General features: G+C 44.9%; 1 long non-coding RNA gene across 1 annotated transcript in view; it reads right to left on the bottom strand.

Annotated features, from left to right (window-relative positions):
- Window positions 1-143,438: 143,438 nt before the first annotated feature.
- The window catches only part of LOC123836882 (uncharacterized), a 4,555-nt gene continuing 3,814 nt past the window's right edge, over window positions 143,439-144,179 (bottom strand). The window contains exon 4 of the long non-coding RNA XR_006789102.2: window positions 143,439-143,627. This is a non-coding gene — a long non-coding RNA (uncharacterized LOC123836882). The remainder of the gene's footprint in view (window positions 143,628-144,179) is intronic.

Here is a 144,179-nt window from a genome sequence, read left to right as displayed (position 1 = left end):
CCAGCCTCAGTCCTTCACTGCTGTTTAGGAGCCAGTGGTGGGGAGAAATAAATCCTCCCAAAGCATCTAGCTTGGCAGGAGGCTTTTACTTCAGTTTCTTGGCTTATGAAGGGCAGAGGTTTGCTGCCAGGGACCTATGCCAAGGGCTTGATGCATGAAAGCCATTCTTAAATCTCAGTTCCATTTCTGGTGTCTCAACTCGTTTATTAAGCAGAGCAGAAGGTCAAGAATATACAGGCTCCAAAACAGAGACACTAACGATACGTTCACGCTCTGGGGAAACCATTTGGCTATGAGAATGTCCAGTCACATCTCCAAATACTTAATCCACATTGCATCAAAATCAACCCAATACTACAGGTAAGCTGAAATGAAGGCACAAAGAGGTGATGTCTGCAGCCCTGATCTAAGAGAGAAAAGACTGGGTTTCATAGAATGAAGATGGGCTCTCACATTGACTTGGTCACTAGCTTTGGGCTTTAAGAACCCTTAACCTCACCTGTAACAGAGTTGAGAGAGGTTGTCTTACCTCCCTGAAGGTTATTGTGAAAGTACAGCATGGAGGTAGTTATTAAAGCAATCAGGAAAACTAAAACATCGTATCAAAGTGTTTAGTTTCATTACCAATAGGCCACACAGCAAATTCTCTGCCATTTGTGATATTAGAATTCACTCCTCATGGGGCGCCTGGGTGGCTCAGTCGTTCAGCCTCTGCCTTTGGCTCAGGTCATGATCCCAGGTTCCTGGAATCGAGCCCCACATCGGGCTCCCTCCTCGGCGGGAAGCCTGCTTCTCTCTCTCCCACTTACCCTGCTTGTGTTCTCTCTCTGGCTGTCTCTCTCTGTCAAATAAACAAATAAAATCTTAAAAAAAAAAAAAAAGAATTCATTCCTCATGGTGCTAAATCCATTGCTTCTTTATCTGTTTCAGTGGCATACAAGATTTGCCATTCTCAAAAGGCATGGAAAATTCATTTCTTGTTCTAAGTTTACAGAGCACAGCGTTGAGGATCGAGCACAGGAACTTGAATAGGAGCAGTTGACGAAGTAAGTCAATCCATGCCAGCATTAACTGATCCGAGCTCAGCATCTGGCACATAGTAGGCACTCAAAATACACTTGCTCAATCAACTAATGAATGAAAAATATGTATGGAGAGACAAGTCTCCTTACTCAACAAACACTCAGTGACCAACTTATGTGTACATACCTCTGCTGTTTACCCAACACACAAGTTTAATCAGAACACCTCTGTCCTAAGTCAGTTCTCCACCAACTTTCCCTGGAGAACTTTGGTGAGCAACCAAAGGAAATAAACAAACAAACAAAAAACAAAAACCATCCTAGTCTTATTTAAGCTCCTTTAATTAACAATCCCAGCAAGTTTGTCTCTCCACCAACTATCAGTTAAAGAAAGAGGGAATAAAATACAGAAGCATACAGAAAACAGTGATAAGTGACCATTGACAACAGAGCAACCAAAGGAGGTGACAGGAAAATTAGAAGCAACTTTATAAGAATCATGAGTTTGAGGTAAAGACCTTGGGGACATTGATATATATATATTTTTTAAAACATTGTAGTATACAAGTCTAAGTTTCTTACATTATTGCCTTAATAATTAATTCAGTTATTGCATTAACTCGTTGCTGCCAGGGACCTATGCCAAGGGCTTGAATGATAACACTGAAATGAACTTAACCCTTTCTTAATAACTCACCCTATATTGTTTAAAAGGCAGGAAATGTCTGTGATAAATTTCAGCAAAGCCTTATGTTAAACCCAGATCATGCATGAAGGGTAGTTCATCGTAAAAGCTTCTTTCTTTTCATTTTCCACTATCCCTCTAAATCTGTTCTGTGGGATAATGGTCTCACTGTTCCTGGATGAAACTTCGGGAAATCTCTATGGCTTTTCTGGTTCTCTTAGGTAAAATCCTACAGTCCAGGGCCAGGGACCATTTCCTTGTGTCTTCCACCTGCAGATGACACTTACCATACCTGAGTGGTCCCACTGATGTTCTTCCTTGCTTTGGGAACATTGGTTGCCTTACTCTACAATCCTCCTTCTAAGATCCCCCTTGACTTAGCCACATCCTGGGTGAAGGACCCGGGAAGAAGGGCACAGAACCTGTGCAATAATTTTACAGAGACTTTCTGTCAACACTTGCATCTCGGGTCCTGTTTCACACCTCGATTTGCTATCTGATATCTATGCTATCTCGTTGCTTTGGTCCAAACTTCCAATTTAACATTTGATTACATTGGAAACTTTCCATATAGAATAATATACACTGGGGAGGGCAATGAAGTCTTTTTTTTTTTTATTATTCTTATGTTAATCCCCATACATTACATCATTAGTTTTAGATGAAGTGTTCCATGATTCATTGTTTGTGCATAACACCCAGTGCTCCATGCAGAATGTGCCCTCCTCAATACCCAACACCAGGCTAACCCATCCTCCCACCCCCCTCCCCTCTAGAACTCTCAGTTTGTTTTTCAGAGTCCATTGTCTCTCATGGTTCGTCTACCCCTCCGATTTCCCCCGCTTCATTCTTCCCCTCCCGCTACCTTCTTCTTCTTTTATTTTTCTTAACATATATTGCATTATTTGTTTCAGAGGTACAGATCTGAGATTCAACAGTCTTGCACAATTCACAGCGCTTACCAGAGCACATACCCTCCCCAGTGTCTATCACCCAGTCACCCCATTCCTCCCACCCCACCCCCCACTCCAGCAACCCTCAGTTTGTTTCCTGCAATTAAGAATTCCTCATATCAGTGAGATCATATGATACATGTCTTTCTCTGTTTGACTTATTTCACTCAACATAATACCCTCCAGTTCCATCCACGTCGTTGCAAATGGCAAGATCTCATTCCTTTTGATGGCTGCATAATATTCCATTGTATATATATACCACATCTTCTTTATCCATTCATCTGTCGATGAACATCTTGGCTCTTTCCACAGTTTGGCTATTGTGGACGTTGCTGCTATAAACATCGGGGTGCACGTACCCCTTTGGATCCCTACTTTTGTATCTTTGGGGTAAATACCCAGTAGTGCAATTGCTGGATCATATGGTAGCTCTATTTTCAACTTTTTGATGAACCTCCATACAGTTTTCCAGAGTGGCTGCACCAGCTTGCATTCCCACCAACAGTGTAGGAGGGTTCCCCTTTCTTGCATCCCCGCCAACATCTGTCGTTTCCTGACTTGTTAATTTTAGCCATTCTGACTGGTGTGAGGTGATATCTCATTGAGGTTTTGATTTGGATTTCCCTGATGCCGAGCGATATTGAGCACTTTTTCATGTGTCTGTTGGCCATTTGGATGTCTTCTTTGGAAAAATGTCTGTTCATGTCTTCTGCCCATTTCTTGATTGGATTCTTTGTTCTTTGGGTGTTGAGTTTGATGAGTTCTTTATAGATTTTGGATACTAGCCCTTTATCTGATATGTCATTTGCAAATATCTTCTCCCATTCTGTCGGTTGTCTTTTGGTTTTGTTGACTGTTTCCTTTGCTTTGCAAAAGCTTTTTATCTTGATGAAGTCCCAATAGTTGATGGCAATGAAGTCTTTACCAGGATAGTCATTCAGCAGGCAGAATTACTCATGTACCAAAGGGTCTGGATAGCAATTTTATTTTTCCTATATTAGGAAACATCCGAATTTTTCATGAAATGTTTCCAATTTAAATCCAGCTGTTTGAAAACATGTAAGTAGCCAAAAGATGGAAAAGTGAAGTTCAGAATAGCAAAAGAGCCCTGTTTTTGCTATCATTATTTAAATGCAATGTGACCACACATGGAATTGTACATCACAAAATCGGATCCAAGTCCAGATTTGGATGCTGAATTTTTCTATACCTGGAAGAACCTACTAATGCCTCTGAACTCAATTTCTCAATAAGCAATAAAGAAATTTATGTACTGTATCCTGAGAATCTAATAATGTAAGTAGCTACCCTCTTGTGAAAAACTTATATTTTATTTGGAATATAAATAATTTAAAAATGCAACTTATGCCAAAGAACTTGTGTTGGTTTTACGATATGTTCACAAAATTCTTTGATACTCCTTCCTTCAGAAAGTGGATTCTAATTCTCTGTCCCTTAAGTGTGAGCTGTATTTAGTAACTTACTTCTGGCAAGTAGAATGTGGACAAAGTGACAGTGTATGACCTCCAAGATTAGGACATCAATGGCACTGTGGCTTCTTCCTTCCTCTCTCTTAGATCACTCTTTCTGCGAGAAGCCAGCCACAATGTCATGAAGACACTTGGGCAATCCTATGGAATGGTCTACACTGTGGGAACCTGAGGTTTCCTCCTAACAGCACATGAGGGCGCCATCTTGGAAACAAACCCTCCAGCCCCAGTCAAGCCTTCACATGTAGACACCCCAGTTGACAGCATGACTGCAATCTCATAAGAGACTCCAAGCCAGAGCCACCCAGCTTAGCCAACCGCATACACCTGACCCACAAGGACTGTGAGTTAACAAATGTCCACTGTTTTAACCCAGTAAGTTTTGGAGTAATTTGTTGCACAACAATAGGGAACTAACAGAATTGACCAGATTTTCTATTTTGTCTGTTCTGAGAATCTACCATATTCATGAGATCAGTGATTTCAGAAAAACGAAAACAGAAAACCCACAAATCTCACTTTTTGAATCAAAAAAATAGCATTTCCAGATTTTTATCATCAAGATAAATGATTTGTATCATTAAGACACCATTCTCAAATCTGGCCCCTTTAAATCAAGAGCTCATTGAAGGTGATAGGTATACCCAGCAAATCCACATGGAAGTTAAAATTATTTTTAAATGAATGGTAAAAGCACAGATTTTCACTACTCTAAACTGTGCTCTGTACGGGACTGACAATGAAAACCCTAACAAGGCATCGAAAGCTACTTCTAGTCATGTCTTGTGTTGGCTTCTTTTTATAAGGCTATCAATTTGCTTTTTATTTATTTTGGAATCCTTTTTTTTTTTTTTTTTTAAGTAGGGTTGGAGCCCAAAGCAGGGCTTGAACTCGCAGCCCTGAAAGTAAGATCTGAGCCGAAGATCAAGAGTGGGATGCTTAACCAAATGAGCCACTCTGGCCCCCTGGAAATTGTTTTTAAAAAAGAAAGCAGATACAGGCTTATTATGAAGATAAAACTTACCTTTTGTGAGAATGAGATCAAAGGCGCTTAAAACACTAATGGAGGGGCGCCTGGGTGGCTCAGTCATTAAGCATCTGCCTTCGGCTCAGGTCATGATCCCAGGGTCCTGGGGTTGAGCCCTGCATCCTGCTTGGTGGGAAGCCTGCTTCTCCCTCTCCCACTCCCCCTGCTTGTGTTCCCTCTCTTGCTGTTCCTCTCTCTGTCAAATAAATAAATAAAATCTTAAAAAAAAAAAATAAAACACTAATGGATGTTTACACAGCACACAGAATAATGACATCATGCATCTGTAGGGAGTTTACGATTACATGGCCATATTTCATTTAATCATGCCAACAATCCTGGGGAGCAGGAATTATTTTTCTCATTTTGCAAATGTGATCGTGCAAAACCTACTCATGTGAGAATCGTCTACCACTTACCTCCTCTTCCAGACCTCTAAAGAAAACCCTCTATGCATGAGCCTACTTTCTCCTTTGCTCTCCCCTCCTAAAAATGTAGGATCCTTTCTGCAAGGAGGCAAAAACAGAAATGCTGAGGATGGGCAAGGTGGGGGTGAATGAAAGTTTCACCAGCTACAGTTAAGAGAGTGTAAGACAAGTCCTTGGGAGACAGGATGTTGAGGAGAGAGAGACATTGGAGCAACTGTGGGGTATGAAGGAAGAGAGGTTTTCTTTCTTTTTTTTTTTAATTCAAATCAATTTAATTAACATATGGTGTATTATTATTTTCAGAGGTAGAATTTAGTGATTCATCTGTTGTATATAACACCAAGGCTCATTCCATCATGTGCCCTCCTTAATGCCCATCACCCAGTTACCTCATCCCCCCGCCCACCTCCCCTCCAGCAACCCTCAGTTGCTTCCTAGGGTTAAGAGTCTTTTATGGTTTGCCTCCCTCTCTGATTTCATCTTATTTTACTTTTCCCTCCAAAGGGAAGAGAGATTTTAATGATTTTATGGACAGTGTATTTGCATCTCCTTTAACTTCATTTGAGATATGTGAGAAATTCAGAGAATTTGCTTTCATTATTTTCGCCTATTGAACTGCTTCTTCAACATATCATTTTAAAACTCCTGGGTTTTGGGGCGCCTGGGTGGCTCAGTCGTTAAGCGTCTGCCTTCGGCTCAGGTCATGATCCCAGGGTCCTGGGATCGAGCCCTGCATCAGGCTCCTCGCTCTGCGGGAAGCCTGCTTCTCCCTCTCCCACTCCACTCCCCCTGCTTGTGTTCCCTCTCTCACTGTGTCTCTCTCTGTCAAATAAATAAAATCTTTAAAAAAAATAATAAATAAATAAATAAAAAATAAAACTCCTGGGTTTTAAGATGGCACATTTGAGAATGTTCGGGTGCAGAGAGTATATAAATGACCTTCCCAGGAATCCAGATCTTCTAATTAAATCAAGTGTTTTTTCCACTTTGTCACTTGGCCTTCTCGTTCATTCTCTCATGCGACAAATAGTAACTGATCACATAATAGACCAGGCACTATCTTAGGCCTTGAGGAAATAACTTAGCTCAAAGCTGCAAAATCTGTCATTTTGAAACTCCCCAGAAGAGGGGGAGACCTAAATCCAGTCACCTTTGGGTCTGATTGTTCCCCACCTGGGTGGACCCTTTAATTACCCAAATGCAAAGCACGCACCCACCTGTGATTCAGAGCTAAAGCTGGGAAATGACAGTAATACTATGTTTTAGAATGAGAACAAAAGCCTTGTCTAATTGTAAATTTTTACCTACGGTTGAGCCAAAGTGTTTGTTGATTTGTTTCTTTTGTTGTGGTTCTTTTTATTTTTTGAGAGATGGAGTGGCCGGAATTTTCCTTTTCTCTACGGGGATCTGGTGTACCCTGTGCCGGTAAATCTTTGTTTCTCTTGAGGAGAGGAGGACATTCGGGCGTGATCCTCATGTTAGTATAAAAGAAGGTGCACTGTTGAAAAAGGCTCTTTGCAGTTCAGGCTATACTAGAATGTGGGTGTCCTGCACATTGTGTTATTTAAGACCAAATAAAACACACCTTGGGAAATTCATCAGTGTTAGAATACCGTGTTCCACCAGGCTAGCCGTTCTGGGGCCATTCCCACCACCTTAGAATACAGAATGAGAGCCTGGGAAGTAGCCCCAGGCCTGGATGAAGAGGAAAACAGTGAACATTCCTGTCTTCTTGGACAAGCATCCCCCATTCCACCTGACTACTTCCTTGATCTTTTTTTTTTTTTAAGATTTTTATTTACTTATTTGAGAGAGAGATAGTGAGAGAGAGAGAGAGCACAGAGGGAGTGGGAGAGGGAGAAGCAGACTCCCCGCTGAACAGGGAGCCCGATGCGGGGCTCGATCCCAGGACCCTGGGATCATGACCTGAGCCAAAGGCAGACGCTTAATGACTGAGCCACCCAGGTACCCCTACTTCCTTGATCTTGACATTTTCTCCTCTTTTGGGTTCTAAAACTGCACTCCTTTTTGGTTCTCCTCCTACGTCACTGGACGCTCTTATCCATACTTCCTTTTTGGCCTTCTTCCTCCACCCAAGTTCAATGACCTCAGGACTTGGTCGCAAATCTTTCTCTCTTCTGTAGCTACACTCTGACCCTCTACAAGCTCATCCAGTACTTAGGCGTTAACTACCATCTCTGTTTTGATGACTCTTAAATTTATATCTCTAGCCTTTAACTTTTCCTTGAACTTGAAACTTGCATATCTAACTGCTTTCTCAACATGGTCACACAGTTACCCAATACACATGTCTACTGGAACTTTTAAAAAGACCCTTGATTTGGGCCCCAAACCTTTCCTCCACAAATATTCCCTTTCTAAGGAAACAGTGCCCACTCCTTTGCTCAACGAAAACTGGGAGTGGGGTTGAATTCTTCCCTTTTTTCCCCCTCATTCATAACTGGTCAGAAAGTTGCTCTCACTCTGTGTCCGATGCACACTGACTCCTTCCCGTATCCACTTCCACGGCCAACACACAAGGCTATTCCAATAGCCTCCTACTGGTGTCTCTGCTTCACCCATCTGCTACGTTTTCAACAGCCATGACCCTCTTTGAGTGACATCCCCTGCTGCATTTGGAATCAAAGTCAAGCTCCTTACCATGTCTACAAGCCACCTGACTCTCCAAATTCATTTCCATTTTATATCATTCTCCCCCTCACTTCAGCCATGATGGCCTCCATTTAGGGGAAGGAAAAACCTCACCACTGTACCCCGCATGCCAGACCAGCAGTGACAGCACTGTCCCAAGGGGGAACGGGTGGTCCTGGGCCTGCTGGGAGACAACACTGGGATCCTGGTGCAGACCCTCATGATGGAGAGACAGAGGCAACATCAGAGACTCACCTCAACTGGGCACCTGGCACATGGGACACCGTGAGAAACTCGGAGGGCACCAGAGAGGCGAGGGGACATCAGAAGGTAGGTTGCAGCTCCTACCGCACTGTAATCTACAGTATTAATAGAAAGGGGACCTCCCCACTATGTGACCTAAGACATTCAGGTTTTGCACCAATGAATCAGATAGAGCGGCTGCCCTGTAGGACTCTCCAGCCTAGTTGGAGAGACAGACAGATAAACAAATAATGGCAATACAGTGTGATAAGGGCTCTCACAGGAATAGCTAATAAGACCGATAGCACAAAGACAGCAGCGGGTAATACTTGCTCCAGGGGAGCACTAAGCAGACGCGCCATCAGAGGATTATTCCACTGTGGCTGGAGTGATGGCGCCTATGGGCTTTTCTAGAGAAAATTTTCCAGATGATCACACTTTAGATTTCAATATTAAAAAAAAGAAAAAAGGAAAAAGACTAGGGTTATGTATAGAGAGACAAAGAAGACCATCTTTATTAAATGGTGCTCTTGATTTAAAAGTGCCAGTAAAAACATGAATTTGCAATTTTTGCCGAAGGGGGAAAAAGCCATATTAAGTTGCATTAGGTTTTCTTTGTGTACACTTTCTAGTACCGTGCCAATATTATTAATATCCTTGCCTCTTCAGGGGTATGTTTTTTATTATAGTCCCTGAGAATTAGGAAGCCACCAAGGGGAGCGATGAAGGTGCTTTATCTACCGCAGAACAAATGTCGTCATTTTGAGGGTCGCGGGAAGGCAGACACGGATCTGTTGAGAACTGTTTCAGAAGCCAAGAGATGCCAGCAAAGGTTGCTTTTCTTCCTCCCATCTGTGGTCCAAAGGACCCATTTGATTCTCATGCCGATTTTCCTCTGCTGGGAAAGTGAAAAAGAAAACTTCACCCTGAATATTTGTGACTCTTCTCCTTTGGGGACCAGAGCTATTTTTCCTAACACCACAGTTGGAGCATTTCTAGACTTGTTTACATTCCGAAGCTGTCATGATGGAGTAGCCTTTCCAACCTACAGATGGGTCATCGTTTTAATACACCAACCATTTGCTAATGATAAGGAGCACAATTAGATTAGTTTTCTGGAGGCAGGAATCAATATCCTGGTGCATGTGGACCCGATTAGCCATTGCTAGTTAGAGCTCTCAGACATTAATCAAATACCATGTATGGGGCTAACCAACCAATGTGGGAAGCAAAAAAAAAAAAAAAAAAAAGTCTATAGTCTCCCCTTGAATTCTCTAACCTGGTTCACCTTGAAATCAGACCCAAAGACAGAAATCCTTATGTTGGGTCTGCATTAACAGCAGGGAGGCTGCGCTCTTTCACGGGGTCCCGAGCCTTCTGGAGTATGAGGCCGACGTGATGTCATCGGACTCCTTAAACAAACACAGGCTCCATCCTGCAGCCTGGACCCACTTCTCACAGACACTTCTCACTGTGTCAGCTGCAGGCTGGACCCGGCGAGTCAGACCAACACTCCTAGGCCTAAACAATAAATAAAAAGAAATGCTCACTTACTAATACATTATTCATGAAATAGCCCAATTGCCCATCACGCCACGTACTTGTAGTCATACAATTATTCCTGTGTGTTTAAATAATGAATGTTATGTTTGTGTTTACTAACACAAATCGCTCATTAATCCGTATTCAAACCAAACAGTGCCTTATATGAACTCTTCGAAAACTGCACTTGATCAGCTTGTCCACTTCAATGCTAATTCTAAGACATGTGATTGAGCCCTTTAATTTGGCAAAAAACCTATCAGATAAACCAGGCTTGAATAAGGATTCTGCTGATAATGTGGGGCAAATCCAGATGTGATTTAAGATTTGTAGAACATATTGCCAATATTTCTAGCACCTATGTTCTTAATTCCTGATTCTTTAATGCTTCTGAACGTTACCTTGCAAAAACCTATTTATTGCCCCGCAAGCATCTTCAATGTCTTCATAATATCTTTTAAAACGATACTCAGCTAGAAAGCTACAGCACGTGTGTGTACTATCATTACAATTTTTTTCTTCAGAAATAGAAAATCAGATTTGAATGAACTCAAATCCCAAAAGGCTCACCCAAGATTTGAAATTCACAGCCTACAAGAACTGATCAGTTTTTAGGCTCGAGGAAAGCATGTTTTCCCCACCATTCTTAACATTCTCAGCTTTAGACTTGAGCAGGGAGGGGAAATGGAGTTGCTAGGAGCCAGTCGCAGGGCAAACTGAATAGCCCTGGAGAAAGGAGTGCTGGCAAAGAATAAAAATCAGTCTGGAATCAAATCTTGCTTGAATCCTAATTCACAACACATCAGTTGTGTGGCCTAGACACGTGTTGAATGTCTCTGAACCTCTAAGATGAGGGCAGTGATGCCCAAGGTCACGGCGGGGCTCTGAAGGAGAATATGAATACATGTGAATGCTTGCCACAAGGGCCCCCTGGAGTTAGACGTCGCCAAGGACTACTTTCCCGGGCCTCTTCCTTTAATTCTGGTCCTATAGGCCATAATGTTTTGGAAAGCAAGCATCGCATCTGTATCTTTGGAGCCTGGCACTGTGGTGCATAGATTTGACTCAATAAATCATTACTGAGCCAAAATTAACTACCAGAAAAGCCACCAAAAGGACATCTAGGGGACATGTGAATGTTTCTTTTCCCTCTTTCCCAAAAGTCAATATTGCACAGACTCTCTAAGGTAGTAATTTCCAAAAATCAGAAGAAATATTCCAGAAGAGCCAAAGCAAATCCCTCTTGTAATTTCAGGCATTGAAAAGTGTGGTTATTGGAAAAAAAAAAAAAATCTCTTTCATTTCTCTGACCTCTTCCTTTTGTAATTTTGGTGATATTCATGCACGGAAAATGTCGGGCAGGTCATGGAACACAAATATGATGGGTATCCAGATTATTAATTTTAGCTCTGGGTAGACTGTTGGTGAAAACACAAAAGTATGTAAGTAAAGCACGTAGTTATTAGAGAAAGGGCCAAGCTTAAACAAGGAACATCGTTAATATCTGATGGGATCCTCAAGACAAATATATCAAGTGGGAAGCATCTTGCATTTTGATTAGGGATACACCACGAGCTTCCACTTAATGCAAGTATTGAGAGGGGAGATAAAGTGGAGTATCTCTACAATGTGCCTTGGCCATCAAGCCCATAAAAGCAAGGCAAGCAGTCAATGGTCAGACTTCCCGAAGGCACTGGTCTTTGAACAAAGTCATAGAATGCAACTAAGGGCATGCTTTTCTATGAGAAATCATATTTCCAATTCTTAAAGTAAACAAATTCAGCACAATATAGTTTTTAAGTGGACTGCTAGCATTTATATTGTCCATAGGACATGCTGGTGACCAGTGAAAAGTTGAAAAACTTTACAGAAGTTAGAAATGTGTTACCTTATCATACGTTGATTATTTCACATTTTATTATTTAGCATTTCCCGAGTCCAACCAAATCCCACCATGACACTTTTTTTTTGCAGGCAAATTAGGAAGGAGGATGGCCCACCAAAGAGATCTCTCCTGCCAAGTTCTATGTTACTGTTGTTCTCAGCTGAACTGCCGGGTTTTTGTTTTTGTTTTTCTACAATGATTCTCAATTTAGTAAATCACAAGTCTTTATTTACAACCTAAGAATAGCTGAACTGAATGGTCGGCATCCTCTCTTTCTGTGTGCTTAGGGATTAAATCTCTGCCATTTGGAACCAAATTCCCAGTTCCAAAAATATTGGGAGTCCCCACATGAGCCCAGGGCTCTCCCAGGGACTCCAGAGAGCAGTAGAAATTCAACCGAGTCACAGGGGAGAGCATCTGGCAGCTAAGCCTTTGCTACAGTGGTTGTTCAGTCTTCATTCAAATGGATATGGGCTCTGCGAGCCACTTTGTGTTCTAGAAGAAAAACAACAGATGCTGACGCGCAAGAAGGAGAAAGGGCTGAATTTTTCCTTAAAACTCCAAGCCTCCGAATTCATGGTTTCATCCCCAAACCCCTTCTCCACTACTTCCCCTGCCAGAGCTCTCTATTCATTAGACTCCATCATCCCAAGTCAATTCAAACACTCGGTCCAAATCTCCTGTAATGAGGGACTGTTGAGACACGAACACTACACATCCGTCTTAAGTCTCAAGTCTCAAGTTTAGAGTGCTGGCATAACTTTAAATATTAAACAACCTTTTCAGCCTCTGATTATTGTCACTCACTGCAGTAGGCATATGTCGTATTATCTGGTCTGCATTGGTTCTCCTTTTCAGACAAAAGCACCCCCTTTTCCTTAGGTAATTACCCTTTGTGCCAGTTCATACAGTTCTGGGGTATCTGGAGAGATAATGGCCACCCAAGTAGGACCATCTGAGACCTTCCCTAGATTTTGTTATTGGACACTGAGCGAAGACAGCCTTTTTCTTTGAAAGTCACTCTCTGTGCCTTTATAAAGCCTGGAGCTCTCTCTGCAGACTTGCCCACCATACACCCAGGCCCTGGCCATTTGAAAAGATAAATAGAGCCCTGATGACATCAGCTAAATCCTTGGATCCAGTCATGCCTGAGGCCAGTTCAACCTCTGTGCTTCCAACTTACATTCTTCCAACTACACTTTACATTATAAGACTTTTTGTAACTTAGAGTCTTTCCTGTGGCATGCACATTTTTATTCCCCAGATCCCACTTTGAGACTCCTTAATTTATTACTCAACATTTCTCCTACCCAGAAGGCCGGGTTGAAAACTTTCTTCCCACACACCTAAATACAGAACATTGGTCTTTTCTTCTCTTGGGTACAGATCCAGCCAATTTTATTTCATGATAAAAGTGCTTGCCTTACCAATGTAGCTGCTATCCTCAGGGATCTGTCTCCCTGGAAAGTTCTAGTGAAACTTTCTTCTCATTAAGGCACTGGGTTCTTGTTTTACTTCCCTAATACAACTGTCTTTAATTCTACTGTCTAGGTTTTCCCTTCTACTACTTACTTGGCTGGTCTTACTTCCTTTTTTCCTTTCCTACCTTTTCTTTTAATGCTTTCTTAGATCAGGGGTTATTAACAAAGTCCATAGACTATCCATTAATGGACTTTGGGGATTTCTCAAAGTCTCTTAAAATTGTATGCAAGTTTTGCATGAATATACATATGTACACGTATTAGTTATCAATCACTGTGTAACAAATTACCCCATAAATTAACAGCTTTAAACAACAAAAATTAATTATCTAACAGTTTCTGTGGATCAGAAATCCAGACACGGATTAGGTGGGTGCTTCTGCCTCTCAATGTGCAATAATCAGGGTGTTGGTCAGGGATCTTTGTCACACCCAAAGACCCCAGTAAAGGAAAATACAGTTCCAAGCCTACTCATAAGGTGGTTGCCAGGATTTAGCTTCTCATGGATGTTGCCTAGGGACCTACCAGTTCTTTGCCACTGAGTCTTTCAAAGAGCAACTCACAACATGGCAGCTAGCTTTCCTTGGAACCGACCGGGGACAAAGAGAGAGCGAGCAAGACAGATGTCACAGCCTCTTTGTAATCCAATCTCAGTAGTGACATCCCATCCCTTCTGCTGTATTCAAAAGCGAGTCGCTGGGTTTAGCCCACACTCAAGCCCACACTCGTTAGGGGTTGGTCCGTCATCTTACAGGCTGTGTGCCAAAACATATGGTGAAGAGGAAGATGAGCCATACCTTTCATCGTATCTTTTACTTCTGAATTAATGTTTGTATTTTCTTTGTTTCTGTCCCAAGCATTGGTTTTACCCAAAGTCTTACACATTTTCACAAATTACCAGAAATCGCTTCTCTGCCTCTCTGCAACAGGCTGGAGTTTGTCCCCTCTTACAACAGTCTCTCTACAATAGTTTTTGTATCTCCTTCCCTCAAAATGTTTATGATTCAAGATCCTATGTTGTCACATCCCCATTACACACACACACACACACACACACATCCATCTTAGTCCATTGTCAGTTGTGAGAAGTGGAGTGTTTTGATCATACAGGATAAGAATCTTGTCTTGTAGAACACTGGTTCTCATACTTTTTAGGCTCAGAGCCCTTTCCACTCCTGAAAATTATTGAGGACTCTAAAGAGCTTTTGTTTATGTAGGTTACATTCACTGACATGTGCTGTGTTAGACATGAAAACTGAGATATTTTTAAAATATGCATTTACTCTTTTAAAAATAATATACCTGTTAGATGCAAACAAATGTTTTTATGAAAAGTAAAAATATTGTTTTTTTTCTAAAACAAAAAAATATTAATAACTGACAATGTTTTACACGTTTAGAAATCTCTTTAATATTCAACTTAATAGAAGACAGTTGGATTCTTATCTGCTTTTAACTTCATAAGTATGTAGTTTTGGTGCAAGTATATGTCACTGTAAAAAAGAGAAATATTTTATTAGCCTTTTTATGTAACTGTAGATATTTTATTTTGATACTACACCAAAATTTGACAATGGTGGTTTCTTAAAGATTGCAGAATATAATCTGAAACCATAACAATGACTTCTTTTCACATTCTGTTACATTAAAATCCACTGGTCTATCTCATACTTAAAATGGATCTTTTACCAAATGCATGATTTGTAACATCATGCACTGGTCATTTATTGATTCACTGAGATACGCAGATCTCCAAATGTTGACAGATTTTGTTATTAAATATCAAGAACTCACATGCATAAATATCATAGCCGATCTCATCGTGAGCCTTTAGGTATTTACTGGGAAGTAGCCATGCTGCTTCACAATGTTTGACACAAGGTTTCCAAAATTCTAATTTTCACTTGAAAGCTCAAATTTTATCATTGGCTATAAATACTACTAGTTATTCTCTTTGAAGTAACAGGCCCACTTCATCCATTTTTGAGAAAATATTTGCCAAATACCCAGTCTAAATAACCATTGTTTGTCTGTCAGTTGTTTTTTCAAATAAAATAGCGTTCCATGGAAAAAAGGAGGTAATTCAACTCCTTGCTTTTTTTCCTTGAGACAACCATTGAACTTTGGCACACCGCAGAATGTTTGAATCACCCATCCCATTTCATCACACAGAACACTAAAAAGATGTAAAGTGTTGAGATTTAATGAAATTAATCATTTCTACTGCTTTATCAAGATCACTTTTTTAAAAGATGTAATTTTTTGAGAGGGAGAGAGTGAGCAAGAGAGAGAAAGCACAAGCAGGGGGAGGAGCAGAGGGAGAGGGAGAGGCAGACTCCCTGCTGAGTAGGGATGCCCACATGGGGCTCGGTCCCAGGACTTCGGGATCATGACCTGAGCCAAAGGCAGACACTCAACCGACTGAGCCACCCAGGCGCCCCTCAAGGTCACTTTTGACCAACACTGGCTTTTCTTTTTTTCTGTTCAGTGTGGTAAAGTATACGACCACCACTAATGCAGTCTGCTGCCAATGCCTGGAACCATCCTAAGACGCCAGCATTCTACCCACCATGTTGATGCTTTTCCATCAATAGCAGAAATGTCAACACTTGAAAAAGGCAAATGACACCTTAGTATTATTTTGAAAACAGTTTTGACTTCATGGGCACATTGAATGTGTCCTGGGGACCCCCGGGGGCCCCTGACTATACCTTGAAAACCATTGTAATAGACTGTTTTATATTTCTAATACTTAGTATTACACTGGGGGAGCAGAATTTGATATATTATGTGCTCACTTCTGCTTATCTAGATCTGATGGGAGAAGAGACCTCTAATAAAATTACTTTTGATTTATTGAGTATGAACCATCCAATATTTCCCAAATGTCACTAATTCACAAGTTTTGCCAGAGAAATATAGTCATTTCTTAAACTTAAATATTTTAAAAGGCCTTTTATCAAGCTGGAAATGAGTACCACAAATGGAAGAAATGTATCAATACCCCTAAAATAAATATATAACAACTCAAATCTTTAAAGAATTGTTCATCGAGTGTGCTACCTAAAATCATTCCAGGTACCACCGTCGACAGCTCATGGACACTTTTAGCAAGACTGCAACCATCTCTCCCTACCTTTGAGCTCATTCGCTTTGCCAAATTCTGTTGTGTGCAAATTTATTTCCATGTTTCTTTTAGATTCTTCTATCTATCTACAGATTGCAAGTCACTCCTGTTGGGAATAATTAGAAAAGAGGAAACTGGGGCATTGGGAAACACAAAGGGGAGGTAAAGCAAATGGCAGCGAAGAATTAGAAGTTTGGGCATGAAGCTCTGGGAGGGGTAAAGGGAGAGGAGGAGAGAGAGGCCAGAGCCCCTGCATTGCCCTCCAGGATCTGGGGAGGCAGGGAAATGATGTGAGTGTAAAAGGGACTAGTAGATGTTCTTCGGTGTGACCAGTGTGGGGCTCTGGCATCAGAAACAAAAATGCCTACCTGGCTGTGTTAACTAAGACTTGCCGCAAAAACTTTCCACTTGAAATATCCAAGTACTTTCGTGTCTATGAGACCGAGGCAGGATACGGAACACAGGCATCACCAAGTCTAAGTTATACGAACAGAGAAGCTTCGTGGCGGCTGCCTAGCTCAGTTGGAGGAGTGCATGACTCTTGATCTCGGGGTTGTGAGTTCGAGCTCCTCACTGGGTGTAGAGATTATTTAAACAAATGAAACTTTTAAAAAAAGAAAGAAAAAAGAAAAGCATTGAGCATTTGGAGGAAAGGAGCATACCAGCACCCATGAATGCACACATACACATTGTCTCTTACTATATTTTCTGCAACGAATCCAAATAAATTTGAAAGCCTCTTGTAACTGTGGGGAGAAGAGATCATGAAAAGTCTTCATTTAGCAAAAGAATGTAATGGAAATTAACACTATGTCTATTATAACCCACGGAGGTTGTGGAAATGCCTTACCTATTCTTATTTCTTCTGTTATCTTTATTGCTTTGTGCTAGCAAACATGTTATAAAGTATTTATGAAGCCTTTTACTGGTTCACTTGTTACCTTGGTTCTTAAAAACTATCTTTGCCATAAGGCAGTGTTTTCAAGGTTGAATGGAATACGTTAGGTGTCATGGGTGGGAAAGGACTTGAGCCCCTCACCCTTCCTTCTGCAAGAACATCTCTGCTTTGACCTACTTGCACATCAGTCTTCTCCCAAAGATTTTATCTGAGGATTGGGCTCTGGTGCTATAAAAGAAAAAGAAATGTTTAAGTACGAAAGCCAAGGTCATAAAGTCTAAAGTCCCTCGACAGGAATTCTCCTTCCAACTTTCAATAAAATGACTAAATGTTACAATGCCAAAATAATATGCAAAATAACATGAACAAGCACATCATAAAAGAGAACGCCCACATAGCCAATAGGCATATAAAAAAGTGTTTGACTTCTTTAGATATCAGGAAGATGCAAATCAAAACCATAAAAGATGCTGTTGCATACCCACCAGAATAGCTAAATTTACAAGATGATGATATGAAGGTGTTGGCAAAAAAAAAAAAAAGGAAAACTGGAACTTTCACTGAATGTTGGTGGGTGTGCAAATTGGTATAACCAATCAGAAAAACAGCAATATCTACTAAAACTGAAAATGCGCATACTGTGCAATCCTGCATTCAGACTCCTAGGTACATACTCAATGCAAGGGCATCAAAGACATTCAAGAATGTTTTTAACAGCACCATTGTTAATAGGTAAGAACTAGAGACAAAACAAATGCCACCACCAAGATAGACAATTAAATAGCAGCACATTTAGGGGCCCCGGGGTGGCTCAGTTGGTTGAGCATCTTACTCCTGATTTTGGCTCAGGTCATGATCTCAGGGTCTTGGGATCGAGCCCCGCTTTGGGTTCTGTGCTCAGCAGGGAGTCTGCTGGAGATTCTCTCTCTCTCTCTCTCCCTCTGCTCCCCTTTATCTCTCTCTCTCTCTAAAATAAATAAGTAAATCTTTAAAAAAAAATAAAATAAATGGCATATTTCTATAATGGAAAACCACACAGCAGAGAAAAGGAATAGCTACTGCTAGATATAATAGCATGGATGAAAAGAAGCCAAGGACAAAAGAGAGTATACTCTACAATTTCATTTATACAATGCTCCACAAATAGGCAAAACTAATCTATAACAATGGGAGTCAAGACAAGAATTAGGGGAAGCAAATGGGGGAGTTCCAAGGCAGCGGGGAGGCTTCTGGTATACCACCAGTGTTCTATTTCCCGATCTGGGGGGTGTCACTCAAGTTCCCTTTGTGAAAATTAATCAAGTTATATACACATGATTTGTGCACACAATTTTATTTCAATAAGAAATTTACTTGTAGAAAAGAGTAATATGTAGTTTAATTTTTAATTATGTAGAATTTTAGGATCCCCTAGTGTCTCGGTATTTCTGTAAGCCCCTCCCCCTTTCAGTTTTATTTTCTAGATTCTGAACCGATTAAAATTTTGCTTCCTTTCTTTCAAAAAGTTCCATTATAATGGATTTTTTTACTCTAAAAGCAGAAGAGCTTGCTCTCCTTATTCTTGTACACCTGCCCTAGAAAGATGAATTGATAAACTAATTGAATACATGGGTTTTGAGCACCTCCATGGGCCAGGCAATGTGCTTGGCTCTGGAAATGGGCAAATGAAAGGAACAGACACAGTTCTGGCCAAGGGGGAGTTCACTCTCTAACAAGAGAAATCCACAGGTAAAGCAGAGAGTGTGTTAAGTGCCATCAGGATGCTGGGGGGGGTGGGTTGTCACACTGCAGGGTAGATGTCTCTTCTCACGTCTGTGGGACCATATTTTTCTTCCCTATTTTGGACGGTGGGTTGCACTTACAGTTAGTACCACAGAGCGTGACGACTCACAATTGTTCTCTAATTGTTTCCTCCTGTTAACCTATCACCCCAAATTGTGTATAGGGAATTGGTCTGACTCTGTATCTCCGGTTGGACTTAATTCTGGGCAAGAATTAGACCCTGTAAGAGGTGGCAGGAGGAGCTGGGGAGGGATGTCTATCAAGAAAGAGAATTTTCAGGAGAAAAGATGGGGGTGGGTGGCGTGGCTGAGACTCAAGCAGGAGCCGAAGCACCCCTTGCTGAAGGGATGTCAGAGGGCAGGAGCCTGAGGATGGTGGCAGGTGGTCATCTCCCAGAGCTTGGGTGTCCAGGCACTCAGAACCTTCTAGAACCAACTACCTGGCTGAATTACAACAAGGAAAAAAAACCAAAAAAACAACTCTGATTTAAAATTTCTACGGTGGAAGCCAGGATATGTTTGAGGATAGAAGAGGATCGCTCCAAAAAAAGGTCCCTACAGCATTAGAAACTTCCTTGACAACTCGTCTGCTGCGGCTAACACCTTGACATCCTCCTACCACAGGGATTTAAGAGATGGTGCAGGGCTCACCTGATAAGATTCATATAAGGAACTTGCACAATGCCAAGATTCCCAGCAGCAAAACACTAACAACTTAGGATCCAAGAGAGAGAAAAATGGTGGTGTGGGAGGGAGGGGACAGAGGGAGGGCGGGAGGGATTGCTTTCCATGGCCAGAAGGCACAGAGACGCTGAGAGACAAAGGGATGGGTGCAGTGGTCAGAGGCCAAAAGGACGCTGCCTTCATTTCTCAAATTACCAGAGAATGAGCCTGATTCCAACTCTCCATCTGGTAACCTAACTAGAACATTCTATAACCAGCAGGGCCCCCATCAAGCTGGGATTGTTGTGGCTATTATTATTATGTATTATGTTTTGATATTCAAATATCTCCATTATGCAGCCAATCCCCTTAAATGCCACATTCTATATAAATGCTTTCCAGAATAGCCTGTCTCGTTTTCAGAGTTTATCAACTAATTATATAGGACCCCAGGTCCACCTACCTCTTTACCATGATATTCAAGGCAATTAAATAACAAACAAAACTCTGGGCATCATTTTTTAATTCCTATATAATGGGAGTCAAAGAAATGTAAGTACCTCCAAAGATTCACAGGGTTGTGCTTCCTGCCTTTGCATTGATTCTCCGTGGCCGAGCCGCATGAACCCTGGTCCCCTAACAAGCATTAACACGCCACGGAGTATGGGTTCCCGGGTAGCAGACTAACTCCATTTTCCAGTTCCGGAGGCTGCAGCCTCAAGACCCCTTCTCATTCCAGACGCTCATGCTCCCATCAGCTTCCTATGGCAGGATCTGTATTTATAATTCATGCTTCTCCTTTGGTTTCCTTTCCAGGTCTCTCCGGGCTGGCGCTTAAACAAAATCTCTGCCCACATCAAGCCCATGTTAGTCCTTCCTCAATTAATAATTAATAGTAATGATGATAATCACAAGCAAGTTTTTGAAAGAGTTTATCTTCTGTCATGTACCGAAGGGTCAGGTCTTTCGTGGCTTTGCGGGGGTACAATTGAGGCGCACACACACACACATCCCCAAGAAACATCAGTAGCTAAGTTTTACGTTGCAGTTAACAAAACAGCCCTGGGAGCCCACAGTGGAAATGGGAGGGGGGGTTGTTTCCGTTTTTGTTTTTGTTTTGCCACCAGAAGCCAACTCGCCCTTCATGTGGCAACAATATTACATTTTGCTATGAGGGAAGGCTCTCCCCCATGTCTACCCCAACACTCAGCTTTTGTCCTCATTTGGATCTGAGTCTACGGTCAGGCTACAGGGATAGAAAATACCCCCCAGATGAAGCCAGCAAGTCTAGTCTACATCCTTGCTACTCAAAATGTCATCCTTGGATCAGCAGCAGCAACAGGACCTGGGTGGTTATTAGAAATGCAGAATCAGGGGCGCCTGGGTGGCTCAGTCGGTTAAGTGGCTGCCTTTGGCTCAGGTCATGATCCCAGGGTCCTGGGATCAAGCCCTGCATGGGGCTCCCTGCTCAGTGGAGAGCCTGCTTCTCTCTCTTTTTTTCTCTGCCTGCCATTCTGCCTACTTGTGCTCTCTGTCAAATAAAAAATATATATATATTAAAAAAAAAAAAGAAATGCAGAATCATAGGTCCCACCTGAGACCTTCTGAGCCAGCATACATCTTTGACAAAAGTCCCAGGTGATTCACATGTACATTAAACTTTGAGGGCAGGGATCAAAGCCCCCTTCATAGTAGTTGTCCCAGAGATGACAAAATAGGCCAATTAGGACCAAGGGGATCTAATTCCCAGACGTCTATGTTAGCGGACAGGGAAGCAGATCTTCACAGTGGCTGAATTTGAACCTGGAAGTTGTCCTTTGCAGTCGCAAGCAGGAAATGGAAAGCCTGCATGAAAATCGAGTCCACACAGAGGAAGAGAACCAACTAGACCCTCAATTACATCACGGAGCCTCTGCGCTCACCTGTACCTAAAGCCACATCTGTAATGAGACTGTTCAGATACCTGAAATGCATACTGCCCCTTTTCTAATGAAGGAAACACAAATTTGGCTTTCTGTCACTTACAACCAAAAGAATCCTAAACGATTCCAGACCTCACGAACTCTCCAAAAGAATGTATCCCCTAAACCATGAGAGCAGACACTTTCTGACATCCTAAAGGCAGGTCTAAGCTAGTTGTTTCGAAGCTGTTCTTACATCTCCCAGGTTAGGATTTTAAAATACGCACCACCTCAGCAGGGGGAAAAACCCACAGGCCAAAGGGTACCAAATTGCTTAAAGGTTTCCTTTCTGCTTTTAATATATTAGATATGACCCTTGCTTCCCCTCTTTTTCTTAGAGATGAAAGACTTCTTGGAAATTCCATGCACGCAGCTGTCATTTGGAAATGACAGCCAGCCTGGAGAAGGTTAATGCTCTCATCAAAAATGCCCATCCTCTGCATTGGTTAAATGGATCATTCTGGTTCGCCTGACTGCTTGTCCTTTCTCCAGGTAGCCCCCACATGTCAACGAAGTGTTGTTACAATTTCACTGTCTTCGCCCAAGTGCGGTGAGCACCCACATTTTCTTGGGGGTTCCAGGTTGAATAAAACCCAACCACAGATCTGCCAAGCACATGCCAATGAAAGCAGATCCGGGCACCCGTCCCAGGTTGTTTTCTACTTCCACAGGAGCTAAGAAAAAGGGGCTATCGTGGAGCATTTGATCCCAAACATGAAGGGCGCAACTGCTTGCTTCCACTCCATTGCATTTCCAGCCTTGCCAACGTTTCTCAAAGAGAAGCCCACGTACCACGTGTCTTGGAATTGCCCAGGGTACGCCTTTCAACTGTGAGTCCTGGGATCCAGGACTCGTCCAGATTGTCTGAGCCCCACGTTCATTATTTCAATGGAGTTGGAATTGATGCACTTAATAAAGGGCCCTTCTAACTCTGAAATTCAACAACTCTGTCAAGCAAGAAGGATCATGGCATCTCTGAGAGGCAAGTGGGAATAGGGCATGGTTAACACGATGAGGAAGGAGCTTGCCAGGATGGGAAGAGGGACAGTAGTCTTGACTCAACTCTACAGATGAGTGATTCGGGGAGCTAATCAAGCTGGCCTCTCAGTGAATGAAAATACAAGGAGCCAGTGGTTTGATGGGATGTTGAAGAATGCGTGTGGACCTGGAAAAAAAAAAAAAAAGTAAAAGCGACTGTAAATAGGAAGGAGAGGCATCAAGGCGGCTCCTGTGGTCAGCCCCTTCCCTCACCAAAGTACAGACACTCCCGGGGGGGAAAATATCCAAGCATCTCCTGGGACAGCGTGAGCAGGGAGGGGCTAGGAGGCATCTTCAAATGTCGTTGACTCTAAAACCTACTGACAGACTGCCCAAAATGTTTGGGGGCACTCTTTTTGTATTTGGGGTGAATTCCCTGCCATTATGAGTTTCACAATTAGATTTGTTGCTCCAATATCCTGGAACAACTTAACCATCTACCTGGGCCAGCGTAAATAGCTCAGAGCCCCCAAACTGATTTATTCTGTCAAAAGAGGTGTCATCAGCTCGTTTCTGCTTTCTTCTTGGCAGAGAGCTGCTCTGAGAAATGGCCGGAGTGCACACAATGGGAACACGTTCATCTGTCTCCCTAAGAACAGGGAGGAACTGGTCTGTTCCACGTACAGCAAGCAGCTCGTTACTGTGCCCGTAGTGGCCGGATGAGAACCAGAGAGACGTGTTTTTCCACTCTCTGCAAATCCCAGGAGAACACTGTTCTAGTATCCTCTTACTGCTGTAACTAATCTCGTGACTTACGAACAACAGGAATGTATTCGCTCATCGCTTGTTCCTTTTGTTATTTATTGTTCTCTTGTTTATTACCAATCCGCAGGGCCAAAAGTCTGAAAGGAATCTTGTGGGGCTAACATGCTAACATCAAGGTGTTGTCAGGGCTCGGTCCATCTGGAGGCTCCAGGGGAGAGTCCTGCTTGCCTCTTCCCGCTGCCGGTGGCTGCCAGCATTCCTTGGCTTGTGGCCGCCCCACTCCAGTCTCTGCTGCTGTCGTCATACCGACTTCCCTCCCACGGTCAAGTGTCTCTCTCTACCTCCCTCTTATAAGGACACTTGTTACCATGTTTAGGGCCCTCCCGGACGATCCAGGATAATCCCCCCGGCCCCCATCTCAAGGTCTTTAATGTAATCACATCTTAATAATTCTGCCAGGTTAGAACATGTTGGGGGTCATCATCCAGCCTGTCACACCAGGTTTGAGATGAGTGACTTCTGCAGAAGGGGCAGGGCAAGCATCACGTCCATTCCTGGGAAGCAGCCAGAAACCCGAGAGCTTGCCCCACTTCCATCTCAAAGAGCACCTTTGGGCAGTACGCTGGCTCCGACTCACCTCACAGAGCTGGAGCCTCTAAAACCCTCAGAGTCACGTCCGTGAAGGAGACAGTGGTTGCAGCTCGACTCCAAGAAGCGGAGACAGGAAGGAATCCACAACCCCCGACCTCCTCCTTCACTCACACTGTCCCGTCTGTTGTGGACGCATCTGACATGGGGTGAAAGACATCAGTCCACTCTCTGAATCAGTAGAGGACACTCCCAAAGCAGAAAGAGTTGACTCCGAATTTCTCCTGCTGCTGTTCCATCTCAGAAGACAGCAGTACCAGGAAGGGGGGCAAAAGGGGGTAAAATCTACTTTACAAGTTTTCAGTGGCTGCCGAGAGATGCGTCCTTCTGTGTGCATGAAAGAGATGGTTTGAGACAGCCTGACTTTGTGGTCGTGGCAGGCATTTGACTATGGGGCTTTATGGCTTTTTATGTTTGCCTGGGAGAAGACTTCTTTGTAAATCAATGACATTAGCCATATGAAAAAATGACTGATTCTTTGAACTGAATTCCCACAAAGTCAAACAGAGTCTAGTCTAAACACATTTTCTGAAGTTCTGACATCACTTCATGACTCTACACCAGGCTGAAAACTTCAGCTGGTATTCAGACAGACCCTTCCTTGCTGCCTGGCTGGCTCAAAACCACAGGTCAACATGTGGAATGAGACCGTTTACAAAGTCGCCCAGGATGCACTTCCTAAGTCCCCAACATGTCCCAGTTCACACGTCACTGCCCCCAGGTCCTCGGGCTCTGGAATGCTTTGCTTCCAAATACTTGACTGCAGAGGAGCTTCCAGCCAAGGATTATAGATTACACTGAGCACCAACAGCCCATTGCCTACCCCTTCCTTCCCCGCTCTGCCTGACCTAGCCTCCCCTGCAAGCACTCGTCTCTCCTCTCCTTCTTCTCCTGTCTCCTGGGAAGCTAACCCTCGCTTTAACCTTTCTATCTTCTATTCTAGATCCTTCTCCCTCAGCAAAAACTTCTGGTCCTGGGATCTCTACTTGCACATCAAAAAGCCTTACTTTGCACCAGAATCCCACCCTATGGAATCCCAGAGTTGAGATCATTTTTATCAGCAGCTTTTGGACATTCAAATATTTGGGCAGAGTTAGACGAGGAAAAGCCCAGGAGTAACATAATCACTTTGAGGTGGTGACAACGAAAAAAAGCAGATCTATTTGGTTGAAGAGGAGCCATGGATTTCCAGCAAGACCAGCTTCAGCTAAAGGCACACAAGCAATCCTATAATTTATAACGCATAGAAGGCCAATATGAGGAGAGTGATTTGGAGAAATGAAATCCACCCTTCAAACCTCCTTGACCTTAAGCACGAAATCCCTTCAGAATGGCCCAGAAGTCCAAAAGGCAGACAGTATGGTTATTTTTTTTTTTGTAAGCCCATAAATGTGCTTTACCTGCCAGCAGAGCTGTTAGAATTTAATAGGCTCCATACCAATGCCCAAGTGTTTTGGAAACACCTATTACAAGGGGTGTTTTCAAAACTGACTTCGCTTCAACTGAAGGCAGGGGTAATCAACCCCTCAGAGAAATGGGAAATTAACTGCACGGATCTGGCTTCAGTGATGTGAACTTGGAGGCTCTGAGCTGTCGTCGTCATCTGATGGAACTCGATCTGCACAGGCCTGTTGGTTCTGCACAAAGAGGAACCTTGTTCGGGCTTCCACACAGCACCATTAAGTCATGACTTGGGTCACTCTGGGCCCCAGTGCAGTCCCATGACCTAGTCCCCCCCACCGCACCCCATTTATATTCCGAGCGGCATATGGAGGCACCTGGTCCTCACCCGCACGCATGTCGGGGCCTTGGGGCCAACATTGAACACTCGCAGCAAACTTGTAGGTATTTATTGTTGTTATTGTTCCAATTTACAAACAAGGAAGGGGAGGCTCAGAGAACTTCAGTCCCTTGCCTAATCACAGAAAGTAGCCCAGTTGGGGCCGGAGCCCAGGGCCGTCTGCCTCGGGAGACATAACAACCAAGCAATGTTCCCTCCTGTCTGAGGATGCTTGCGCTGCCGGATGGCTGGGCACTGGCCCGCAGCTGGTCCTCCGATTCTTGTCGTTGTTTAAGAAGTACTGATTAACTTTGGTTGTTCGGTTGCAATTTCTCTCTCCAGAATTTGTCTTTTCTGTACCATTTCTGCACTACAAACTTTTTCTTTCTTCCTTTCTTTCTTTCTTTCTTTTCTTTCTTTCTTCCTTCCTTCCTTCCTTCCCCCTTCCTTCCTTCCTTCCTTCCTCCTGCCTTCCTTCCTTCTTTCCTTTCCTTCTTTCTTTCTCTTTCTTTCTCTCTTTTCTTTTTCTTTCTTTTTTTCTTTCTTTCTTTCTTTCTTTTCTTTCTTTCTTCCTTCCTCCTTCCTTCCCCCTTCCTTGCTTCCTCCTTCCTTCCTTCCTTCCTTCTTTCCTTTCCTTCTTTCTTTCTCTTTCTTTCTCTCTTTTTTTTCTTTCTTTCTTTCTGTCTTTCTTTCTTTCTCTCCTTTCTTTCTTTCTGTCTTTCTTTCTTCTTTCTCTCTTTCTTTCTCTCCTTCCTCTCTCTTTCTCTTTCTCTCCTCTCTCTCTCTCTCTTCTCCCTGCAATACCACTTGCTCTCATTCTTACTATCCTCACTGGAGACGACTCTCAGGTCATTGGGTGAAGCATTTACGCAGAAATAAGTCCAATGTTTAGAGGATGAAATAGAACAAAGATCCCAGTGACTTTTGCTTCTTTGTTTGCCTTCTTGCCTATTTGGGTTGTTTGTTTGTTTGTTTGTTTTTGCATCCAGTATCTTTTTTCAGCCTCCCCCAAACCCCATGAGTTTCGACTATTATTACCTCATTTTACAGATGAGGAAGCCGAAGATCCAAGACATTAAGTCATTGGTCCAAGTTTACCTGACTAATTAAGTGGCAGAGACGGGATTTAATCCCATTCTGTGTGACTTCACCACTCTATTCCTTCACGTCTGCAGTTCTTTCTGGCTCCCAGAAGAGGAGAGCTGGGCGTGCACCCCTCCCTGACCCAGTGGCCCGCACATGACCTTGATGCCATGTGCTCGTGCCCTGGCTCCCCCTGGCCGGCTGCTGGGTGTCACGGGGTCTTAGCCCACTTGGCCATCTCTGTGGGACGGGTCCAGAGCATGCTGGAAGCCTCTGCCCAGCAGGCTGGGCAGTTCAGAAATACAGCTCTCCCTGATTGCAGTGATATAGGCCCGCAGCTAATTTACAGCAGACATCGGGAGACTTGGGATGCACGTGCTGGCCAGCGAATCAGGGCATCCATCCACCATAGGCCTGGCAAACTTAGCCACATCTCCTGTGCTCCGTGGCTCGGCTGCCCTAAGACTAAGGAAGGACCCTCGCCCTACGGATGAATGAGCTTCACAAGGCCGGCCAGGCAAAGTAAAATGCCAAATGCTTACACAGAGGACAGCTGGGTGGCAGGCTCTACAGCCTCTTCTCTCCAACGCAAAGGAAACCCAGAGCATGTTTACCCCAGACCAGGGGTCATGAGGGCTGCGTGGCCAAACCTCAGGCTTCCAAAGGCCTCTGTGATTCATCTGGGACTTACGTCCGAGTGAATATAATGACACTAACTGACATGATTGGAATAAATAGCAGTAGTCAAACAACTTGAAATTTATATCTCATTACAAGGCCACACTACTTTTGGTATATAACAAATGCGTATTTTTAATACACCCTACGCTTATCTTATTTATAATGCAACGCCACATCATGGTCTTTTTGTGATAAGAGCGTTCATTTGTTATCAGGGGTCAGCAAACTTTTTCTGTAAGGGCTAATTAGCAAACGTTTCAGGCTTTGTGGGCACATAGAGTCTCTGTGGCATATTCTTCTTTGTTTTTTTGCATTGCTTTTTATGACCCTTTTAAAATGTAGAAACCATTCCTAGCTCACAGGCTGTTCAAAAACAGGCTGCAGGCCAGATTTGGCCTGCAAACCGTAGTTTGCCATCCCCTAATTTCAGACATATAAAATATATTACAACTGTTTTATTATCGCTTCATTTTTTTTTTTACTGGTCGCCTTGAAAACTTGTATAAGTGGCTGGAGTTGAGGCCTGGCAGATCCCAGCCAGACTTCCTGAAGAAAGGCCCATAGTCTATTCTTCCTGTCCTGCTCAGTGCTTTCTGCACACTCCATGGAAACATGAAGTCATCAGCAGGAGGAAGATTTGGGGATGGGCATAACAAACATTAAACTGTGGGTTTTATTGTTACCTTTGGATGGATCTTTGGAAGGCCTCCACCTCTCCACTTTAAGTCACCCCATCTGTGCAATGGGTACATTAACCTTGGCATGGACCCTGGGCAGGATAGCCAATAGGTTACTTGTGTTCCTGTGGTCTGGCACACTCTGCTCAGCAACAACAAGCTTTTAGGTCATTTCTACTCTGTGGCTTTTCAGTGGAGGCCTTCACTATTTGCTTTGGCAACAGTGGGAAATGTGGATGGGAAGGTGAGTAATCCTGAGTCAGCAAAATAGCTCAGAGTCAGGAATGGCCTCAGTTCTCTGACTCCTGTCCCACTGTTCTGCTCCTCGTGCACAGACCTGAGGTGAACTTTGACCATACCTGGCTCCCCTCTGCACTGACCCCTCTCCTCTAAACACACCAAGGGCATTGGAACCAACCCCAACACCCGGTTGATCAGAAATCCTGGAGGGCCTTGCTCAGTCTGCCACAGCCCCTCCGTCCTCAGGGATGCAGCAAGCAGCCTGCAGAGCTGGGGTGCCCACCCAGGAGCCAGCAAACCTGGGTTCGAGTCCCCGCCCCCCAACTCATCAACCTATGACTTTAGGATAATTCTCAATCCCTCTGAACCTGATGAGATAAAATGAGGGCTCTGAACTAAATGATCTCTAAGGAACTTCGGCCTCTAACTTTCTAATTCCCGCTAAGCCAGCTCACCTCAACCCAACCCCAGGAGATGTCCTCATATTACATCAGTTATTTCTGCCCATCTGGGTCTTCAACCTCTCTCTCTATCTGTCCCCTCTCCTTAGTGTGGAAATGCATCCCAGTGGCCCCATTCTTAAACCACCAGCACAAACCCCACTAGATCCTGCCTCCCCCTCTAGCTGATGGTCAAGAGCCATCTCTAGCTGTCCTGGCAAGTAGTATGCTCCTGGAGCCCAAGGGAACTTTCCTCTGCTATGGCACAGAGCCCTCCGAGCAGCAGTCCCTAAAAAGTCTGCTTCTCAATCCAGCTCACCCCAGCCCATGCTGAGAAATGTAACCGGAGGACCCCGGTGTTCCTCATTTCTGCATCTCAGAACATGCCGCGGTGCTTGGCACATAGCAGACTCCTTGTCACATGTTCTGAGTTATACGAAAAAGCACCAAGGAAAGAAGAAGGAATAATCACTTCTGGAAAACCACACCCTCCCCCTGCTTGGAAAAAAACGGGATCTTGCAAAAGCGTCGTGCTTGATTCCCCCCAGTGAATGGGGCTCTGTAGTTTTAATCTATTGGACTCTTGATTGCCAGCCTAGAATGCAGAGCATGATGGAAAAGAAGGCTTAAATGGTTCTTGTATTTTCTGGCCATGGTTTCCTCTTTCTCCTCCATCTTAAAAAATTAATAATAATAATAATAATAATAATAATAATAATAATAATAGGGGGGGCAATTAAAAGGCTGAGATTTTAAACCTCCCCAGAGGTCAAACAAATTGCATTTTTGCTACAAAAGGAGGGGGAAAGGAGGGGCAGATGGTAAATCGGTTGCAGAGGCCCTTCCGGTGATGTCTTTCTCGGGGGGGGGTCCCCAGCTGCCGCACAGGGCCAGCCCCTCCGGTGGGCAGATCCGATCGCAAATAGAGAAACAAGACGTGCCAGCAGGAGCCTCACCAGCTGGGAAATTATTTCCTAATAAAACTACAAAGGGAAGGACGATAACTGGGCACTGCTGACAAGTATTGTTGTCTTGTATCAAAATCTCTTTATAAACCTGTTTGAAGAACAGAGCTGGCTTCTCTTTGAAGTCCCAGTTCAAAGCCGTTGACTTGCAGGGTTCGCTGTGCGGCAGTGGGGGACGGCAAGGGAAAGAAGTCAGGGGGAATGGAGCCAAACTCAGTGCAAATTCAGAGCTTCAACACTCTAGGACAGAGTTTCGGGGTGACATGTCCGGTGGAGCTCCTCATTATTAATGATGCCCCCACACACACACCGAGCACCCCCTCTATACCAGGCGCTGTCTGCAGACCATCGCATTTCTAACAGGACCACCCCAGGAGGTAAGTGCTGTCACCCTCATCTCATAGATGAGGGTCTGGGGGCTGGATTCTCAGCCCTTAGTCTGACCCCAAACCCGCTCACCCTCTGGTCCCTGAAAGTCTGGCCTTCCGTGGCAGGTGGCCACAGGGACCCCAGCGGCCAATTCTAAGACAGCAGCACCAAGCTGCGGGAGCTGGGACTGGGACGGAAAAGGAAAAATAATACCATGGGTTCTGCCTCCCACCAACGTCTCTGTTCAGCCTACACCAGACTTCAACACAGGCCCTGTGGATACAGATGGGGGTCTCCTGCTCCCACGGGAGGGACTGTTTCCCCTCCATTTCCCCACACCGGTAAAACCAAGCGCCCAAATGCAGGAACACAGACCCATGCCAGAGGAGAAGAAAATCTACTATTAATAGGTTGAATTGTGTCTCCCACCCCCCACAAAAGAGGGTGAAGTCCTAATCCCCAGGACCTCTGATTACTGCCTTATTTGGAAATAGGGTCTTTGCAGAGGATCAAGGTTAGATGAGGTCCATGGAGTGGGCCCTAACCCAATGACTGGTGTTCTTTTTTTTTTTTTAAAGATTTTATTTATTTATTCATGAGAGACACAGAGAGAGGGGCAGAGGGAGAAGCAGCCTCCCAAGGAGCAGAGAGCCCAATGCGGGACTCGATCCCAGGACCCTGGGATCATGATCTGAGCCGAAGGCAGACGCTTAACCATCTGAGCCACCCAGGCGCCCAATGACTGGTGTTCTTGTAAAAGTGGGAAATGTGGACACAGAGACAGGCACACAGAGGGAAGACGAAGTGAAGACACAGGGAGAAGCCCATTACAAGCCCAGGAATGTCCAGGGCCCCCAGAAGCAAGACAACAACCTGGAACAGATTCTCCCTCCCATCCTCGGAAGGAACCAATCCTGCCGACACCTTAATTTTGGACTTCCAGCCTCCAGAACTGTGACTTGACACATTGTTTTTAAGCCACTCTGACTGAAGTACAGTTGACCATTGGACAGCTCCAGGGGTTAGGGGCACCCACCGCCCAAGCAGGCAAAAATCTGAATATAACTTTTGACTCACCCTACACGTAACTACCCAAAGGAAACTGTTGACCTTCAGAAGCCTTCCTGATAACAGAAACAGTCGAGTAACATGTATTTTGTATGTTTGATGCATTATATACTTCCTTCTTATAATCAAGTAAGCTAGAAAGGGGAAAATGTTATTAAGGGAATCATAAAGAAAATACATTTACAGCATTATACTGCATTTATGGGGAAAAGTCTGCATAGAAGTGGATCCCTGCTGTTCTAACCCGTGTTGTTCAAGGGTCAAGGGTACTTTGTTACGGCAGCCTCGGGAATGAGCACATCTACAACCTTAGAGACACCTGCAAGGTGCAGGAGAAGGACAAACTTCTGACCTTCCTGGAGGCTGCAGAGTGGAGAGTGTTTCCCCGTGGGTACTGCAGCTTGGAGGGGAGGACGATGGAAGGTGTGGAGGAGCGGGCTCACACCCAGAAGGATGACCAAAGTTACGTCCTGACCACGGGTCACCCCCACTTACCAGCTCGCAGTCATGCCTGCGCCCCATCGTGCCCTGAGTTCTCTTTACCCGGATGCTCCTCCTTTCACCTGCCCCCCTCCCTCCCTCTCCTTGTAGCCCCCTCCAAAGGCGGGCTTGTTCTCAAATCAGTGACACTCTTTTTTTTTTTTAAGATTTTTTATTTATTTATTTGACACAGAGAGAGAGAGCACAAGCAGGGGAACAGAAGAGGGAGAAGCAGAAGCAGGCTCCCCGCTGAGCAGGGAGCCCTATGCGGGGGTTGGGTCCCAGGACCCTGGGATCATGACCTGAGCCGAAGGCAGATGCTTAACTGATTGAGCCACCCAGGCGCCCCTCAGATCAGCGACTTTCTAAGTGGGGGCCCTGGATCAGCTTCAGCTGCAACCCCTGGGAAGCTGTTAGAAATGCAAATTCCTGGGCCCCACCCGAGATGTTCTGCATCTGAAGCTCAGGAGCGGGGCCCAGCAAGCTGCAGCTTAAGGAGACCACAGCATTCTGATATTGGAGAATCACTGTTGAGCCGAAGGTGGCCTGAGCTGGGTGTTGTTTTCCCAAAGATCACACTGACAGCTTGGTAGAGCCAGGAACCAACTGTTTGCCCAGACATGCCTGTCTCATCTAACTCCTTGTTCCAACGGTTGAGGAAGTTAATAAATTGCAGCGGTGGTGTAAGGACAAGACTTTGAGGACCTCTTTAGGGTATCTCCTTGAGGACATACGCAACCCGATAAAAAGCCCAAATTGATTTTACAATACAAGGTCGTGGGTCTTATGATCCTTGGACTGTCAATACTTAGCCCCGGGATGAGCTCGGGGATCTCTCACAAGGGACACACAAGACAAATCAAGTGAGTCCTCTTGTCTCAAGGAGATAAAAGAAGTTTCCATAGTTTGTTCTTCTATCTTTCTGGTATAAATGGGTGTGAAACTCCCCAGACTTGATAGTGCCTTTTGTGGTCCCCCATGTTTGTGCAGCTCGGATGATGCTCACCCTTATGGTGCAATTCTGTTCCCATCTTCCACCTTGTAGAAAGGGGAATTTGTTGGCAGGACTGTTAACGTTTCCCTAACACACAGGCAATGGTTGGCAAATACTCTGCAGTCCTTCTGCCTCGTCGTCCAAGCCTGTGGGTGGGGTCTGGGTCAGCGAGGGAACAGGTAGAAGCAACTATCCTCAATCATCTTTTCTCCAGGACTAATCCTTTCAAGACCTCACATCAGTCGCAGCGTTGGTCTCCAATGGGCCCCATTTGTGCAGCTCTTCTTTTTACTGCTCACACTATCATGGTCGTCTTCTCTGCCTTGATGGCCCCCGACACATTCCGTCTAGAAACGGGGAGTCATCTGTTTTTCTCATGCCCACACCCCCACTTAAAATGGCGGCTCCATGAGCCAGTGATGTGGTCTGTGCTTTGCCATTTTCCCCAAACCTGGACAAGCAAGCTGGAGGCACGCCACCGTCCCCACAAGTCCCCACCTTCCCTCCCCGAACCGTCCATGCCCACCCACTCCATAGAATTGCTACCCTCCCTAAAGACATCCAGTCGCCAGCTCCGTACATCCACGGCTTTCCGACTCATAAAAATATCACATCACACAGTTTCTCATGAACCTGCTGCCAAGGGAGCAGAGACCACAGCATTGGGGCCGACAGAACGACGTGGCGAGGAGAAGGCAAGGCGTGGAGACGGGCATCTGTAGTCCCCAGCAGGTCTCCCCCTTGGCAGAGAATCTTCGAATCTGCTCTACTTCATGCCATGCAAATGAGGTGCTGATGAGGTCACCGCATTCTGCCGGATTATTATCTCTGACATTTTATTCATAATAATTATAGAGCCTTTCCACCTTCAAAGTGCTTTGCAAACAATAATTAATTAATTAACACTCATAACACCCTGGCGGGGTAGCTTAGTCTTATTAATTTATCTCTACAGTATATTATTATCCACCGTTTCCTCCCTCCCCACAAAAAAGAACGACCGTTGAGCTTCTGGGCTGTTTCTCTTGTCCTTTCGGGGCCAGTCCTCCCCGTTTCCCTACTGAGTCTTCTGCTCTGCTCAGCAATGAGATGCGCATGCCTCTTTAGATTTCAGACCAAGTTCACTACACGCAATCACCCCGCCGGTCCTGCTGTTGAGTTGAGGTCATGGGTTCTGTCTCTCTCCCGCCCCAGCATCGTCTATTAATGCAATTCTTCCCTCCCCACCCCCCACCCCTACCGCCTCGCTTTTGGTTCTACCCTGTCCCTGCTCTATTTCTCCCACCTCCAACTTCGTGTTTTTATGATTCTAGTGCAGACGCATCTCTAACCCCCATTCTTGATCTTGTCTTGGGCTTGGTGCTTCCTGTGTCTACATTCTACCTACCAGTTGGCTCCCCATCCATCCCCCTAGCTATTTGGATTTTAGTTATGTAAATTAGACTTCTCTGACAGGTGCTTCAAGGAAGGCTATCACGTCACTCCCTCTCCTTGCTCCAGCCCCTCATTTTTTTTTATCTCATTCTCTTCTCGGGGCATTTTGTCCTCTCCCTGTCTGATCCTGCCGCCCTCGGCACGTCCTTTCATTCACTCGTCCCTGAGCACCTGCTGCAGGTGGGGCTCCGAGCTCCCGCAGGGGCGGGAAGAGGACACTCCGGACAAACTGGGACCCAGGCTCCATCCCCAAAGAAAGGGAGATAAGCACGATGACAGGAGGATAATCTGAGAAGCCCTGTGGGAATTCGAGGTGGTGATTAATTGCAATTCTGCCTGGGAGTAGGAAGAGGGGAGGCGGCACAGAAATTGCCAACGTAAGGGAGGACACTTGAGGGCGCCTGGGTGGCTCAGTCGTTAAGCGTCTGCCTTCGGCTCAGGTCATGATCCCAGGGTCCTGGGATCGAGCCCCACATCGGGCTCCCTGCTCAGTGGGAAGCCTGCTTCTCCCTCTCCCTCTGCCCCTTCTCCCTGCTCGTTTTCTCTTTCTCTCTCTCTCCCCCAAATAAATAAATAAAATCTTAAAAAAAGAAAAAGAAGATAGAACCTACCAGAGGGGAGCTGGGTGGGGGGATGGGAGAAATAGGTGGTAGGGACTAAGGAGGGTACTTGTAATGAGCACCGGTGATGTTGGCAAGTGTTGAGTCACTATATTGTACACGTGAAGCTAGTATTACACTGTATGTTAACCAACTGGAATTTAAATAAACACTTAAATAAAAAAGGATAAGGGACGCCTGGGTGGCTCAGTCATTAGGCATCTACTTTCGGCTCAGGTCATGATCCCAGGGTCCTGGGATCGAGCCCCACATCGGGCTCCCTGCTCCGCGGGAAGCCTGCTTCTCCCTCTCCCACTCCCCCTGCTTGTGTTCCCTCTCTCGCTGTGTCTCTCTCTGTCAAATAAATAAATAAAATCTTAAAAAAAAACAAAAAACTAGGCAGGACACTTGAAAGATGAGTGGATTGGGTTGAGGGGAAGGTCGTCCCAGGTGTCGGGAGCCGCGTGAACAAGGGGATGTGGCCTGGGCTTGGATTACTCAACCTCTGAGTCATCCGCGGGCAGGTACTCCACTGCTATGGGTGACAGGGGAGGAAGAGAGGGGTGGAGAAGGGAGGGGAGGAGGGGTAGGGGGGGATGAACAGGGGACCATGATTTAACCACAGATTTTCTAGGGAGAACAAGGAGGAACAATCCACCTCACATAGCAGGAAGCGTTTCTCTCCGAAAATCTCCCCTCAGCATGTTTCGTCCTCCCCCCTTCAAAGTCCCTTGAAAACCAACCCAGATTGTTCTTTCCCTGGACTAAACAGCTTCCAGGGCCTGAATCCCCAGCCCTGCAAATTTTCCCAGGCCTATTACACACTCCCTTTCACAACCAAGAGCTATTTTATTTATTGCTCTTCCTCTGCTCTGTGTCCTCTCCCTCCATCACCTCAACCATCTTCGGGGGTGGGTACCGATGCCCCACAAATAAAAACAGGCTCCAAGTACTGGGACCTTCGCAGATTGGGAGGAATCATTATAAATATCAAATAATTTTTTCCTGTGACAAATAATTTTTTTAGTCATGTCTGTGGAATGACAAATGGTCCAATGTGGCACAGCATGTGGCTAAAGCAGTGCGTATGTGTGTGCGTGTGTGTATAAAGGATAGGGAATTTCAAATACCAGGCTAACCAGTTTGGTTGTTTCTCCAGGTGGTGAGGACTGTATTTGTTTCTGCCATATAAGTATCCCAACACTGCCATGGGGGTGGTGCTTAAAATAACAGAAACGTATCGGGTAAAATGTATCATGTCACTGGTCTGGAGGCTGGAAGTCCAAAATCAAGGTGTCGGCAGGATTGGTTCCTGCAGGGGGCTGTGAGGGAGAATCCGTTCCATCCCTCTCTCCCAGCTTCTGGTGATGGCTGGCCATCCTTGGTATTCCTCAGCTGGTAGATGCATCACTGCCATTCCTGCCTTCACCTTTACCTGACATTCGCCCTGGGTCCCCGGGTCCCCGTATGCCTGCTTTCTTATAAGGACACCAGCCATACTGCATATTCCAATATGACCTCCTCTTAACTAATTACATCTGCAAGGAAGGTCCCACTCTGAGGTTCTAGGGCTTGGAATTTCGACATCTCTTTTCAAGGGGACACAATTCAACCCATAAGAAGAATCCATAGCAGGTTTTTAAGTCAGGCAGGCAGTCGCCTGACTAGATCCACATCTAGTCAGAAAGGTAGCAGCCATGTGGAGGGCAGATGAGGGACAACCAAGGGAATGGGGTAGGGGGCAGTCAGACCCACTGCTTGGGTTGACCCCCAAGGCAGACCCCACCTCATTGCCTCCAGCCCACCCCACAGAGGTCAAGCCCTAAACATCGTAACAGTAAAAGCGACTGTTAGCATATATGGTGCATTAACTATTTACCAGGTACTGTGCTAAGCACCTACGGGCAACATCTCTTTGAATCCCCACCATTCCATTCTGAAGTAGGTGCTTACTTAACAATTATACAGCATCAACTCTGTGCCAGGTACTGTTCCAAGTGCTTTTCAAATATTAACTCATTCAATCCTCTGTTGAAAAAGACTTCTAGGCCCAAGATGGAGGCATTCCTGCCCAGGGTGCCATATCAGCAACCAGAAACTTAGCTTCGAGAACTCCCATGTCCTCATGCTTGGCCAGAAAGGCAGTCTCCCCATCCAGCCCACCAGTCTCCAAATGTCAAAATTTCTCACCCTGAGCAAGGTTGCCTAGTGGCCTCAGCCAATCTGGTATTTTCTATTATTCCCTTCCTCCTTCTTTATTGTTCATCCTATAAAAGCATCCAGCCTTCCGCCCCATTTTGCAGTACTCCGGAAGGACATCATCCAATTCATGAAGTATTCAGGAAAGTTGGTTTGTAGCACCTAAATTGTCTTCTTTAGTCATTTTGTACTACTTCCTCACAGCTTCAGCAAGGTAAGACTGTTCATGCTCCTATTACAGATGGGGCAACAAGACTACAAAACTCACCCACGTCTTCAACCCAGGCAGTGACACCGTTGGGTCTGCCCCTACCCCAAGGAAGCACTATTCTGCCTCCATAAGCAGACATAGACAGCCCCAGCAAGCCCGAGATTGTTCACCCTTGGGAACGTGGGCTGATGCGGTAAGTACAACAGAGAGAACATTTTGTGGGCTTGGGGCATGGGAATTAATGAGTCTGCCCACCGAAGAAGTAGAGAAAGTGGGGCAGGGAGGCATAGTAAAGCTTGGGAAAAGCTCTGCCCGTGATGCTAGCTCTTACCATCTGTGGAGGCCATGAGAAGAACAGAGACTCCCAAAACTACAAACATGGCCAAACACACAGGGGATGATGTGCACAGATGGCCGAGTTGCCAGTGAGGTGTGGGGAGAGGGGAAGTGATGCTAACCATTGTGCTCCCAGGTTGCTGCCCCGTTTCTGCAGCCACAGGGAAAGGGGTGAAGCAGGGATGCAAGCGGAGTCCTGCCCCTTGCTCAACTCCATCCTCCAAACAGAAGCCTGGGTCATCTTTCTAGAACATCAGTCTGATGATGTCACTCCCCCAGCCCCTGCCAAGAACTCTCAGTGGCTCCCATCACCTACCAGATAAACTCTGAACTAGACCAATTCCTCCCGGCTGCCCCCCATGCCGCCATACATTCTAAACTCTAGCACCTCTGTCCTGCTATCCCAGAGTGCCCTACTCTCCCCTCCAGGGCTGTGTGTGTGTGTGTGTGTATGTCTTTTTCCCCTGCCCCTCTCGATCCTCCCATTCCCACCCTCTGCATTTCCTTCATCCCTCTGCCTCTTTTCTGCTCCTCAAGTTTCCAACACTTGGCCCCCATCTGCGAAGGGCTTCCCTGACTCCCTGCAAGCAGACTTAGATCTACCTCCATCTTTGCTCCTGGCACTCTTGGGGGGCCAAACCCCATATTTCTTAAATTGTAGTAAAAAATACATATAACATAAAATTAATCATCTCAACCATTTTTATTTCATTTTTTAATAAGAATTATCTATATTTGAGGCACACAACGTGACGATTGGATATACAGAGTTAAATGATGACTACAGTCAAGCTAATTAATATATCCATCTCCCCACTTAGTTACCTTTTCTGTGCCTGTGTGATAAGAGTACCCAAAATCTCCTCTCTTAGCAAATATCCATTATTCAAAATAGTATGATTAACTATAATGATCATGCTGTACATTAGATTTCTAGACTTATTCATCCTACAACCCAACTATGTACGCTCTGACTACATCTCCCCATTTCCCACACCTCCCCCTTCCCGGTAACCACCGTCTACTCCTTGATTCCATGAGTCTGACATTTCTAGATGCCACGTGTTCGTGAGACCATGTAGCTTTTTTCTTTACGTGTCTGGCTTCTTTCACTGAGCATAATGTTCTCCAAGTTCACCCATGTTTTTGCAATTTCCTTTTTTAAGGCTGAATAATATTCCACTATATATATACATACATACATACCATGTCTAAGTTATCCACTCATCCATCAGTGAACACTTGGGTTGTTTCCATATCTTGGCTATTGTGAATAATGTTGCAGTGAACATGGGAGAACAGTTATCTCTTCAAGATACAGGTTTCATATCTTTTGGGTATAGACGCAGAAGAGACACTGCTGGGTCATGTGGTAGTTCTATTTTTAGTTTTTTGAGGAACTTCCATACTGTTTTCCTTAATGGTCCCACCAACAGTGTGTAAGGGTTCCCTTTTCCCCCCGTGCCCTTGCCAATACTTGTTACTTTTTATCTTTTTGATAATAGCTCTCCTAACAAGTGTGAAATGATACTTCCATCTTAATTATTTTTAGGGTACAGTTTAACAGTGTTAAATATATTCACACTTTGTGCAAGCAATCTCCAGAACTTTTCACCTTGCAACATAGAAAGTCTGTATCCATGAAACCATGACTCTCCAGTCCCCTTTGCCCCAGTGCCTGGCAACCACCACTCTACCTTCTGTCTCTATGAATTTGACTTCTCTGGGTATCTCCAATCCCCACTTTATATTGTATCTCGGGTTTAGTATCAGAGTCTGTGACTCCAGTGTGTGCAGAATATTTTTATTTTAAGCCCACTTAAATAAATATTAAATAAAATAATATAAAATATTTTATTTTAGTCCCACTGTGAGCTCCCATCCTGCTGAGGTGGCAGAAATTCGAGCCCAGTCATTACTGGGCTCACCTGCTCCGGGGGGCAGGGGGGAGAGGTTGGGCAGTGATCAGGCCTCCTGCATCACCAGAGAACTGGGGAACCCCTCCACTCACTGGTGAGCTTTTCCTGGTCCCCAGAGTCCTCTATTGCCCCAATCCATAATGGACCCCCAGGGCCAGTGGTTCCTCTGCCTCAGGGTCTCATTTGGGGAGTTCAGGGTGAGGCTGGGAGCCCCTGTGCCTCACTGGCCTCCAGGTCTGCTACACCCACATCTTTGTGATCTTTCCACGTTTCCTGGCCTCTCTGTCTCCCTCCCTTTCATCATGCTCAAAGCCCTCTCTAGCCCAGCCTCTGGCCCTTAGGGTCATCTCTCTCTCCTCCTGATGCCCTCAAAGGCCTCCTCTCTCCCCTCCACTCCTGGGACCCCAGAAGCCTTTCTTCAAAGAGCTTGGGAGTTTTATAAAAGCCTTTGACTTCAAGCAGTTTCTGTTTTCTGCCTTGGAAATATCCTGAGGCAAGGACAGGCAAAGAGCTAATCTACCTGTTGACCTGAGGGAACATGAAAATAGAGCAAAATACAAAACAATCGTTCAAAGTATCATTTGCCATATTTATATATTTTCATACTTTTCTCCCTACGAGACTCAACATACCTTCAGAACTAAGTATTGTCTTCTCTTTGTATCTCTACCATCTCTATAACCACAGTAGCCTCTCAGTACACTTGGTGAATATAGATGAATGGATGCATGACTTACACGAACTCGGGATTTTCCAGCCCCAAACTTCTCTGCCCAGAATATGCACACAGGTGTACCGAACACCTGGTCTTGGGCTCAGGTAGGGGATATTTAAGTGTAATCCACTACCAACAATATTTATTTCATCCTTGGGGTTTCCCCCAACTAAAAATGGATACACAATTCAAGATTTTAAAATAATAGAAAAATATATCTTATTTCAAAACCGTGGTGTGTTGGGAGAGGGGGAGGGCAGAGAAGCAATGTGATGTCCTCCCACTGTGAGGAAGCCTGAACTCACCACTCTCACAGGGTGGCTCAGAACTAGTTCTCCCTCACCTGGTACTAACGCAGCAGGGGAGCCAAACCTACCAGGTTCTTCCTAGGGTGCCATGCTCTCGGAAAAGAGTAACGAGAGCAAGAAGGGAGAATGAATTAATAGATAAGGGATTTCACGTTGAAGCTGGAGGAAACCTGGACACACAAGGACATCAGGCTCCTCCTCAGCAAATGAAGACTTGTTGTTTGTCATGCCCAGTTGGGAGCCTGGGAATCCACGGTCTTCTGGAACCTTGGCCAGCTCTGACATAAAGAAAGCTATATGGTGTTGCCAGCAAAAAATCTCAGCTCCAGCAGTGGCACGGCGTCCAGACGGGCTCTCTGGTCCGGCCATCTGGAATGGCTGGCTCTATTAACTGACCCCAGGTTCATCCTCTCTTATTCACTTCAAAGGACGCCCCATGAGGGAAAGAGACAAAAGGCCGTCAAGGGGACTTGGGGGAAGGGAGAGAACTGACTAAATAATTAGCCCTCCAACCTTCAAAGTACTCTATAATCATTAATTAATCCCCCCAACTGGGATCTGTGGGCAGATGGACGCTCCCCAACCACCCTGACCCACCCATTGCTAAATGGGGCCTGGGGGCAGAGCGAACGCATGCAGAACAGTTGGTGCACCTGATAGGGGAGAGATGGAGACCGCAGCGCTTTAGGTTCGAGATTTGTTGCTACGAAAAATCTTTGGGTAACCTGAGGCAAGGTGGCAAAAATAGACCAGGAAGCTTTTGAGGAAGAATTCACCCCAGGGCTTGGGCAAATAGGATCTGGGGGCCAAAGGCCGAGAGTCAAGGGGGTAATGGCCCTAAGTCTGCAAGGAGGCTGTCCCCACAGGAATGTAGTCCCTGCCCCACATATCCCACAGGAAGGAGACCCCTCAAACCATGAGGACCCCTGCCAGGATCCCCCCCAGCAGCCTTAACAGCTTCGGCACCACCTTGAGCAGAGCCCCTGAAGACAGCCAGGAAATACATCTTGGACAGACCTGTGCCCTCCAATAGCAGGGCCCCACCAGACCAGCCCCACCCCTCTGCTGTGGACCCCACCACCGCAGGTGAACTTGGCTGTTTGGGGGCAACGTTCATTGTTCCGTCCACTTTTTCTCCAGGTCGCCCGTCTGTCACTGTGGAGTCCTTGCAGTATGACCAACTAAAATAAGCTTGTGGGTTCATATTTCTCCCGCACAGATGAGCTCCCACTTTCCAAATTTTTATTTCTACTGATGCTTAGAAGGGAAATGAATGGTGAGGTCAAGACGTCACAAGGGAAAGAAACTGCTGATTTCCCAGGATTCACAAGGTGTTGTTCATCCCAGCAAATTCTCAGGAATGCCTGGGCCTGGGGCTTGCATACCCCAAACTCATTTTAAAGTTGCTCAGATTTAAGGATAGTGAGTCATGCTAACGAAACATATTAAGAGACTGATGTGTAACATCAAAATGACTTATGCTTATAATTACTGTTATTGCTGAGCACTTCCTGCAGGTCAGGCATCCGGCAGAGCACTTTTCCATGTGGCATATTATTTTCCTTATTCCTCACACTAACCCTAAGAGACAGAGATTCTTCTCATCTTCAGTTTTCACGAGGGGATATGGAACCCCCACGAATACGTGAACTTGTTCCGGGTCTTACATCTTGTAAATAGAAGAACTGGTTTTCAAATTCACAAAGGACTCCAGTGTTCCTGTTCTGACCACTCCTCTCTGTTGCCAAGACAGGCCAAGCAAAGGGAAACCCATGCCACCCCATTTGCCCTCCTGCAGGCGGGCTTCGTGGGAGAATCTGATTTCCAGAACGTTGTTCCCCGTCAATGAAATCACAACAGGAGAAGCACTGTGATTTAAGAAAATCAAGGCCTCCCTCTGTCGCTCTGGTCTTCTCTGCAGTCGGGCAACCCTGCCAGGCCACCCCGACAGAGCGCCACCCCTCTCCAGGCTCAGGGGGTCCTGTCCAGGCTCCCTTTTCTGTCTGTCCCCTGCGGGTTGCCACCTGCTTCTGAGGAACCCGTCGCGAACACACCCGTGTGCAGGCTTTTATCCTGTGATTTCTTGCTTCTCTTTGAGGAGTCCTTGCACACCTGTGGCTTCCAAAATTATCTTTGCCAAAAATGAAGGAGATGTTGTACGACCCCATTGCATGGGGGTACCTAGAGCAGGCAAATTCATAGAGACAGAAAACAGAATAGTGGTCACCAGGAGGCTGGGAGCGAGGGCAAGGGGAGTCATTGTTTCATGAGCACACAGTTTCAGTTTTGCCAGATGAGAAAGTTCTGGAGATGGATAGTGCTCGTGGTTGCCCAACATTGTGAATGTACTTAATGCCACGGAGCTATACACTTAAAAATGGCTGAGATGGTAAATTTTACCTTAGGGATCTTTTATCACAATGAAAGCATCTTTCTCTTAAATGAGAAGGAGGCTGCTTTGCCCAGCACACCCTCTGAAAAGAGTCTCCCCAAAACTGAGAGCCCTAGGAGCCGACGTACTGAAACGCAGGTGATTGGTCCCCCTCCCGAGGGATGGGAGGAGCTTCCCGATTTCCAAGGGATGGAAAGATGCGACCAGGCAGGACACGGAGCCGAGAGAACTGGGGCCTCTCACGGGACCCCCAAGGCCCCCCGCATCTCTACAAGCCTGGCTTGCACCTCATCCCTCTTCCCAGGGCCACAGCCTCCATTTTCAGGGCTCAGCCATCTAGCTGAGGAGCCTTTTCTTGGCAGGTGTGAGGGTGCTGCTCTTGGCCACTTTGTGTTTCCAGAAATGTCTGCAGTCTTGTTTCAGGCACCACTGTCTTGCTTTCAGAAAACTCAATGCTCCCTACCCTAAATCTGCAAACAGATAAGTCATGGCTGCTTCTTCGGGGTTCTCTCGGCGAGGGGGGGGATGCAGAATGAGCCTCTCTTCTATTTAGGATGTAACAACACTCCATTTTTCAAGAGCCTGCACCTTTCCTCAAGTCAGATACACTGACCATGGAGCAGGGCCCCAGGGCAATGGTGACATCGCCTATTCCAGCCCAGGAAAGACAGCAAAGCCACCTTCACAATCCCTCCCACAGCCTGCTAGCCACCTGCAAGGACCCAGCTTGCAACCTGCAGACTCTCACCCTCCTGCAAGACTTGGGGGGCGGGGGGCCCCAAGCTTCCCCTCCTGCAGCAGCTCTAAGACCCTGCCGCTGGGATGAGAAAGACTCCAGCGCCACCTCCCAAGCACCTCCCACCCCGGTGGGCTTACAGGTGCCCAAGGACTGCGGCAGGTGGCCCTGTGACTTGCGAGACACAAGCAATCCGCAGGGCCTCATGGGGCCTGCTTGGAAAGTTCCGTGTTGGTGCCAGGCGTGCTGGAGACAACCCCACACTGGCAGGAAGGAGGCCTTGACCTCAGAAGCCTGCCCAGGACAGCATGTTCAAACCCTGCCTAATCGCTGCCTCGGACAGGCGGGCAGGAGCTTCCCCTGCCAGGTGGCGGGGCCCCTCTCTCTCAGGTCTCCCACCGCCCGCCGTCTAGAGCTTCAGAGAGTGCTGGTTTTATGACTGGAGCTGTCGGCTGGAGAGACACATTTTAAAATTCATGACCTTTCCCATCAGGGTTCAGAAACGGATCAGACTCCAAGATGAAAGCTTAGTTTATTCTTTCACTGGTCCTGCCCCCCCACCCCCTTTCCGCTGCTTCCTCCCCGAGCTTTCCTTCCCCATTGTCCTCCAGGATCTTTTGCATTTGTCCCAGTTTTAATCCCCCCACCTCATAAACCAAAGCAAAATGAGAATTCTCCTGTCTCCAAGCGGAGCATGCATTCGGCTCGCAATGCACGCCTATCAAAGGTATCTCCCTTTGTCAGGTAGGGAAGGGCCACCGAAGGTGCAGCTGGGCAACAGAGATAGAGCAGAGGTTTGGACGGAGAGGGGGTCAGGCGGCAGGGGCTGTGGGGGTCGAGTTTTCCCAGGCAAGGCACTGGGGGGCTGGGGGGACATCCACCTGAGGCTGGGGGAGGTGGGGACGCAACTGGGGCCCAGCAGACAGGCTGGCAGCCGCCCGGCGCCACAGACCCTGCCAAGGAAAATTAAAGAGCAATGTGTTTGCTTCCTGCCATGAGTACAAACAACAACAAAGATTCTCTGGGCCGAATTCTTGCCTTGCGATTTCAGGCGGCTGGCCGTCCTCAGCTGCCCCTTCCCTGCCGTGTCTCCCCTCTTGCGCCTTTACCGAGGCTGTCCAGGGGAGGCATCGCCCGGTATCCTAATTTATCCTGGGAAACAGGAAACATAAATCTCCTCCCAGACACGGTGGCCACACAGGAGGCACACGGACTTTACTGCAATCACAAGAAGCAAACGGAAGAGAAGCAGAACCTGCTGGTAGCAAGAGTGTCGGCCCCAAGGACAGAAGTGACATGTCTGAGCCAAAGCGAGAGAAAGCGTGTCCACTGCTGGGGAGGAACAATAGGGAATACTTCGCCGGAACCTACCTGTGCCAGGCAGGTTCAAAGCTCTTGATACGGATCAGCTCATTTACGCCTCACATCAGCCTCAGGAGGTAGACCTTATCAGCCCCAAGTGATGGCCAATGCCATATGCCAACTCAGCTAGGTCACGGTACCCAGGCATTTGGTCAAACGCCACTCTAGATACTGCTATGAAGGCATGTTTTAGATGAGGTTAGCATTTAAATCAGTAGACGGTAAGTAAAGCCGATGACCCTTTCCATGTGGGTGGGCCTCATCCAATCATTTGAAGGTCTTTTTTTTTTTTTTTTTTTAAGATTTTATTTATTTATTTGAGAGAGAGAGAGCACATGAGAGTGGGGAGGGTCAGAGGGAGAAGCAGGCTCCTCGCTGAGCAGGGAGCCCGATGCGGGACTTGATCCCGGGACTCCAGGATCATGACCTGAGCCGAAGGCAGTCGCTTAACCGACTGAGCCACCCAGGCGCCCCATTTGAAGGTCTTAAGAGAAAAAAGACCGAGGTCCCCCAAGGTAAAGGGATTTCGGCCTCCAGACTGCCTTCAAATTCCAGCTGCAACATTAGCTTTTCCCTGCATCTCCAGCCTGTTGGCCGCCCTGCACACTTCAGAGCTGTCAGCCTCTGCAATCATTTGAGCCAATTCCTTATAACAACTTTCTCTGTTCACATACAAATAGGATTATGTGTGTGTCTATATATGTACATACATGCACACACACACATATCCTATCTCTTCTGTTTTTCTGAAGAACCCTAATACACCCCACTTTACAGGCAAGGAAACTGAGGCACAGAGAATTTTATTCCCTTGCCCAAACCCTCAAGGCCAGTAAGTGGTGCAGGCAAGATAGGAATGCATGCAGCCTGAGTTCCGAATCTGCTTACTTACCCAAACACTCACACACAGGAAGTCATAGCCCATCATCATTGAGCTAAGGTGGGGAAGGAAAAGTTGTGGAAAATGTATTCAAGTAAAATTTAGCTGGGTCAGTGGACACAGACAGGACAGACTTTGAAATCAACGAGATTTGTTTTCAACCTTGGCTTCAATTTGATGTCTGTGACTTTGAATGTGTGATTTAAATCTCTCTGGGCCTCCCTTCTCCTGATCTGCAAAGTACCATAAAAACTTCACAAGGTTATTGAGGGATTAAATGGGATAATTTTGTGTGCAAATAGTTATTTCCCAGTATGCGAGTGAAATCACGTTCTAAGCCCTCACCAGCTTGACTTACCAGAGTCTTCTCTAATTCCCTCCCAGAGTTTTTTCAGTTCCTCAAAGCCACTGACCTGTGTCCGAGGCAGGGTTCCCACTGGTGGAGATCACTCCCACCTTGAGTTACTACCTCTTGCAGGGACAGGCTGGGTTTCAGAGCAGGGCCCACTGTTCCAGACCCTCACTGCCATTCCTCCTTTGGGCTTCCCACTGGGCCAACTAAACCTGTCAGGCTCCTCTTGCTCATGGGGACAGGACTGCTCACCTGGAACCCTCCCCTCACTGTCCCCATCCCTAGCCACCAATCTGCCACCTCTGTCTCTGGATGCTCAAAGCCTGATGGGGGGTAAACAGGGCTCCTGGGTTTCTCTCTCAGAGGAAATAAGCAGGTACATCCTCCCCCAGGAAGATGAGCCCATGCAAAAGGACATTCAGGAGCAAGATTCTTCACTAGGAACAACTCTGTCGTGGGCCTAAAGAACAGGGAGCCCAGTTTGGGGGGGGGCTGGCGGGGAGTTGTTCGCTTCTTGGGTTTGTTTTCATTGTTGCTTCTGTCCTAGGTTGGAGACGCTCTGTGTGCTGGGAACCCCAGCAAAGTGTCTGACTTGCGTCATCTCGCGTGAATCTCCCACCCCCTCTCTTGTGCTATCATCATTGTTTCTACCATATGAAGGAGAAAGCTGGGATTCCAAAGAAGACAAGCAGCATACCACCGCTTCACAAACAGTGAAGAGCCAGGATTCACCCCTACGCCTGTCTGACTCTAGAATCCTCACCCTTAACTGCCTTTATCACGGGAATGTCTATCTATTTCCAACAAACATTATTTATCGTTTCTGGAAGGTGAGAGACAATCTATCCCAGCTCTGTCTCTTAGAAGGCAAATGGCTTTGAACCAGTCACTGAGTCCAAGGAGAGAAATGGAGCAGAGTAATGGTGTGTCCTGAAGCTCTAAACACAGCTCTAAGAATGACTAGCCAAGGGGCCTGAACTAATACATTTTTACACCTCCTTCTCAACTAGTACTTGGCATTAGGGAGAATTCTTGGAAATCGAAATAAACAAGAATATTAAGGATAAACTATCAGATTCACAAATTATATTGTAAAATCTACTGTGCTCTTCTTTCTCCTTTGAATGGGAACGTCTGGGTCTACAATATATGTTCATAATACTGTTGGGATGGGAGATAATACAGGCTGGCCAAACACATTTCCAGTTCCAAGACTCTTCTCTGAAGTCACAGGCTTGATAATGCTCATATTAACTCCCCCCCCACCACCACCTTCACCCAAATGAGCAATACGGAAAAACATTTGTCTTTTCTATTCCAAAATAAACATTGAGAGTCTCTCTTTTTAAAATGCTGAAAATAGGGCGCCTGGGTGGCTCAGTCGTTAAGCGTCTGTCTTCAGCTCAGGTCATGATCCCAGGGTCCTGGGATCGAGCCCCGCATCGGGCTCCCTGCTCCTCAGGAAGCCTGCTTCTCCCTCTTCCACTCCCCCTGCTTGTGTTCCTGCTCTCGCTATGTCTCTCTGTCAAATAAATAAATAAAATCTTTAAAAAAATAAAAATAAAATAAAATAAAATGCTGAAAATAAAAATAAAATAAAATAAAATGCTGGAAATAATCATAGAGATAAATAGAACCAAGAACAGTTGTAGAGAAAGGGGAAAAAATGAGAATGAGGGAGAAATTTGATGGAACATCTATCCCTTTGTACTCGTCTTCCTTCTGTTGACTTAACGCCATCTCTTTCATGAGTATAGAATTGGAGCCCATGGGAGATTGAGGTCTTAGCCCCATTCATGGTAAAGGCAGTTCCCAAAATAAACAGGGAGGGAATTCTGGACATGCTGGTGAGGCCATTGAAATCAATTCACTTCAACATGCACACTGCTCCATCTTATTCCCTACACCTTGGCCTTGGACACCCTTACCATAAGAAGTCTATCATTTTGATGAGACATGCCAGGGCATCAGTCAGAAGAGGCTCCTTGTCTCACTCCAGTGCACACCCTCCAAAAATCTCTTGTCACTTTAACATTTCAATTTTAGCTATTTTAATTCATGTGTGTATTTATTTATGTACTGCAAACGCGCAACAGAAGTGTTCTCATAGAGGCAATCAAATTACAAAAGAGTATGAACCTTCATTTGTTCTCTCTGCAAATCTTTACCATGCGCCCATTATGTCAGGACGTGTCTATTACAGACACAAAAAGATACGGTTGCCGCCCTAAGGAACCACCTGTAGGAATCAACTCGGGGACCACCTCCTCCAGGATGCCTTCCCCAGCACCCGGGTCAGGATGAGAAGCACCTCCTCGGGGTCCCATGACATTAGATCCTCTGCATCCATGACCTGGGTGTAATTGCCGGCTTCCTTAGGCCAGCCTCCCTGCTACAGCTAGAGTGGGATAGGTTCAAAGAGGATGCATCTCACAGCACTCTTGGACAAAGAATCGCAGTAATGACGATGAGCATGAAGATGTTGATGATGATAGAGGTGGGGAAAAAAATGTAATCCTTTTTTCAAGAACTGCATGCCTCTCTCCTTCTGCCCAACATCTCTGGCTGTGCCTACTTGCATGCTCCTAGGGGCTCAGCTCATATCGGAGAGGATGCTAAAATGACAGCATGATGTCAGTTTCTTGCTGGGTATTCCTCTCTCTGATTTGCGCCATCCTACCTAATAGACTTCAGCTGTATTGAAATGAAAAATGAATAGGACGTAGATCTTGCTGCTAAAACATATGTGTCAGAAAATCATTATGGGTATTAAATTACAGCAATAAAATGAACCAGAACTAATTTTGCAAATTAAGATCCAATAAATTTTTTTCATAGCCACACCTTTTCTTTAAAAAAAAAAAGTCACAAAATAAGATTCAGCCTAACGGTATTAAAATGGAGCATAAGGCTTTTGGGGGTGGATGGGGTGGGGATATGTATAGAACCAGATATTTCCATATGACAAATGCATTAGCATCTCGGAGGGTAACAGGGGAAGGGTGTTCCTCCCCGTCGTCTTAAGAATACTGCCCCGTGCCAAACACTATAATGATCAGTTTTAAAGCTGACATACCTATGTATTTTACATGTAGAATTTATGTATACATATTCCCCGTTCTCTCTTCTGCTCCCCACCCCACCTCCCTACTCCCCAGACGAGATTCTGCTGACACAAGAAACTAGTAAGTTTCCAAATTTCTGACAACCGCTTATTTTTAGAAGAGACTATTGCTGTCGGTCAAATTAACACTGAAGCTATAAACAAACCTTTAGAGCTTTGCCTGTTCTGGAGAATAACAGGATGTCTCCCTCCACCCTCCAGCGGGCGAAGGAGCCTGTAATTAGCTCATTGTCCATGAATAGGCACAAAGGAGGTGGTGCCCGCGTCCCCCCTCCCTTTCAACCTTTCCACGGGAGATCTTGGGGGCAGATGTTAATTAATTGAGTAACTTCCACCGTCTCCTGGGAACACGGTTGCACACAACTCCTGGTTCCAAAAGCGACAGCGAGGAAGAGGATGCTGGGCAAGGACTCACAGAGAGGGTCCGCCAAAAAAGAGGGAAAAACAGGATTCACTTCCCTGCTGCCACTTGCCCCCTGGCTGGGGCTCTGGCAGAACTCTGCCCAGCCGTTCTGCTACACCCAGCAAACCCAGCTATTTATAGCCACACAATCATTATAAATAAAACTGTTTATAACACCGAACCTTGGCCCTGCATGACTTACAACTGTAGACTGGCAGCTATAAATAACTCTGTTACATGCCCAAGTGTGACTACTGACTGATACTTCCTGAAATTGTGACAAATAATGACAAGTTTGTTTGACAAACGTCCCACTGACATTCATCTGATTTTGAATAAGTGGTTCTGCTTTTTTAATTTGGTCCCGGAGGCCCAGGATCTCAGGGACTTTCTTTATTCTTTTCCTCTCTCACCTCCTGCCCCCGAAGACTCTGTCCTGTGTATAGCTGCTTCTCCCCACCCCCCATGCCCCTAATCACTGGGAGGGATTTGGGGCCATTTAAGGGGAAGCTTATTAAGTCCACTGTTCCTCTCATGGGACGGTTCTGCTGTCCGGGCTTTGCAAGGGTTTGGGGAGTTTTGTTAATGACACAACAGTGCTAGAGAGGGGGAGGGAAATGTGGGCCAGCCTCCTGGTGCCGGATAAAGGTGGAAAGAGGATCCCCAAGGGAAAGGCAGAATTGAACATCGGATGGTTGGAATCTCAGTCTTCAAGGGGGGAGGGGGGCTGTCACCTAGAAATGCTGGGGGTTGGCTGTAAGTGAACCAGTGAAGGACAAGAGTCCCGACAGAGGGACTTACCTCCCCAGGCACCTGATCTGAGAGATCTTGACTGATCCTACTTTGGGTCCCCAAACTGGAGTTCTCTCTTTAGGTGAGCTGATATTAACGTATGTCAGGGGATTTCAGAATGCTAGGGGACCTTTGGGATGTAACTCAGCCTTTTACAGGGAGAAGAGTTGAACCAGAGTCTCCCACAACCCATTAAAGCAGAGCTAGACTAGAACTCAGCTCTCTGGGCTCCAGATGGGGGCTTCTCCCACCATCCTTAAATTGATTAATGCACATAAAGCGTGTGGAACTCTTCCTGGCCCCTGGAAATCATTCCCTGACTACTAGGTATTACCGGAGGGGTGATTTTCATCCAGTGCTTTCCACTGCTAGTCTGTCTGAATTCCCTTTTGAAAGGATCTCCCATGGTCCATCTTCTCTGTCTGATTTAACTCTTTTTTTAAGATTTATTTATTTATTTGAAAGAGAGAGAGCACCCGCACACAGGGGGAGGGGTAGAGGGAGAGAGAAAGAGAGACTTTCCAGCTGATTCCCCGCTGATCACAGAGCCAATGCGGGGCTCAATCTCACGACCCTGACATTATGACCTGAGCTGAAACCAGTTGTCGGATGCTCAACCGACTGTGCCACCCAGGCGCCCCTGATTTAACTCTTAATTATAACGTGTACAATCTCACCTCCCACTCCCACTTTTTCCAGTCTATCTTAAATAGGGCTTTCAGAGCAATGTCTTAAACATCATGACACGGCTGCCCACCTCCTCCCCCATCTCCCTGGCCAGGCTGGAAGCACAGCGAGGAGGGTCCCTCTCAGACCTTATAAGGGCAGGGCCCACCCCTGAGAGTGAGTACCTCCTTACCTTGGTACCCTACTTGTTTCTCAGTAGCTTTGCCTTTCTCCCGACCCTGCTCCTTCCTCCCCCACAAAAAAAAAAAACCCACCAGTTGGTTCCATATTTGCCAGAGTAACTACAGACTTCTCACCCTGGATGACAATGTCCTTGGTTACTGGTCCCACCTACTTCTCCAGTTCCAATCTATGCTTCATCCCAAAGCAGACTCTTCACTCTTCCCAGAACATGCACCCTTAGATGGTCTCCCGTTCGCTTTGACAAGGATGCCCTCCCTTTGCATTACAAAACCCTTGCCCACATTTTGCAAGACTCCTTGCAAATGCCCAAGGAAGTCTGTGCTGACCGATCAAGCAGCTGGGACCCTCTTTCCTTGGAATCCCTGTTACCCTTTACGTGTATGTCTCCTTCAGCCCTGGCCTGTCTTCATCCTGCGTTAAGGTTACTGTGAACGTGTTTATGTTTCATCTTCTTCCTAGTGGTTAGGGGGACCTCTTTCTTAATCTTCTTGGTAACTGGCATAGTGCATATCCAGAAAAGGCAAAACATTTCAAAAGTCGGCTTACTAAAAGGGCAAGCAGAAACAAAAACAAAAAAAGACTTTGAGTGTGATACACGGCAGTATTAACCAACTACCTGCTAAGATGTATAAATAAGTAGCAAAACCTATAACCGAGCCGCCAGCCTTCTGCCGCTGCAGAAGGTTCCATGAGGGATGCCCACCTTCGGGCTGATGGTGGCTGCGGATCTTTGAAAGAACTGGAAATGAAAGAGGGTGGATAACTGGCCAAACCCAGGCAGTGAAAGACGCTGGAGGACAAAGGGGCAAGTATCTCATCAACCCGTCAGTCAGCGGGACCTCAAACATTTTTTTCGAGCCTGCGATGTTCAAGACACAGAACCACCCTTCAAGAACAGAAGTTTTCCCTGCCTCGGGGCATTAACAATCAGCCACACACTTTCTACCTGTCCCTGCACCTTTTCAGCTTTCATGATACTAAGACCCTTGGAGCTCCCAGTCTCTTGTTGCCCTCCCCCCAATTCTGATTTTTATGGTGAGAGAATTTGCCAAGCTTCGTGGGGCCTCTCCCGCTGGGCTCCGCATTTGCGTGCGTTCCGTTCTGGACCCCGGTGCTACCCCATGGACACCGGACAGAAGTCACCCATCAGAACCAACCTGCTCCCCAGAGAAGGAGCAGGTGAGAAAGCATCAGCTGACCAGCTGACCGTTAAAGAGGAAAAGCACAAATTGAGGAAGGCGCCAGGCAGGAGAGGGGCTTGGGGTTTCTTTGTGCTTTTCCGTATTAACACAGTCACACTTTGCTCTGCAGATGTCACTTCCAATAAACACCAGGGCTTTCCCGGGCCTGGACTCTAATTGAAGGAATTGTTACTGTTGGTGAATGACTGGGGAATTAATTAATGCAAAGCCAACCCTTCATAAATGCCTGCTTTGGGAGCAGTCTGAGAGTCCCAGGGACCTCGATTCCTGTGGTCAGTGAGCCCCAGGACTCCGTGTCAGCAAGTAATATTTATTATCACCGTCAGCCCCTTTCTAAAACTGCCAGGGGACAGGGGAATGGGGCCTCACCTGGAGCCTGCTGGGCACAGCCAACCATCCTCCGATTTCTCTGGAGCTGAGCACGCAGCGTGGAAAAACTGCCCCCCCCCCGCCATGTTCTGGATTTTTCCCGCACCACCTTCCTTTTTGAAGAAAGGCTTCGTTTGCAAGTTAAAGATGGGAACAGGAGTGAGAACAGATAAAAAGGCTTTTCTCAACCCTCCTCACTCCTAAGTTGGTTCCTTGAGCTCTTTGCAGGTGCGAGAACATCCACACTCGCACAAACACACACACACTCACTCACGCTTAACAATGCCAGGCTCACACGCAGAGGTTTTCTGATCGGAAGGACTCAGCCTCCACCTAATTTAAAAGTCAGTTCCGATTTGAATGAGCTCTTCGGGTGATCTGCTTCCTAGGAATAGAGGATACAGGAAGAAAAGAGGGGGTCAATGAACGTGCCAAGCCATGTGCCTGATAGACACGCCTCACTGACCACACACAGGCTGGGTGCTTTTATTCTTCCTCCGGCTTCTCCTGACGTGGCATGTCCAGGCCCTACTTTTGTTTTTGCTGTGGTGGTGGATTTGCAGTCTCCTCAAGCCAAACTGCCAGTCCTGAAATCCCCCTTCAAGCTTTTAAAAAAAAAAGAAAGCAAGCAAGGCACCATGATGCTAACAATGGTGGAAGTGAGGACAGATTATTTTTTCCTTTATGTGTTGTTGCAGTATCTAGATAGTCTATAGTGAGGGTGTATGTTTTATATTCAAGAAAAAAAAAACTGCATGATGTAAAAAAAAAAAAAGAAAAGAAAATTATTTTAGTTTTATAACATCCCTCAAGATCCTGAGGTTTGCTTTGGCAGCTTTATCTGATTTTTGCGGAAGGGGCATTTTGGTCTTGAAAATTAGCCTGGGTCATAAAACAAGGAGACTATGACATTCCCTGAAATTGGATCTTAAACCACTGGTTTCTGTCTGAACTTAGTGGAAAAGCAGTCAGTAAAGGAAAATTTATCTTTGGAAGCTCCATCCTCCCCTTTCTGTGTTCTTATCCCTCTTCCCATGCCCTCACCACCCTTACAGTTCCCATCACTTACCCTGTTTTGCTTTGTTTTTTTTTCTTCTCCTTACTATTCTTAAAACACACTTCAAGGATGGGGCTTGGTGTCAGTCATTTACACCTTAATATGAATTAAAATAATCAGGATTTATTTAGCTACATTATAAGTGTATATTTACATTTTAATTCTCAATCCAATTGTATAATGAAAGGTATGGGCTAATGAATGAAAGCGGTCATCACCTCTCTGCATTTCTGAAATCAGACACCTAGGTTCTCAGCTCTTCTGTTTGTGGGAAAGGCAGGCCCCTGACTGCAATAAATGTATCCACTTTAGCTACAGAATATCACCATTTAATGTCTCTGTCCCTTTAGAAACAGCACACACTCCAGAGAGCCTACTAAATGTGGGAATGGTTGAAATAATTTCAGTATGCAAAAATATTCACAGGCCCAGGTCTTTTCAAAGACTGTATTCTGTATTCTTACTTAAAAATCATATTTGTTTCCATATATATTGAGTACATATATGGAGTGTCTGATGAGTAAAAATGAGTAATGATTTTGAGTGCTGGATTTTGGACACAGATGAGGAAACTGTATCCCAGAGAATTTAAATAGCTACTCAAGGTCATTCACTGGTCAAGGTAGGGCTTGGCCGAAAGAAGGGGCTTTCTGGTTCCTGGGCTCATGTTTCAACACATCATCTCTCAAACCACCTAATTCAAGTCCCAGACAAATCCGACTGCCTCGTGCTGATAGGAAGCTTCAGAGTGACCCTCCTAAATCTTCTCTCTTTCTTTGGGGGAAATCTTGGCAAGTAGGCTATGAAATGAGGATGAGTGAGCAAATATCACATGGCTGACCCTTCTAAGCTTTCCCAACTTATTAGACCATGCTCTTCAGATAAAAGGGCAAAAATACAGAAGGAAGAAAAACTTAGAAAGAAAGAATCGCTTGTCTTTGCTCCCATTTCCATCATTATCCACATATTGTCTAGGACCTAGAGAGGTGGAGGGTGGGTGCAGGACCACCAAGAAGCTTCCCCAGGGTCCACCCCTTAGGCAGAGTTTCCCAGTGGAAATCCACCTCCGGCCAAAAGAGTGAATTCGTGGTGGCCTTGTATTACTCACAGGTGGGTGGTTGATTAACAGCTGACTCTGTACTCAAGGTTAGATCTGGGTGACCTTCCACTAGACCCCATGGGGACAGCATCTAGGCCCCCTAGTCATCGTGTACCCTGTATATTTGCCACATTACCCTATCTGCTGTCACTTAAAACCCAAATCAGATCTTGACCTTGACTCGCCAATGTGTGCTACCTAAGGAACCTCAGTACCTGCCATTTATAGATTTGTTCATTTATTCAGCTAAAATATGGTAAGTGGTTACCGTATACCAGGCCCTGGGCCAGGCTCTTGCTACATAAAGAAACCAGACACATAACTCTTGCTCTTGATGAGCTGATGTGAGAATCAGAAAGAAAGGGACAAATGACAGAGAGCCAAGTTAAGTTATACCCCGATCGACAAACGCCTCTTTACTCTTGAAGACTCAGATCAGACATCACCCTCTTCAAAAGGCTTCCTGCTCATCTGCAGACAGGGCCACGCTGCTGCTTCTGTGCCCTGATCATATGCGGAATTGTTCCTCGACTGCAGAATTTTTCGTATTGTTAAAGTTATTTCTATGCACGTCTGCTTGACTTTTTAGACTGTGTCTGAAAAGGCAGAAGGATGGAGAGAGGAAAGGCAGAAATCGCTATTTCACACCTCCAAACACCCACAGTATCTGGGACTTTTCAGATGAATTGATGGATGGATGTCCAAGTTCTCTTGTCCTCTGCATAGATTTCCTTGACCCAAATGTGGGTCCACCAGTCCAAATGAGAAATAAATTTCCTCATGGCTCCTTAATATGTACAGCATGGTTATTTCTGGTTCATTCCACAAACTTCCAGAATTTGGAGACGTGAAAGCCTCATCTCACTCAGCCAAAAGCTCTATTGGGTTGTCTTTGTTTATGTTTCTCCAGGAGCGTAATTAGAGTATGTGTAAGCATGTGTGAGTGTGGGTGTGCGTCAGTCTGCACGTAATTGGGTGGCGTCTTCCTAACAGGTGTCCCTCCAGTAGGTCTCAGCGGTGACGGAGGGCATGAAGGGGTGTGCCAGGAAGATGGGGAGATGCAGCCTGCCAAAACCAATCACATTAAATCTGAGTGCTCATTCAGGGCCTGTCACAGGAGGAGAAATCTGATAAACACCCGAATGTCAGGGTGGTTATAATGTCTGTTAAATGGCTTGTTAATGTGATTGTGGAGAATTTTACACAGAAATGACACTGGTTACAATCAAAGCAAGGCAGGCCTGGCTCCCAGCCAGCTTCTACCAAGCTCTTCCACCACTGCGGGCCAGGTGGAGGGGGGTTCAGCCGCTACCTGGCCTGGCCTCCTGCCATCATTTGAAAGCTTTCTCTGTGTCCTATAATCTATTTCTTTTAAGCCTTCTTTAAGGCAGGCAATCTCCCCCCACCAAAAAAAGAGGCCTCCTGTCATAAATGTTGCCTGTTCTTACAAGTGGAATAAAGATTTTTATACCACAAATAAACGGAGCTTGGAAACGATTTGTCTAATCTATTTTTGGTGGGAAGGGTACCTCTCAGAAAACATTTCGCATTGGTTTAGGGGGGCCTGAGAAAGAAAACCCTTCCACAGGCTGACTCTGTTTCATTTGATACCCAGGCAACAATCATAGAATCTTAGGGTCATAGACCTTGAAGGTGACCTAGCCAACCTTAAGTTTCTCCTGCGGAGTAAGTGAGCTACGGCATGGTGGACTGGAGCAAAAATCCAGGTGTCCCGATGGTCAGTCCAGCTTACCTCCCACCCACCACACACACTACCTAAAACCCAGATGCCTCACCATGCCTTCAATAGCAAGAAACACAGTCTGCTCTTTTGGACCTGGCCCTGGTCCCGAGGACATCTCTGACATTTCCCTGCCATGCACTACTCTTACCTCTGAGGAAGGATGCTTGGCTCTCCGAAGTGCCATGCGGACCCCCCACCACGACCACCCACCCAGGTGCGTAAGGACTGAGTCTCTGTAAGGCAGGGTGACCCCAAGCTGGGCAGCACAGAACACTCCCCCCGGGAACAGACGAGCCAAAGTGGCTCGTTACCATTGCTAACTTGGGAGGACAGAACTTTCCCTGCCCGGGGCCTTTTCTTCCAACCCTTGGTAGTGGCAACAGATGATTTCTCAAAGGCCTGGCTCACCCTGTCCCACACTCTGTTTTTCACGGACACACTCTGCCCTCGTGTGCAAAGACTTGAAGTATTTTTCTGGTCAATTTAAGTGCTCACTGCAGTGCATGCTCCGGGTCTGAATTACAAAGTTATAGCAAATGACAAGCCCCCTGCTATTCTAACTCGTTAGCCTACGTTGGAACTCCCTTCAGTTGCTCAAGACCCATGGAAATAAGATCTGCCCTCCCAGGCTCTCTTGACAGTTCAGTTCCTGGGCTCCACCAATAGGAATCCTTCAACCAGTCTTCCCGCCGTCCCTTCCTTACAGTGCTTTGAGCCAGGCTCTGTGCGTTGGTTTTAATGGCTTTTCTTGAAGGCAGGTTACCCTCTGTATTAATTTCCTAGAGCTGCCGTGACAAATTACCATCAGCTTGGGCACTTGAAACAACAGAAATGTACTCTCTCACAGTTCCAGAAGCCAGAAATATAAAATCAAGGTGCTGGTGGGGCCGTGCTCCCTCTGAAGCCTCTAGGGGAGAATTCTTCCTTGTCCCTTCCAGCTTCTGGTGGTTCCAGGCAGTCCTTGGCTTGTGGATAAATGGTTCCAATCTCTCCTTCTCTCTTCATGTGGCCACCTCCTCTTCTTCTGATGTGTTAGCTTCTTCTGTCTCTTTAAGGACACTCGTCACAGGGTTTAGAGCCCACCTGGATAATCCGTGGTGATGTCATCTTGAAACCTTTAACTTAATTACATCTGGAAAGATCCTTTTCCCAGATCAGGTCACATTCGCAGATTCTCAGGGTTAGGATATGGATATGTGTTTCTAGAGAGCACCACGCAACCCACTACACTCTCTTCTAGGAATGTCACTCAAATGCTGGTCCCCCTACATCAAAATGGAAATGCACTTTGGAGTTCCATTACAATACAACTTGAGAAAAATTAAAAAAAAAAAAAAAATGGAAAAGTCCCCTCACTCAAGAATCTATGGCCCATTTCCCTGACGATTCCATATTCCAACCAGTGTCACTCTCTTTTTGTTCCTGTATCACTGAAATCTGCTTAACCAGGAAAATGAGAACGGATGGAGGAAAGGAGGGGTCACGGGGGACAAGGGAGGTTTCTTCCCTGAGGAACTTTCTTTAGGCCGCGGATCTGTCTGTCTAGATATTAAAAGTAAGGGCAGACGTTTGGCAAAAACAGTGCACTGGGGGCATGATGTTTTTGATGTCTGAGCAGAGAGCATCTCGGAGTCAGAAATGGCTCACACATGGACAGGAGTGATGGCTCCCTGAAAAGCCTTCCATATATTTGTGCACAAATCGACACGTTGGCCGGGTGCCAAGGAGCAAGCTTGCTCTTTCACTGTTGAATTGTTTAAGCATTTCAATACTTGAGTTATGCAAGGCCATATCTGAGCTCCCATGTGAAACCTTGCATGTTTAGCACTCCAGATAGGAGATGGCCTGGCTCACAGACAGAGAAATAAGGTGAGCGCTGTCCTCTCCTTCAGAACAAAGAATCTAAAAACCCTCTCCTAAATTCCTAAAGGGCAGGGGATGGGAGGTGGCGGGGGGAGGGAGGGTGGGGGTGGAACATTACTCAGGATGATAAGGATGCCAGGTGGAGAGAAATCAAAAACATACCTTGTCAAGTACTTCTAGAAGGTTCTTTCTGTAGCAAAGCCTTCCACCATTTAGGAGGCCAATTGTGGATAATACTTATCCTTAAGAGCTGATAAATGCAGACATAAAAAAGACAGGCAAATAGACAATGTACAAATTGGCTGGAATATTGTGACTCAGAAATAATCACTTGCTAGAATGGTTCCTTTGCTCTGTACTTTTAAAAACACACATAAGTAGTATCTTACAATAAAATGACTTTTCTTCTGATTTTTTCATAGTTGAGACTCAATGAGTAAGACATAGATAATCATCCTAAACCAACCCTTATCTTCAGGGCTCTGCCACTATCTTTGAAAAATAAATTATGTCCTGGAACGGTTTTAGAAAATTGGCAGAGATCCACCAGCTGTCCAAAGAAAGTTAAAAGTAAAACTGCAAAATTTTCTAGGAAGCCATGCTTTGGTGACTGCCCAGCAGAGAACTTCTCGGCCCCAGATAAGTGGCCCTTAGGAAACACCATGTTGGGATTCCAATCTTTGCTCTTAAAAAGTGACTTGTGTTAAGTCCTGAGTGTAACATCTTGACCAATGAAAACAATAATATGCATAATTGTAATTACATCCTCAGAACTACAAAGGAGATTATCTCCATACACCTGCTCACACAGCTGAGAAATATGATGAAGTTGGGGTTGATCTGGCTAAGTCCCAGATTCTCTGAACTTACACTGTAGCCAAAAGAGGACAATGTAAGCTGACCTTATCTAGCTCTTAAAGATCAGGGTCACCCCAGCTGGACACTGGGTTCCCTTGTGCAAGTGAGTTCACCACAAAAATTGGTTCTAACCCATTTCTCATTCCTAATTCAGTCTACCAGAAAAAGCAAGAAACTCCAACCTTCAAAGAACAGAGAGAAATGCAGGTGGTGAATTCTGTCTACGGATCTCATTTAAGAAAATGTCAGCATGATGCACACGGTTTATCAGCCTAGCATGGCCATCCTATGGGCTCCTGCTGCCCCACTATGTCCACAGTGTCCCTCAACCTCCCAATCCTGCCCCAGGACAGCAGGTCCAAATCTCAGGTTCACTAATGCAGCTGCTACCTCTTGGACTGCCCTAAGCAAGATGAAGGCACAGTAAGACCAAAATGCAAGAAGGCCCATGGGTCCATCCATTTTCACATTATGTAACGGGTTAAAGGAAGACCTCCATAAGGGTATGTCCATGCCCTGGACCTGTGAATATGACCTTTCATGGAGAAAGGGTCTTTGCAGACATAACTGAGTTAAGAATCTGGAGATGAGATCATGCTGCTTTATCTAAGTGGGCCCTAAATCCAACAACAAGTGAGTTTATAAGAGACACAAAAAGGAGAGACACATGAAGAAGGAGAGAAAGCCACGGGAAGATGGAAGTAGAAACTGACATGTTGCAGGTATAACCAAAGAATGCCTGGAGCCGCAGAAGCTAGAAGGTACAAGGAAAGATTCTCCCCTAGAACCTTCCCAGGGAGCACTAGGCCCCACCAACACATTGATCTTGCTTTTGACCTCTGGAGAGGATAAATTTCACCCAAGTTTGTGGTGATTTGTTATAGCAGCTCTAGGGAACTCATACCCCTTGTTTCATTTTCAAGGACAAATTATACTCTCACGATCCAGAAGGCCACATCACACTACGATCAAGCTCATAGGTTTGGTTTGAAAACTCATGCTCTTTCATTACATAATTGGTCATATCCCTCAAATTAATCAGTCAATAAATACACTTAACATCTATTAATTTGTGGCAGCAAGCACAAAAATGACCTAGAAAATATTGCTAGACATATGCTTAAAATTTTCACTACAATTCAGGATGAACGTGCACGTAATACACACATCTGAGGTTGTCTGTCCTTAGCAACTGAATCTCCTTTCTCTGCAAATCACATCCCACACTCTCAGAATTGAGCCCCAAGATCTGTTTGAGTCGCATGACTCTTCTCCACCTCCTATTAGACCGGTTATAATTGATGGGAGCAGGGACAGACCTTGACTGAAGCTAGACCAATCAGGCTGTCTCTCCTGGGGATCTGAAGTTGGGATGAAGGTAGCTCAGCTAACTGAGTTGGCTGGGTGCAGAAGAGAGGTAAACTGCCATCAGGAGGCCATCTGCCTGCATTTTTACAGATACAGGTCAGTCCGGACAGAGAAGAAAGGGACAGATGCCAGAGAAAAACAAAGATCAGAGACACAGAAAGGGTCCTCTCTGGCTTCCTCCCGGCTCCTCAAGGAGTCCTGCAGACCTTGGATTTGGTGCAAGGTTCCAATATCCTCCCTAACACCTTCTTTTTGGCCTAAACCAGTTCAAGCCGATTTCAGTGGTCAGCAACCAGGAGAAACTTGGTTGAGACCTAAATGAGCTCCAACAAATAAAATTAACAAAAAAAGATTTACATTTCACAACAGATATATGTAGGGATAGGCTGATCTATCTGTCTAGCTCTCCACCTACCTATAGACATCTGTATTTCTTTATCGATACACGATACACACGACGTTCCTTGACCAAACACAAAGCACTTTTGGATGTAAACATTTAAGAAAGCTTACTCTTAGTTAGCATCCTTATTTTAAAGGAACGGTTCATCTCATTCCACCCCTTACTTATTGAATTAGAATTAGTAAGTGTTTATTGCAAGCATACTAAAGAGGATCCTAAAGACTTTTTTTTGAAAGTCCTCTCTTCTCCTTGAAGTACTTATGACCTAATTAAGAAGATAAAATACATGCTGTGACCTAGGGTGGCGATCTCACCTTGTCAAAATTACTGGCAGTTTTCAACTTTCATTAATCGAAAACTTCTCCACACCCCAACCACTCACACATTTGACACCGACACTTCTCAACCAGCTTTTGTATGCCAAAATCGGATCTTTATAAATCAGCTGAGAAAAGAGCATTTTGAGCTATTGCGTGGTGGTGCTGTCAGCCAAGAGCTGAGTTCTGGAACTGCTGCCATTTTTTTTTCCTGCACGGCAATGCTTCTGCAATTACTTGAAATTTTTTTATTACACCATGCCCCTATGGTTTTATAAAAATAAGTGGGGAAATGGAAAAATGAAAGCACTTCAATGTAATTCTCATGAATTTAACACAATCAAGACAAAGGTGGAAATAGGGCAGCCTGATACAGTTAAATACTCACCAGATTTAAACTGGTGAAGGAAAATAACAAAACGAAGGAACTTTTCTGAAATGGCGCAAAGCTATCTTGCAAGAGTGGATCTAAGAGCAGAGGGATGATTAGAAGTTGGATCATCCTTGCAGCCTTTGGGGACGAGACTCCTTCCTCTTCTCTTGTTCTGCGCTCACACGTTGCTGTGAGTCGGAGGCTGCCCAGAAGGCGTTGCTGATGCCCTGTCTGTGGGCCAACAGAGGGTACCACAGGGGCTGGAATCTGACTTTCCCTCCTACCTGTTTTCTCGGCTCTGAGGTAAGGTAGGGAAGGCCCAAACAGACTAACTGCCTCTGCCCCTTTTTTAGTTCCTTTATGATGCCTTCCTGTGATAGCTCACCATTGGATTCTTGGTCTAGCCCAGCAGGTTCTCAACCAGGGACATTTTTGCCCACAAGGAGGCATGTGGCAACATCTAAAGATATTTTGACAGTCACAACTGGGAGTAGGTAGGAGTGCTACCAGCAGGTCGTGGGTAGAACTCAGGGATGCTGTTAAACATCCTACACAGGACAGTCCCCAACCACAAAATTTCAAATGGTACTGCCCAAGCCGAGAAAACCACTAGCTCCCAAACTGTTCTTAATTTAGGAATTCTCTTTCCATTGTCAAATTCTCCGAATCCAATGAACCGACCTCTCTCTGGACCATGAGTTTTCCTCTCTAATTTGCGTGGGGTAAGTGACTGCCACATAGAGGTGGGGGATCAGGGAAGAACTAAATAACCATCATTTACTGCACACTCACTATGAGCTGGCTGAACACAGTTCTAAGAGCTTTGCAAACATGACCACACTTAATCCTATGAGAGCCCTATCTGGTAGGTCCACTAGGATCCTCATCTTACAGATGAGAGATCTGGGGCTAAGAAAGTTGGAGTGAGGTAGTCAACGTGGTAGAGGTCTTAGGTGCTGAGCCAGGGCTGGAAGGGAGTCTGACTCCAGAGCTAGAGGATGCATGAAAAGCCAGAAACACAGATGAGGTTCCAACACAGCATTTTAAGGAAGGAAGAGGAGGAGACACACTTGGGGAGACCCAGTGGGTCAGGAATAAGTCCACGCATGCCCTCGGCATCCTCTGTGCTGGTCCAGATGCACAAATGGGAGGCCCGAGCCCTCGGACCTGGACCTGGGTTCTAGTTGCAGCCCCACTGTTCAGGGTTCTCACATCGTGGCTCTCTCCTGGCTGGTGCCAAAGAGGTGTTTTTCCCCGGCTCAGACTCATCACATCCTGTTAACCCAGAACTTGTTTTATGCAAAAGCTGCAGAACTGTGAAAAGGAGCAGAAAGCATGTGATATGTTTAAATATGCTGGAGCAATATGCTGACCAGCGAGGTTTGTTTATTAAAATCTTTACGTGGGGTGAAGCTCAATTGAGCTTACGTCAGCTGGTTTATGGAGAGGCCCTGTTTTCAAGATCAGGCTGTTTGTCTTCTTTACGGAGCTGACAGAGGACATTCTGGAGAATACATTATGCCAAAAACATCTGTATTATAGAAAATCAACAATGAAGAGCAACAGCTCCAAATGGAGTTAGTATTTTGAAAGGCTTTTATCTGTCAATAGATTAAACTGCTATTTTTATCTAAGGAGGAAACTAGAGGAAGTGTAAACTGGTTTAAGAACAGCAGAAACTGGCCTACTCTTTTCTGCCAAGTTATTTTTGCATGCTCGGGAGGGAAGAGGGTGGGTTTCTGTTTTGTTTTAATCAGTGGTTAAAAATTAAAAAAATACTTAGAGAGCGACCTTATCCCAAATCAGAATACTTGGGGCTGATTTTTTTTCCCCTCTATTATTTCCCCACTGGAATGCATGCCCCAAATGAGACACAATGCTACAGGGTTAGCTCCTAATGACGAACTGGGCCCCTTATAGGCCTTCCTATTTAAAAATCCTGGAGTTGGGGCACCTGGGTAGCTCAGATGGTTAAGCGTCAGCCTTCCGCTCGGGTCATGATCTCCAGGTCCTGGGATCGAGCCCCATGTCAAGCCCCATATCGGGCTCCCAGCTCAGCAGGGAGTCTGCTTCGTCCTCTCCCTCAGCTTCTCCCCCTGCTTGTGCTCTCTCTGCCTCTCTCTCTCTCTCAATAAATAAAATCTTTAAAAAAAACCCTGGAGTTGTCACAGGCATAGCCAGGTGTTACCAGAACTAAATTTGTCACCAACACCTTCATGAGGATAGTAATAATACCAATAATAAATTGCTAACATATATCAAGCACTTGCTCTGGCTAGGTATTTTCCATTCATTATTCCATTCAATCCTCATAGCTCTATGAGCTTGGTACTGTTATGATCTGGCAGTTTTTAAATTAACTTTTTATTAAAGTGTAACATGCATACAGAAAATTACACAAATTCTAAGTATGGAACTCGGTGCATTTCACAAACCGAACACACCACTCTACAGAACAAGAAACCGAATATCCCCAGCCCTCTCCTGTGCCCACCTACTCTTACCCCTCAAAGCTAACCACTGTCCCAACCTCCCACAACACGGAATGGGTTCATAAAGCTTTGATCTCTATATAATGTGGCCTTATACACTAGGTACCTTTTTGCATCTGGCTGCTTTCTCTCAGTGTTTGTGAGATTCATCCACATCCTTGTGTGTAGTTATAGTGTGCAATTGCATTGTGTATTGTGTGTGGTTGTAATGTGTAACCATACTGTGTGTCATGTCCAATTGCAGTGTGTAATTGTCTTGTGTATTGTGTGTAGTTGTGGATTTCTCATCCTCCTAGCTGCAAAATATTCCATTGTGTGAATGCGCCACAATTTTCCATTTTATTGTTGATGGGTTTTATGCCCATTTTGAGTTTGAGGTTAAAGTTCAAGGTTAAGGTGGAAGGTTGAGAATACTGAGACTCAAGAGATTAAAAAAAAACAAAAACAAAAACTTGTCCGAGTTTACTAAGCTAGTAAATGGTGGATCTGGGATTACAACTCGAGTTGGTCTGACTCCAAAGCCCATGTTGTTAAGTACCATGCTGTGTTGCCTTTCCCAAAAGCTACGTTTGCAGGGACCTCTCCCTGATGGGTGGAAAGGTCTTTTGTATAAATAATCTGGGACGCCTATGGGAAGAGGATATTTGAGTAATGTGACATGAATCCAAACCTGCCCACCTCTATCGAGCTCATTGCCTTCTTTGGATGCGTCTCTATGCTTTTGGGTCCCGTCTAACACTTTCTCCCATTTGCATTACTCTGACTGACTGTCCAATAGCCCCACCAGGATCTCAAGCACTGTGGGACTTGACCGAGTGGCAGAAACTGGAAGCACACCATTGCACCTGAGACCAAGAGATGCTGAGTGTAAGACCATGTGCTTAGAACGGCAGCCACGTGAAGGCTTCAGGAGATATGTAAGCAAAAGAGGGTGTGGGGCATGTCAAGTTCAGTGTGTACGCACTGTTTGTGTGCACTCTCTAACTCATGTTTGGCTCTCCCACCTCCCTCTCTGATATTTCTCCTACAAATGGTTTATTATGCCATTGCCAGGTCATTCCCATGGTAAGCATTAAGGGCACATCCAGCGAACTGGTCCACTATTAAGATAATTGTATCCTAAACAGCATTCATATTTTTTTCATGTTTTCAAGAGAAAAGGAAAAAGGAAAAAAGAAAAATAACACTCCCAAAGAATCACAGCATGATAAAGGAAATACGAAAACTTGCTTTCTGACTAATTGTCCTCTTCGAATGAAGAGCAACCCAATAAAAAGGTTTATTTAGTCCAGCAAAGAGGGAGCATCTATTTTAGGCAAACTGGGGGGGCCCAAACTTTGGATCCTTCTCAACCCTCATCATCATAAGCGACTGTGGCTAGAGACACGCAGAGACCAGCCACCAAAGAACTTATGAGAACCTTCAGCACAGCTTTTTTTCACTACCTTTCAGCCTAGCTCACTGGTGATTTTCTGCAGACAGGCACAGATTTGGTCATGACACGTGTCTACTAGGTTATTTGGCCAGTTCACAACTGATCATGCAGCAAATGCACAATTATTATGGGTCAGTGAACACTGCTTGTTAAGATGAAAGAATCTCTGGATCAGCTGAGCTTTGGGCCAGTTGTTTCATTTCTGTAAACACCACTGGAGTTTCCAGGTATTACACCAGAAGAAACCCACCTTGCTTCGCAGCGTCTCGAGAATCCTTGAACTTCTCTTCTCTACCCTCCCCTGAAGGAAAGAAGAGGCTGATGGTACTGGCCAACTATACTCATTTGCTAGGGCCACTGCCACGAAATACTACACACTGGGTGGCTTGACCAACGGAAATTATTGTCTCATGGTTATGAAGACTGTGAAATTCAAAACCCAGGTGTTGGCCTGGTTGCTTCCTTCTGAGGGCTGTGAGGGAAAGATCTGTTCTATGCCCTTCTCCCTAGCTTGCTGATTGGCCATCTTCACGTTCACATTGTATTCTGCCTGTGTGCATGTCTCTGTGCCAAATTCCCACTTCTTATGTGGACAGAATCATATTGGATTAGGGCCCACCCTACTGACCTCACTTGATTACCTCTGTGAAGACCCTATCTCCAAAAAAAAAAGGGGGGCCACATTCTGAGGTACTGGGGTTTAGGACCTCAAAATAGGAATTGTAGGGGGGACACAACTCAAGCCATAATACCGACTCCCACAGAAATTCCTTCTCTCCCCAATGCACAATTAATTCCACTCTCCCCTGAATCTAGGGTCTACATTCTGTATGCTCTGACCTCAACCAAATAAACTTATTGAAGAAGTGGGAGTGAACTTGACATGGCCCCAGCTCCAATTTCTTTGTGGTCTTCTAGTAACTTATCACCATGAGGAATGACATTTGGGTTGTCAGTGTCTCCTGAGGTCAGAGGAGTCAGAGACACCCACGAAACTTCTAGTTGGGTCTTCCCCATCCTCTTCCACATGCCTGATGGTCTCACCAACCAGACCTCTCCCTTCATGTCATGCAGGCTCGTTCTTCCCTCCCTTCACCGATGCTACACCAGCTCTTTCCTCCTCTTTCTTTGCCCCTTCAAGCAATCTTTTAAGATCTCACTCAATTCATGTCTTCTGTGACAGGCGCTTCTCACTCACATCATCTGAACAGAGAGCATCTTGCTCCAGTTTGTGCTATGTGATTTGATGAAGGAAAATGGCGGGGCATTTTCTCTCTCCATCTGCAATTTCTCAGCAGCTCCCCGTGGCTGTCACTGACATCCCAGTTCCATGTCTCAGTTTCTTGGGGTCACGGATTTCTCTTCCAGGTATCCTGCCTTTGAAGCTGCTGCCAGGCAAACAGAGATTGAACAGCTTGATCACATGGATCTTTGACTGCCCCTCTTTTCTGATGGGCACAAGAACTCGGGAGATTTTACCCGTGGATTAAATGAGAGGAGAGAGGGAATCAGTACTTGATTTTGACTTGCCTGAATGAAAATAGGATTTTTTTTTTCAAATATTGTTTTGTCTCGAGTCCTTGTTTTTGGGAAGTCTTTCCCTTCCAACTGACTCTAATTTTAAGAAACTACTTCAAACCCTCAGAATGTCATAAAAAGTTCCCCCTGTTCAATTTGCAAGCAGAATCAAATTGCTGGGAGTCATTCACATGGAGGGAAAAGAAGAAATATGTTGTTGGGAATGACTTGTGAGGTGTTTTAAAAATATAACATTTGACCTCATTTCTTTACAAAATGTAAAGCTTGGGGATTTCTTCTGTGAGCTTCGAAGCTGTGAATGGATAGGTGGGTAGATGTGTATCAATTAGGGGACTTCAAACCATTTGCAACACCTAGCTTAGTCTTCCCAGGGAATGAGTACCTTTCTAGTAGAAACTCCGGTGCTTAGAGAAACACATAACAATCTTTCAAGATGGGAACCCACTCCTGACAGCACTATTTGCTAACAGATCTGATTACTATCCCCAATTAGCTGAGGAAAACTGTAAGAAGCAGAGAGAAATTATACTCAAGTGCCCAGCCCCATATCTGAGACATAACTCTCATTACGTACGACATTAGGCAAATCTTAATCTGTCTTGAAAAGTGTAAGGGCAACAATGGCCATAAAAGATGTATTTCCTAACTCAATTAAATTCAATTCACTACATAGCCTGATTTTTCATACCAAAAAATACATGTGTCTTGCTCCAGTTAGTAGATAGGACGCAAAAAAGCTACGTGTTCAACGTATCGTGATACATACCTTTGTCATTCCTTTGTGCAATGAAATTTCTTGAGTATTTATTACTTCCAGGCAACGGAAATAACTTGCAGTCAGATACAGTTAAAGCAGTTACAGTATAATATATAAGAACATGTAGGCGAGTCACCTGATCCAGTCTTGGAGGGCAGAAAATGAAAAAAAAAAAAAGTGTTATCGAAGTGGAGGCCCGATGTTAGCTGGAGGGACTGCAATAACCTAGAAGTGAGAGGAAAGTGGTCGAGCAGAACGTTGGCAGAGAAGATGGAGAACAGCAGTCAAATTAGAAAAATGTGAGGAAGAAGAGTCTACCGGACTTGGTGATGGCTTATGTCTTGTCCTATAGGTCATGGTACCAAACAGGGAAGAGGAGCAGATGCAAAGGTGATTTATTTTGCAAAGTGAATAGTAATACCCTAATACTCCTGCTTGGTAAATCTCTATTTTCACACATAGCCGCCTTGTTTACACTATGCTCTGTTGCACAGCCTCTGTGATTTAACTGAATTTTTTTATGCCAATGAATTTCTTCCACCGTCTCATTCAGATAGCCTGGCTGCTAAGACAGATACCTGAATTTAGAGTGAACTTCTTCCACCTTCAGTCCTTTATAAGCAGGAATCAGAGGCTCTTTTAAGCTTCACACAATAAGATGATGAAGGGGCACACGGAAGGTGAGCAAACACTAATTTGTTTTGTGTGGATAAGCATCATCGATGTAGCAACTTCTGTGTGTTAGATATTGGAGATTTTCCAAGTGAATAATGCCCCTGCTTTTGAGCTTACGATGTAGTAGAAAAGACAAACTGAGTGTGATAATCGGTATCATGGAGGCATGAGCAAACATCGGTGAGCACCAACTGGAGAGCACGCGCACTGAGCCTGTGCTCGGGGAATAGTAAGGAGAGAGGTGCCCGGCAGGAGGGGGGCAGCAAAACTGGGTAGAAGAATTGGTTGGAGCTACTCAGCTAGAGGGGTGCTGAAGTGAGTTCCAGGGGAGAAAAAAGTCAAAGTGTGAAAGTAAAGGAAAGATTGGAGGACTGTAAATAGACCACGTGCTGAAGCCAGAGTGGGCAGGGTCACTGAGGAGAGCGATGAGAAAGAACCTGAAGGAAAGGCAGGATGAAGGGCTCTGAGTGCCAGAGAGAGGACCTGGAACCACATGCCCACCGGGGGAGCCATGAGCGATTGTCAAGCAATGGAGTGATGTGACCAGATCTGCTTCTCAGCAGCACCATGTCTGTGGTAGATTAGAGGTGAGAGAGAGAAATTTCAGGAAGGTCAACTAATAGATTCCAAAATAACCCAACTAAGATTTGAGGAGAATCTGAGCCACGCCTTTGACAGTGGCTACAAGCAAAGGAACAAAGTCAACTGACATTTCTGCAAAAGGATCTGGAAAAATTGGTGACCAACAGGTTAGCAGCCATGAAAGACAGAAGAGAATCTAGGGTTTCTGTCTTAGTCCATTCGGGCCACTAAAACAGAATACCATAGACTGGGTGGCTTATAAACACCAGGAATTCATTTCTCACCGTTCTACAGGCTGGGAAAGCCAAGGTCAAGGTGCCAGATGAGGTGTCTGGTGAGAGCCAGCTTCCTGGTTCATAGATTTCTGTCTTGTCACTATAACCCTACATGGCAGAAGTGGAAGAGAGGCTCTCTGGTGTCTCTGTTACAAGGCTCCACCCTCATGTCCCAATCACCGCCTGAAGACCCCACTTCCCAACACCATTACATTGGGGGTAGGTTTCAACACATAAATTTGGGGGTCACAAGCATTCAGTCTCTAGCAGTCTCTAACTTGGGCATCTTGTCAATAGGAGAGATAGAGAATTCAGGGATGGGGGGAAAAGATGTGTGCGGTCGGGAGGATTGTATATACAGGAAAGCAGAGCTTCTTGTCTGTTCTGACTCCATCCTCCGTTCTTGCCCTTCTCCACTCCTCAGGGTGCTGCTACCAGGAGCATGAGGACGTTTCTACTGGCGATTCAGCCTCAGGGAGAACAGCTGGAGGTGCAGGGTGGGAAGGACCCCAAAGTAACCAGAGGTAAGGCATGAAGGGAAGAATGAAAGAGTTTTCCAGGATTTGAAGAGGAAGAGTTTCGGAATAATTTGGGAGGAGGTGGGGACAGAATCAATTTGGGGAAGAACCAGTCACTGTGAACTCTGTTTGAACTCCCTTTTTGATGGTCTTTGAAAATGGGAATGTAGGATTTGAGTTATCTTTATATCCCTTTGGAGGGCAGTTTCCCAACATTCAACATTCCCTTCGAGACTGGACCACACGAGGCTCTCTGGCTTCTCGGGGTGACGCTGGGTCAGAGTTGCTCTTAGAATGAGCAATGGACACGTTTTCCAGCGGTTGGAAGGGCGTGGTGTGCCTAAGAGTCACCTGAACATAGGAGATAGGGGACGTTTTTAGAGAAAGAGGGTGAGAGTAGGAGGACAGAAGGTAGAATGCTGCATTGCACCAGCATAAAGAGAACACAGGGAAGGAGGAGCAAACAAAGGAGATGCCAATAGAGAAGTCACCCAGCGAAACGAGCACTGGGTCCCTGAGTTCAAGAGAGAAGGCACTTGGGGAAACACGAGAACATCACTACAGAGATCCCTGGAGTCTGCACCTTGGAGGTCAATGCCAGTCTCTTCCTAACCATTACTGCAGAGCTGTGGGGACCAATGTTGGCATACCAAGGAGATAACGAGAAGGATAAATAGAGAAACAACAGAGATAAACAATTTTTCAAAAAATATTTCATGATTTGGTATTAAAAAAAACCCAGAATGATGTGCAAAAGTAACGATGTACAAGGGCTATTTATAATAAAAACATAATATGCATGTGATAAAATTTGCAACAACCTAAAAGACCAATATGAGGCATCAGCTAACGAAGAAGTGTATTGTAGTATATTTCATAACATGAGTGAATGGTCACAGTTTAAGTGAATAAAGCAAGATCCTAAAGATGTATACAGTCTGATCTCAATTTTGGTGTATATACATACATACACACACACACACACACACACACACACACACACATATATATATAATGCAGGCATAAAAAAGACTAAGAGGATATATAGTGATTTCCTAGCAGTGCTATGTTTGGTTGATAAACTTAAAGGTGAATTTTATTTTCTTCTTCATGTTATTCGATATTTTAAAATTTTTCCGAGTTCCTTTGGAGGCCGGAGGATGTATTGCTTTTTTACTTGGGAAAAAAAAATCCATAAAGTTCTAGCAGTATTGTTTTAGTGATAGCATTTGATGGGGAGGAGAGAGAGGGCTAGGTTAGCAGCCTGATGGACAGGCAGGACAGAGGGGCTGGGTCCCGGGGATAAGGAACACTTGAGCAGGACCTGGCAGCCTAGGGGCGAAGGAATTAACGTTGGAAAGGAGAGGGCACACGCCTTCCCTCCGGAAAAGAGAAGACACGGAAGAGCAGATGACTCTACAAGTACATTTGGAGCTGTGGTTGGGAAATGCAGACAGTTTGTGTCCATTTTTATTATAAAGTGAGAAGAGCCATCACCCATAGAGCAAGGGATTGGGGGGAGGGGCAGAATTAGGGTCCAGGGGAGAGTGGCAAAGATATGAAGCAAATGCTCGAGAAATTCTAATGAGTAGCTGGGCTTGGAGACCTCCGAGGCCCCAGATCATCATTTTCTAGGGAGCCCATGAAAATGTGGGGCACATGCCTACAGGTTTGCCTGTCTCCCAGGTGCTTCCCCGTCCACCGGTTCTCCTTACTAGTCCGTGCACAGATGAGCGAAGGGCAGGGAGCCCATCCCGGTGTGGTCTGTGTCACAACAGGCCCGTGGAGTGTCCCCAGTGTCTGCAGAGACCACCAGCCTGGTCTCACTCTATAGCCAGACCCTGGCTGTAGGAGGCACACACAGTGTCTCTCTCCAGCTGATCATCACTTACCCACTGTCTTTACTCTTTACTTAACCCCAGGGAAAGCCTTACCCAGATTTGGGGTAATGATGGATATAGGGAGCCAGCCTCATCTCCTGACATTCCTCCCTAAGGGTGTAGTCCTTGGAAACAGTGTAAGACAGCAAAAAGTGCCGAAACCATTTGCTCTCCATCTGACCACATCCTTCCCCTGAGGCAATGAGGATGGGGTGGGGGGGTGGCAAAAGGAGGACATGGGGCTCGGGGAGGGAGGAGGGAGGACACAGGTTCACTTTTCAAGACCATTATCCCGCCAGCAGGCCCAGCAACACTGGTCGCGCCTGCGCACACGCTGGAAATACGCATGCATTAGTCAGTCACCAGGACGTCTTTATTCTTTCCAGCCTCTGTGCCCAGCTCTTCCCAGCTCTCTGCCTTCTGGACGTGCAGGACACGCCAGTCTCCTCCAGCCCAAAATTTCAGCTGTCATTCCCTCTGTAGCCCAGCTCAGCAGGTTGCCGGAAAGGACATGCCGGTCCCGCAAAGAAGTGATATATACCAAAAGGGACTGCATTAGGCTCTTCATTAACTGGAGGGCCAATAAATTTATGAATATCATGAATCAGTGAATCCATTACTTAGAACGATTAATAGCTAATTAACATGAGGACGAGGGCTGACCCGTCTATTCATCTCCACTTGCTCCCAAGCACCCACTTGCAGACTCCAGGGCGCAGTCTGTGTGGTCCAATCAGATCCCGAGGGGGCAAAGCTGACAGGATGGATCAAATGCAACTTTCTCTTAATGTTGGGACTTCCTCTGGGGTCCTACCCATTTGTTTAGCTTTTTATTATGGAAATAGTCACACATGAAAAATAGGTAAGAGCACCATGAACTTGATGTACCCATCATCTACCTTCAACAATTATCAACACATGACCAATCTTATTTCATCTATGTGCCCCCTTCCTGGGTTATTTTAAAGCAAATCCTGTTATTTCATCTATTATAACTCCGTTCATATCTTTAAAATAGAAGGACTTTTAAAAAGCATATCCACAATGTCATTATCACACCTAAAAAAAAAATCGAGTAATTCCTTAATACCATTGCATTTCCTTATGAATCTTATAAATTTTTAACAGTTTGTTTAAATTGGGATCCAGATAAGGTCCAGACAGTGCAATTGGTTGATATACTCTTTGAATCTATATGTTCTCCCTCTATTGTTGCTTATTTCTTGCAATTTTTTTGTTGAATTAACCATATCATTTGTCCTTAGCATTTGACAGTCTGGATGTTACTGATCACAACCCTGTAATGCTGGTTAATGTGTATGTGTGTGTGTGTGTGTGTGTATTTCTGTGAAAGTTAGACCTAGAGGCTTAGTTCAGATAAGTTTGTTTTTGTTTTGTTTTGGCAAGAATGCCAAAGGTGGTAGTGTGTACTTCAATCAGGAGACATATAAATTCTGGTTGTCCCTCCTTTTGTGATATTATCAACCATCAGTGATTATTGCCTGAAGCAGGAGTTCTCAACCAGGGTGACTTTGCCCTCCTAAGGAACATTTGGCAACGTTTGCTGACATTTTTAGTTGTCGTAGCTGGGGGGAGGGGATGCTACTAGAATCCAGTGGCTACACACCCAGGGATGTTGCTACCATCCACAACACAGCCCCTCAGCACGAAGAATTATCTAGCTCAAAATGTCAATAATGCAAATTCGAGAAACCCTGACCCAGATCCGTGTACTCATTTGGGGTTATAAAATGTGATATTCTAATTCCATCGTTCATTTTGTATTTGTTAGCTTGACTACTTGTATAAGGAAAAACATCCTAATCGACTTTTTGGTTTCCCTGAGATAGAATGTTTATAGTAGATGTAAGTAAATGCTTGGTTCTTTCATTTACCAGTTTCCAAAATGATGAGGTAGTTTGCTAAACTCCTCCAGAGGTGACCAATAAGATTTCTTCTTACAAGAATTATTTATGAGCTTGAGAGCCTAAAAGGTATTGAATGTGTTCCAATAATACAGTGATTTTCTTTACTGACACCTAAATTGTCTCATCTTTAGACAGCAGGAAGTTACTCAGGTTGGTTCCTGAGTCTTTGTGACACATCCTGGTAGTCTTTAAAAGTTTGCTTGCATTTCTGGAGGACCAGACACTCTCGGGTCATCTATGTTTACCTTCCTGGACTGGAATCAGCCTCTTCTCCAAGGTACTTTGGTTCCTTCCAGTGGGACTTTGTGGTCATCACCTGGGTCCTGGGGGGACTCAGGCATTTTAAGCCATAGATAGCCTTCGTAACACCATATTTCTCTCTAAGGATGGAATTTTCTAAGCCGTATTTTATATATAGAAAAACTTAGACCCAAGAGAGTGGTTTTACCCAAACTCAAAACACATGGAAATTTTTGAAAGCCTGAAATACACACCCACTCCCATCTCCAGATTCTTTCAGTCAGTAGACCTGGGAATGGAACAGACTGTCTCAAAAGCACAATAATGAGGATAAAATGACAAAAGAGGCTGGATCTTGGGGACCAAGAAGGCCTGGACATGCCAGGGTTGGTCTGAACACTTGGGCCTCTGGTCTCTCCAAGGCTGGGACTTCCCCAGGCAGGGGCTCCTGGAGGGCCCAGAAGTGGGCCACAAAGAGTATCAACTCTACCAAAGGTTTGGGGAGATGAGAGGATCTTCTTCCATATTACCAATCAGATGCAACATTTTATATTTAAAAAAAAAGGTTGATCATGGAATAGCGTGCACAATTTCCCATTTTGACTTAGACTACAACTTTGAAGAACTTGTAAGTTGACTGCAGCCCCCTCTGCCCTTCACTTTAGAGCACCAGGGTGCAGAGTCCTGGTCCGCTGGTGTCAAAGTATTTGGGGAGAGAGCATGAGAAGCACTGTGAGCTGATTCTGAACCCACTCTGCTCCAATAAAGGAGTCTCTTCCTTCCCTATAAAGTGAGGTAGCTTAAATTCTAGTGAAAAGTCTGAAAATAGGTCATCTGTTTAAAGTCAACAATTCTTTTACATAGAGAATCACTCTCCCCCTAATTTCTTCTTTCTTAAATAGTTTAATATTGGAGTCACCTGTCTTGGGTTTAAGCCGAGACATGTCAGATTGAGAATAGTCTTAAATCCTTTCCAAAACAAGGTAGGATATTAGATAGATAGATAGATAGATAGATAGATAGATAGATAGAGGAAACATACCTGCTATTTGCCCAAAAAAGGTGGGGGTTAACTGAATTTTTTTTTTCTTTTTTAGCCCTGCAGCCCCCTCTGAGTGAGCTCAATAAAAAAAACTCCAAGGCCCAAGTGATAAAATCAGATTAGCATGCTCCAACTCTGATGTTCTGTGCTGAGGGAATTGGAAGGAGCTGATAGTGCTAGAGCTGGGCTATTTTGCATTTCTCAGTGACATCCTCTAATGAGCTGACAACGCAGAACACCAGGCTGCTGTCTTGGAGAAATGAAAACAATACAGTGGTCATTTCACATCCTATCATCCTGATGACAACCCATGAGCTGCCTTCTCCTTGCCTTTGATTAAAATACATGGGACCTGCATGAGGAACTGAAAGCAAGAGGCCCTAATAGGGAAAGAGACCAAAGAGGGCTGCATGGAGGGAGAGGGGAGGCATGATTCAGCCGGCCTGCCCCCTAATTCAGCCTGGTAGGCACCTTCCATTCTGACTGTCAATGTCCAGGCCGTTATTACATAGTTTTCATATTCAATTAGACATGCCCATTAGACTGCCCAGCACCGCTGAGCCTTCTCGAACACTGCCAACAGCCCACAGGGGCAGGCCTACTCGGCCCTGCCCGCCTCCTTGGGCCTGTTGCCTACACAATACACTCCCACTGGCCCCAATGGAAGAACAAAGGGAATTGAAAGCCCTGCAATCATTCTGCCTCTCAGAGGATTGGACAACCTTCACACGCTTGGCAGGCTGATCATTAGGATTTTCTTCCTGCCCTTTTGTTGTTGCCAACCCTCCTTAAGCCTCCTAAATTAATAATGATGAAGCTCTTTAAACCTTATCTTGAGTCTTTGTTTTTGATGATTTCCATTCTCTGGGGTCTTTTTCTCTCCCTCTGGTAGAGTCTTACCAGTCCCTCCTAAATTTGTAGCCATTCTCAGATATCCACAATGATCATCACTGATTAGGTCATTGGGGGGTGGGGGAGAAAAAGGTCATGGGGAGGGTGGGGGAAGGAAACATAATTATGGAAAAGAAAGGAATGGCCATGTAGTTACGTCTGAGTCGAGTGTGTGGGTCAAGAACAATATGACATTTCATAGGCTATGTTCCCCAGTGAAAGGGCCCATGAGGACGAAAGGGTGGGATATCCCTAAAGGATCATATATAATGTCTAGCATGTGGCAAAGGGGGGACAAGAAAGTTAGAGTAGAGCACCCTCCAGGACCAACACTTGAACCTGGGCTTGAGCTTGCCTAGTGTGAGCAGCAGGGGAAATGTCCCTCTGACACCATCTGTTCATCACAGTAGATAATCCTCTGCTTGGGGATAATCACCTACTCTTTCTCCTGAATGAGAAAGCTGGGACCACCAGCTTCAACAGAGCTGTTCCTTTCTTCCCTTCTCCATGACAATTGCCTTGTATTCCTGGGTCACCAGACTCTTCTTCTCCCACTGGAGAAATTACAGAGAGAGAACATTCCAAGGGACCTCGGGGTTGCCCACTTGACAAGAAACCTCATGGTACAACATCGGCCCTGGGCGGGGGAGCAGGGGACTACAGCTGTCCACTTCCAGCCAGAGGGAAGGGCTGTCGGCGTTAAGTGGAAAATCAGACCGTCTCAGACAAGTGAGGATGCATTTAGGACTCACTCACCACTCTGCTGTGAGCTGTAGCTTCTCCAGTTCAATCCCACACAAGAGATAAGTCGAGTATTTTCTATGCGTCAGAATCTGGGCAAAGTCCTGGGGACTTTAGAACAGCAAAAGACCAAGTTTCTCTCCGGGAAAAACTCATTATTTGGCTCTAAGATGGCTAATATGAGCTGATTTGTAAAATACTGACAATAGGAACTATCTTTGCGACAGACATGATGCTGTTGTTCGTTCTCTGTCTGGGCACACAGTTAAACATTTCCCAGCATCATCTGCAGTGCCCACATGAATGAGCTCTAGCTAATGGAATGTGGACAGAAGGGTTGGACGTTCCAGGTCTGGCATCTGAAAGTTTTCCCACAATCTTCCATGTATTGTCTCTTCCTTCTTAGCTGGAAGCAAAATCCGCACAGAGGACTCTGGGGTCCTCCAGAGTCCAGTAGAGCCACTAGCTGGAAGGATTCTGGGTCCCTAAGGACTCTGGAGTCCTCCAGAGTCCAGTAGAGCCACTAGCTGGAAGGATTCTGGGTCCCTAAGAGACTACAAAGAACAGAGATCCCCCCCCCAACACACACACACGCACGCACGCACGCACGCACATGCACACACAGGTCACGTTGGACTGTGATATGAACAAAACAATAATATTGTATTAACCCACTGAGATTTTAGGGTTGTTCGTCCCAGCAGTTAATGTTTCTTTAAAAAAAAAAAAAAGATTTTATTTATTTATTTGAGACAGAGAGAATGAGAGACAGAGAGCATGAAAGGGAGGAGGGTCAGAGGGAGAAGCAGACTCCCCGCCGAGCAGGGAGCCCGATGCGGGACTCGATCCCGGGACTCCAGGATCATGACCTGAGCCGAAGGCAGTCGCCCAACCAACTGAGCCACCCAGGCGCCCAGCAGCTAATGTTTCTTGCCCTATTTAACGCACTCATGGATTTCCTTAACAGATGGAATGAGAGAGTGCCTCATTTAACACCTGACGTTACACAGGTGCACTGTGCCAGAAATATAGTAGGTGCCCAATAACTGAGGATCATGCGATGGGAAACCAATTGCTTTTCTTAGAGCCTCCAAACACGGAATCTCTGCCAACACAAGCCTTTGTAGCCAATGAGAGGGGGAGGAAGCTCCCAGAACAAGAGACCCACAGAAACACAGACTGATCGAAGGGGAGAGCTGCTGAGCTTAAAGGCACATGGGGAAAATTTTAAGTGACAATAGTCACGATGTACCTTTCTATCTGATTTCCTCCTGCCTTTGTTGAACATGGACTCTGCCAGCTTCCTTGAGGTCCCGGCTTCCCTACAGGTCCTGAGCCTCCCTCTCTTTGGCACAGTCCGTTGAGCGTTGCTTTGTTCTGGCCATTTCCTAGAGCAATCCTTCCATCCCAGCCCTTGCCTGGCGTCTGAACCCGGCCACCCTGACTCATTCCCAAAGTACTTAGCATACGCAGGGCACTGCATTAAAGACACACCAAAGTAGGGTGGGTGGGAGTGGGCAGCAATACAAAGCCACAGGGGGAAAGGGCAGAAAATGGAAAAGCACGATAAAACTCGTGCGGGTCTGCCTTTTATTATCATGGTGTCAAGGCAATTCTAAACAAAACTAGCAATAGAAACTCCTCCTCCCCAGATAGTATCCCGCGTACTCCCCACATGCCCTGGAATCCCACCGGCTGGAGACACAAGGTCAAACACAACACACTCCTTGCTCTCAGGGTGCCCATGGTCTAGCAGGGGAGACTACAGCTAAATGCACACATAGTGTGGAGAACAGTCAACAGCAGGGAAGGCTCTCCCAAAGCAACGTCCAACTCTTGATTTCAGCTCAGTCATGATCTCAAAGTGGAGAGATGGAGCCCCGCGTGGGGACTGCTTAGGGTTCTCTCTCTTCCCTCTCCCTCTACCCCTCCCTGTCCCTCCCACCCCAGTCTTCCTCTCTCTCGCTCTCAAAAAAAAAAAAAAAAAAAAAAGATGCACCTGGGCAAACAGATACGGGTCAGTGAGACTAGAGCGGCCAGCGGAAGTCAATTCCAGTCGTGTTGGCAGTAAGAAACTCACAAAGCATTCTTCATCTTATCTATCGCTTTACTGAGATAGGATTCAAATACCATACAATTCATCCACATAAAGTGTACCATTCAGTGGTTTGTTGTATACTCACAGATTTCTGCACTCATCACCACCATCTATTTTGGAACTTTTACCCCAAAAAGAAACCTTGCACCCCTTAGCTGTCACTCCCCAGTGCTCTTGGTCATATGCCTCGGAACTGCCAAAGGTTTTTCAAACAGGAAAGTGAAAAATTAAAAAAATTAGATTTCCATTTTTTAAAAGATCTCTCACTGACCTTCCACTGCCCTAGGCCCAACATGGCACACACACACTCTCTCTCTCTCTCACACATACACACACACACACACACACACGTCTCATGACGAAAGTGTGAGGAGGACCTACCTGCAGCCCCAGGTCCCTACTCCTCACCAGCTGCACCCCCTCAAAGGCTTGCACCTGCATGCTGAGCCCACACACACGTAGGCCCTGGTTTCCTGCCTCACAAGAAATGCCTGAGGGAACTTAGCTGAGCCAGCCTTGGCTTCAGGCAAGTTCACACCTTCAGGCTCTGCTTCCTGGTGGCTGGACTTGGAGGATCGGTCCTCCAGGATTTTCCAGCTCGTGGCCTATTCTCTGAGAGTTGACTCTCTCCCGCTCCAAACGCTCCTCCCTCCCATGCCCACCCCATCAAACCACACCCCTCCCAAGAGGGGCAGAGCCTCGTGGCTCTCCACGATCGCAGAGGTCCCCAAAGGGCTCAGCCCTCGCAGAAGTCCCTGAAACTCTCTCAGGACCTGCCTGCAGGGAACATATTATTGTGCTCATTTCAGAAATGGGGAAACTGAGGTTTGCAGAGTGTAAATGCTCTCCTAGGGCTCCGTAGCAGGTGAGGAGCGAAGCCCAGCCTCCGCCCGAAGCGAGGAGAGGCAGTCCGCATTAGAACTGCTTTCAGTAGCTTTTTCTCACCTAACAGTCCGTCCAAGCCAAGAACTGGAATAGCACATCTGCGGTGTCAGCCCAAGTCCCAGGATCCCGTGTCTTTATGCCTCACCATCCTTAGCATGGGACTTTCAGCTCCATGATCAAAACTCCTACTCCGGACCCTGTGATTTTTATTTTAATTGGGCAAGCTATAGCTCTTCCAGAAGCCCCTTATGGTGGGCTTCTCTTCCATCTCATTGGCTCATCAGGAAGATGTAACATTGCTGCTACAAACAAAATTAGTATTTTTCACCAAGGTGGGAGGTGAGGGGGATGGATACTGGGTAGGGAAACCGTGGTGCAGGCTGAGTGGAGTCCGGCCCCCTGGTCTCCCACACTCCACCTGCACTGCCCCAGGCCTGTGGCCCAGCGCCCCCCACACCCCAAGACATACCGGGCTAGACCCGGGGCCAGGCTTGGTGCTTCTGGAGGGACAAGAGCTTCTCCCCATCATCCATCTGCGCTGTGGGCGGAGCGCACATTCCCATGGGCAAGGGGAGAGCTTGGTCATTACCCCAAGGTGAGGAGCTAGTGAGAAGTCCCCACTTTGGGAGGCGTTAAAAAGCCCTGGGAGTATGTCATCCCCCAACTGGCCAGCACTCCTGGCTGTTGCAGGCCTTAATGGAAACGGCTCCAGTGAACTCACTTCCAGGCCGGCCCCAGAGGCCCTCCGCAAAAGTGCCGGGCTCTCAGAAGGGCTCAAGAATAAATTATGTATTAATCACCATCTCCAGATCATATATGCAAATTGTGCCTTCATGCTATAATTTCTGAGCAGCATTAACCTGGATGGTGGGGGTGGGTGGAGGGTAAGGAGAGACGTCGGTGAGCTGGGAAGAAAAAAAGCCTCTTAAAGGACAAAATTCAGAGAGTCTTAGAGACAGCCACGATGCAGGGGTATTAACAACAGGGGTCCATCCATCGTGTCTGCCTTTCCCTCCGGCCGAGCGGGCCCATGAGACTGGGGAAGCTTGATCATAACAGAAGAGGGCCTGCCTCGCAGGGGTGGGTCCCTTCACCAAGCAAGCCAGGCCCGTGTCCCCCGGGGCCTGATCACCTGGGGGTTAGGAGGTGCTAAGGCACACCCCATCCTCCAAAAAGGCACCATGCAAACCTCACTCAAGGCGTCTTATTTCCAGGCTCCACTGCCCTCCCTGTTCTCCGAAGATTAAACCTGTTACGAACCTTGAGAAGCGTCAATCACCTTTTTGCTTCTAACAAACACCCTTCAAAATGGAGACCCCAGGGGAAAATCGTCACGTTCCATGGGAAGCACTCTGGCATGGAAAGTTTTGGGGATAGCAGCCCTGGGTTCTGAACCAGATTCCCTGCGAGGCTCCCTGGCCATCCGATCGTCTTCTCACCCATAAAACTAGGCTTTGAACTAGTAGAGATTAAAGATCATTTCTAGCTCTAATTCTAAGACTCCAGGAATGGACTCTACCACCCTGCAGTATGTATTTTTTTTTTCCTTTTTGTACGAATTTTCTCAGAAAATGCGAATAAGTCACAGATATTCATGCCAATAAATTTTGAGGGGTTACCATGACCTCTGGCAAGGTACTTTTCACTTGGTAACTCAGTCCCCACAGCAATCTTCCTGTGGGCTGGGTAGGTATTACAGACAGCCCCAATGTACAGGTGAAGTAAGGGGGCACAGAGAGGTAAGTCATTAACCACTCCATTTCTCCTTGGACGTCTTAGAGGGATCTCCAGTTTAACGAATGGCTTCCCCACCCCCACCCCCAAACGTGCTTCTCTTCCTGTCGTCCCCTCCCAGGTAAGTGACAACTCCCTTCTGCCTAGATCCAGGCCAAAACCTTCAAGTGTCTCCCGTCTCCCAACTCCTCACAAATCACATCAACTCTGCTCTCAAATGTACTCCCAGTGGGACCAGCCCAGTGTAAGCCTCCATCATGTGTTGTCTGGGCCATTGCAAGAGTCTTCTTACTGATCCCCAGTGTCCACCCTCTGGTTCCCATCTCACGCATGCACACGAACAGGGGGGTTTCTCGAGGCCATAGTCAGAATGATCCTTTGCAAATATCATGCAAAACTTTCAGTGGCTCCCTATTGCGCTGAGGATGAATTCCAAAGTCCTTACTGTGGCTTCCAAGGTCCTCCAAGATCTCTCCCACCCCAACCTCTGATCTCTTCTCCTCATGGCTCACTCCTGCCCAGCCCTGCTGGCCCCTTCACTCTTCCTCAGGCCAGCCAGGCATCCTCCTGTCTCCGTCCTTGCCTGGCCTTGCCCTCCCCCCAGATATCCAACTGGCTTGCTTCAACGCTTCATTCCAGTCTCTGCACCACACCAAGGAGATGTCCTCTGACTACATAAAATAGCACCTCCCTTATCTGTCTGTGTCCCCTGGCTCGGTTTATTCTTCTCTTTAGCACACATCTCCACCTGACATACTTTATATTATTTATTTTAGTGTCCTTCTCCCTCTACCAAAGGTAAGCTCTGTCAGGACAAAGACTTTGTCTAGTGTGTTCAGTGTTAAATTCCCAGGGCCTAAGAGAGTGCCTGGCATTTTCAAAAGTCTCTCAGTGTGATGGAGGGTGTCAAGTAACATAGTGACATTAAAGAGAAAAGTAATAATGTGTTTCCTATGTCACCTATATTCCTTAGTCACCTATAAAACAGCCCACTGTGGGTTTCTGCATGATATACGGTATTTAAAACACCAATTACCTAATTATTTGACTCTTAATGAACTCATTAGTGAGTATGGTTGTATGCAGGATGCTAGCATACTGAAAGAATGACATTTTCCCTAGACCTGGACAGGAATTATATACTGTAATGTAAATAAACAATAAAATGATTTGTTAAAGACATTAACTCAATGCAAATATAATTATCCAAATAAAATAAACCATTTTTCTAATGCTTGCTTAGTGAATGAAGAGTTACCTGAGTGAGAGATGGAAGGGGGTGCCACTGTGTGGTTGTGGGGAAAGAGAAGTCAAGGGAGGTGGGGAAGGTGGGAAACCATTGAATACCCAAGGCACATCCATTTCCTAACCCGGGAATTCGTAGGTGGACTTCCCTTCTTGGCATTCAGGAACCTGGAAGTGAATGAGTGACTACGGATCATGATTCAAAGTCATAAATGAGGCCATAGGATTAAAACACACACAGGGGCTCCTGGGTGACTCAGTCAGTTAAGTGTCCGACTCTTGGTTTTAGGCTCAGGTCAGGATCTCAGGGTCGTGAGTTCAAGTCCAGCCTTGGGTTCGGTGCTTGGGATTTTCTCTCTCTTGCTTCCTCTGCACTGCCCACCACCCCCCCAACTTCCCCACTTGCTTGCATGCTCTCTCTCTCTAAAAGAAAAACACACACACACATACACTCAAAATAGACATCTGTTTTAACTATGTAACTATATAATTTATTACCCACACTGAGACAGTTTTGAAAGAGAGAGACAAATAAATAAAATATAATTTTTAAAGTACACATTTATAGATTGACAAATTTTTTGTTTTATTATAAAGGTAGGTCTATAAAATAGTCCTATTTAGGACTTTATTTTCATAAATAAAATCATTTCTAAAAACAAAAAACAATGCACATGAAAGCCAAAAATTTTTTATTATTTAGACTGATTTGTCTGAACAACTAGTTATAAAGAGCAAAAGCAGACTATTATTCTTGGTTGGTAAACACTTAACTATAATCCACTGTGGAGTCATATCTGTATCTAAGACCATGTCACAGATGTTTCTCTAAAGAATATATTTTTAGTATTTTTAGAATTTCTTAATAAAATTGCCTGAATCTTTTTCAAAGTTGCATTTTATGGTTCATAGATTTGAAATTGTTGATACCTTCGACTGACTCAGTTGACCACAGTATCTTTAATTAAGAAAATACTCTTTCTATAGGTAAGTGAAGAACTAATTCTGATAAATGGAAAATAGTCTCAATTCTAATTATTTCCTTATTGAAATGTGTTAATGTCTCAGTCCAGATCTTTTCGCAGGTACCTTTTTTTGGGGGGTCATTCAGAGAAACATTCTTTGACCAATAGTTTATGAGATAAAATTCATCAAATACATTCTCTATGATTCTTTTAAATGTTTTGTCAAATTTAGATGCTGTGAGGTCATAAAATATTTTGAAACATAATTATTTACCCTCATATTCAAATTATTTAATTTGTTCAATTTTTCTTTGGTTTTGTAGGTACGAATTTTGTTTTCAACGATTACATTTTCCAAAAAGCTTCCAGAGCCGAAGTCTTTTGGCACACGGTTCCTCAAATACTTGATTCAAGAACACCAACTGCTTTTGAGCAAAATGCAAACAAAATTTAGAGGACTTATTTGTTCACCAGTCGGGGGGGGGGGGGGTGATGAAAGAGGAAAAGGTCAGTAGACATTGTAGCATGTTTGAGTTGATTTACAAAGTAGCCCATTAAAGGCTCAAACATTTGTGAAATTTAAGAACAGGCGGAAAAGAAAAAGAGCTCATTTTGCCAGGCTGAAGCACTTTTCCGATTTGACATCAGCTCCATTACAAATATTTTGTAGTTTCGCTTCTCTGTGTGTAAATAAAAATATTTATGTCTGTCAACTATGACTTCTATTTTGTTGGTAGACTAGCACAGCTTGTTTGGATGCAATTATGAACTATGAACGCACTACATCTAATTCCAAATACATTTCTGCTCCACAGATTTCTTAATTTAGTAATGACACTATTTCTCTCATGATGCTGAGCTCCACCAAAAACTGTATTTGAGTGAACTACCACCATCTCCCATTGTTGGATCATTATTAAGTGAAGTGATAAACTACAATAATATCAAATGCTCTATCTTTGATGGAACGAACTTCCAGAAGCTTTACTTTGAGTCCACGAACTGATTAGGGGGGGGAAACAGAATCAAACCATTATTTAAATTAACTGGTTTTCTCTTGAAGAAACAGACACAAAACTACATCATTTTAACTCTTTGTGCATGTTCTTCTGCTGCTAATGGAGCCATCCCGGTAATAACCATCACTTTGTGCACAAGAAAAAGTGAAATCAAAATTAAGCTACATAGCTCTGGTAAGCGCTGTGAATTGTGCAAGACTGTTGAATCTCAGATCTGTACCTCTGAAACAAATAATGCAATATATGTTAAGAAAAAAAAAAGAAGAAGAAGAAGGTAGCGGGAGGGGAAGAATGAAGCGGGGGAAATTGGAGGGGTAGACGAACCATGAGAGACGATGGACTCTGAAAAACAAACTGAGGGTTCTAGAGGGGAGGGGTGTGGGAGGATGGGTTAGCCTGGTGGTGGGTATTGAGGAGGGCACATTCTGCATGGAGCACTGGGTGTTATGCACAAACAATGAATCATGGAACACTTCATCTAAAACTAATGATGTAATGTATGGGGATTAACATAAGAATAAAAAAATTAAAAAAAAATTAAGCTACATAAACTGAGAAGAATAATCATTTTACCTAAACTGAAAAGTCATACTTTCCAAAGTGATCTAGATACACATCAGCATGGGTGAAATCATCATCGCCCGGTATAACTGTCTTAGAATAGCGACTCATTTTTAAATTAGACGGTGATGCTTTTTTATAAGATTTCGTTTTCTGGGTGTAACTGTGGCCAGTGCTGTTACTACAGTCCCCGGGGTTTATGGCAAATGTCAACAAGCGCTGTGCAAGTTTCACATTCATCATCAACATTCTTTTTTTTTTTTTTTTTAAGATTTTATTTATTTGACAGAGACACAGTGAGAGAGGGAACACAAGTAGGGGGAGTGGGAGAGGGAGAAGCAGGCTTCCCGCGGAGCAGGGAGCCCAATGTGGGGCTCGATCCCAGGACCCTGGGATCATGACCTGAGCCGAAGGCAGACGCTTAACGACTGAGCCACCCAGGCGCCCCATCATCAACATTCTTGAGCAAAGGATAGTCAGTACTTAATTTTTCATTAAACATGCACCTTTTTTTTTTTAGCTCAATGCTGCTAGAAAAAAAAAAAAACAGTATTATCACACAATAAGGTAAAACCAGAGATTATGGGGCTATCCTATAACACTGAGGTAAAGGCTACAAGTGTGTTCAGACCATCCTGTCTCCACTCCACTGTGGGACTGACTGCTCAAACTCTGTCCAGCACACATTTCACGCCCACCAAACCAACACGCCCCATGTTTCCTTCTGACTGCGATGACTCGGTCCTGATCACCCCAGGGTCTGACACAGGCTGAGGCTCATAGCCCGAGCAACCAGCAGGGGCAGCCATAATTGGGTACTCCCATGATTCAACACCTAAACCCGAAGGAGATGATCATCAATGGCCACTGGTGTCCAAGGGGAACAGGCTCTCCCTCAGAGCCTTCCAGAAGGAATCAGTATGCCGCCTTAACCCCTGAAAGGCACCTCTGAATGTCCTCAAAATCCAGTCTTGATTTCCATGTGGAGAGCCATATTTTTCTGGCGTGGCAAGTTGGCTCTTGCAACTTTTGAAGCTTCTGGACCGTTCTGGAACCAACTTGACATTGGGACAGTTTCAACATTTTCTCTCATGACACACTAGGACTTTAGCATCCACTCATCCAAGGAGAGGTTAAGAGGATGCATTGAGTCTGGATGATGAGGGCAACAGAACAACTTTGGACACGGCAAAGTTTCTGGGTGACATCAAATTCATTATACAAAGCTACGTGGGCCTGTCCCCAAATCCTGTAGTTCCCTGAGATCCTACTTTCCCTTAATTCTTGGATAACATAGCTTAGTCAGACATCCTCGAATTCATAAAATGTCCAGGGCTTGCATTTTCCAGGTCATTTTTTATTGCAAACTCCTGTCTCCACTCTGGAGGCTACTCTTCATTAGTTCTTCAACGCGTACTTCATACAAAACAGCCAAATGAGGAAAAGTTTACTGAAGGTTTGGAAAGAATGGAGAAGGTGGCACAGCAGGAAAGAAGAAACAACTTGAAACTGAATACACGCTTAGGACGCCCTTGGACACCTCCCTGCCACTGGGGAGTGTCACACATGCCATCTCCCTCTCCTTGTCTCTGGCTGATGCTCCTTGCACGGCTTTTCTCTCTGTGCTCCTTAAAGGAAGTGTTCCTTAAGGACACATGAGCTTTGCAAATAGTCTTTCCAGGTTCAAGTCCCACCTCTGATATCTCTTTTTTGTGTGATCTTGGATGCATCATTTACCCTTTATGTGCCTCAGGATCCTCATTTGAAAAACAAGTGTAACATTATTCAGTCATAAAAAGAAATAGGTATTGATACACGCTATAACATGAATGAACCTCAAAACCAGGATGCTACGTCAAAGAAGCTGGACATGAAAGTTCACATATTATATGATTTCGCTTATATGAAATGTCCCGAGTGGGTAAATCCACAGTAACAGGAAGCAGATCGGTGGCTGCCAGGGGCCGGGGGCGGTGGGAATGGCAGGGAAATGACCAATCACTTCTTAATGGGTATTATAGGTTAAATCGTGTTCCCCTAAAAAGATGTATTGAAGTTTTAACCCCCAAGTACCTCAGAATGTAACCTTATTTGGAAAGGGGGTTTTTACAGAGGTAATCAATTTAAAACAAGGTGATTAGGATGGCACCGAATCCAACATATGACTGGCGTCCTTATAAAAGGGGGGATTTGGGTACGGAGACAGGTAGAGGAAGGACAATGTGCAGACACATGGGAAGAACAGCTTCTGAAGGTGGAGGCAGAGAATGGACTGAGGCAAGGAAGGATCCTACTCCAAGTGTCAGAAGGAACATAGCTCTGCCAACACTTTGATTTCAGACTTCTAGCCACTGAACTGTGAGACAATACACTTCTATTACTTTAAGCCCCCCAGTGTGTGGTACTTTGTTACTGAAGCCCTAGAAAACGAATATAAATGGATACAGGATTTTCTTTCGAGGTGATCAAGATGTTCTGGAACTAGATCAAAGTTGAGGTTGCACAACATTGTGAATGCATTGAATGTCACCGAATTGTTTACTTTCAAAAGGTTAATTTTATGTTATGTGAAGTTCATGTTCATTTACACATGTATAATAACACCTACCTACCACAGTTGTGAGCATTCAATGAGTCAACACACAGGAAAGTTAGAACAGCCCCTGAGACATAGTAATCACTCAATAAAGTATTGAGTAAATAAAGGTAAATAAAGGAGAGATAATATTACTATCCAACAGACTCTTCAAATTTTCCCACCTCTAACCATCAAATAAGGAGGGGCAACTAATTACCCAAGACCTGTTTTGGGTTTTTTTTTTTTAAATGCAGAACATCTTAGCTCTCTCCTGCCAAACCACACTGTGTGAATACTGAGTCTGAAATGTCTTCTTTTTTTTCTATAAACTGTCCCAACAAGTCATTTTCCCCAGAATTTCTCACCCACAAGACGAATTGTACCACCCCCACCACCAAACATTCAAAAACTAGCAGTGGATGGGTTTATAAAAATTGCAATTATTTGGGGCGCCTGGGTGGCTCAGTCAGTTAAGCATCTGCCTTCTGCTCAGGTCATGATCTCTGGGTCCTGGAATCGAGCCCCACATCGGGCTCCCTGCTCCGCGGGAAGACTGCTTCTCCCTCTGCCTCACCCCCTCCAACCCCGCTCATGCTCTTTCTCCCTCGCTCTCAAATAAATAAATAAAAATCTTTAAAAAAATTGTAATTATTTCCATCCCATCCCACAAACAGCTGCATACAAAAATGAACTAATTTCGCTACCACTTAAGGACAAGCACTTTTCAGTCATCCTTCTTGGGGGTGGAGAGATCCTGGTTAGGAGCAGGACCCGAGAGTGTAAGCGGGTCTCATAAAATCATCCCGCTTACACTCTCGGGTCCTGCTCCTAACCAGGATCTCTCTGGGCTGTGACGGCTGAAGCCAGCAAGAACACTTGCCCACGTGGAAATCAGACACCAGATTTCCTGGGCTCTGGGCTCTGGGCTCTCACCAAGTGGGTTTATTGTCCCCTACTGAGCTCATCACACGAGGAGAAAGCCCAAGTGGATGGGTTGTCAAGGTATTAAAATGGTGCAAGATCCAGAAGTCCTAAGAATTAAGGTCTTTTTGTCTTTATGAAGGTCTTCGTTCCAGAGGATTAAAACACCCACACACAGAAAAATGACTTGCTGACTTTAAAGTCTTCTTGTTTCTCACCCTTCCCTCTCGAATACAGAAGAGGAAGAGGGAAAGTTTTGCAAGTATTGAGAAAGCAGCCTTTGAGAGATTTGATGCTCTGTGCCAGGGGGAAATTGATCATGGAAAGAAAGGTAAAGAAAAAATTGTGCACATGAACTGGAGCAATGAGAGGAAAAATTCGAGGAGACACGTTCGACCATGGCAGCAGATCTGTATCAAGCATGCCATAGATTTGGGGCAGGCTTTTTTGAAAATATATGTCTCAAATTACATTTCTCAGAATTGCTGTTAATGCCCTACAACTTGTCGTAACACGCAGCATCTTCAGGAAGGCCCTTTTTTTATTATTAATATTTTATTGTTTTTAGAGTAGGCACCTTAGGAGAGAGTATGTGGGAGCGAAAATGTACCAGCCAGCTCTCAGCCATGCACCCGGGTGGCAGTGCAAAACGCTGGTTTAAACAACTCTGTGATAAGCTAGATACATATTTATGTCTGAGATGCTTTCTTCTTCATAAATATTTTCTCTGGTGTCTCCGTGTACCTCCCTATCCATTTAGGGATCAGTTAACCTCATAATCAAACACTACTGGGCAAGCCACGGAAACAGACAGCTGTTTCCCAAACAATTACAAAAGGAGGAGAAATACATCAAACATGCAATTCTTATCACAATTAACTATTGTGGGAAAGGATATCCCCTCCCTTTCACCTGTCGAGATTATCAGAAAAATAGAGGCTACATTTAGAAAGAAAAAAAGCAGTCCTTGCTAGTAAGACGTTTTATAAGTCAAGCAAATAATAGCGATGATAAGAATAACTATCAAAGTAATGGCAGCCAAGATGTATGAAGCACACAGGCCAGGCCTCGTGCTGAGTGGTCTACGTGATTTATCTCATCGAAGTCCTGCAGCCACCCTATGGGGTAAATGTGATTATACCCATTTCACCGATGAAGCCACTGAGAGGCAGAAAACATTGCCAAGTTCATCAGCTATTAAGGAGAGCCAGCCCTCAATTTAGGTTTATCTGATTCTGAAACCCATGGTTTTAATAACGATGCTTCTCGCCAATATAAAAGCTTTCACATGCCCAAGGTAAAGGCTCCCAGTCGTCTCCCACAGATTCTTATTCTTTTTGTCAAAGGGTACAATGTCGTTACTGCAAATAGCCTCTATCGCTGCTGTGGCCAAGTCAGCTGCCCTGACCCGGATGATGGTCATTTCCCTCTTGCTGACCAAGGTAAGCAAAGCACGCTGGGTCATCGGGATTTTAAAAAAAAAAAAAAAAAACGAGGGGCGCCTGGGTGGCTCAGTTGGTTAAGCGACTGCCTTCGGCTCAGGTCATGATTCTGGAGTCCTGGGATCAAGCCCCGCATCAGGCTTCCCTTGCTCTGCAGGGATCCTGCTTCTCTCTCTCCCTCTGCCTGCCACTCCCCCTGCTAGTGCTCTCTCTCTCTGTCAAATAAAGAAATAAAATCTTAAAAAAAAAAAAAAAAAAACCGAGCTAGAAACAGGTGAATATAGTGATTGTGAAGACAAACAATAAAAATGAAGCCCCGGAATGGAAATATGAGTGCCCTGCAGTCAAGACATAATTGCTAGAGAGTTAAAGAGAACAGAAGAAGGAGAGAGGGAAAAGATGGGGAAAGCCAAGAGACCCACTCCAAGCACAGGATAAAGGCAGGGAAAAGTAAATGCTTTTCTTGGATAATTAAAACTGGGATCGTACAAGATATGAGGTTAGGCAGTTGGTGAATTATATATTTCTAATTCCTCTACTGAAGCGCCATAGGCTAGAGACAGCCTCCCAGGTATTAATGAAAAGGCCTCAGCATGGTGCTCTGAATTCACTGCGGTGTGCCCAACCCAACAAAAAGAAGCCCAGAAAACCCGCAAAAATAGCAAGAGTCAATTCCTTTGATCAGTTGATTTCTCATAATGGTTACTGTTTGCTAACTGGCCCCCCTCCCACCGTCCCGCACACACACACACACACACACAGAAGGGGTGACAACTCTAAGAATATTTTCTGGATGGGCTGCTTTGCCTTTGAAATGTGCTTCATTATTCTTCGGCCAAATGTAAGACAAAATCATCGCCCCGCTGATGAACTAAGGCCCAAAGGCTGACCACACTTAGCCAGAAAGGGGCTGTTCAGACCCTCAGACCCTCAGATGATGGAGGTGCCGCCCGAGACAATGAGACTCCACCTCCTCTTCAGGCAGCTTTCGCTTCTTTCCATTTCCTCCAAGTGGGTGAAAGGCCAGCCCCGCTGAACACTTTGAAGTAGGCAACTCACTGCTTCCTCGTGCTGTCTCCTTCCTCAGAATCCTCCGCTCTCTGCACTCCCCTCCTTCAAAACCTTCTGCCCAACATCTAAGGCCTGTTCAGATCCTACCGCTGGGGGGGGTCGCCAGTACCATGTTCGCAGCAGGCAGTTTGGGCAGTGTGCATCAGAAATCTCAGGAATATCCTTCTCTGCAAGCCACACAAAAATACAACCCAGACAAAAGATCTGTGAACCTAAGTGGTAATCACAGAATCACTGAAAACAGAAAGGGAAGATATAGGGCCCAATTACGGGGGAATGTTTGGGTAAAGGATAATCCTCTCAGTGTACGCAAAGATATTTTTATCATTAAAATGATTGTAAGATGGTAAAAGTAAAAGAATAGTTAAAACGTCATGTACAGTATAAACACAACTATACAAAAATACCACCCACAGGATGAGGGGAAAATGCTAAGTGTAGTTACCTCTATGGGGTGGAATTATGTTTATATATAAAATAATAAAAGGAATATTTTTTTTTTCTCTTAGCTATGTTTTGCTTTTGCTGTCTGAGTTTTCTACAATGGGTATTCATGTTTTAAAGGCGGGAAAATACAGCGGTTAAGAGCTGCCTCTAATCAGAAGACCTAGCTTCGCATCCGAGATCCCAGATCTACCACTCAACGAGCTACATGACTTCAGGCAGGTTACTTAATATCCTTGAACTTTGGTTCTCCAATCGATAAGATGGGGATAATTTTATTGTTGTGAGGATGAAATGGATTGACAGGTGCAAGGTGCTTACATCAGTGGCAGAGAGTAAATGCTCAGTAAATATCACCGGCGTTATGAAACACTTACTGAGTGTTTGTTGGGTGCAGGTTGGGATGTTCAGCGGGGTGGATAAAAAGAAGGCTAGGACCGGCTCCTTGTTCTTGAGGGGAAACAGACATGTAAACAGACATTCACAATGGGTGGGGTCGATTCCACAAGCAAGGAAGATACAAGACACTGTGAAAGCAAAGAAGAGAGAGTCCCTGCTCCCCCAAGGCAAGAATTTCATGGTCATTGGAATTAGAATGCCTCAAATACTTTCAGATCCTAATGTTACTTCATCTTGATATATTTTAGCAACTGGGTGGGAAGTGCGTATCTGCAGGGTAATTGGCCCCATAAGAAGGAGGTGGCGGTACCTGGCATCTTAAGTCTGGAGAGCATTTGATAATGTCCAGACAGCTCTTATTTGCACCATCCCACTTGTCTCCCACATGACACTTATAAAGCTGGCTATTTTTCAGCAAGGCTTAGATGGGTAAAGGGGGCTGGCTCAGGCTCCTCAGCAAGTAAGGGCAAAGATGAGACAAACTCTGGAAGAGAATATGTCATGGCAGAGGGATTACAGTAAGACTTCTCTGTCAGGAGAGGCTCGTGTTTCATTCATTACTTCTTTGCGTGACAAGTGAGTCTCCCACACCACGGTGGGGGCTTAGGGGTTTGCTGCACTGGTGAGCTTGTGGACAGTTGGGAAAGGCCAGGTATGAACCCCTAGCGAGAAGTTTGGAAAAGCTACCACAAAGAGCTCACACTTTGTATAGGAACTCTGGAATGAGACCCAGACTACTGGTTGGCCCAAAGATCATTGACCCTATTCTCCTTCGTGGCTGATAATCTAACTTAGACTTACATCTGCTGACTTCCTTTGAGCCTATCATCCAACCTGAAGGTATTCTTTTGCATACCCAGCTACAGAGAAGCAGTGTAGTCTAAAGAAGACAACAATGAACTTGGAGACCAGTGACCTAAAATCAGGCTTAGTTCAGCCATTTATTCATTGTAGGACTTTAGCAAATGATTTTAACCTCTCTGAGCCTTAGCTCCCTCCTTCATAATATTGAAATAATAATACCCACCTCTTAAGGTTGTTAAGAGATTAAATGAAATGTATTACATGTTTTTGGAACATTCAGCAAAATGGTTTGGCTCATAAAGATCACTTACTCTTCTGACTAAGGGAATGGATTCTTGGTGATACCCAACCACATCATCAGCATCATAGCTTAGACATGTCCCGTGAGTCACATGGCCCCGACTGCTCAGCGATAACGCCAGTCAGTTAGACCATTGCTAAGTCAGCAACAGAGACATTTTCCACTCGAATTAGACCCACCCTCTGACTCACATAAAAGGAAGCGTGTCCTTGTTATCCAACTCCCATGGCCTTTACCTAACTAGGTGGATTAGCCACTGTTTTTGAACATCTAGGTCAATACTTTTTATTGTTGCCATAGAAAATTGAGAGTTGCTATAGGATAAAAATAACCTCTACCAGGACCTACATTTCTGCACTGCTATGAATTGCTCTTGATCAACACATTTTCCATTGCCAAAATGGGCCATCTTCATACAATAACAGCCACGCGAACGTTCAGCAATTTCGCCAACCATGACTCTATGCAGTGATTGTCAGGAATGATGAAATATGATTAGCAAATTATGGCTTTGGTGTTTTATTTTAAGGCAACTTAGGGAACATGAATGGATTGAGCTATTTTGCATTTTTCAGTAGAATCATTTCAAAGGAGCGCGTAATGGAGAACTCGAGACGGATGGCCAAAAGAAAAGGCATGAATACTAGTACCGCTTCATAGCTTATCAGCGTAATTTATCCTTGCCTCCTGTCTGGAACAGTTGTGCAATGTTTTTGTATATGGCAACACAGCTGCTATTTGTTCTGGCATCTTTACTTGAAGACTGGATATATTACCTGAACTATTTCTTTAATTATTTTATATCTGAATGTGTAAAAAAGACATGGGATCCTCATCATAAAATCTCACATTGTGCTTTCTTCATAAGTTAGGTCACTTGCAGCAGTATCTCTGGGACCTGAGTCAGAACAAGACTCTTGCCTATCTTATATCGCCTCTACTTTACAATGAACTCTGTGGTGACAAAGTTCAGGGTTCTTGACATCTAATGAGAAATAAAGGTATTTCCCTACTTCTCCATATCTTACACTGATAACAATAGTACTATGGTATTGCTAATTTTTTTCTGTCTTCAAGTCCTACGCTTATAATTTTTATATCCCTCCCATGGAGCTGGCAGTAGAGTAAAATTCCATACAGCCTCTTTTATTTTCCCACTGATATCATTATAAAATTAGAGGTGCATTCCTATGGAAATAATTTGGCCCTGAAATATAATCAGAAACACACTTAAGAATGCAGCACATATTTTAAGACCATATTTAAAAGAGTGAAGATAACCTATATTGAATGATACTCAAAATAGCCATTAAAATAAGGGGGAAAGCACTGGACTTGGGTTTGAATACACGCTCTGTGACTTACCGTCCATGTGATTTGTGGGTAATTTTTTTTTTTAAGTTGGACTAAAAACTCTTACATCACAGGGTCATTATAAGAATTTTAACAGAGGAGCGTCTGGGTGACTCAGTCGTTTAGGCATCCTACTCTTGATTTCGGCTCAGGTCATGATCTCAGGGTGGTGAGAATGAGCCCCACATGGGGCTCTATGCTCAGCAGGGAGTCTGGTTGGGGTTCTCTCTCTCCCTCTCCCTCTGCCCCTCCCCCATCTTGAGCTGTAAAAAAAATAATAATAATTAAGGGAAACAGTAATATAGTATCTGATGTACAATATGGGTTTAATAAATATTACTCAAATTGAGTGAATGACTGAAAATAAGCTATAAAAGTAGAAGGCTAAAACTGCCATCAACGACACTTTGCTTCAAGAAGTAGTAACACTGGGGGTGCCTGGGTGGCTCAGTCGTTAAGCGTCTGCCTTCGACTCAGGTCATGATCCCAGGGTCCTGGGATCGAGCCCTGCATCGGGCTCCCTGCTCCACGGGAAGCCTGCTTCTCCCTCTCCCACTCCCCCTGCTTGTGTTCCCTCTCTCGCTGTGTCTCTCTCTGTCAAATAAATAAATAAAATCTTAAAAAAATAATAAAAAATAAAAAAAATAAAAAATAAAAAAATAAAATAAAATAAAAAAGAAGTAGTAACACTGATTAAAAACCAAAATGGTTTTTAGTTTCTGAATGTGTTTAAAGCCCAAGTGTCACATTATCCATATTTTTTTAAATGTTTATTGACTTTTTAAAAATCGCACATGTAATATGAAACTGGGCAAAATGAAACATTTCAGAAAAACATGATATCATGAAAGTTTCTGATAATTAATGAATCCAGAACTTTAGAGCCTAGATTCAAACCCAAGTGCCATCAAGGTGACCTTGCCTGACACCTTGCCAGCATATGACTTTCACCCTGGCATAATTATTAACAGTGTGCCTTTCACTTTCTATCTGTCCCCATAGGGATGATAAATATGTGGCCTCTCGCCCCATAACCTGACTCCCAAAAAGAACACCCCATCAACAGTTGGATGCCATGTTCCCCGTGCTCTTCATTATTAATTACCCTTTAAAAAGCATTATTTGCTGTTTTCCACAACTTATTTCAACTTTTCTTCTTATTTTACCGATTGAATTTTTGTAGAAACATAATTTTCCATACATGTTCGTTTTCCTATTTGAAATTAGACAGCAGAATTCTGTGTTAAATGCATTTTGTATTTCCAAGAATGCATGCTAGTGAGTAAAAATGATACAGGTAATAGCTGATGCTACCTTTTTTTAAAGTTCCATAAAAAGAAATTATTTTATCTGAGGTCTGCTCTGTACATCTCATCCAAGTGAACATAGATGCAGGTGGGGTACAGTAATATCTCACCAGTTTGGAATCCAACATTTTGGAATTTGAGATCATTTGGGCAGGAGCTAAAGTGAAGCTCCCCATTGCTTAAGAAGTCATTTCTCCATGACAATGAAAATGATTATTTTTAAGTAAGATTTTAGAGCCAAATGTTTAAGAGATCAAATCGCCTATTGTAAAAGGGTTATAAATGAAAAATACGTGATTTAGCTCAGTTTGACTAATAGCATGAAGTTGAAAGTTATTTGATTATCTGTTACACTGTTCTGTAATTCAGGCTGTTTCTTAAGTAAGGTCTATTGAGACGCTAAGACAAACTCCATCCATGAGCTACTCAGCAACTATATCCAACTTCCTTCTTCCTTGAGGCCCAAATATATTCCCAGCCTGTTCTGCAACCAGTGGTGATGCTGTCCCAGCCAAGTCCCTAGAGGGTGGAGGTGGGCGGGAAGGGCACAGGGTCCTTTAAGAAGAAATGTCTTCCTGATAGAGGCAGACATGGTTGGTGTTGCCTGCCTTGAACATTTGGAGGTAAGATTGCCTTATCCCAACCACGGAGGAAAGACCAAAAGCATGCAGACTCCAACTCCGAGCATGTTGAGCAGGTAAACCAACACGGTATAACTCCCTCGCTCAAGACTCCCTGCTGCATGAGAAAAATAAACCCTTATTCGTTTAAGGTACTGTGAGCTGGATTTTTGCATTACTTGGGGCCAAATGCATTCCTAACTAACACAATGGCTTAGGGGGCTGAGATAAGCCTATTTTACTTTAAACTGGATTTTTGCGTCCTTCGGAGAAGTGATGTGGTTTCTTTCCAGCAGTCAAGTAGAAAAGAGTTCCCCTTGAATCACTTTAGCCTTTTCATCTTATTTCACTTTGAATTCCACTTTTTTATTTCGAAGTAAATATTCTCAGAGCATCGTGCAAAGCCATATTTAAATTAAGTGTTAAACCTATTCCAGATACAATGTTCTTACTACTAACTGCTATTCCATGGAGTTGTGGTTACGAACATGGGCTCTCGAGTTGGAATGCCTGGTTCCCGGTCCCAGCTCTACCACAGACACACCCTATGACCTCACACTTGAACTTCTATGCCTTAGTTTTCTCATCGTAAAAATGGGGGGAAATAAACTATATGTCCAATAGAATAACAGTGGAGAATAACCAAGATGTACAATGGTTAAAACAGTGCGTGGAACTCTAAACACTCAATAAATATTAGGCTTTACATGGGATTTAAAAGTTGATTCTATGTCATATATACAAATACATGTAGGCTGCGTATATACATATCTGGACATATATCAGTGTGTGCATATATACTTGTTTGTGTTTCACTTTATATTCTCAAATAAAACATGGAATAAAGTGAAAGTTTGATCATCCAACCCTTTAGACACCCCAAATATAGATCCAGAGAAGCCCCAGTGAATAAAGTATCCTTAACCTCTTTTGTTTCTTTTTTTTTTTTTTTAAGTTCTGTGTCTAAGCCTGTTTGGTTACATCTGTGTAATGGAACTCTCAAAACCCTTCACTCTTATTTCCATGAGCGTCTTCTCAAGCCAGCCTTCCTGAGCATCAAGTATTACTATTTCTCACCAACAATTGGCAACAATATCTTTTGATTTGGGGTTGGTTGATTTTTGTCTTTTTTTTTTTTTTTAACCTTCTTCCTTGTAAAATTGTTGTTGTGTCCTCTGTGCATTTCTCACTGTCTTTACCTGCCCTTGAGAAGCCTTTCTGTGCATGAGCCCAAAGGCACCCCCTGTTCTTTTGTCCCTCTATGACAATGACTCTTCTAGATGCTTTACACAGCATTGCTTGAGCTTTAGATCATTGACGAATACATATCTTAACCAAGTGGGTCGCCCCTGCAGTTCCAATTTCTTCTTCTCTTTCGTGATGAGGTTTCTCTTTCCCCCTTTGCAACAGCTTCCCAAACTACCAGCACCCCTCCTGTCCTCTCCTTCTCCTGGGGGGCCATTCATGTCCTGCCCCGCTCCAGTGTCCTGGGCTTGCAGAAGCCTATGCTCTCCTCCCTCGCTCCCGAGCGTTTAGATCCTGCACGTTGCCACTGTGTGATCCCTATCTTCCAAATTGCCTTCCGAGCTGCGACTGCCATACTCCTCCCCCATGGCCAGAGTCCAGTCTAAAAGAATTGTCCCCTCGCTGGCTTCCCTATCTACCACATTAAAAAGTTGTCATCGTCGTATTTCACTTGTCAGCAACGCGATGCACGAATCAGATATTTCTTTTTTACTCTTTCATCTTTGCTGCACATAAGAATTAGTGTCTAATGACACAGAGGCGAAAAGTTAATGGGAATTTAATTGAAAAAAACTACCATCCCAGCAGGAATTGGACCTGCTGGCCTGAACACGGGAGGTAGATATTTCATCCACGAGGCTTTGGGGTTTGGTTTAGTGTGCTTGGATATAGATGATATCACTTTGGTAAACAGATCATTCCTGGATTTTTCCAGTATTACTTTGGTCAACAGAAAGAAGAAAGAAGTGGATTCCAATTTAAATGTCAGGGCTAGCCACTCTAAGGAGGGGAGTTATAATAAAAATAGGATTTAATTTCCTATAAATGTTTGAGTTCTTCAACCCTAATATACAGAAATAATGAATATTTATACATATAAAATACACATTCCTCTCAGCTACAGCAGCATTTAGTCACTCATACCCAAAAGAAGCCCGGGAGAATGTTTTTAGGGATTTTGAGTCCCACCTCAGATTTTTTTAGAGGAAATAACATTATCCGAAGACTTCTGTCCCTGCCTTCTTTCATATTTTTCTCCAGAAGCCCAAGCCATATAAAGAAATAGGCAAGGGGGGCGCCTGGGTGGCTCGGTCAGTTAAGCGTCTGCCTTCGGCTCAAGTCATGATCTCAGGGTCCTGAGATCGAGTCCTGCATCAGGGTCCCTGCTCAGCGGGGAGCCTGTTTCTCCCTCTCCCTCTGCCCCTCCCTGCCGCTCATGCACACTCTCAAATAAATAAATAAAATATTTAAAAAAAATGGGCAAGGATACAGTTTTGATGATTTGATGGTAATAGAATTCTGGAGTAATTCAGACCATCAGGATATTATTATGTGTTTTTATTTCAAAACAAATTAATTAAGCTTACCAAATGTGTCATATCCAGATTCACCTAGAATTGTCACCTGATCTGCAACGCTCAGGCTACGTGAGGCTTCCTGAGGAGGTTGAGAACAGTATCTCTCCTCAGCCTTTTGGTTGCTTTCAACGTTTTAGAGCATTTAGCTATTTTCTTGTGCCTGGCTATGTGACAGAGACTGTATGCATTACAATATGTAATTTTGACTAAATTAACCCTTAAATCATTGAAAAAGCTGTAGAAAGAACCCCAGACTGGAAATCCTACAACTAACACAAACCCAAGTGAGCAGTGAGAAAATGGTGGAGTCTGTACTTGGATGTGCTCTTCATCAGTCCCATTACTCAGTGAAGAACGTAGAAGATTTCACTTTCAAAAGGTCAACCAAGAAAAAAACCCTAAGATTGTTTTTTAATTGACTTAAAATAAGGAAGTACACCCACAATCATTAATGGTGAACCTTGCCCTAAGTAACTCTTACGACTTAGGTTATTACTTAGTGATGATAGAAAATCAGCATGTAAGCAAGAAATTCAAAGAAAAGCATGCAGAACTAGAAACCAAACATCTACAATGTTTTAAACTAGGTTTCAAGTTATGTGAAACCCAGTCAGGATTTATAAAACATTATTAAGCTTAATGATACATTATTTTTTATGATTTTATTTTTAAGTCATCTCTACACCCAATGTGGAGCTCGAACTCACAACCCTGAGATCAAGAGTCGCATGCTTTACCGACTGAGCCAGACAGGTGCCCCAGTGATAAATATTTAAAAGCTTCTTTTTTGTGAAGGCAAAAATGATTTTGTGAACTGCTAATAAATAAAAATTATGTTTCTGAAATATTTTTATCTTCACTTCATCCATGTTAAATTTATTGGTATAAAACACATAATATATTAAACCACAGCCCAAACATACACACACAAGTTATTAAATCTCTCTGAGCCTCAGTTTCCCCAGCTGCAAGATAGAAATACCCATATCCATCTCATTTTTTCAGATAAATCACGTGAAACAGCACAGTGTTTGCTACATGGTATGAATCCATTAAATGTTAGCCATGATTGACGTTGTTACCAAAATTATTATTATTATTATCCCTCCTAAGGGCACAAAGTTTTCCGGCAACGCTGAACCACTCACTGTCTCCTTACTTGCTTTTGATCACTCCCGAATAGTTCCCACCAGCTCTACGTGGTCAAATATTATCTGTGCTTTTCAGTCCGTTTTAAATACTACCTGCTTCATTGATACTGCTCAGCCAGAAGCAACTTTCTCTCTACTCAACATCCAATCATACTGTATTTGCATCCCTCTTATGAAGCTTACAGCTTTTTATCCTGTATAGACAAACAAGACATCCATGACAGACATATGAATCATTTGTATATGTATCATACTCCTTCATAGAGAGTCAGTTTCTTGAGGATAGGGGTCATTTCTTATTCATACGTGTCCTTCCCGAAGCATTCAGCATTGAGCCTTGCCCTTAGTGACAATCAATACATACGAGTTGAACTGATTAATTAATATTTCTGCTCACTCAGTGCAAAATGTATGCTTGAAGGCAAAAGCGAGGCAATGAGGAAGGTCGTGAGGTAGTAGGTATTTCAATCTTTATGTCTCCAATCCCTGTCACATGTTATAGTTAATAAGATAATACAAAGTTTATCTAGACATGAATGTGAACCTTCCTTTCCCTCCCCACTCCCCACCATTAACTTGGTGACCTTGGGGAAGTCATTAACTATTCTAAGCATTGGTGCTCTCCCTGGTGAAAATAGGGAGTTGGATTAAATATCTGAAGGTCCCGGTTGTAAATCCAGGGTACCACATTTGAGACAATGTCTTGTGCCAGCAAAGATGGAGGTATGGAGGAGGGATCTAAAACATAAGAACCAAGCATCAAGATTGAGGCCAGAGGGGTGCCTGGGTGGCTCAGTGGCTCAAGCATCTGACTCTTGATTTTGGCTCAGGTCATGATCTCAGGGTCATGAGATCAAGCCCCACGTCTGGCTTCATGCTCAGCAGGGAGTCTACTTGAGATTCTCTCTCTCCCTTTCCTTCTGCCCTTCCCCCACTCAAGTGCGTGCTCTGTGTCTCTAAAATAAATTAATAAATCTTAAAAAAAAAAAAAAAAAAAAAGGAAAGAAAAAAAGATTGAGGCCAGAAAACAATGCTAAGATGAGGAGCCACAGGTTGGTTAAATTTAAGGTCAGACCTAAGGGCAAACCATGAGTCTGAGAAAAAATCCAAGATGGAGGCTAGAGCATGGATCGGCATTTCTCAGGGTCTGTAAGCGCAAGCAAACCAAACTGAACACAACAACGAACACAGTCTAAATCAGGTAGTTCAACACAGAAATGTTAATATGGGGATCTTGTCACAAAGATGTTGGAAGAGCTAAGAGGCAAATCCAAAAGGAATGGCAAAGCAACCCAGGGATTAGCAGGGGCAGGTAGCCACTACTCTTTCCAGGGCTGAGGAAATAGTGGGAGAAGCACTGTTACTGGTGCCCAGGGCTGGGGAGGTCCAGCAGGGGAGATTGCTTTAAGAGTTACAACTGCCAATGAGACCCAGGTACTTCCAAATGCACCATCCCAGGGAGAAAATGAGACAGAGAAAGACCTCAGCTTCTACCTTTCTCCTATCTTCTGAAGACTCTTGTTGGCCAAACCTGGCTGTAAGACACCTGGCGGGAGAGTCTGGGAACACAGTCGATAGGGGTCAGCCCAGGCAATATAAAACAGAGCAGAAGAAAATGAGAAAAGCAAACGAGAGGAAACAGACAATTAACCAACCCAGATGGCCCTGGAGCTAGCTTCAGAGATGATTTTTCCAGAATAGGCTCTCTCTTGGTCTGTGACTTCTTTGAATTTCTCCACCCCACCTGCTGCCATCACACGTTGCTGTAAAGTATTGTTGCTTTGGAGGAGCTAAGAGGAAAGCTACTGACAAATGGTCTGATAAAATGATGTATAGAAGTAAAGACCATGTCATACAGCACTCAGCTGTGTACGTTCCAGAATTCTTCTCTAGATGCTTCCTAACGTGTGCCTACACTTGCTCATAACCCTGGCTTCCCTGGTGCAAGGCATCCCCGAATAGAACACTAGCTGTGTTTTTCCAAAAGGACATTGATCTGGTCGGCTTAAACAATGTAGCATCCCCATGTAAACTACTAAGTTTACAGCTCATGTAAACCCATACTCCGATGATAGTCTGATCCTTCCAACAAAAACATAAAATCCATCAGTGTGGTTTCCTGCTAATGAACTGGGAAGGGACAAGCTTTCCTTTTTCTTTTTCTTTTATTCCACAGTGACATTCATTGACCCCCGGCTGGCATTTCTGTCACCTACAGTAAAATGATATCACATGCATATTTATCGTATACAAATTCAATTTTATCCATTTAGGGGGGAAATAGAGGGGGACCCACAGGGTGGGGGGTAGGGAGAGAGAGGGAAAATTTTCCAATAACACAGGCAATTTTACCTACCATTTCCCACCGTGAGATGATGCTCTGGAGTGAGCCAGAGATGAGAGATGTGTATCTACTCTGCCCTAAATCAATCTTCGCTCCTGCTTATCTCTCAAAGCCTCTTGCCGAGATGCTAATGTGTAAAGATTTGGCACTGAAAAATTAAATGTTGCTTACATAGTCTTAACTGTGTACATATTTTTATATATACTCTGCATACCAATGCTGTAAACTACACAAAACAGGCAAATGAAGACTTTTTTTAAGGGTGGATTTTTAAAAATATAATAGCTCCTTGCCTTCCATGCAGACGTTAGAACCTAGGTGAGCTGAACTCTGTGACTCCAGGGCACATGCACGGGAGCTGAAAATTCAGTTGAGGGGTGCCCAGATGGCTCAGCCGGTTAGGTGTCTGCCTTCTGCCCAGGGTCCTGGGATCGAACCCCTACATGGGGCTCCCTGCTCAGTGAGGAGTCTGCTCCTCCCTCTCCCTCTGGCCCTCCCCCCTCATGCTCTTGTTCTCAAATAAATAAATAAAATCTTAAAAAAAGAAAAGAAAATTCAGTTGAGAGGCAGGCGGTGGTGCCGGAACGGGGAGGAGTTTCACTTCTACCAAAACAAGAGTATTAGCCTTAGTTTCAAAAAGGGAGAGAAGGAAGAGAAGACAGTGCTGGCAATCAGTATAGCTACAGGATTTATCTTCACAGGCTGTCCCCCCTGATGCCCAGATACTGCTCTGAGATTTCATCGGATGACTAAACCAGTGACTTCCTTTGCCCTGCCTCAGCTATCCGCCTCAAGAGATGGGGGCATGATATCTGCCTCTTGCTTGTTGTCACAAAAAAATATCTAGTGATTGGATCTAATCCCCAAGTAATCCACTCTCCAATGCTGAAATGGCTGAGAGTCCAAGAAGACAGCCCAATTTGGATTGGAATAATCCATCCTGGTTCTATTCACCTTGAAGGTGGCCAGACGTTGGGGTGTCGGGACAAGCACAACAGTGTGAATGTCACTTGCACGACAAACATCCCAGTGATGTTCTTACTTAATCCAAGGTACCAGGAGAAAGCTTTTCCCCACCTTCATCCAAATCTAAAGGGCTTTGTTTGAAGTCCTTCAGATTCCTAATCTCAACCGTGTAATATCCAGAATACATAAACAACCAACCAACCAAACCGGGAAAATCATCTACGAGCTCCTGCAGCCTGAAAAGCTGCCATTAGTAATAAGCCTTCCCTCTTCCCTCGCTCGTCCTGCCCTGAACCCTGGGCCCCTGCTGTGTTCCACAACACAGCTCTCTCTAACATGCCAGGTTAATGCTGAGAAGGAACTTAAACCACAAAGGACCAAAAAGCAAATATTTTTGCCCAAAGCTAATGTAGCAAATTACATGCAAGATCTAAACTCCAAGAACCTTTTAAATGGCGCAAGTCTACACAAACACACGGCATCCAGCTTGCCAAGACTTAAAAACTAAATTAAATCTAAGTCATGTCCCACTGGGGGATTTATAGAACCCAGTTAAAAGACCAGGGTTCGGGTCTTGGCAGGACTGCTGGCTTCTGTCATCCCCCAGGTAACTAATTTCTCTCACTGGGCTTCTGTTTGCCCGGGAAGCCTACATTCTGCCCTGAGTGCATAGGAACAGCGAGGCTTGGGTGTGTAGGCAGGGTGCTCAAAGCTCCAGGCAAAAGAGGTGTCTCTGCATGATCAGAAATTCCGGCAGCGGATGACTGTGTAGTCTGTGGGATTCGAAGGGCCCCGTCGGAGCTAAGGTCAAGTCCTCTTTGAGCAGGGCTTCCCCAGCGAGAGGACACCGCCTTGCCTCCACCCATGGTTCTAGCTGCCTCCCGGCCCAGAAGCCTTATCAGCTCGGAGGCGGTGCCTTGTTCTAATTCTCGTAAAGATACCCCATCAGCAGCGACCTGAGCCCTAACCAGGGATGGAGCAACTCTCAGAACCAACGTCCTCTTGCACAAAGCCGTGCAAGGGAAACGTTTACAAAAGGAGCTGCTTTGGTGGGAGTCAGATCCACAATGAACATTTGTGGTCAGAAGGCTGGAGACCAGCAGAACTAAAGCATCGACAATCACCTTTGCTCCACGGCCATATTACCTAGCACTCGGCCAGACACTCCAGGTCCTGCCCCTTCACTTGTGGTTGCAGCCCGAAGAACCGAAGAAGCAATGCACATGAAGCTGGAAAAGCTCATTTAAAATCAGTGCAGCGGGGAAACTGGCCCTGGCAGTGTTGCACAAGAAAGCCAGGAAGTTAATGGACTGCATCTGGCTTTGTTTTGCTCACATACTCAGTTGGACACCAGACAGCAGTGGTGGTTATTTTTTGAGCACTTGGGGGAAAATGTATTTTTTAGGTCAATGTGTGCTATCAGTTCTGCATCGCTTTCATCCCTGAATTTCTTTGTGCGTAGGTTTCAAACTGTATTTCAACTAGATGTTTTCGACCTTGCCTATATCAGTAGGGAAATGAGTTACTGTTAATGATTGATCACACACTTTCACAGATCCTGTGGCTACAAACGTCACCCTGACAAACCAGCCTAGCAGACTGTCCTGCGATGCCTGAGAAGAGCAACAAGACACTGATACCAAGAAAAGGCCTAGGGGCCTAATTCAGACTCAAGTGCAAAAGGCTAGCACCTTCTAGCTCCTACAGAAAAATCTCCCACACAGTTCACACTGGCCAGATCCAAAGGGTCATCCAAGCCAACATGTAGATCCATCAACAAACTGTGTTTTAGAAATGCCCATGGATTTGGAATGGTTCTGAACTGGGGAGAATGAGAAGCAAAGGAAGGGTATTCCCCACCCCCTGCCATAAGCCATTCTCAGGAAATGAGCGCTCAGGATTATACCTCTGTTAATGAGCCGTTGTGTCTTTCATCTCTAGTCTTCTTTGTACATTCCTAATTTTTCTACAGTAAATCAGTGGTTTCTGGTAAGCAAGAAGTGAGAGAAGTGCCCCTTGTTATCTAAATTTAGTTGACGCCTAGGTTCTGAGAGCGAGTGTTTGGAAAGTGAGTTTGGAGAGTAAGAAATCTATCCGGTTCCTGAGTTTCAGAAAACAAGAACTGACATTTCAGAGAGTGATGGATTTATCCAAATCAGATGGCTGGCTGAGTTCCAAGAGGGCAAATTTGGAATGGCCAGCAGTGAAATAGCAAGAGACATCTATATTGAACTTTTAATAAACAACCTTTCCCTTCCCCTTTCTACTTAACATAAGCACCAAAATTATACTCTGGTGGGCAATTTTTGCAATGTCTGTCTCTGGAAAAGTTTTATACCACAGTACTTTCATGTAACAAAACTTCATACTCATTTTGGTTGTTTCTTAAAGTAAAGAAGTTTCCAGGGTGAGTCATAGAAGCAAAGAAATTGAGGGCAACACAGGTGAGTTAGGCATCTTTGTCAAATTCACACAATGGAAATACTTGAGTAAGGATTATGTTTTAATACAATTCTGTGTTCTCTCAACTAGTCTGTCAATGAGCTAAGAATCTGAGATGTATAGGAAATAAGTTGTTAGGCAAACATGAAGAATGATTTCTTGGCCTTAACCCACAGAGTCTTCACTTGTACTTTAGACAAATTAAATTAGAGAAAACAAAATCCTGGCCAAACCGATGACTGTTACAGACTTTCTATGCCAAGGAAGTAGAACTCATCAAGGAACTAGGAGCTAGAGCTTCACGCCACATACAACGCTAAGAAAGAAATACCATTGTTGTCAAATGAACACAGTATTGCTAATATACTTCAAGCAGGGATGTAACCAGAGAACCAAATGTTTTCTCTAAAAACTGAAAGGTGAGATCAGACCCCTTGGAGAATTTTTTTCCCCTTTCTTTAATATCTTCCAAATATATTTGAACTTGTTTCCTTCTTGGACTCCTACAATTTTCCCTGATACACTTCACAGATGTGAGCTACATTTGGAAACACGACTCAGGGACTTCGTGGTTTTGACCCATATGTTGGGCTCGTGGAATTCCTCCACGGTTTCCCACAGCACCAACATCACTCAGAGTCCCTTCCCAGTGCTGCCCACTTCCCTCCCAGCAAAGGGTTGCTTTACTCAGCACACAGTGACCGCTGACTCAGTCGCTGTAAGATTCAGTCGCTGTAGAAGGAGACTGCCATCAGAGTTGGTGTGAGTCTAGAAGAGGAAGATCCCAGCTGGCCTATGAAGACTGATGGGATTTGCCAAGCGGCCCCGACTCACAGGTCTCATTCCCTCTTTTTCCCTTGTTATGCTTAAAAGTGGCATCGTTTGGGCGCCTGGGTGGCTCAGTTGGTTAAGCGACTGCCTTCGGCTCAGGTCATGATCCTGGAGCCCCGGCATCGAGTCCTGCATCGGGCTCCCTGCTCGGCGGGGAGTCTGCTTCTCCCTCTGACCCTCTTCCCTCTCATGCTCTCTGTCTCTCATTCTCTCTGTCTCAAATAAAAAAAAATAAATAAAAAAAGGGGCATCGTTTGCAACTTATTAAGAAAATAAAATACTGGCTTACTTCCAGTTACCTATTCCAAATCACAGATGTAAGTAGACTTGTTTACTGAGTGAGTGAGGAGTGAGGAGTGAGAGAGAGTGAAAGGAGACTGGGAGGGGGAAATGAGCAGGGTTAAACAGCAACCCACACTGAAACAGACAAACTCCTCTGAAATTCTAATTGTAAAATAACAAGAGCCCCCATTTGTTGGAACCCAATATTTATCCTCACTGCAGCCCCAGGGAAAAGTATTGTTTGTATTCCCATTTTACAGAGGGAAAAAATCAAGGGCAGGAGGTTGAGTAAGTTGCCCAAGATCTCATAATTAGGAAATGATAGAACTGAGTTTCCAAACTAGGTTAAATTCTGCTCTTTCCACCTCTAACATCTATCAGAAATAGTTTCATAAAATCAGTTTGGATAAAAAACAAAGAAGATCTAGGGGTGCCAGGGTGGCTCAGTTGGTTAAGCGACTGCCTTCGGCTCAGGTCATGATCCTGGAGTCCCGGGATCGAGTCCCGCATCGGGCTCCCTGCTTGGCGGGGAGTCTGCTTCTCCCTCTGACCCTCCTCCCTCTCATGCTCTCTGTCTCTCATTCTCTCTGTCTCAAATAAACAAAAATTAAAAAAAAAAAAAAAAAAAAAAACGAAGATCTAAAGAAATTTGGAGAATGGTCTCTTCAAAGATCTTCTACATTAGTTATCATTGTCATATTATTCACACATCTGTTGACAACCTGATTCAACCTAACTTCCTTTATGTAGAGAAGTGTCAAAGAAAACACGTATGCTCTGCTTTCTTCTTAAGCATCTTCTTCCAGGTTCCCTTCTTTTTCCTCTCAGCTCATTGCCATGTTGGTCAGCAAGGTCTCCCCAGGACCTCATCAGCACAAGTCTGCTTCCGCCTCCACACTAGTCTCCTCCCATTCCCCAGAATCCCACCACCACCACCAGGCTCACTAAACTTTTTACTCAGCTGAATAAATGCTGCTTTCTTTAGCAACTGAGATTTGAGTCTCTCAAACCCTCCCTTCAGGTCAGCCCCACCTACTCCTGATCCTGACCTTTTGAATCCCCAAACACAACTGGAGAAGGGTCCATAACCCCCAGACCTGGCCCACCATAGGCTCACACCATCCAAATACAGCTTGGTCCTGGCAAGTGCTTAGTCGCCCCGGTATCTGTCCTTCATCCGCTCCCTGGCTTGTTTCCCCAGTATGACCATTACAAGACCTTCTTGTCTTGTCTAAGGACCCCAATCCTGGCCAAATACCCATCTCCTTCTTCACCAAGTAGCTGGAGACCTTCTGGACTCAGCTTTGCCTTGGGGCCCCCCTTCATCCACCATCCACTTTTTCCTCCTGCCTCTCCCCCTTCCTAAGACCTAGTCCCCTTCCACAGTCTTCTACAAAGCCTGCCCTGAGTGTTTCCTCCCTCCCCTGAAGTCCCAAAGCACACCTGTTTATACCTCTTATTCAGGTCCAGTTGTCAAGTATTTCTTATCTTTTTCCCTTTGAATCTTCCCTTAATATTTTAAATAGCACAGTCTGACTTATCTTTTTTTATGCACGTATCCTGTCTACCCAACCAGATTGGGTGTCCTCCAATGCTCTGTCCTTTCCCATCTGCTCATCTTCCTTTCTAATAACTCCCTTGGAGAGAGCTCATCCACTTGCAAAATACCATGGATGCCACACATATTCGTGCCACTAAGCCCCTGCTCAGGCTACCCCTGGACTTAGGCTCCTTTCTCCTTCTCCCTGTCAATCTAAATCCACACTCTTTGCTCAAGGCCACTTCAAATTCCAATGACGCCTTCTCCAGCAAACACAGGTCCACGATTACCTATTCTTTCTGTAGTGTCTATAGCACTCCAGTCTCTATGAGTATTTTCATGCTTAAGTATATTTTTGTTTTATTGTGTCTATAAGTGTGTGTACCATCCACTTCCCTACCAGTTTGGGAGCCTCGTCAGGACAGTTACCAAGTCTCTGGTTTTGTACCCCTCATAGTACTCAGCACAGCGCTATATATTCTGAAGTGCTTGCTAATTACATCCTACCCACATGCATCCTACATTTCAAAAGTGAAAATGTAACTCGGATTTTTTGTTGCCAACATGGCACAGTAAACAAAGGCTGTGGTGGTGCTAAACGGAGCAAAATCTGGAGTCAGAACCGAACAAAATCTAAACCCTTGGGGCGAGGGGTTCTATGTGCTTTAACAACCCCTCTTCAGAGACACCAAGTGCAAGGACACTGTGGATAGTACCCAGCTTCACAGGGTTGTCTTGTTTAGTTATCCAAACCCAGAAACATAACACCTTGAAAGAGTCTGGCTGAATCAAGAATTCAGAGCTCATTTGCACAAGTGAAAAGTTGCACAGGGCCAAGCAAAGCTGACCTGAGGAAAGCCAGCGTGTTCAGCTTCCTTTCAAATCAGCAACCATAAATGCCACTACCACTTAACATAGCCCCAGTCACACCTGTGTTCTGGGGCCAAGAACAGTGGCCAGCTCAGCACCTTCTGAAACATGAGTGGCTGAAATCCAAGGCAAACAAGACTGAACAGATGAATCACAGCAGCGAGAACCCAGCAGCTGCCATTGTAATCCAGGGAGCTTACCCACCATCCAATGGGGCAGGGTGTAACAGGTCTCCACTAACTGCTGAAGTTAAGAAATTCTCTTGCCTCTTCCTGGTCTGAAAATGTGGTTAGCCTTGCTGGACTAGGGACCCAGGCCCCATCTTTGAAGTAAAATGTGGCGATCCACAGAGCTCACCCACGTTCATAGACACAGTCTATACACAGATGACAACAGAAAGAACAACTAACATTCCTAGGCTCTTTCATTATGAACTAAGCTCAAAGGAAGCCAGTAACCACTTACAATGTTCTATAAAGTTCTCAGGAAAGGGGCGCATGGATGGTTCAGTCAGTTAAGTCTCTGCCTTCGATCTTGGGGTCCTGGGATCGAGCCCCATGTCGGGCTCCTTGCTCAGCCGGGAGTCTGCTGGAGGATTCTCTCTCTCCCTCTCCTCCTGCCCCTCCTCCTGCTCGTGCTCTCTCTCTCGCAAATAAAGAAATAAAATCTTAAAAAAAAAAAAAAGTTCTTAGGATAGTATTCTAGAAAGGCAGTCCCCCAATGTCCATCAGTTCAAAAGCCAGTCCAAGTGGAAATTGAGGGTAATGTTTAGTCTCGGGAGCTTCTAAGTTTTGTTACAGCTTTCCAGCCCCTGCCCCCTGGGCTAGCAATAGCAATTGGGAGAAACAAGAGAAAAAATACAATTCGCTTTTCCAAAGTACATCCCAAGCCCATGCACGCTGGAGTGCTAACACTACCAGCCTGCCCCCCGCCCCCAACTCACTTGTCTGTGAAGAAAGCACCTATATTTGTTTTCCTACAAAGCCAGCATCCTCTTTAGGATCTTCCCTGATGCATGAGAACAGCACCACCCGGGCTTGGGACACCTTAGTCCTGAGAGTCGAGAACTTCAATTCATTTATTCATTCAACAAATATTTATCAAGCATTCACTATGTGTGAAGCAGGTGTTCTAAAGTCTGGAAGATAGCAGGAGCACCTGTGTGGCTCAGTCGTGGAGCATCCAACTCTTAATATCCGCTCAGGTCTCAAGGTCCTGAGATCAAGCCCCATGACATTGGGCTCCTTGCTCAGCAGGGAGTCTGCTTGTCCCTCTCCCTCTGCCCTCCCCCTCACGCGCTCATTCATGCACATGCACTCTCTCTCTAAAATAAATAAGTGAATCTTTTCAATAAATAAATAAAATAAAGTCTGGAAGATAGCAATCATTAAAATAAGAAAAGTCTCTGCCCTCCTGGATCTTATATTCTGTCCGGAAGGCAATTAACAAATAAATGTGTAAATATACAGACTATCAGTTGGTCACGGGTGCTTGGGGGAAAACCAGGCAGATCAATAAGGATAGGAACCACCCAGGGCTGGGGAATGTGGATCACGTAGGATGGTCAGGGAAGGGCTCACTGAAGAGGGGACATCTCAGAGATCTTAAGGAGGTGGAGGAGAAGCCATGCGGAATGGTAGGGAGAGATTTCCAGGCCAAGGCATCAGAAAGGGGGGAGAACCTGAGGCGGGAGAGGGTTTAGTGTGTTCACAGAGCTGCAAGGGGCCAGAGTGCCTGGAAAAGCAGGAGCGAAGCCGAGCAAGGTGGAAGGAGCTGAGACAGAAGGGGTGGCAGGAAGCCAGCTCATGGGAGACCTTACAAGCCTCTTGAAGGACTTTGGCTTTGGCTCAGCATATCAGTAGGGCCCGGTCGGGAGAAAGAGGCCACACCAGTTATTTCCACAGAGCTAATTTAATATAAAGAAATGTTAATTAGAAATAAAGTCATTAACCAGGTCACAGACAGGGTAAAAGAGAGCAAATGGAGGAAGCTGGCTCCACCCCTAGGGCTGGGGGAGTGAAGGATGAGTTATTAAAATTCAGAAGCTCAGACGAGGGTCCCACGGGGCAACAGCCCAGACCCCTGAAGAGGGGACAATGGCAGCTGGTTCTGGCATCCCAGAGGAAGCCAGTGAGATTGGCTCTTGAGCGTGGGTTCAAGTTGCCAAGTGGATTTAACTGTGTCTACAGGAAGGAACTGCCGCTGCCAGGCTGAGGCAGCGGGGCCAGGGTGCCACTCAGAGGGTTGCAGCCTGACAGGAAACCCTGCAGAAAACAAAACAGGAAAAAGTGAGCCCCCTCTGGCTCCTCCAGGGGCGCAGCCTCCCTCCAGCGCCCCCTACTGGCCGACCCCAAGAGGGAGGCGGCGGACCCAGGAGAAAGGTGGTTTTCAGGGGCCCCAGCCCCAGCAGCTTAAAATCCAGCATGGAAGGAAGGATTTAGAGTCGAGTAGCAACAATTTAATAACCAACACCCTCTGAGCAAGACCGGAGGGCATCGGGGAATTTTGAGCAAGAGAGTAACATAGGCTGACTCACTCTGATGGCTTCATTCAGACAAGATGGTGGGAGGGCAGGAGGAGCAGAGGTGGGAAGAAGTGGTTTGCTTCTGGGTACTGCTAGTCCCATGGGATTTGTTGATCACTTGCATGTGGGCTGTGAAAGAAAGTGAGGAGTCAAGGTGACTCCCACATTCCGGTCTGAATAACTGGAGCTCTGGGTGGGGAGAGTTCGGTTTGATGCACCCGTTAGAAGTCCAAGTGATGATGCTGTAGGCAGCTGGATACCCAAGTCTGGAGCTCAGGAAAGGGGTCTAAGTTAAGATGTAAATTTCAGGTTCACTCACCACATTGATGGATTTTTTTTTTTTTTACGATTTATTTATTTAAGAGAGAGAAAGTGAGAGAGAGAGAGGGAGGGGAGTGACAGAGGGAGAGGGAGAAGCAGATGCCCCGCTGAGGAGGGAGTCCGACGCGGGGCTCGATCCCAGGACCCTGGGATTATGACCCGAGCGGAAAGCAGACTCTTAACCAACTGAGCCACCCAGGCACCCCCCCCCCCATAGATGGATTTTAAAGCCCCGTGCTTGGATGAGATCAGTGGTGACATGTCAACATGGCTCACCACACACAATGGCTAGGAACAAGATTTGGAGTCAGAATTCCACAGACTTGAATCCAACTCTACCACCAGGGGATATTCCCAGGCAGCTCCTCACCACTCCAAGCCTTGATTCCACATCTGTAAAATGGGGATAATAATCATCCTACTGACTGCATCAGTCCCACGTGAGGATTAAACCCGGTGGAAGTAAGTAAAGCCCTTATCCCAGTGCCTGACACGCTTTCTTTCGAAGCTGGAGAACGGGGTAGCAGTCAAGTTTACCCCCCTTGGTGAGGAGACTAAGGACAAAGGAAGTCAAAAGGGGAACTTGAGTGCCTTCTGATGCATATGGGAACCCAGGTGGAAGAATCTTTCCTCTAACTTGTGAATAACTGGCCAGGGAGTAAGAGGAGATGCCAGACAACCATCAGACAGAAACAAAGACAAAAGACAGATTCACAAAAGGATTCTTAAAAGAAAAAATAGCAATCCTTTAAAACGCCAAAACTCAGCTGGCAGGGCAACACCACCAGGGAAACAGAATCCTTGCCGCGGGATGAACTCTGGCGACATCAGTGGGTGCCTGTCGTGAGCTGCGTGAGCCGGCGATGAGTCAGGATGAGCACGCTGCATCACCACGACGCTCAGCCCCCACACACCAGTCACCACTTGCTCCAAGTCCGCCTGGGAACGGAGCCCCATCCTCCCATCAACTGTTCACCTCTCACTGAGCGCGTTCACATGAGGCAAGTCTTTTCTTTCCAAGAGCTCAAAGGCAGGGTTATGTAAGGTTGTACCGTCGTCCTCGCCCAAGAGCTGAGACCAGCTGCCTGCACGGGGCACTCCCTTCCTAGGGGTAGGTCAATTCAGGAAACCAAACCGTAGATCACAAGGCTTGCAAAATCCAGCAGTGGAGTACAAGGAGCTGACTCTCCTCACAGGCTGCTCTCCCCGAGTGTAGAAAGCACCCTGAGTGCTGGACCCCACCGTGTGACATCAGAGCTCCCCCTCCCCAGGCCGGTGGGAAGGACCTTTGTCGCAAAGCATCTGTCTCCATGCCCCCCCCCAGATTGGTATCAAAAGCTCATCATATTGCTCTGCTTTTCAGCAGCCTTTTTCCACACATGTCCCCAACAATCTGACAATGTAAAACATTCTACTGTCCAGGGATTATATTCCAAACAGCTGTTCCTGGATGCTAGGAAGGATCCATCGGAAACAGGGACTCTTGACTTCAGCTGCAGTTCTTCAGGGGAGCCTTTAAAAAGTTCTGGTGCCTACGCTCCACTCAGGCCAATCATTATGAGCTGCACTGAATCATCCCTAAAATTCTAACTCCCAGTACTTCAGACTGTGACTGCATTTGCAGTGGGGTCTTTCAAGAGGTAATTAAGGGAAAATGAGGTCATTAGGATGGGACTGAATCCAATATGACTGGTGTCCTTATAAGAAGAGGAGATTAGGACACAGACAAGTCCAGAAGGGAGATCATGTGAGGACACAGGAAGCAGCTTGCCATCCACAAACCAAGGAGAGAGGCTTCAGAAGAAACCCAACCGCCCACACCTCGATCTCTGGCTTCTAGCCTGCAGATCTGTGAGACATAACAGCCTTGTGTGAGCCCCCCCAGTCTGTGGTACTTTTGTTATGGCCACCTTAGGAAACTAATATACCAATTGAATCAGAATCTCTGGGAATGAGACCTAGGCATCAGTATTGACTAAAGTTTGCCCAGTGTTTTGACTACAGTTGTGTTTTAGAAGTCACTCTTCTAGATTACAAATGCTCTTCCATCTGCTAGAGTCAGGGCTGACTCTGAAGATGGCTTCTCTAAGAATCCGTGATGCATGATACTTGGTGTAAGTTCATTCGTTCGTTCGTTTGTTCCTTCCTTCCTTCCCTTCTTTCTTCCTTCCTTCCTTCCCTCCCTTCTTCCTTCCTTCTTTCCTTCCCTTCTTCCTTCCTTCCCTTCTTTCTTCCTTCCCTTCCTTCTTCCTTCCTTCTTTCCTTTCCTTCTTCCTTCCTTCCCTCCTTCCTTCCTTCCTTCCTTCCTTCCTTCCTTCCTTCCTTCCTTCCTTCCTTCCTTCCTTCCTTCCTTGACAACAATAAACAGGACAGGCCATGGCCCTCACCACAGCCTCAAGCTCACCAGAAACAAAGTTAAGTCCCATCTAACAGCCTTCTATTAAAATCTGAACCACTGAGCGGCCCCGAAGAAAATCCCTAATAAAGCCAAGGACCTAGAAAAGGGCTCGAATCTGATGAAAGGCGCCAAGGGAGAGAGCGAGAGAGAGACCCAGCTGTGAAAGCTAGCCGGGAACACCGAGGCAACGCCTTCCCTGTCTGGAGCATGCCCCTGTCACACAGAGTATCTTTTTTTTTTTTTAAACTGCGCCTCATTCAGCTTTCAAAGTGGCCCGTTATCCGCAGCAGCATCTTCCTAGGAACGGCCAAAGGACCACTACAAGTGCAGAAGGAAATGGAGCTGCAGCGAGAGACCCACACAAATCCGCAGGAATGGCCAGGCCTCCTTTTTCTGCAAATGGTTGGTTCAAAATAAGCCACCAGTGGTGACCTGGTCCCTGCCGGTCTTTAAATAATGACAGCAAGTGCACTACTGGGTATTTACCCCAAAGATACAAAAGTAGGGATCCGAAGGGCTACGTGCACCCCGATGTTTATAGCAGCAATGTCCACAATAGCCAAACTGTGGAAAGAGCCAAGATGTCCATCGACAGATGAATGGATAAAGAAGAGGTGGTATATATATACAATGGAATATTATGCAGCCATCAAAAGGAATGAGATCTTGCCATTTGCAACGACGTGGATGGAACTGGAGGGTATTATGTTGAGTGAAATAAGTCAAAAAGAGAAAGACATGTATCATATGATCTCACTGATGTGAGGAATTCTTAATCGCAGGAATCAAACTGAGGGTTGTTGGAGTGGGGGGTGGGGTGGGAGGGATGGGGTGACTGGGTGATAGACACTGGGGAGGGTGTGTGCTCTGGTAAGCGCTGTGAATTGTGCAAGACTGTTGAATCTCAGATCTGTACCTCTGAAACAAATAATGCAATATATGTTAAGAAAAAAAAAAGAAGAAGGTAGCGGGAGGGGAAGAATGAAGCGGGGGAAATCGGAGGGGTAGACGAACCATGAGAGACGATGGACCCTGAAAAACAAACTGAGGGTTCTAGAGGGGAGGGGGGTGGGAGGATGGGTTAGCCTGGTGATGGGTATTGAGGAGGGCACATTCTGCATGGAGCACTGGGTGTTGTGCACAAACAATGAATCATGGAACACTTCATCTAAAACTAATGATGTAATGTATGGGGATTAACATAAGAATAAAATTTAAAAAAATACAAAATACAAAAATAAAAATACAAAAAAATAAAAAATAAAAAATAAATAAATAATGACAGCAAGGAGGACTCGCGAGCTTGCAAGCCTCGTCTCCTTCCCCGGGCCTCTGTTTCCCCACCTGGGCCACAGACACGGAAAGTGTGGACATCCGGGCACCACTCGGGTGCAGGTGAACTGTTGCGGGTTTAATCGCCCTCCCTGTCAGCCTCTGAACCTCTATCCACATACGTTTCCCTTTGCCATCCCCTCCCCCTCTTTTTTTTTTATTCATCCCTGAAAGCTTCTATTATCAGTCACTGCATGGGGTAAATTTTCAAATCAGCAGTCAGAGTTTTTACGCTGCATGACTCCTATTACAGCCAAAGGAGGCAGGTGACCAACACCGATGTGGTCTCAGAAATCCGCTCAGCCGCGCACTTCCTCATCTTCATTCACTGGTCTTCATGGGGTGGATCCAGGTGGAGTTCTAACAAAGCCTTCTCAGATGATGGGTCTGTGTTTCCCAGAGGGTCCAGGGGAAGAGGGAAGCGGAGACATGAGCCAGAAGAGAGAAAGGAAAGAGAGCGGGCTTGCGGAGTGGTTTTTCGTAGGCATTTGGTCACATTTACCAGATCCGGCTCTGCTAAGAAGGGACAGGTGTTCCAATGGGGTGTCTGAGGCTCTCTCCACCATTCCAGCTTCCCTTTCCCAATCATGCAAGTGTCCCTAAACAATCCTTCCGCCCACTGGCCAGGCCATCCCTACACGAAAGGCCCTGACCCACATTCCTGCAGCTCTGGGACCCTCTTTTTTTTTTTTTTTTTTTAAGATTTTATTTATTTATATGACAGAGAGAGACAGCGAGAACAGGAACACAAGCAGGGGGAGTGGGAGAGGGAGAAGCAGGCTTCCCGCCGAGCAGGAAGCCTGATGTGGGGCTCGATCCCAGGACCCTGGGATCATGACCTGAGCCGAAGGCAGACGCTTAACGACTGAGCCACCCAGGCGCCTGCTCTGGGACCCTCTTGGCAATACCTGTCTGGGTGCTCTGTGGTGGCACCATCTTGCCTCCCTCTCCTCTGGCCTCCTGGCTTTTCTTCCCACTTGGCCATTTGGACCAAACATTCATGCGCACTGTGCCTCTGGTATCTGACCCCATCTTTATACCCAGACACTGCCTTTTATATGACATCTATAAGTGAAGTAAGACCTCTCCGTCCCTCGGAGATACAGGCCACCCCTAAGCCCCCCAGTCCAGCCTACCGAATGTCCAAAGTCTTTCCTGCAATTTCAGCCTCTGCTTCTGGTCCGCACACCTTCACAGACTGTTTCCGAGCTGCATCCTACTGGGCCCCCCAGCTTGCGTCCAACACCACTCCTATAAAATCATTAATAAGGACTAGAGGCCGGGGAGCAAGAGGAAAGATTTGCCTCGGGCACAAATTAAGAATCCATGATATGTATTCTCAAGTTCCTCGTGGCAACCCCACAATCTTGGGAGAAGAGGGGGACCTGCTTTTCCTGTCTTCCTCAGACCCAGCACCCAGCCTCTGTGCCTCTCTAGAATTGGCCCAGAAAGTCTAATCTTCCTCTCTCCGTTATGTAGAGGAGTTCAGCAAACACAAGGGCCCAGCACAAAGGTCTCCTCTTTCCGAAGGCCCACAGCCTTCCTCTGAGGAATGGGCTCACCTCCGGGAACTCCTCATTCAAAGGTCACCAGCGTCTAGCAGGGTCCTGCCTCCACCCCTCCTCCGATGTGAGGAGCAGTGCCGGAGCCAAACGAGAGCTGCCCAGTGGCCTCTGATGAGACAGGGCAGGAAAACTGCCACGAGGGAACCTCCACACTGCGTAGCCCAGAAAGCACATGGAAGCAAAAATCGTGAGGTGCAAAACAAGAGGCAGGAAGGGTTGAAGTAGGTAGTGGCAGGTGACGCAGGGAAGGAGAGGGACTGCCCCACTTGTCTAGTCAAGGCCCTCTGGAATGAAAGGAGGTGCCATTTTCCCCACCTGGCCTCAGTTACCCGCTGCAGAGGCGGTGTCCCCTGCTTGTTTGCTTCCTTGCGTGTGCATGCAATGAATCCCCATTGGCTCAGGGACTGGGAGGCCTTCTCTGCTCCTTACACCCTAAAACAGCAGCGTCGCAACCTCTGTTCCATGCAAACGCTGCGTGTTGCTCTCAGAGCACCACTAGGCCCCCCCACCCTTTGCCCTGTGGGTCAGGGGTCTTACTCAGATTCACAACTTCGTGTTCATAGCTGTTAGCACAGAGCCGACACTCAAGAAGGATTTCCTTTCAGCTCAGCCCTCTATGCTATGCCCTTGACCTTAGCCTGATTTAATACCTCCTAATGTCATCAGGCAAAAATAAGTATTATATAAAAATAGAGGCCCACATGTAAGACCTTCAACTTTCTTCCTCCAGGTTGACAAACAAACTGCAAGGGAGAGTTTGAAATGGAATAACAGCTACCTGGGCCCGTGGAAAGAAAGCTGAGAAAGATCTTGAGGTCCAACCAAAAGCCGTGATTTCTTCCCCCCTCCCGACACCTGGACAGCCTCGGTGTCTTCAAATGGCACAGTCGCAGGACGATCAGGTTCTCCTGCGTTCAGATAAACTGTGGAAGGGTCAAGCTTGAAAGTCCTCAAGTTAAGTTCAAGGGGCCCAGTTCTACTTCTACCGTAGTGATTCTCCACAAAAAAATCTATGGAGGGGTTGGTTCTGTAAGACGCAGAAAGCCAGAAAGCAAATCAATTGAATGTTATGGCGTGAGGAGAAGAATCGCTAGGGTGACCCTTTCTGCTGAATGGGGCTGATGCCAGAGGAAAAACAAAAATGCCAGCCTTTTGCCTCCTGTCAGAAATGGCTGCGTGCACCAAAAGGGCAGATTTTACCCATTTTCTCTGAAGGAGGCCTTTCTTCTCTGTTTTCGTGCTGAAAATTTCTGACTCCATTAATAACCAATGTCTGAATATAGCTTGTGTCGTTTCCCTTTATGTGGCATTTATAAACAAAATAATAATCTCACTGGAATCTCCACCTCCGAAACTCAGATTATTACAGTGGGGTTAAAGTCTATAGACCCCATACTCTACCTCTACCCTTTCTCCCTACTCACCAGTAACTGGAGTGGTCTAGTGGGTCTCTCTCCAATGGAAACCAACCGCATCCTCTGAAGGCGCGAGCAGTGGAGGCATGACCTGTCATGGCAAACCTCTATGTTTCTTCTCACCCGGCTCATAACCCAGATGATGTTCATGCCAACATGGCCCCATGTGCATGCCCAAGGGCCAGATGTATCCCCGCCATTTTCCTCCCACTCGAGAAACTATATCAGAATGCAAGAACCTAAAAACAGCACCCTTATGGGGCCTCTCTCTGGCACACCTTGTAATTTATCAACAAAGCAAATTATTCAAAACTTTGATATTTCAACTCTTATTAATTAACACATTCCTTCTCACATGCAGTGTGGACACCATGATTGAGAACGCTGACTTCTCAGACACCGTAAGATGCTTACTGCTGGAATTGTTGATGTCAGACCACCAAGCACAAAGAATAACTGCTACTGTTAACTGACTCATGGAAGATTCCAGCACTTGAATGGGAATCAAGGCACCTCTCTCTTTCTTGAAACATGCTCACCAAAATTCCATACTCTCCAATGACAATAACAATTGTGTAATACCCAACAAAGGCTCTGTTACCCTCTAAACAAAAGAAACGATAGAACATGACAACTTTATCATCGTTATGGACCATTACTATTTTTTGTTGGTTTATATACTTCCAAATTCCCTAAAAATGAACATCCACCAGTTTTTAATAGGATATTGTTCAAAATGTTATGTAAAAAAATGTATTTTCAACACTAGGAGGGTGATTTGAGGAGATTCTCCAAGGCACAGGCTCCTCCCCATATTGATTTAAGAAATTCCTAGAGCAATGAGAAGAGGGGGGCATTTTTTAAAAAACCTCCAAAGGGAGGGTCAGGGGACGGTAGAGGCTATTGCATTTTTACTAAAAGATTTCTTGACTGTGCCTCCCAGTGTGATAGATACTATAACAACACTCCTACCTTCTCAACAAACAATTAAAAGACAACCCTTTCCAAGTGTCTATGAGATAGGACCTCTAGGATCTATTATATCAAATGCATGTTTTATAAGTCACCTGTCAGCTAAGCTTCTATGAGTGACAGACATTGGTCTCTGGAAGAAGTATGTCATAGAATTGGAAACGAAAGAGGATCAAAGGTGCATACACCACTAACCAACACCAAATCTTCTTTGGTCACTGAGAACATAAGGGCCTGGGCTATTTCTTTCCAACCGTCTGGGCAGTTGAACCGAGATCAGGGGTTACGACACTGAAAATCCAGAGGACCACTGAACAGCTTTTACGTCTGGCTCACCATTTCTGTACTGGGAAGGTGTGAACTTTGAGCTGGGATGGTGGTCAGGACAGAGGGGCGGCATACCAGGAAAGTGGAGGGACAGTTACAAGGGGAGTGGGTAGTCACTGCAGGAAGAAGAACAAGAATCAAAAGAAAGAAAAATAGAAGGGAGGAGGCTAGAGGTAAAACAGAAGCCAAGGAGGACTAGCGTTCCTCCCTGCCAATGTGGGGGAGATGATGAAGGTTTGCTCTTCAAGCTCATCAGGAGCATAAGCAATAATTCATGAAAGCCAAAGGACGAGGGGAGACCCCCGGGGTGACCTAGACTTTGCAATGAAAACACACCAGGGAAGCAGAGAGTGCAGACATTGGTGCCACAAAGCGGGGGAAGCCTTCCACACCGCTTCCCAGTCTTCGTCCTGTCAGATGACAAATGTCTCTTTCATGTAAGGATCAAACGGTGTCGGAGACAGGAACATAAGCGAAAACTCCAGTGACATTGATTTTGCATGTTAGCAGGGCTGCTTCTAAAGAGGAACTCGCATGGCAGCTGGAGAGTTTCTTCACCTGGGGACCGCGATCCTGCAGCTCCCTTAGCCACAAATCGGCCAACGGGAACAAATTCATCCAGCCCCTTGGACAGCCTCACGTTGACACTTCAATTACCCGATAACTGCCGCCATGTTTTTCGAGCTGAGCAGGAAAACTCCGGAAGACCTTAACCTTTTTTCCCTCTTCGGCTCCTGCTAACCTTCTACCTCCTTCTGCTGTTTCCTGGCTAAGTCTCCATGGTGAGGTTGTCATCAGCACACGGAGGGAATACCAACAAAGAGTCCCGGACCTGAATTCGAATCCTGCTTTGCCAGGGGCGTGACCTCGGCCAGGTTGCCTAGATTCTGTCAACTTCAGTCTCCTAGTCTGTAAAATGGCAGTTGTTGCAGAAAACCAAATAAGACCGTGACCGTTTGGAACACTTAGATGCTGTGATGGTTGTTGTGATGCTAACGGTGCTAAGCAAAGGAAGGATTCAGCGCACTCTCAAAACTAACATGAAACGTACCTTTCTTCTGGTGAAAATGCATTTGAAAGCCTCTTGAGCACATTACAAGTAGCCAATCTATCTTTAGTTTCATGCAAAAATATTCTGCTCCAATTATACTGAAAGCTTCTTGACAAAAATTAGTATTTAATTTGATAACATCATCCTCCCAATGTAGGAAAAAAAAACCCACAAATTTTGTGTATCTGAGAAATAATTCTAAGTGATTAATATGATAATAATTATTAGTTAATAATGAAGAGAAATATGCTATGGTCAATACCCCACGTTTACTTACAAAGGTTTTTTGTTGGTTGTTGTTGTTTTTTTTTTTCAGTCTAAAGATGGCAACAGAATATTGTAGATGTCTCTCTGGGCTCCACTCTATACAGATTTCTACTAAAGCAACTGGAGTCCCTTTAGGGCATTGGTTTGTGTGTCTGTCACTGGAATGTGAGCTCCCGTGGCTAATGTCTTAGCCATTGTTGTATACCTGGTGCTGCTACATAGTAGTCTAGGATGGATGAGCGGATGGTCAGTCCAACTACACTGGCAGGAATAGATACAATCTGAAAAGGAAAGCTATTTTATAAGTTCATATTATACTTGTATCAGTTAAGATCAAGCTCATCTGCTTCCATCCATCCCCTAACAAAAAGGGCTTAATGAAAACAGATGTGTATTTCTTTTTCACACCGAAGTTTAGAGGTAGTCTGTTCACAGCCCCACAGTGCCAGGGACTCATGTGCCTTGAGGCTCATTGCTCAAGGCTATTGCTGTGTATGGCTTTCATTCCTGGGTTTACATCTTGGTCCAAGACATCTCTGAAGCTCCAGTTATTATAATCACAATCCAGGTGGAAGAAAGGTATGCATGGGTATTTGGGGAGCAAAATGGGTGAACTGTGTCAAAGAATGTTATTTTCCTCTCAATATCTATTTCTTCCCTTTTTAATAACAGAACCTCAATTTCTATCCCCTTTTATTGCCATCCATAATAAATGCTATATTCCTCAGCCTGCTTTGTAGTGAAGTGTGAACATATGACCAGGTTTCAGATAATGAAATATAAGCAGAAATATTACATAGAATTTTGGGGAAGTTTCTCCTCTTTAAAAGGGACACAGATATGATAGCTGGAGCCGTAGCAACCATTTTGGATCATAAAAACCATAAAGACAAAAGCTGCATCCTAAGAATGACAGATGAATGAACTACAGGGAAACTTCATATCTGAAAACCTCATAGAGGATCCAGACCAGTCCTGGACCGCCAACTCTGAACACCTTTTACATGAGAGAGAAATTAAGTTTTATCTTTTTTTTTTATGCCACTCTTACATTTCTGGCCCCTATAAAGCTGAATCTAGTCCTAAACAGTATAGGACTGAGGTATTGAATCTCTTTCCTCCCTCTTCCTATTTATCCATTACCAGCAACATTATTCTCCACCAACAAGGCCATTACTGAATCTTTTTTCGCTATCTTAACCTTTCTCATAGGGAGTAGCAAACAAAGGACACAAAGCTCATAACTTTTAGTTTTGCAAACTATGAAAATTTTGTAACAAAAGGAAATAAAATAAAACATGAACTATCAACAATTCCCCATACAGCTACTGTGAAATTAAAAAGTTAAGAGAATTCACCTCTAAAATCCCAAAAGCACTTCTGTCACCATTCAACATCTATGGCCACGTTCTTACCTTGTACTTGATAAGGGAACGAACGTATCTTTAGGTAAATGGTTCCTCATTAACATACATACCTAAAAAGAAAAAAGTCAGAAGGAAAGAAATAGTTATTGTCCTCTATCAAAGAGGCAGATCATGACCCCTTTGCCATTTGACCTAAAACTCAGCTGAACAAGAAGATCACCCCATTTTCCTTCTTACAAATCCCTACAAAAAAGTTCAAGCCACATACGTTATCAAAGCAACTTTATAAATAAGCTGGTGCGAACATATCCATGAATACTAAAAATATGTTCCTGGCCAACAGTTGTCTTCTCTAAGATTCTATGGGAGTTATGCCTCTTCTGATAACCTCAATTCTTATTTTATCTTATTTATATTTAAACGAGTTCAGTGTACCCACAAGTATAAGATAAGTGTTTTATAAATTGACACCATGGAGAGATCAAGATTAGTAAGTTTTATGAAGGTGGTGTGTGGGTAGCTTCTTTGAATCTTTCTGCAAGGTGGTATCTGGACTCCACTAATCACTACAGATCTTATGACAGAGAAGAAAGATGGGTAGACAAAGCTTACTCCAAAGACCTGGATTCTTGTCCCAATTCCCATTTCCAACATGTAGTATAAATTTGGACCAGTGTCTTAATCTCTCCAGCCTCTTTTCTGTTAAATGAGAATAATAACAACTTTAAATAATTTTGGTGAGGTTCAACACTATATGAAAACAGTTTACAATGGTAAAGAGTTGCATAAATGTATTGTCTATATGTTTGTATGAAATAGTAGTGTTTAAGTTCTAAGTAGTAGAAACTAAACTGTGTACCTTAAGCATTTGTGTGTATATATGTATGTGCTTAATGTATACAGAACATTCCAGAAGAAAAGAACACAAACCATTAAATAAAATGGTTACCCTTGTGGATAGGGTATATTTTGTTTCCTTTAAACTTTCGGTGATAGCCGTATATTATAAAATTAAGAAAAAATATGGACTATAACTGAAGTTCTTTTCATGATGAAATGGGAGGAGGCCAAAGCTAAGGGATTTGAAAGAAACAGAATGTTCTTCTAACAATGATAATGAGTCCCCCAAATCTACAGTCTTGAAAGCCCTTACCCTGGCGACCCACAAATTGGGTCCTCCAGATGGATACCAACAATTACACGTCAAGATTTAGAAAACCAAAATACTTAACAATTGTTTGAAGAAGCCTCCGAATATTCAATACACGGGGGTTTCTGACATTGGCAGCCAGCACTAAACTTACACCACAGAACTTGTATTTCCAAGGAGCACCTTTTTATTCAAGGAACACCCCTATCCCCACAATCCATCAGGCAAAAAGTGTATGGCTTCCACAATTATTTTTTTTTTTAAGATTTTATTTATTTATCTGAGACAGAGAGAATGAGAGAGACAGAGAGCACATGAGAGGGGGGAGGGTCAGAGGGAGAAGCAGGCTCCCTGCGGAGCAGGGAGCCCGATGCGGGACTTGATCCCGGGACTCCAGGATCATGACCTGAGCCGAAGGCAGTCGCTTAACCAACTGAGCCACACAGGCGCCCCACAATTATTTTGTTGTCCACCATTTCCCTTCCTCTTCTTCGTTACCTGTTCTATAAATATTCCAACACTCACACCTAAAACCCCAAAGAAGATTTGGAGGTGATACACTGAACAGGAATTAGGCTTCAGAATACCTAGCAATCAAGAACTTCCTTGCCCCCCTCCCCGTTCCCCCAAAATTAAAGCAGAAATTCTTTGTGCAAATCCCACTCTCTTTACTGGAGTCTCCAAGTACCTACCATGATTGCCTTATCTCCAACCCACCTGAGTCATTTGATCTAAATTCTCTAGGCAGGCACACAGAGAGTCCGGATCTCCATCCTAATGATGATGACTACCTCAATCTCCACACATCTGGCTCCTGCGAATGTCATCTGGGAGGCTAGTCAGCAGGGAACAGACCAGGTAAAAAGGACACCAGAATGGTGGGGGCAGTATGAAAAATAAGATGGTGGTTCCTCAAAAAATTAAAGAAGGAATTACGATGGGATCTAACACTTTTCACAATAGCCAAAAGACAGAAACAACTCAAGTGCACATTGACAGATGACTGGATAAACAAAATGTGGTATATATATTATTACTCAACATATACAATATTACTTGACCTTAAAAAGCAAAGAAATTCTGTCACATGCTACAATATGGATGAACCTTCAGGACATTGTGTTCAGTGAAATAAGCCAGTCACAAGAGGACAAATACTGTATAATTCCACTTATATGAGGTCGTTAGAGCAGTAAAATTCATAGAGATAGAAAGCAGAATGGTGCTTCCCAGGAGCTGGAGGGAGGGAAGAGGGGCGTGCCATTGTTTAATGGGTACAGAGTTTTAATTTGCAAGATGAGAAGAGTGCTGAAGATCGGTTGTATACCTCTCTGCTTAAGATGGTAAATTTTATATTGTGTATATTTGATCACAGTGTTTTAAAGAAGGATACCAAAATCGCCTATATCCCCCCCAGGAGCCAACCACACATCTGGCCCACCTGGACCCCCTAACGTCCAACCTTAGAAGGCCAATCCAGGTCGCGTTAAAAATCCTGCCATGAGCAAATCCCTTCCAGCTAATGGGAAACTTCCCATCTCTGACCTGCTATAGCCACATAATAAAGACTAAATCTCAGTCCCCAACTGTATTGCAGAAGAATGGTTTTGGATGTAATGGGGTTCCCACATAGGTAGAAATTTAAGAAGCTGTCAGCGGCAGTAATATTGTTTCTTGATCTGGGTGGTGGTTACATGAGTATGTTTACTTTGTGAGAATTCAGAGAGCTGTACAATTAGGATTTGTGCACTTTCCTGTATGTAAATTAGGCTTTGATTTTTTTTTTAAGTCATTAAGAACATTTTCCAGCCCCACTTTGTTCTTCCTTGCTTCATTGTTACAATCCTTGGCCTCTCACAAGATGAGCCTCAAAGAGCCTAGCAGAGTACTAGGCTTTTATTACGAGCTTCAGATGTGCCTACAAACTTCACTGAAATGTGGAGATCCGAGAGTTATCAGAGGGAAGAGGGCAGTGGGATGATTTTCCAAAATCCTTCAGCATCAGCAAAACAGAAGCTTCTTGACCCCAAAGCTGCAGCTCAATAATACAGCTGTGACAATCAACCCAGGCTTCTAGAGCAAACTCAGCTGTGCTCATGATAACCCACACTCTGAGAAGGTAACAATTTTGATTTTAAAAGGAGATAGATGATAGATTGATAGATAGATAATAGACAGATGATATATAAAGATATATATTTTTTAAATATATGTGTGTGTATATACACGTATATAGTGTATATATTTTGTTGTCCACCATTTCCCTTCCTCTTCTTCGTTACCTGTTCTATAAATATTCCAACACTCACACCTAAAACCCCAAAGAAGATTTGGAGGTGATACACTGAACAGGAATTAGGCTTCAGAATACCTAGCAATCAAGAACTTCCTTGCCCCCCTCCCCGTTCCCCCAAAATTAAAGCAGAAATTCTTTGTGCAAATCCCACTCTCTTTACTGGAGTCTCCAAGTACCTACCATGATTGCCTTATCTCCAACCCACCTGAGTCATTTGATCTAAATTCTCTAGGCAGGCACACAGAGAGTCCGGATCTCCATCCTAATGGTACACACACACACCAAAAGCGCAGTAACATTAGAGCCGAAATCCAGCCTCCCCACAAGAATGAACACGATGGGGTAAATATTAGTGCCTATATTGAAAAGTGGCTTAAACCAAAATAGACTTGCAAGTGGCAAGCTCTGTTGACAAGGTCTGTGATGGCTGATTCTTAAGGAAAGTCAAAATTTGAGCCAGCGTTCCTTGGTCTCGAACATGCGGATGACTCTCAAGACCCCACGAAGCAGAAGGGTTGGCCCCGCAGCAGAAGGGCTAGAAACAAAGCACCTCCAAGGGGGTGAGAGAGAGCCCCCCAAAACCACTGGTAGGAGGTGCTCCATTTGAAGCTCTCGCTGGAGAAGACCTTCAAACTCGTAGACACGAAGCCTTCACAGGATCTCGCACACTGGGATGTGGGGATTGGGCGCCATTTGCATTTCAGCTGTTTCTCCGAGTGCCAGAGAGGAGTCCTGCCTGGCAGAGCCTGGCTAGCGGTCTGTATGGTGCAGAGCTGGCTCCCAGAGGGGCTGGAAGGCCCCCTGCACTCGCCTGTCGGCTCTCTGTACATGGGACAGAGGGGGGCAGCATGGACCCCCTGAGGGAAGCCGGAAGGGGGAGTTCACTGAGGTCTGACCCCAACACCACGCCTGTGGGGGGACTCATGAGGCAAACAGATCTGGAAGCAAAAGGGGGTTCTGGTCGGGACACGGGGGAGCCCTCCTGCTCCCACCACTCTTGAGAGAAAGTGCGCATTGGGTGGGTAGGCCAGTTTAAGATGGAAGGTGCACCAAGCTGCCCTCAGTTCTCATTTTTCTCTCTCTCTTTCTGGTTTTCTCGGGTCTGACAAATCCAATGGAATCCCAGAGGAAAAGCGCGGGAGGAGGGAAGAGTCGTCCCAACAGGCAGATTTATGGCATTCTGGATGCAGCTTGCGTCTGTCAGGCCAAAATGGTGAGGGTGGGCTCATCGAGTAGAATTACAGCTTCCGATAATGGGGAAAGTTAAATAGACAAGCTCGCCTACCCCGAGGAGCACGAAGCAGAGGTCAGTGCTGTTGGCTTTGAACATGAATGGCCCCTTCCCCTCCGTCCCCTATTCACATGTGGCCCGGCAACAGTAGCAGACAGATGCCACACAAAGACAGACACACCTGATTAACCATGAATACAACAGCTGTCGCTTCCCCACCACCACCATTACCCACAGCCTGGCCCTGTCCGCTCACTTTTTTCCCTTTCTTTCAGCCAGCACGAGGAAATTAAACCCACCATTAAAACCCAAGTTAGTGGGAGGGTGTCAGCAGCCAGGCCATTGTCTCCCTGCTCACAGCCTTGTAATAGGTACCTTCTGATTTGTCCTTTCATCTGAAGAAGAGTTGTGGCCTACTGCTGAGAGCCCAGTCAACTCAAAACCTGAGACCCCCAGAAAGGCCAGCGGTGGGTGGGGCAAGATGGAGCTGACTCAGATGGGGAGGGAGAAAGTAGACAGAGCAGTGCATTTTGTGTGCACCTGAGGGTTTCTCTCTTCTCCCCTCCCCCCTCCTCCTGTTCATTCTCTCGCCTCCAGCCGACCAGGGTTCCCCGCTGCTCAAAACACCCACCCTGACAACAACTTGGCAGTCCTGAATTTACCGATGGGAAGTAGAGCTCAATGCAACATTGTCCTTCCGTGAGAACTCACTGATTTTTGCCCACCCCCACCCCCTGTTTTGAGCTAGCCTTCACAAAGAAGAATGAGGGCAGGTGTTTTTTTTTGCTCTTTGTTTTCCTCTCTTAGGTAGCCACATCCTTGAGTTCAATTCAACTTCCAAGACCTTGAGAATCAAGTTCGGGAGGAAATCTAAGTGTAGAAATGCAAATAACTTCAGACGACATAAATAGAGCAGAATGTGATTGTGCTGAGCTTCCAGAAACCTACAGAACAGTAATTAGAGCCCTAAGTGTGAACTCTGATTTTTCTTCAGGGGTTTTCTTTTGTTTTTGTTTTGTTTTTTTCCTTTGGTCAATTTGAGTTAATCATTTGACCTCTGTAGACCTGCATTTCTAGTTCTTAAAATGGCTCTCTTGATTGTTAAAAAGTCTCTTAAGCAGTTACCAAGAGAGACTAAAAAAAATGATCAGAAATCACTCAGCAAACACAAAGCCTTATAATATAATAAGGGGTTGATAACTGGGCAATTTAACTCAATCTCACAGAAATGAAACAAATATCCCTTACTTCCTCATGAGTGGAAAAGTAATGGAACAATGCAAACCTGTCATCTGAAGGCTGTTTCTAAAGAAGCCCCAGCTCTACTCTATACTTCTACTTCTACTAAGAACTTGAGGAGATATCTCCATCAAGATAATTAGAAAGAAGTCTAACTGAAATGCCTGGAAGATTCTGTTTCAGACCACATAGTAGAAGTCCCAAGAGCCATGATTATGTAGGACATTGGGATTTGTTCTAGAACACAAAGGTAGCTTGCCATGGTTGGTAATTTTAGACTCATCTTTCATCCAGTTGATGAATAACCATATCCACCATCAAAGCAACCGAGGGGTCCCACCTCAGAGCAATTTGAAAAGACCTCCCTCACTTTGCCATTGAAAACCTTCTCCACAACTCTTATAGTATCCAAATATCTCTTTTTTCTTGCTTCACAGAACCCACAGTTTAAGCAGAGTAAGCCCATCTGTTTTCAATTCTTAACTTTTCACACATGGCAAACGAGTAGAACTTTTGAACACTGTGATCCTCTGGCTGATGAGCAAGCTGTTTTCCGTTTCTGGCAACAAATACTTCTGGCTTATCTTGACGGGAAGAAAAGGGATGAAAATATATCTGGTTGGATATTGTTGATAACATTTGTCATCTTTGCAGCTTAAAAAAAAAAAATAGCTTAGATAAAGTCTCCCTTGGTGTTGCAGAAAATGGCAAAGAATTGACACCAGCATTAAGATGCCAATTAAATTGAATTCATAAATGAAGTAGACTACTGTGGTCTTTTCTATAACAAATGCAATATAACATCATGAAGTGGGATGAGGACAGATCAAGGCTAAGGATCTTTGGGTCCTGGGTCTGGAGCCCCATTGGTGGACATAGTACCTTCAAAGGCTCACTTTGTGTGCCTAAATCTGTCCCCCTCTGTATCTGTCTGCGAGGGCTGCCATAACAAAGCAGCGCAGTCTGGGGGGCTTACATAACAGAAATGTACTGTCTCCCGGTTCTGTCTCATGGAGGCTAGAAGTCTAAGGTCAAGGTGTTGGTAGGGTTGGTTTCTCCTGAGGCCTCTCTTGGCTTGTAGATGTCCATCTCCTCCCTGTGTCCTCATGTGGTCTTCCCTCCATGTGTGTCTCTGTCCTAATCTCCTCCTCTTATAAGGACACCAGTCATATTGGATTAGGGCCAACCTTATTGACTTCATTTTAACTTAATTAAATCTTTAAAGACCCTCACTCTAAATAGTCATGTTCTGAGGTACCTGTAATACCCTCTGAAGGACTCATTCAACTGAAGTAGTTAGACCTATCTCCATTCTGACACACTCTGAGGCTATGGCCTGGATCCATAACCAAGGTGAGTGGAGGGCTCATCTGGCATCCATCTTGCCATGATTCACTCACAACAAAACAAGAAGGAAACAAAATGGATGGCCACATCACTTGAAAGCAGGGAAGTCAATCTCATAGATTCCAAGGTCATTGAGAGTCATGCTGCCACCTCTCAAAAGAATCAGAAAGACCGGTAAACAAGATCACTTCTGCTTTAAGTGAAGAGTGTTTTGTGAGCATTCGCTCACCCTCGTTGACCATGCCCATGCACCAAACCCCTCATAAAATGGTTTTTTTCCCCTCTCTAACATTGAGAAATGGCAAAAAGCAAAGGAATGAATCATCAAACAGGCAGAACACTCTTCTTACGACTCTTTTACCTGAGCAAAAACGTTACTTCCTGAAAGAGGAAAGAGAGAGAAAGTGTCAGGCATGACTAACGGAGGTGACAAGCTGACGCAAAGAAGTTCAGGACAGCATGAGCGTTAGAAATAGGCAAGGTTACGTACGAAAACGAAGGTGGATGAGCACACTCCCTCGGGGAAATAAGGCTTGAGGGGGAATTGTGAATAAAGGGCTTCCAAAAAAAGACATGTGTGTGTAATTTACTTAATAGTTCCACCAACGTGCAGCAGTGGGTTGGGTATGATGGTTCCAAACACTGTGTGACACATGTTTACAAAGGAACTGGGTGACTATTTTAAATGACAACCTCTTATTCATCAACCCTCCGAACGGCCTGTTTGCATCACTGCTAATCACCAGGGTTCTTCTGGAAGCAGCACTGTTTAGTCATGAGCCATGTGCTGGCAGTGGCCGGGGACTGACAGGAGGGCCAGCAGCTCATGACTGTAAAATCTGTATAGACAAAATCCTGGCCAAACCGATGACTGTTACAGACATGGAGGGAAAGTAGCTCCACGGGATGGCGTATGTTATGGGTTGAGTTATGTCTCCCAAAAAGATGTGTTGAGATTCTAGCCCCCGGGCGCCTGGGTGGCTCAGTCGGTTAAGCGACTGCCTTCGGCTCAGGTCATGATCCTGGAGTCCCGGGATCGAGTCCCACATCGGGCTCCCTGCTCGGCAGGGAGTCTGCTTCTGCCTCTGACCCTCCCCCCTCTCATGTGCTCTCTCTCTCTTATTCTCTCTCTGTCAAATAATAAATAAAATCTTTATTAAAAAAAATAATAAATAAAGTTTCATTGGGCGCCTGGGTGGCTCAGTTGGTTAAGCAACTGCCTTCGGCTCAGGTCATGATCCTGGAGTCCCGGGATCGAGTCCCACATCGGGCTCCCTGCTCAGCGGGGGGTCTGCTTCTCCCTCTGACCCTCTTCCCTCTCATGCTCTCTATCTCTCATTCTCTCTCTCAAATAAATAAATAAAAAATCTTAATAAAAAAAAAAAAGAAAGAAAGAAATTCTAGCCCCCAACACGTCAGAATGAAACCTTATTTGGAAATAAGGTCCTGGCAGATATAATTAGTTAAGGTGAGGTCATACTGCTGGAGGGTGGACCCTCAATCCAACGTGAATAGTATCTTTATAAGAAGAGGAAAACTTGGACACAAATAGAGATGCAGGAAGAACATCATGTGGTGACAGAAACAGATACTGTATGACAATCTCTACAAGCCAAGGAATTCCAAGGGTTGCCGACAAATAACAGAAGCTAGGAGAGGCAAGGAAGAATTCTCTCCTGCAGGTTTCAGAAGGAGTGTGGTGCTACTGACACCTTGATTTCAGATCTCTAGTCTCCAGACCCTTGAGAGTAAATTCCTGTTGTTTAAGGCATCCAGTCTGTCGTACTTTGTTATATGGCAGCCCCGGGAAGCTCATAGAGCATGTCCTGCATTGTGGTGAACCCAGCAAGCTTCACAGCAGGTGTTCTGCTGCTCCATGACTTCTAAAACAATATACTCTTCCAGGGGTGGCTCAGTCAGTTAAGTGTCCACCTTCGCCTCAGGTCATGATCCCAGAGTCCTGGGATCCAGGCCCATGTCGGGCTCCCTGCTCAGTGGGGAGTCTCCTTCTCCCTTTGCCTCTGCCCCTGCTCCTGCTCTCTCTCACTTTCTCTCAAATAAATAAAATCTTTTTAAAGATAAAAAATAAAAATAAATAAATAAAACAATATGCTCTTCCAAAGGTCTCTACTTTCGGGAATTTCACCTTTTTCCAATTCTGAAAAAAACACGCAAGACCTTTACTGGCCTTCCAGCCTCTCACTCCAACATGTTGAACAAAGACTCGGCAGATCAGAGCTGGAGACTGACCATCTACCTGCTTTTAGGAGTGACTTCCTTATCATTTTACCTTTTCCCTGACCAACATGACCGTGGGTGAGTTTCCAGGCCTCTGTCTCTTCATTATAAGATGAAGGGCCCCAAGTACAGTAATTTCTAGCCTGAAACACTGGAGACCATAACTCTTCTCTTTCTTCCTTGGTGTTTTAGACACCAAGATGATGAATAGGACAGGGAACAAAGCTGTAGTAAGTTTTCTTCTCCCTTGTGCTAGTCCTAAGATCTTCTTACAAAAAGTAAATGGAAAATACCTGTTGAATAAACTGTTTAGCAAGTAGCAAGAGGAAAGATAAAGGTTATCAATTCAAAGGAAATACTTCAAACCATAGTCAGAGCAATCAACTAATTAATCTGAATATTTACTGATGCCTACAGAGAGAGCAAATATACAAATGGACAACAAATGGATCATATAAAAAATAGACTTCTGACCTACAAGCTGCAGCAACCAGCCCAGGAATCCAACCCATTATCTATGGTAACCAGCCCAGAAAGCCAACCTGCTGTAAGTCAGACTTGTAGGAAGTCAGATTACCATCTCCAGCAACAATCCAGGAAGCCAAACAATAACCCCTGTAACAATTGGCCCAAAATGTCCAGGACTTAATTAATAACTGAAAGCTTACCTCATTTTTGTCCCCACTGCCAACTTTGACCAACCAGAGAAAATCAAGTATGCACCCCTAACCAATCCCATGGGATGCTTGCTTCTAGTTAGTGCGCCACCAGCTTCCCCATATCAACAGTCTCCAATCAAGGCACAGTTGAATCTCTCCCCCTTTTCCATTATAAATCTTTCCCACTCCTCTTCCTGCCTTTCAGTCTTTGCCAAAACACAAGTTATGGTAGCTGACTCCCTTGCTATATTGCAAGCTCTGAATAAACTTTTCTCGTTCTTATTTGGTTGGTCTTCATTTATTTCCACACCACCAAATGCAAGTAAATTCTATGCTAGACTCTTGGAGGGTAGAGAAAAATATAAGGAGGTATAAGACATAGTCCTTATACTTAATAAACTTAAAATCTATGGGATTTGAGATAAAATGACCAAAGATCAGAAACAACTACCACAACAAATAAGCAAGTGACAAAATCAGTCAGGAATAAAAAGCCGCAAATGCAATTCTAGGCAGTGGGTATAGAAGTTTGCAGGCAAGAGATTACTTTTGGCTGAGGAGGTCAGATATGAACTGGATTTCAGTACACAGAAGAAAATAATTCTAGTAATTATCGAGAGCCCCCTGTTCACATGGTTATTTAAACTTGAAAGTTTGTGGGAACCAAAAGGAGCCCTGGCAGAAAATGTGTTTGTTCCATGACTACTTTGACTGTCACTTGAAGATGGAGTGATTTCTTGGGAAGTTCCCTCCTTTCTCTTCATAAGCCCCAAGTGAGTCAGAATGTTCCCTGAGTCATTCAGACTGTAGACAAGACACCCTTGCCCAATTAGCCTCTCAGTGAAGTTCATCTGTGTTCCCATTCCCAACCCTTTCCCCTGAATCCTTGGCTACCCACCAAGAGTAGATCTTTATCCACACCAGGCCATTGTTGGAGGCCAAGCAGGGAGCCCTCCCAGGAGCTGGGGTTTTAGGGAACCCAATAAATAGTACCCCCTTCCCTGCCCAATTTTTAACCTATTAAGAGGCATAAGAATTAGACAGCTAGAGGTAAAAATATCACCATTTGTTAGATGAACAAAGTCTTGGCTGGAGACTATGACTTTGGGTCTGTGGGCTTGTTAATATGGTACCACTGAAGTCACCTAGCAGGTGCCTGGCATGGCTGGAAGACAGGAAACTTTGCCACATGGGCCACTACCCCTTAAATCTTCAGGCTTGAAGAAGCAGAGAATGTTCACTTTCTCCAGGCAGTTCCCAGAGAGTGAAGAGAAGTTGAAGCGTTCATATTCGGTGACTTCGTCCAGACTGACCACTTGCCACTTCCTCCAATGCAGTGAAGGAGAGGACAGGGAGAGCACAAGGGCTTTACTCAATGGAAGCATGTCCCCCTAGAAACAATAGGAGTGGGAATAAATGTTCCCATGTAACACCCACAACAGGCAAGGCTTAGTCTCCACAGGGTTGAGGTCTATAATACACACACACATGCACACACACACGCTCTCACACATGGCTGCCAATTCTATGGTCATGCTCTGTAGTTCTAGGATTTATGACAACTTTTAAGTCTGAGAGAAACAAATGCACTCACGGAGGAATCTCCCAAGTGAGGGATTGCCCTCAGCATGGACTAGTGTTAGAGGTGTAGGCCCCTAAGTCAAGCATCCTGAATCCCTGTCCTAGTGCTGGCACTAAGTGGCTCAATAGATATACAAGGTCCCTTGCCCTCCAGGTGTTCTGTCCCCAGCTATGCACTGGGAATCAGCACCTATCCTGCCAGATGTATAAAATGGGAGAGAAAATGGGGAAAGGGTCGCCATTTAACTCCACTTCACAGAGGCACCAAGGTGGTCCCATATTAAGAGAAAATAGTAACATTTTTCTTGAAAAATGGAATAAATGTGGAGCAGCCTTCTGTCATCATGCAGAACTTTTTCAGCACGAGGGAGTACATCCAAGAGTGGATCCCTGAAAGTGAAACTGGAGAGCAGAAGGGAAGGGTAAGGGGGGTACCTAAACCTGTGAGCTGAAGGGCTGGATCAATTTGGACAGCACATATCCAGCAGCTGAACAACTCATTTGTGACTCATTACATTGCTAACTCTGAAAGCTTCTACCCTCAGGGAACCTCTCCCTGAATTATCCCTTAGGAACAAAAAACCAGAACACCCCACTCCAAAAAGTATTCATGGGAGAAAGATAGGAATTTGAAAGGTCATCCAACTTTTTCCCCTGCAGCTTCTTGAAGAACAACTATTGTTGGCTTAGCCCTTGGTCATGGCTTCTTTATTATTCTCTTGGCAACAAAATGGCCTTAGACCTAGCTTGAGAAATGGTGGGAAGAAAGGGAAGGAGAAAAGAAACGTTAGATTAAGGAAGAAGAGGAGAAAAGGGGTTCATCCTACATATAGAAGACCGAAGGAAAAATTAAGTGCAGAATTCTTTCAACTCCTGATTGGAATTTCCTAAGGGGGCCCCCACTGCCACCCCAAGACCTCAAAGTCAGAGCTTTGTTTATCAGTAGATAGAGAGGCTCAGTAGGAAATGTAACTTCATTCGGAAGGATGTAGAAGGATCTGTTACTTCATCTTGCCAAAAAGGCTCTCCTTCCGTTTTTCTGCCTATTATTCTCTCTACTATGTGCTTCCCTTTCACATGTACTCATTCACCAGGTGTTAGGAGCCAGGTGCTGTGATAGGGGCTGCACACGCAGGGAAATGAGACACCACCCCCTACCCTCAGGGAGATCCCGGTCAAGTGGGAGAGACAGTAGAACTGTGGTCTGTCGCAATACAATGAGAGATGTGCTCAAGTACAGATAAAGGTAGTGGAGGAGCCCAGAGAATGGGGCTCTAACTTTGGGGGTGAGGTAAGGGATCACAGGAGGGGTCCTCATTTGGTTCCCCAAGAAATAGTTTCAGAGACTACTTGCAAGAGGCTTCCTGGAAAGGACTTGCTTATAAGGGAGAGAAAGAAGCAGGAGGATCATATAAAGAAGTTTGCCCGTGATCCGGTTGCCCAAGGGGCTTTGGCTGGCCCCTCGAGGAGACAGAAAGCTGGGATGGCCTTTCAGAGCTGTCATGAATTGAGGCTCGATGCCTTGCACGGACCACTCATTAGACGTGGGCAGTCCCACAGGACGGAAGGGCATGACCTCAGGCAAGGCTGCCCCATGGGCCAAGGGCAATGCCAAGGGAGGGATTCATCTGTAAGCTGGCAGCAGGCAACACCCCACCCCATGCTGGGGGAATGAGCACCTCAGGCCTGAAGGGGATCTAGAGAAGCACAACACGGCATCCCCTCTAGGAGGCTTTCCAAAAGAGAAGAGATCCGAGCTAAGTTTTAGAGCACACAAATACTCACAAGGAAAGAAAAGTGTTCTAGGCAGAGAGAAGAGCAATGTGCCAAGGCAAGGAACCTTCACACATTTGGAAAACCATCAGGAATTCAGCAGACTCATGAGGCATGTTGGAAGGCAGGACCTAAGGAGAGGAGAAGGGAAAAATGAGCCAGGAAAGCGGGCAGCCAGATCATAAAGAAGCCCATTTGCTGTGCTAACGAGTCTGGATTTTATCTTAGAAATAAGGGAAAAGCCAGAGAAGGATTTTCAATATTGTTTATAGGGTTATTTTGTTTTTTCCTGATTTACTATGAGTTTGGGAAATGGATTAAGTGCAAAGGGAAGAATAAAATAAAATAACCTTATAATCCCACCACCCAGAGATAGCCATAATTAACATTTTGATGGTTTTCCTTCTGGTATTTTTCTATTTATAGATATAGATAGATAGATAGATAGATAGATAGATAGATAGATAGATAAATAGATAGATAGATATTGGGGCAGGGAGAAAAGGGTTTTGAAAAAAAATCAGATTATACCATAGGTACAGGTTTTTATCTTGTCTTATGATTTATATCATATGTAGCTTCATGTCATTAAAGGTTTTTCAAACACATGATTTAAATAATCACATAGAAGTCTGTTAATTGGATTTAACTAAGGCTTTCCTTATTATTAGGCAGGAAGATTTCTTTCTGGATCTTGGTCTATAACTTTTATTATATCCTTAAGATAAATTCCCAATAAAGGAATCACTGGGTTAAAAGATAAAAACATTTGAAGATTGAAAAAGTTTAAGAGATGATGCTGGATGCATAGAAACGTATTTTACCTCTTGGTCTTCATTGAAGAGCAGGGGGAAGAGATCCAAGTGACTGAGGTTTGGTTAACTGAAGGCTGATTGTGGGGTTCTGACACGGACCCACGGGGCTCACACAAACGCTCTGACATTACCAGTGTTGCAAAGAGCATGTGAGGCAATGCCTAAGTGTCCCCTATAAAGCTGAGTCCGTCCTGACCCTCAACCACTTGGAGCAGTAAGATTTCATTTTTTCCTTCCTGTTGGAAAAGATCCAAACATCCAAAGCCTAGCATCGGATGACTTCTAAGGTTCCTTTTCCCGCTGAAATTCTCTGATTGCATCTCTGCGAATGTTCCTCCCCAGCAAACTACTTTATTAGCTCTGTTTTCCACATACTGCTTCTCCCCGAAGGCAGACAGAAGGAAGAATCTTTAAGCCTTCCATTGACACAGAAATTGTCCCAAATGTTCTCAAATTTATCTTTATTTGTGCTGCTGCCTATAAACTACTTTCTCATGGGATATGGTTTGAATTACAAGAACAATCCATTCCTTTCCCCATTGGTTGCCAGCCCTTCCCCAGGGTCACAGAATACTTCTTTTTGATGTTCATATCCTAATTTTAATCCAACTGTATGTTCTGTCAATGGTCTCCAGAGTCTACATCAGACATAATTCTCAAGCAACAGGAAGTGAGGCAATGTGACCAGTTCCGTTCATTAGGACAACCAGCTCTCTACACAGCCTTCCTGACGTGTGTTTGTAATCACGTGGTGTTACCTCTACAGGAGCTTGAGTTGTCTTCCATCTGAAGTGGCCATCGGGGTAGTGCTTGTCCATCGAGCCTGCTTCTGGTTTTGTTGTTATTGTTTTAATCTGGCATCTCAGGAGGCACAGAGTGGTCTACTGAAAAGACAAACAAACTCAGATCAAGAAGTCTAGATTCTTGGCATAGTTCTGCCACCAACAATTTAGGTGACAGAGAGGAATTTACTCCCCATTGACCCGTCTCTCAGAGTGGTCATGAGGAAAAACCAAAGTAATAGTCATCAAAACAAAACACAATGTGCACAGTTGCATAGATCCAAGTGGTAATTTATTGCAGCAATCTCGTGTATATGAACAGAGCAAGTAGTAATATAGTCCATAATGCAAATATAGTCATTCAATAAATGCTTATTAAGCCGGCTGGGGACAACAGCAGGTACTTGGAGAACAAAGAAAGACAGAATACAGTCAGGGAATTTTCCAAGGCTGGTTGGAAAAGAGACACAGGAGTGAATACTTGCAGCAATGATAAGCACTTTCATGGGCATGCGTATAATGTGACGTGGGGTCGCAGAGGAGGAAGCGACACACCCCGCAGAGGAAAGTCAGAAAAAATCAGCAGGTGACACTTGAGCAGTCTTGAAGGATGAAAGAGACAATGTCCAGGCAGATAAGTCAGGAATGAAATCATCACTTACAAAACTCTCCAAGAAGAAAAAGAACACCGCATGTTCAGGCAACCATAAATCCACCAGCATGCGGGCGCGCAACATGTGTGTCAGGAGGTAGCAAGCCTGGAGTCCTGTTCCCCTACTGCGGAATTGACCTCTGGGCAAGGTAAAGCCAGTGACATGCCTACAGCATGGCCGTATCCATCATGGTCCAGGCAAGAAACATTGAAATCAGTCATTTGAGAAGAGTTTACAACAGGATGGTGTTCAAAAGTGTGGACAGGGTGTACGGAAACCACAAGGGGTCCTGTTGCCTTCCTTAGGCTTGGATGGGTGAGAGGAGAAACAGTTATTGAGACTTGTAAGAGAGCCATGTGAGAATCCATCTGATGGGAACAGTGAGCCTCAGCTCATGGATGCTGTGTGCAATGACCTCCAGGGAAGTAGTTAGGGAGAGAAAAGACCCCTCTCACTGCTCCCACCTCTCCCACCTCATCTCACCAGTGGCCCCATTGGCCAAACCCTACCAGAAGCCAGAAGACAAAGGAGCTTTGAAGGAGGAAGGCAGGGTGAAGAAGGATGGCCCTACAGAGACAAACAAAATCGATCTAGCACCAGGCGAGTACACCAGATTGGAATTTCAGGCAGCTCATCAGGCAGCAGTATGGAGAAAGGAAGCCGGAGAGAATAGGGAGAAGTAAAACATAATTCGGATGAGAAATGATGGGAATTTGATAAGGCAGTGGTGGTATTAAGGAAGGGGTACAATAGAGTCAGAGAACATTGAGAGGATATAATCTAAAGAACTTAATTGTCACTAGCTGGCCTCTCTCAGAAGCTCTTCCTCATACATGGATAGCTCCTTGGGCAATAAATAAAACAAGACACAAGAGGTTTCTGGGGGATAGAGGCTGTTCTTTCTGATATTGGAGACTCATCTTTTTGAAGCAGTTCATTTTGGTGATGACACCAATCCTTGGATTTGGAAGCCAAAAACTTATGACAGGCAGTTCCATCCCGGTCAAGTATCTCAGTACCCACCATCTGAGAAAAAACGAGGCCATTGTAGTGGGCTGAGTGGTGGCCTCCTGAAAAATATGTTCATATTCCAGAACCTGTGAATGTAATCTTATTTGGGAAAATGGTCTTTGCAGATGTAACTGAGTTAAGGATTATGAGATGAGCTCATCCTGGATTTTCTGGAGGGCCCTAGTCCAAGGACAAGTGTCCTTATAAGAGACAGAAAAGGAGAACACATGGAGCCATGGGGAGAAGGCTATGTGAAGACAGAGGTAAACACTGAGTTCAACAGCCACGACCCAAGGAACACGTGAAGTTACTAGAAGCTAGAAGAGGAAGCTGGAAAAAGTGATGAAGGATTTCTGGGCATCTCCCCTAGGGCCTTCAGACACCTTGGTTTCGGACTTCCAGCCTCCAGAACTATGAGATAATATATTTCTGTTGTTTAAGCCAGTTTGTGGTGATTTGTCATGGCAGCCCTAGCAGACCAATACGGCAATGAATCCATATTCCAATGGCATAAGGTCTGGGCTATGCACCGGATGAGGCCAAACTTCAACTCCATTTGTTTTCCTGTGAGGAACCTGTCTGGTGAGCTGAAGTAGTAGTGCTGGAAAAGTAAGTTTGACTCAAGCCTGATAACAAAGCTTTAAAATTTTATATTTACACCCCCAGACGTGCAGAACTACACTGTGACATTCGTGGCATGATCAGGCAAAACCACCTCACCTGCAGAAAACTTCTGAGGTTCACCAACACTCCTTATCACCGTGCCCCAAGCCATCTGGCCACACCGTGAATGAATCTTTGGTTCTGTTCACCATTCAGCCCGATGTGCGTCCCTAGCATCAGCGGCCTCCTCCACACTCAAATGTTTGCCCCAGAAGAAAAATACAAGACACTTGCTTACTTGAGGTCACACATTCTGGATGCTGCAGTTGAAATGAAATCTGAATTAAAGACAGGTCATCATAGAAGTCTTGAAACTTGCCTCCGAGTGATATTAGATATATTTATATCAACTCTCACTTTGCCAACTAAGCTTCATCCCTTTATGGGAAAGAACTTGTAAGACAACCTGGTGTCTAAGGGTACAAGAGATTGCTAGAAAATATTCCAACGTGTTGCTTAGGCGCCTGTGCAAATGATGATACCACTAACAAACCAGAGAACCCAGTGGTAAGAGCATGTCTGCTGAGGTGGGACAAGGAGACGGTGGGTACCATTTTAATATGTTGAATGCAAGGTGCCTGAGGCCCACCAGGGCTAGATTTCTGGTAAGCAGTCTGAAATATGTCTGAAGCTTAAGAGTGAAGTTGGAGAGGACATTCCAGATAATTATGTTTTCCCTGGAAAAGCAGAAATTATCTTATCTTTTTGATGTACTTCTTTTTATTTTTTTATTTTATCTTTTTTTAGATTTTATTATCTATTTGAGAAAGAGCACACGAACGAGAGGAGGGTAAGGGGAGAGGCAGAGGGAGAGGGAGAAGCAGACTCCCTGCTGAGCAGGGAGCCTGACGACTCAGGGCTTAATCCAGGAACCCTGTGATCATGACCTAAGCCGAAGGCAGACGCTTAACCGACTGAGCCACCCAGGTGCCTTTTGATGTATTTCTTTTTAAATACCATTACCTCATACCAATATAGAACATAATTTCACTTCTATATAGCTTGGGGTTTGCTCCTTTTTACGGAGAGCAAGATTTCCATTTGAATACACCTTGCCCCCATGCAGACAACAACCCTCATTCCTACATCAGAGTGTACCCTTGTTAGTCTAAACCTATAAGGGGATCTCCATCCTCCTTATTAGAGTTGAAGGTTGGTCATGTGGGCCTATTCTGGCCAATGAGATGGAAGGGCTAAAGCATCCTGGGGAAGCAGGGGCGTAGCTTTTCTGCAAGAAGTAGAGGCAGCCAGTTCTTTCTCACTAACCCCTTCTCTGGACAGAGTAAAGGAACACTAGCACTAAGGCTACTGGCAGTCATTCTGTGCCCATGAGGACAGCCAGCCTGAGAATCCACTCAACACCGCACACACAGAGATGGAGAGAACATGGGTTCTTATGATCATCACTGAGCCACTGGATGGACCTCTTCTGAGTCACTACATGTCCTTATCACAGAGATCACTTCCACAGTTTCTATTAACTGCCAGTATAAGCACCCAAGCCCCCACCAGTGTCTTCTGATGCTTTGTCCCTAAACCACATCACCCCAGACCTCCCCTGGTGAGGCTCCCATCACTCGTCAGTTACGTTTCTCAGTGACAGATGAGAAGGCATGGACAATGCTTAATGCATAATTCTTAACACACTAGGCACTGGGTAAACTTAGTGCCAGTTGCTTTGTCTTACTTCTCAGCTTTGAGCTCTCTCTCTCTCCCAGATCCCCACCATTGTTTTTGAAATGCTCTGTGTGATAAAAAACCAGGTCCCAACCGGCCTTTGGATAGTTGGGTGCTTAGAAGCCTCACTGCCTATGAGGATGTAACTGGAAACTCCATGCCCCAGAAACACCAGCAAATGAGCGACCTTCCTTATTAGACTGCCACCATGGCTAGTCATAGATACTCTTACTTTTCACAGGATTCAAATATGGTGGCAGAGCATGAACACCAACACAATTATAAGCTCTGTGAAATTTGGTTTTCGATCATTCAGAGCCAAGAGGTTTCACATCTGAGTCATCATTGCCAGTATCAGTCCTCATGTTGCAGATGTGCAGAAAGACTGATTAATACAGAATTCTGATTACTTAATGTTCACAGTATTACTAAAGGAGAGCCCAAGAACTCTGGTCAGCAACTTCTTTTGAAAAAGAGACCACTGGATTTCCCCTCCCCTTTACCCTGAATGTCCTGGTTCTCGGATTTGGCCCATGAGCAGTTGCAATAAATCCTCATTTAGAGCCATGTCTCAAACTTTCTTGAGCTACAACACTGCCCTGCAATGCACTCTTCTATAACGCATCTGGAGAAACCTTCCAATAGGTTTTGTTTTTTGGTTTTTTCCTTCTGCTTTTTTGGGTTAAAAGTCACTCAAATTCATGTGAATCTTACAGTAATCTCAGGAGACACTTGGAGATACCTTGAGATAGTGTAAAAACAAATGCTGAAAGTACTAGTTTGAGAACATCAGCCTGGGGGGAAAGCGCCTTCCCCATCTTGCCAGTGACTCACTTTGGTGACTCAGAGCTTGTCACACAAATGCAGAGATCCACAGTGTCTATCTTAGCTCACCGTCCTCTGCCCACCTGGAGGGAAATGAGGGATTCATTACATAAAGTGTACAAAGTGCTTTCAGTCCTTCCAGATACAGTTTATATGAATACAAGGTACTTCCCAGGTGTTAAGGAGCATTCAAATTTAGGGGAGGGAATGGGGGGAAGGAAAGGATACGGGGTGGGATCTTAACTTTCACAAATGTCTTTAACAAAAACTGAATGTCCCCAACAAAGCCAAGACCTAAGACTTCATAAAATGGAGAAGATTCTGATTATTGTTTTAAGTATCAAAATTTGAAATTTCCTGCAAACTTTAAGGAAAAGAAAGAAAAGAAAAGAAAAAATATTGATGTGCCAGTCCAAGCTTCTATTTCATATATATTAAATCCCCTTTTACCCTGGAAGACTGTCAAGTGTCCAGTAATAGTCTAAGATTTACACTTTTATTCCTCTGCCATATAATCACCTCAACTTGGACATTATGCAAATATGTGAAATCTTCAAACATAAAATGAAGCCAAGTTACTCACCGAAGGGAAATCCTATGTTAACCTTCATTACTGCATGCCAAAAATGTCAGGC

The sequence above is a fragment of the Mirounga angustirostris genome, unplaced genomic scaffold (assembly GCF_029215605.1).
Source record: "Mirounga angustirostris isolate CCGP_5_RB_7025 unplaced genomic scaffold, mMirAng1.0.hap1 SCAF_8, whole genome shotgun sequence".
Lineage (NCBI taxonomy): Eukaryota > Metazoa > Chordata > Mammalia > Carnivora > Phocidae > Mirounga > Mirounga angustirostris.
The sequence above is the reverse complement of the archived record's forward strand: the minus strand, read 5'-3'. Positions and strand labels throughout refer to the sequence as shown.